Source organism: Cebidichthys violaceus, unplaced genomic scaffold (assembly GCF_023349555.1).
Source record: "Cebidichthys violaceus isolate CVI_PGR_0920_01 unplaced genomic scaffold, fCebVio1.0.p SCAF_2, whole genome shotgun sequence".
NCBI lineage: Eukaryota > Metazoa > Chordata > Actinopteri > Perciformes > Stichaeidae > Cebidichthys > Cebidichthys violaceus.
Genome location: NW_027176372.1, coordinates 22,036,196 through 22,162,546, shown reverse-complemented (window position 1 = coordinate 22,162,546; position 126,351 = coordinate 22,036,196). Strand labels below are relative to the sequence as shown.

At 39.5% G+C, this 126,351-nt stretch overlaps 18 protein-coding genes, 2 long non-coding RNA genes and 1 pseudogene across 28 annotated transcripts in view; 14 read left to right on the top strand and 7 right to left on the bottom strand.

Annotated features, from left to right (window-relative positions):
* The window catches only part of LOC137875967 (slit homolog 3 protein-like), a 17,904-nt gene extending 3,040 nt beyond the window's left edge, over positions 1-14,864 (top strand). Inside the window, exons 2-7 of the mRNA XM_068715482.1 lie at positions 953-1,083; positions 10,310-10,464; positions 10,922-11,082; positions 11,269-11,426; positions 11,556-11,761; positions 11,872-14,864. Of these exons, the coding sequence (XP_068571583.1) occupies positions 953-1,083; positions 10,310-10,464; positions 10,922-11,082; positions 11,269-11,426; positions 11,556-11,761; positions 11,872-12,125 (1,065 nt within the window). The 3' untranslated portion in view covers positions 12,126-14,864. The remainder of the gene's footprint in view (positions 1-952; positions 1,084-10,309; positions 10,465-10,921; positions 11,083-11,268; positions 11,427-11,555; positions 11,762-11,871) is intronic.
* Positions 14,865-18,734: 3,870 nt separating this feature from the next.
* Positions 18,735-19,951, top strand: LOC137876030 (uncharacterized). Its single transcript, XR_011103411.1, has 3 exons — positions 18,735-18,797; positions 18,879-18,934; positions 19,486-19,951. It is a non-coding gene; the product is annotated as an uncharacterized lncRNA (long non-coding RNA).
* Positions 19,952-21,850: 1,899 nt separating this feature from the next.
* Positions 21,851-22,273, top strand: LOC137875965 (angiogenin-like). Its single transcript, XM_068715481.1, has one exon. The coding sequence runs from the start codon at positions 21,851-21,853 to the stop codon at positions 22,271-22,273; it is 423 nt and encodes a 140-aa protein (XP_068571582.1).
* Positions 22,274-30,735: 8,462 nt separating this feature from the next.
* LOC137875715 (uncharacterized) lies at positions 30,736-33,448 on the top strand. The gene is made up of 6 exons (XM_068715190.1): positions 30,736-30,805; positions 31,124-31,453; positions 31,591-31,950; positions 32,402-32,536; positions 32,675-32,718; positions 32,800-33,448. The coding sequence occupies exons 1-6, from the start codon at positions 30,763-30,765 to the stop codon at positions 32,932-32,934; spliced, it is 1,047 nt and encodes a 348-aa protein (XP_068571291.1). The 5' UTR covers positions 30,736-30,762; the 3' UTR covers positions 32,935-33,448.
* A 374-nt stretch (positions 33,449-33,822) lies between these two features.
* Positions 33,823-37,802, bottom strand: LOC137875714 (immunoglobulin kappa light chain-like). Of its 3 annotated transcripts, XM_068715189.1 has the most exons (7): positions 37,726-37,754; positions 37,530-37,586; positions 37,242-37,336; positions 36,823-37,158; positions 36,245-36,361; positions 34,811-34,878; positions 33,823-34,565 (listed from the first exon to the last, which is right to left on the bottom strand). In XM_068715189.1, the coding sequence occupies exons 3-7, from the start codon at positions 37,276-37,278 to the stop codon at positions 34,425-34,427; spliced, it is 699 nt and encodes a 232-aa protein (XP_068571290.1). In that variant the 5' UTR covers positions 37,279-37,336; positions 37,530-37,586; positions 37,726-37,754; the 3' UTR covers positions 33,823-34,424. The 3 variants fall into 3 exon arrangements, with proteins under 3 accessions (XP_068571290.1, XP_068571288.1, XP_068571289.1); XM_068715187.1 differs by having other exon boundaries at positions 37,242-37,586; positions 37,726-37,802; XM_068715188.1 differs by having other exon boundaries at positions 34,811-34,875; positions 37,242-37,586; positions 37,726-37,802.
* Positions 37,803-40,872: 3,070 nt separating this feature from the next.
* LOC137875713 (signal-regulatory protein beta-2-like) lies at positions 40,873-42,842 on the top strand. The gene is made up of 6 exons (XM_068715186.1): positions 40,873-41,040; positions 41,164-41,493; positions 41,677-42,033; positions 42,133-42,264; positions 42,414-42,469; positions 42,546-42,842. The coding sequence occupies exons 1-6, from the start codon at positions 40,998-41,000 to the stop codon at positions 42,705-42,707; spliced, it is 1,080 nt and encodes a 359-aa protein (XP_068571287.1). The 5' UTR covers positions 40,873-40,997; the 3' UTR covers positions 42,708-42,842.
* Positions 42,843-43,383: 541 nt separating this feature from the next.
* Positions 43,384-46,693, bottom strand: LOC137876031 (immunoglobulin kappa light chain-like). Of its 2 annotated transcripts, none has more exons than XM_068715569.1 (6): positions 46,633-46,693; positions 46,173-46,517; positions 45,750-46,082; positions 45,357-45,491; positions 44,761-44,825; positions 43,384-44,424 (listed from the first exon to the last, which is right to left on the bottom strand). In XM_068715569.1, the coding sequence occupies exons 1-6, from the start codon at positions 46,673-46,675 to the stop codon at positions 44,272-44,274; spliced, it is 1,074 nt and encodes a 357-aa protein (XP_068571670.1). In that variant the 5' UTR covers positions 46,676-46,693; the 3' UTR covers positions 43,384-44,271. The 2 variants fall into 2 exon arrangements, with proteins under 2 accessions (XP_068571670.1, XP_068571671.1); XM_068715570.1 differs by having other exon boundaries at positions 45,357-45,473.
* A 4,465-nt stretch (positions 46,694-51,158) lies between these two features.
* On the top strand, positions 51,159-53,231 carry LOC137876029 (signal-regulatory protein beta-2-like). The gene is made up of 6 exons (XM_068715568.1): positions 51,159-51,201; positions 51,341-51,664; positions 51,793-52,149; positions 52,284-52,415; positions 52,538-52,581; positions 52,678-53,231. Exons 1-6 carry the CDS (start codon positions 51,159-51,161, stop codon positions 52,810-52,812), a joined length of 1,035 nt encoding a protein of 344 aa, XP_068571669.1. The 3' UTR covers positions 52,813-53,231.
* Positions 53,232-54,486: 1,255 nt separating this feature from the next.
* On the bottom strand, positions 54,487-56,994 carry LOC137876027 (contactin-4-like). Of its 2 annotated transcripts, XM_068715564.1 has the most exons (5): positions 56,932-56,994; positions 56,486-56,821; positions 56,063-56,395; positions 55,000-55,096; positions 54,487-54,845 (listed from the first exon to the last, which is right to left on the bottom strand). In XM_068715564.1, exons 1-4 carry the CDS (start codon positions 56,972-56,974, stop codon positions 55,002-55,004), a joined length of 807 nt encoding a protein of 268 aa, XP_068571665.1. In that variant the 5' UTR covers positions 56,975-56,994; the 3' UTR covers positions 54,487-54,845; positions 55,000-55,001. The 2 variants fall into 2 exon arrangements, with proteins under 2 accessions (XP_068571665.1, XP_068571667.1); XM_068715566.1 differs by lacking the exons at positions 54,487-54,845; positions 55,000-55,096 and adding an exon at positions 55,466-55,667.
* A 4,166-nt stretch (positions 56,995-61,160) lies between these two features.
* Positions 61,161-63,561, top strand: LOC137876028 (polymeric immunoglobulin receptor-like). Its single transcript, XM_068715567.1, has 6 exons — positions 61,161-61,207; positions 61,348-61,671; positions 61,798-62,154; positions 62,679-62,813; positions 62,950-62,993; positions 63,078-63,561. Exons 1-6 carry the CDS (start codon positions 61,165-61,167, stop codon positions 63,210-63,212), a joined length of 1,038 nt encoding a protein of 345 aa, XP_068571668.1. The 5' UTR covers positions 61,161-61,164; the 3' UTR covers positions 63,213-63,561.
* Positions 63,562-70,015: 6,454 nt separating this feature from the next.
* Positions 70,016-72,232, top strand: LOC137875964 (immunoglobulin kappa light chain-like). The gene is made up of 6 exons (XM_068715480.1): positions 70,016-70,058; positions 70,174-70,518; positions 70,609-70,941; positions 71,630-71,662; positions 71,874-71,972; positions 72,128-72,232. The coding sequence occupies exons 1-6, from the start codon at positions 70,016-70,018 to the stop codon at positions 72,133-72,135; spliced, it is 861 nt and encodes a 286-aa protein (XP_068571581.1). The 3' UTR covers positions 72,136-72,232.
* A 1,508-nt stretch (positions 72,233-73,740) lies between these two features.
* Positions 73,741-75,936, bottom strand: LOC137875963 (signal-regulatory protein beta-2-like). The gene is made up of 6 exons (XM_068715479.1): positions 75,894-75,936; positions 75,431-75,754; positions 74,948-75,304; positions 74,682-74,813; positions 74,516-74,559; positions 73,741-74,419 (listed from the first exon to the last, which is right to left on the bottom strand). Exons 1-6 carry the CDS (start codon positions 75,934-75,936, stop codon positions 74,285-74,287), a joined length of 1,035 nt encoding a protein of 344 aa, XP_068571580.1. The 3' UTR covers positions 73,741-74,284.
* A 4,206-nt stretch (positions 75,937-80,142) lies between these two features.
* On the top strand, positions 80,143-82,135 carry LOC137875962 (contactin-4-like; annotated as a pseudogene).
* Positions 82,136-84,323: 2,188 nt separating this feature from the next.
* On the bottom strand, positions 84,324-86,106 carry LOC137875961 (signal-regulatory protein beta-2-like). The gene is made up of 6 exons (XM_068715478.1): positions 86,064-86,106; positions 85,601-85,924; positions 85,118-85,474; positions 84,852-84,989; positions 84,686-84,729; positions 84,324-84,589 (listed from the first exon to the last, which is right to left on the bottom strand). The coding sequence occupies exons 1-6, from the start codon at positions 86,104-86,106 to the stop codon at positions 84,455-84,457; spliced, it is 1,041 nt and encodes a 346-aa protein (XP_068571579.1). The 3' UTR covers positions 84,324-84,454.
* A 3,698-nt stretch (positions 86,107-89,804) lies between these two features.
* LOC137875960 (uncharacterized) lies at positions 89,805-92,138 on the bottom strand. Its single transcript, XM_068715477.1, has 6 exons — positions 92,096-92,138; positions 91,633-91,722; positions 91,150-91,506; positions 90,554-90,688; positions 90,372-90,415; positions 89,805-90,287 (listed from the first exon to the last, which is right to left on the bottom strand). Exons 1-6 carry the CDS (start codon positions 92,136-92,138, stop codon positions 90,153-90,155), a joined length of 804 nt encoding a protein of 267 aa, XP_068571578.1. The 3' UTR covers positions 89,805-90,152.
* A 2,975-nt stretch (positions 92,139-95,113) lies between these two features.
* LOC137875711 (signal-regulatory protein beta-2-like) lies at positions 95,114-97,321 on the top strand. 2 transcript variants are annotated; one of them, XM_068715181.1, is made up of 6 exons: positions 95,114-95,162; positions 95,302-95,625; positions 95,753-96,109; positions 96,244-96,375; positions 96,498-96,541; positions 96,638-97,321. In XM_068715181.1, exons 1-6 carry the CDS (start codon positions 95,120-95,122, stop codon positions 96,770-96,772), a joined length of 1,035 nt encoding a protein of 344 aa, XP_068571282.1. In that variant the 5' UTR covers positions 95,114-95,119; the 3' UTR covers positions 96,773-97,321. The 2 variants fall into 2 exon arrangements, with proteins under 2 accessions (XP_068571282.1, XP_068571281.1); XM_068715180.1 differs by having other exon boundaries at positions 96,238-96,375.
* Positions 97,322-101,560: 4,239 nt separating this feature from the next.
* On the top strand, positions 101,561-104,309 carry LOC137875709 (signal-regulatory protein beta-2-like). The gene is made up of 7 exons (XM_068715179.1): positions 101,561-101,603; positions 101,743-102,066; positions 102,194-102,550; positions 103,013-103,039; positions 103,173-103,310; positions 103,431-103,474; positions 103,571-104,309. The coding sequence occupies exons 1-7, from the start codon at positions 101,561-101,563 to the stop codon at positions 103,703-103,705; spliced, it is 1,068 nt and encodes a 355-aa protein (XP_068571280.1). The 3' UTR covers positions 103,706-104,309.
* A 1,153-nt stretch (positions 104,310-105,462) lies between these two features.
* On the bottom strand, positions 105,463-108,083 carry LOC137875712 (immunoglobulin kappa light chain-like). 3 transcript variants are annotated; one of them, XM_068715182.1, is made up of 6 exons: positions 108,017-108,083; positions 107,557-107,901; positions 107,134-107,466; positions 106,414-106,446; positions 106,104-106,202; positions 105,463-105,949 (listed from the first exon to the last, which is right to left on the bottom strand). In XM_068715182.1, exons 1-6 carry the CDS (start codon positions 108,057-108,059, stop codon positions 105,942-105,944), a joined length of 861 nt encoding a protein of 286 aa, XP_068571283.1. In that variant the 5' UTR covers positions 108,060-108,083; the 3' UTR covers positions 105,463-105,941. The 3 variants fall into 3 exon arrangements, with proteins under 3 accessions (XP_068571283.1, XP_068571284.1, XP_068571286.1); XM_068715183.1 differs by lacking the exon at positions 106,414-106,446; XM_068715185.1 differs by lacking the exons at positions 105,463-105,949; positions 106,104-106,202; positions 106,414-106,446 and adding an exon at positions 106,459-106,772.
* Positions 108,084-112,480: 4,397 nt separating this feature from the next.
* Positions 112,481-114,649, top strand: LOC137876026 (uncharacterized). Of its 2 annotated transcripts, none has more exons than XM_068715563.1 (6): positions 112,481-112,522; positions 112,662-112,991; positions 113,120-113,476; positions 113,611-113,742; positions 113,865-113,908; positions 114,005-114,649. In XM_068715563.1, exons 1-6 carry the CDS (start codon positions 112,483-112,485, stop codon positions 114,137-114,139), a joined length of 1,038 nt encoding a protein of 345 aa, XP_068571664.1. In that variant the 5' UTR covers positions 112,481-112,482; the 3' UTR covers positions 114,140-114,649. The 2 variants fall into 2 exon arrangements, with proteins under 2 accessions (XP_068571664.1, XP_068571663.1); XM_068715562.1 differs by having other exon boundaries at positions 113,605-113,742.
* A 7,858-nt stretch (positions 114,650-122,507) lies between these two features.
* Positions 122,508-123,555, top strand: LOC137875959 (signal-regulatory protein beta-2-like). Its single transcript, XM_068715475.1, has 3 exons — positions 122,508-122,567; positions 122,707-123,030; positions 123,158-123,555. Exons 1-3 carry the CDS (start codon positions 122,525-122,527, stop codon positions 123,553-123,555), a joined length of 765 nt encoding a protein of 254 aa, XP_068571576.1. The 5' UTR covers positions 122,508-122,524.
* A 118-nt stretch (positions 123,556-123,673) lies between these two features.
* On the top strand, positions 123,674-124,785 carry LOC137876025 (uncharacterized). Its single transcript, XR_011103410.1, has 3 exons — positions 123,674-123,780; positions 123,903-123,946; positions 124,043-124,785. It is a non-coding gene; the product is annotated as an uncharacterized lncRNA (long non-coding RNA).
* Positions 124,786-126,351: the final 1,566 nt, after the last annotated feature.

Sequence of the window (126,351 nt, the reverse complement as noted above, 5' to 3'; positions counted from 1 at the left end):
TTTCACGCAGTTCTTTAGCGGTTTGACGGTGTAACGTACCACCTCGAGTTCAACGTTTATCGTTCATCTACTATAAAAACTCGTTTGAGCTTTGCCGGGTCTGAGAAGCTGTGTAGATTTTACACCAGTGAAGTGGAACACAGTAGTACCCGAAACATTGCACCACATTTCCAAGCTTTTCAAAGCAAGCTGAACATGTTCTAAAGGCAAAAAAACAAACTTTAATGTGAAAAAGTATACCTGCAAAGTGAGAAGGAAGGTGACGAAGCGGAATGGTTTGCAGCAGCTGAGAACATAACATAATTACTCTTAATTAGCGCATTTATGTGCAATTATGTCCTTAATAGCTGAATTTATATGAATTAGTTTACTTGGATGATGCAATGCATGAACAAAAGCTCTGCTCAGCTCAGGCTGTAATGCGATGCGATGCGCGTGAGGCTCAACCTGGCTTTTGCTTTTATTAACTAGTTGTGGATTCGGGTTGGGTTTCCTCTTAAAAAAGTGGGAATCTGTAGTGGAAACCATAATTCTTCCAATTCAAATAAAACAGACTCTGTACATCGCCAATCCTAAATGTATTCATCTAATCTCACAACCAATAGTAGATGATTCTTGTCAGCTGTGTTGTCACAGTTATGTCTGCAGTGTCCTCGATGAGTGATATAGAGCAGATGTTTTCAAAGCGGGTCCAAAAGTTACAATAGTTAGAATAGTTGTTACATTATTTCTTTTTTTAAAACACATAGAATACAGCAATATTTGGCCATCCTGGCTGAATTGATGAGTGTCTATGGGATCAAATAAGGTAACCACGATCCCATAGGCATCCAGTACTTGAGTGAAACTAAGTATGTCATGTTCCCCAAGCTTTGTTTGAGGGGAGGCTTTGAAAACACCTGACATTCAGCGCATGGTCTTTATTTCTGACCCGACCTCTCTGTGTCTCCAGGTGGCTACAGATAAAGACAACGGTATTCTGTTGTACAAGGAGGACCACGACCCTCTGGCCCTGGAGCTGTACCAGGGACACATACGACTCATCTACGACATCGCCAACTACCCACCCACCACCGTCTACAGGTAGGCCTCACACACACACACACACAGAGAAAAGCACTCCCTCACTTTCTCATCGTCTACATTGAAGAATGATTTGCCGTACTCGTATACATGTAGTATATAATGTGGAAGGTGAAGTTTGAACATGGTTTTAAAATCCCACACGTTATTGTTAACTCAATTTCATACACACTCTTATTACTACACTCTCAATAACACACGTCCATTGATTTCTTGTGCTTTAGTTACGCTTTTTTAACTAAACCAAAAAGATATGTTTTGCAATGGATTCAGATACTTGGGTTCAAGGTAGGTGAAATGCACTGAGGAAATCAAAAAGCACATACACACACATACACACATTCACACATTCACAGAGGAAAGTGTGTAGGAAACACTGCAGAATTCAAACACAACATGGGTTGATGATTCACATTCATTCACTCACACACATCACCTTTTTGTATCCACTGTACTTTATAACCTTTACTAGATTCAAGTGTTACAGAGGTTCAAGGTAGTGCGAGGGGACTATGAATACAAAAAGTCCACACACACACATACACACACCAACACACACACACACCTACACACACACCTACACACCTACAACTAAAGGTTTCAAGGATCTGAGGTTTTTATTTACAGTACTTTAAGGACTTTTCAATAGGTGCTGATCTGGCCATGAGCGCACAAATCCACCAGTATATTCTTTCTCACACACACACACACACACACACACACACACTCACGGTAGCAGATACGTCTATGAGCACTTCCCTCTGGAAACAAACATGAACTCAGAAAGATCCCTTCCAGACATTCATGTCCCTGAGTGAAAGCCTCCAGGTAGAACTTCAAACAGTGGAAACAAAAGCTCATTCAGTCTGCGCAGCACCTTGGATATTATACGATAAACTACATTCACAGTCTCACATGAGGAGCGCTACGGAGGTAAGCTAAGGAAACAGTGACGCTAATCCAGGAAAAGACCACGATAATGTTTTCAACAGTTTCTTGTAGCAGAAGCCATTTACGGTTTTTATGAAACATATGCAGATGTATTACAGCCTGTGGCAATACATACATACACAAAAGACCAAAATAAACCTTGAATGCAGAGACAATACAACATGTGCAAAAGATGACCCAATATTCTGCCATGTTGTTGTGTCTGAGTGACACAAAAACGCTGCAGACGGCTGCAGTGTAATCGCTCGGAGCAGATGTGCGTCGACTAAAAGTGTTTGTTTTTGTCACCGACAGGCTCAGATTGTTAGACATTATGGAAATGACCATGCAGAGAAACAAAACGTACTTTTCACTTGATCCGGTCTGTTTGTCGTTGCGTCATGGGACAAAGGAGTGCCGGTGTTATCTTCGGTAACCTCGGGTTATCCAAAAATATTTCTGATGCCTGAATATTTAGCTGATTTTCAAAAAGTGTGGATGAGATTTCAGAAGGAGACTGCTCTGAGCGACTAGACGGACCGGATCAAGTGAAAGGAAAAGAAAAGGTTTTATTCCTCTCTATGCTCCCTTCCATGGGAAAATAGTGAAGTTCAGAAATTCAGTTTTCAAATATCAAAGTCATTGTATCTTCTTAAAACAAGACGTTTTGAGGAACACACGTTGTACTGAATCATAAGCCATTTGTATGATTATAGATATGAGCCTGAGGGGCCATGTGCTTCTCTCAGCTGTTTGTAATAATTCAAGACAACAACAAAAATGCAATCAGCAGCCTTTTGCCACAGCATAAAATGTAATTATGCATAATGTTATTATCACAGTCTCACCACTGCAAACTGTGTTCTGTTGAAATGTGGCTGTAATAAAAGAGTTGGCTGAGCTTTAGATAGTAACACACATTCACAGCATACTGTACACACTATGCAGGGTGAATGTGTGTTTTCAGCTTGTGACTCTCCGTCCTCGCCATTTTAGAGGAGCGGATTGAAGGAGGTCAAAAGGAGGAGGGAGGGTCTGACAAAGATAAAGGAAAGAGAAAAAGAAAGATGGAAGAGAAGGCCCGACTTTACATTAGAGTAGAGAGAGAGAGAGAGAGAGCGAGAGAGAGAGAGAGAGAGAGAGAGAGAGAGAGAGAGAGAGAGAGAGAGAGAGAGAAGAGGTCGGTGTCCATCTTTGTCTGGTGCTGATTGACTCTTATTGATTCTGTCTGCGTCTCTGTCTATACTGTCTGTGTCAGGAGGAACGAGGGAGAGAGATGTGAGAGGGATGCATGATACAAGCTTCAATCCCATGTATTGTCTGGAGGGACGCAAAACATACAAAACACTCTGCTAACGTGCAACACATGCTACATCAGCAGCAACATTTCATTATCATTTCAGGACTACTGGCGAGATGACGTGTCACGTAAAGGGTGTTAGAAGAGATCCTATAGCATCATATAGCGTATTACCGTAACGCTTAATGTCAAAGAGGAGTTTTATTGCACCGGGCAGGGAGTGGGCACCGCTCTGCCAATCCAAACAGAGCTGATGTTTCTAGAGTTTCTCGCCGTGGCAGATAATGAAAGGTGTTAAAGGAAAGGAAACAAAACGTTCAGCGTTTAGTCCGGCGTGGAACGGAACATAAAAGAAAAACTTGAAAAAGACCCAACAATACCACTGGTGTGAGACAGAGGCTACCAATCATCTTGACCAAGGTCTCATTCTTTATGGTAATCATACCAAAGTATGAAAACACATTTTTACAGTATTAGATAAATATTGAAAATGCTTTTCTGTACCACGTTTGAGTGATCGCAGAGAGAGAGAGAGAGAGAGAGAGAGAGAGAGAGAGAGAGAGAGAGAGAGAGAGAGAGAGAGATGCTGGTGTAATTGGATGAATTAAAGGAGAGAGAGACGAAGACGGAGAGAGGAAGGAGGAGAAATGAGGGTTTATTGCTTTCTAATTTACTCACCATTCTTCTTTCTTTGCATTTTGATTTTTTTTTTTAAGCATTTGACATCTGGCTTTGTGGTTCTGGCTCTTGCTCTGTTCTTTTAGTCTCTGCGGATAGAGAGGAGGTCACAGGAGGAGGAGACGCTGGTAGCCTCGCCGCCTCTGACGACAATATGCAACCAGGTTCATAACAAATGTGACTTTAGGATTAGGATGTCATCTTATAAATGGTAGCTGCAGGAGAGGAAAATTAAAGCCACAATTCACTACTTCAAGGGCAAAGATTGTTAGTGAATCAGGCATTTCAATCATGATTCATTTAAACCCTTTCTGTGTGCGTAGTTTCAGGATTTGTTTAGTCTCCTTGACTTTGTCTTATTCTGCAACATTTCACTTGTTTGTCATAATTAGACTCACTGGCATGCTGCATTGATTTCCTCTGGACATGTGAGTTGAGTCAGGCTTTCCTTCTCTTATAACATTCAGCGGAGAAGTGCTGATGGGAGGAGCGTCGTCTTTGCACGGTGGTAACAGTTGAACTCAAGGTGTTAAACCGTTAACGGCCCGTCATACTCCGAAACGGTGGTTCTGTTTATTCTGGGTTCGGTTCACGTTTTGTCGACACGCGCGCTCCACGCATACACGGTCTGCTCCGGCATACATTTTGGGCTGCGAGCGGACGGTCTGCGTCGACTCTGCAGTCAGTAGGTACCATGAGGAGGCGAAAAAAGTATCATTTGTGATGTAGTTGGACAGGAGGAACATGGCGTCAGCATTCACAGCTAATCATGTGATGCTGTGGGGAATCCTGTAGGTGAGCACAGGGTCAGCTACCTGGAGCTGGGAGAGACCTTCAGCGGATATACGCCAAGAGGTCGTCTGGGTAGCAAGACATTCTCGTTGACCACAACAACAACCTTTCACTCCGTAGAGATCGTTTGTCCACTTTCCGTTTCTGTTTCTTCCCACGAATGGCGGTTTTGTAATCTGGGTGGGAATATGAGTAGAAACCACCTATGACTTATCCCAAATATGACGTTAACCGGAATATGTTCACATTACGTGACGCATTGTGGAAAGGCAAGAGGAGGACAAGAGGAGGACATGAGGAGGAGGATTCTTAGAGAGGAAGGAATGAACGAATGAAATGATGGGGTTAATCTAATTACCTGGCACAGATGGGGAGGGGCGGAGAGTGGGTTGAAAAGGTCGAGTAGGAGAGAGGAGAGGACAGTCGGAGGGACGTCTGGATGCATAGAAAGACAGATTGATCCGCTGAGAGGCAGGCGTAGATAGAGAGATAGCCAGATGGATAGACTGATGCTGGGCGGAAGGCAGGCGCGAAAATAGCAGACAACAGGACAAAGAGATAACTGGGCGGAATAAGTTGCCCGCCAGAGGAGGAAGAGGGAGGGATAAAACGGACGGAATAAAAAAAAGACCATGAGACACGGTTGAATTGGAGGATGGATGAAAGAGGAGTGAGGGATGACAAGAGGGATGGAGTGAAAGAGAGGGAAGAGCAGAGGGGAAAAGTAAACCACAGAGTGAGTCAGGGAATTATCCTTGTCTGGTGGTGTTAACTTGACACGGGCCACGCCTGAGAGGGAGACAGGCGGGCAGGCAGAGCGCAAGAAAAACTGACAGAAGCGGAGAAAGAAAGTGCAACAGAGAGACAGGTGAAGACGGAAAGGGACGAAGAGAAGAGATCGTACAGTAGCAGAAAGGAAAGATTGAACAGAGCGATAAAGAAAGCCTTAAACTGGAAGACGCCAATGGAGACTTGAGAGCGTGACGGGAAACATGAGAGTGGAGGCAAAGAAAAGTGAAGATTGGAAGCGAGAGAAAGAAACCGTGATCCATAGAACCGAATCATGTCTGAGCACAATGCTAAGCACTAAGTAAACACCGTCTCTGTGTTATGTTTAGCATTAGCGATCTGGAAGGAGACGAGGCCCGGCTCCAGGCCTGGCGCTCCTTATACCGCAAGCGTCTGCGTATTCTTTTGTCCGTGCCATCTTTGGATTGCATTCGTCTGAGCATTGCAAACGGCCTTATCTTATCTGCCCTAATTTGGAAATACATCGTAAACTGACTCAAACCGCATTGGCCAGGGCAGACGCAGCGGGACGTCCCGCCACCGTTCAGCTGACGCTGTCCAGCACGGCATACAGCTATTTCACCGACACGATCTTGAGCACAGCAACTCCGGCAGATCCCGAACACGGCTCTGTTCGTACACAGTCACTGCGGTTGGACCACTGGGGGCCAGGTATCGACGGCAGTCCCTGGGATGTTTCTGAGCGATCCTTGGGTCGGTTATCTCGTGTAGAAACCAGAGAGCCGGGAACAGCTGGAATGTAGCAGTGGTGGCCAGACCGTGTGAAAAAAGAGAGAGAGAGAGAGTGACAGAAGGAGCAATAGGAGAAGGTGTACAAGTCCTTCACCGCTCTCATTAGCAACAGATGAGAGTGGTTATGCATGCCTGGTGTTAAATGAACATGTGTGTGTAGGGGAGAGAGAGTGTGTGTGTGTTTGTTTGTTGTGTATTAATGCGTTGCCCTTTGCTAATGACGCACTAATCTCCCATCGGGTCAGAGAGATCACATCTACTGTTATTCATCAGCGAGCAACAGAGGGAGGGATGGTTACATGAAAGGAGAAATGGACGATACAGAAGGGTGGAGGCAGTGGAAGTGAAGGGTGGATGGATGAGTGGACAGGAAAGGAGACGGGGAAAGGACAGAGGTAGGGTGAGGAGGGATGATGATGGATGGTTGGACAGAAGAAAAAGAGGATAGTCAATATTAAACAATAATAATACCAGTGTTGTGTTTTTACATGTTGTGCCAAAAAAAAGAATTAAAGCATTGGACCAGACAGACTTTAGGGTCACAGTGCTTCCATTTAGCAGTATGAAAAGGGGGGGAAGCCAGAGGACCTGTTGAGGGTACCTGTGCTAAAAAGGGTTCGGGGATCTGAGGGAACCCCTACAGGCCCTCAAAGGAGACAAAGTTTACAGTACACACTGTATAGCCACTCTCCATACACACCAACAAATGATCCTAGTTCCTCCTGATGATTTGGCATCCAAAAATAAATAAGATACAATATGTATATTGATACATACTTAGACTCTCACACTCATACATTTTGTAGAGTTTTTAGTAGGAAACAGGTCATAGAAATGATTTTATGCTCAGATTTAGATGAGCCTAAGTGACCTAATCTCTGACATGAATCTGGCTCTTAAAAACTGTGGTGACAACAAACAGATGATCCTTTAACATTGTAGGTTTAAAACGCTCAGAGGCAATTCAAGCGTTCTAATACTGAAACCTTATAGGCCTGAAACAACCAGCGCTCCTTCCTGGCGGTCGGCATCAAAACCCTACGAATCCGCTCCTGAAAAGTACAAATTTCATCTGAACCGGCCGGGCCTGCTTTAATGAAAGCAGGGGGGAGAAGAAGGAAAACAGTGAAGGAGCTCATCGTTCAGCAGCTGCCGTCTCAGCAATGACTAATTGAGGTTACCACGGCAATATGGGACTGGGATGTCTGTCTGCTGAACGTCATTTTAATCAGATTTGGCTGCTATACGCACACACGCACACATGCTCATACATGCACACATGGAATCATGCACACACATGCAGACTCACAAACATGCACACAGATAGAAAACTGACTCAGACATACAGACACACTGAAGACTACACATGCATGTGCACACACACAGACAGACAGACAAACACACACTAGACATATCAATGCACACAAACAAACACACGCACCGCAAATGTGGTTCAGAAACACTGTAAGTAAATGATAGTGGTGCCTAATTAGATTTAACAGCGTAAGTGGATCTGCGTGGTTGTTTTCTTAAGTTTTGCTTCTTTTTTTTTTCCAGTTTGAGATTCAGTCAAAAACCTGTAATTACTGCTGGGTTTGCATTTGATTCAGTTATATTAAAAACAAGCCCGTTTTGGGGATTTTAGGAAGTTCTTTTCTTTTTCTGTGAAGTGTATTTGTGTGTGTGTGTGTGTGTGTGTGTGTGTGTGTGTGTGTGTGTGTGTGTGTGTGTGTGTGTGTGAATGTGTGTGTGTGTGTGTGTGTGTGCGCGCGCTCATTCGGGGTGTATTTGATTCTGGAGTGACAGGAAGTTGTGAGTTAGGGTGAAACACGATGAGAGGAAGAGAGAGAGGCAGTTGAAATTTAAGATAATATGCATTCATATATTTGTGTATTTGTAACACAATCACACACAAACACGTCTCAGTGAGGTTCTGGAAAACAACTTGTCAAAACACTGATGAAGCCTGCAAACACACACACACACACACACACACACACACACACACACACACACACACACACACACACACCCTGCAGGTCTATAGCCAACGACTCTGAGGTGGAAGTTTTGACCATCAGTCATCTACTGCCACCCGGTGGATCTTTGGTGTCACTGTAGGTTCACCCCTCAGAGAGTGTGTGTAGAATGTGCCAAAATGAGTGTGTGAGGTTCAAACCGGTGCTCACAGGATCATTTTGAGATCGTCCTCAGCGGTGTGAGCTGCTTGTTTGATTTAACGTTCCAGACTCTTGGATACATTTTTAAAAAAAGGATGGAGTGCTTCTAGAATATGCGTGCAGGCGCTTTAGAGAAGTAAAGCGAGTAGACAGGACTGTTGGGAGGGAGGGCAGAAGAAAGAGAAGAAGAGGTGACACCAGGAGAAACCGGGGAGGAAGAAGAAGAAGATGAGGGAGGGGAGAAAGAAGGGAAAGAAGAGGATGATAGGACATGAAGTAGAGAAAAGGCAGAGCGAGAGAGAAAGTACAAATTGAGGATAGGACAGAGAGGAGGGGAGTGATTAAATTACACGGCTTCTAATGGAAACCATGTTTGTGTCTGTGTTGGGTCTGCAGTGAAGTAAGAGCTCTTATTTTAGAAACCGCCGGCTCAATGCTGAACTAGATCGATGTCCAGAAGAACAGGGTTGTTGTTGTTTTTTTTGCAAAAATGGTTGCATATCATGAAGTAATCTGATTTTAAACGTATGGCATGGCAGGATGTAGGACAAAGATCAGACAAAGATCGTTATTAATCGGTAATTAATAATAACCTATGTTGTAAACCCTACAGTGAAATGTATTATTATTGTCTTTTTCAATGTGTCTTCTTCATCTCCACCCTGTTCTTCTTCTACTCCCTTAATCTTTGCCTCCAGCTAATGTTCCTGCATCTCTGTGTTTCTCCTTTTTGTGTGATCAGCACTTTCTGTGGACGTCCCACATGGCCCGCCTCCAGAACTCACAACCCTGCACCATTGGCCGTTAATGTAACATCGCTGTAATCCGAACGCTCCGTAAACAGCCGTCAGTCGGGGGCTCACTTGAGGCTCCTTAGCTAGTTAGCCGATGAATGGCTGCAGACAAAGAGATGTATTGTCTTGATGTTGAGCTGTGGGAGTCTGGAGCAGACCACCAACGGAAAGAGTGGCTTCACTTGTTCTTTTTTTTTGATGTTCTGCTGGTTTTCTCCGGGTTCAGGGAAGGAATAACTTGGGTGAACGGAGGCACAGTCCGCTTTACCAGCCCACCATCTACCTCTCTTCCCCTCTCCGTCTCTCACTCTCTCTCTCTCTCTCTCTCTCTCTCTCTCTCTCCCTCTCTTTCGGCTGTGCCAAACCACTGTCTCTATAGCTGTCTGTCTCCCCTCCAGCGAAAAACCACTTAGTGGGGGAATCTTAGAGACACACATTATCACACACACACACACACACACACACACACACACACTTTTTTCCCAGGGTCAGACATGGTGCGAAAGGTCACAGTGAGGCTCCTCTTCAGCGGAAACATTTACTCCACCCAAAAAATATCAGCGCTGTAGTAAGAGAGCCTCTTTCTGTCTCATTGATGTTTTAAGTGGTTGAGTCCGGTCACATATATACGCAAGACTGTGTGCTGCTCGGGGACCCGTTCTGGGCCACAACCCCCATGTTAAGAAACCCTGGCCTAGATCGAGAGCACAGTCTAATCTCTTTTAAAAGAGCACTGCAGCGAGGATGTATTCAGTCTGTTTTATGTCTGAGAATAACATTTCAACATGGATTTTTCATTTGGTTTGGTCAATTTGCAAACACAACAAAACAAAGAAAAAAAAAATGTTTGGAGTCTGTTTTGTGTCCGGCATTTCCAGTTTGCGCTCTCGTGTTTTGTCCTCCCTAATTCTCCTGTCTGGTGTAGAACAGTAATTTATCATAATAGGAACCATACTGAAAATCCCTCCTTCCTTTTTTTCCCTGTGTGTGTGTGTGTGTGTGTGTTACAGCGTTGAGTCGGTGAACGACGGGCTCTTCCACGCGGTCGAGCTTTTGATTCAGAACCGTTCACTGAGCCTGGTGGTGGATAACGGGGCCCCCAAGAGCCTGGGCAAGCTGGCACGCCAGCCCTCCGTCGACCACAACACCCAGCTGTACATAGGAGGTACGCACACCCATTCATACACGCGCTCGAGCACACATGTTTCTGAACATGCAGATGTTACTTTACTGCCTTTTTGTGGTTTGCGCTCGCATGTTTGCCATGCATGGGTACATACAAATACACCCACAACATATAAATACGCACACACATGCTAAGTCCCAGCGAGGGATGTGGTGAAGAGATGGAGAACTGTTTTTGTTCAACTTTTCCGAGAAAAAAAAAGGGGCCAACACAAGCCCCTGAGAACAGTCAGCCTTTTTTCTCAAGCACTAGAAAGAAACATAATGTTGTTGTGCAAAAGTGAGAACTATAACGGCGTGTTCTCACCGGAAACATTGTATTTTACTGTAAGAGTCGATCAAGAATGAACCCAGAGATGAGTGAACTGTGTGTTTCCCTTATTTTCATACACATTTTTCAATTTCTGTACCTTCCTGTCTTCTCCTCCGTTTCCCAGGAGTACCATCTCAGGTGGTGGCCTCGGGTCTGCGACCTGGCCCCGAGCATTCCCCTCAGACTTTTAACGGATGCATCCACAACGTCCGAATCAACGGGGAGCCTCAAGACCTGAGCTATAGGGCGGCAGGAGGAGCACGACTGCAAGGGGTCGAGGGCAAGGTGAATCACACGTATCTGAGCCTGGCTTTAAAGGAGCAGCAGAAATGTCTGATGCAAAATCTGATGACGATTATGCTGCTGCTTTATGCTCAAAATGCCAAAAACAAGGACTACATTTTCACGAGATAAGCGACAGTAGAAAACACTTTGACAGTATTTTCTCCCCGTCTTTTTCCCCGTCACCAGGCCGAGGGCATTCTCGCGGGGTGTCATTCCTGCAGTGTGTGCGCTCAGGGTGCGTGCAGGGAGGGCGGAGAGACGGGGGTAACGTGCGATTGTCCTCCGGGACGCAGCGGGGCCCTTTGCGACCAGACGACGGCACCGAGCGCCTGTCAGAACAGCAGGTGAGCCGAGACGGGCGGAGACGGTTGCACGTTTACACTGCAAACAAAGACGTTAATGGAATCTGCCCCAACATGACGCACCTCCTCTGACCTGTCTGCCCTCTGTCCTTCCCCTCACCTCACCTCCAGATGTGTTCACGGTCTGTGTGTGCCGAAGGGTCAGTCCTACAGTTGCCAGTGCGGTGAAGGCTACCAGGGTCAGTACTGCGAACGACGGCAGGAGCCTCCAGCCTGCAGGGGGCAGCGCTGCGGACACGGGGCGTGTCGCGTGTCCGAGGGAGGAGAGCCCGTCTGCCACTGTCAGCCGGGGTACGCCGGGCCTACCTGTGACACAGGTAAAATAGACAAGATAGTAGAAGATATGGAGGTCATGCCATGATTTGACAAATATCAGTACATAGTCTGTAATGTGTGTGTTTTATGTCCTTTCTCCGTTGATGTCCAGAGCTCACATGTCACGGAGAGATGGTGAGGGAGGTGCTAAAGCGCCACCACCCGATGAAAACATGCACGTCCACCACCAAGATCCCCCGGATGGATTGTCCCCGATCCTGCCAGGCGGCGGCACCCCAGGGTGTTTGCTGCGGCGTCACCAAGAGCCGGAGGAGGAAGGCGGTTTTCCGCTGCACCGACGGCACCTCGTACTCCGAGGAGATGGAAACCGCTCTGGAGTGCGGCTGCTCCACGTGTCCGTTGTAACGTCACCGTTTGGTTAGTTTTTGTTTTCGCAACACCCACCGCTGCCATTTTGTGAATTCTCCACGTCTGCCAGGCTGTCGCTCTGAGATGTTTCCCACGTTGATGAGCATCATCATTATGTGATTTTTTTTTTTTTTTTTTTACAAATTCAGTTTGCCGCCGAGAGAAACCACAAACGGAAAACAAAAACGGGACATGTGTGTGTGTGTGTGTGTGTGTGTGTGTGTGTGTGTGTGTGCGTGTGTGTGTGTGTGTGCGTGTGTGTGTGTTTTTTGACAGAGAGAAAATATATTGTAAGATATAAGTGAGAAAAAAAAACATAGAACTTATTTTTATTATGGATTTTTTTTTCTAAAAGATGATAAAAGGACTGATAAGTTGTGTTTTTTTTTTTTTTTTTTTAAATGTGTTGATTATATAATGTGTTACATAGTATGGAAAGTTATTTTGTACCTCGTAAGGAGGAAAAATACACAGCAAAATAGATTAACATTCCTTAAAAGTATATGAATTTATATGTTTGTATAAATCTATATAAATATATACCCTAACCCAACGAATTCTATATTTTCAAAGTGTATTTGCATGATAATGTGAGCGCTGATGTGTGGGAGGCTTTGGACGCTGAGAGAGAAGAAGGAGAAGGTGTCGGTCTGATGGCCTCCCTCTTGAGAGGAAGAGGGAACTGTTGGTGCCCAGCTAACCTGCTTCACTATATAATGGACGTCATCCTCACATGTGAGTTCTTTGAGAAACCATAAAAGACTCTTTCCACAGAGACGTATAACACATCGCTCTATGTTGTGTTATTCTTTAGTTCGCTGTTGCACACCAGACTTGGAGCCACTTGAGGTTTGACATGAAGACATTTTCTATTCATTTAAGAAGTTAAATATTATAAGTGAGGAATTCTCATTCAAATAAACAAAGAGTGAAATCATACTGTAAAATCTAGCCTCGTGCTGAGTCTGTGCCGATTAGCTGCTGAGATTTAAAAGAGAACAGATACAAAGGGAAATCCCCGGATCAGAGCAGGAAACAGGAAGCCATTTTTAAATCAAACCACCAGATAGTAACTTGATGCTGAGGAGAAGTGTTTCACTGCCTCCTGTGGTTGATCGTTCCAGGTGTGCATCACGGCTGGGTGTAGTTGTTTGCGGTCAGAGGTGTGAATCTGTTGCACCTGTAACCACCTCCGACAGTGATGTCACGGCGCACCCCGGGGTACGTTTCTACATCACTGCAGGAAAAGGCGAGGCGTTAAACCACTGGAGGGGAGAAACAACATGTTCAGCTCCTTCTAGTCGCTCTTTAAATGGCGACTCAACATGTCATGACTGGACAGGAAGATCGTTTAGAATAAAGCTTTCACGCCAAAGTCAAATGTGTTTGCCTTAACGGATGACTACGTCCACAATGATTGACGGGAATTGTTGATTTATCCAACTTCAAGTGCCTCGGTGTGCTTATTTTCAAATCCAAAAATGTTGCTGCAATATTGTCAACCACTGCTACTGAATGTTGAACACAATCAAAATGATATGGTGGCCTTTTTTTCTTCTTCTTAGTTCCCAAAGAAAATGACGCTAACGATAAACAAATACTCATGTCTCCTGATCAGTGTGTGTGTGTGTGTGTGTGTGTGTGTGTGTGTGTGTGTGTGCCGGCTCTATGAGATGTGTTCAAAAACAAAGAGAAGCCATAAACGTGCCACAGTACATTTGGTATGAATTATTTGTTGATGTTAGCCTCATGTTTACTGTGAAATTGCAGCATCAACAAGAACCCATCTTTGTTGTTATTTGTCCCTCTTACAGTGTTAATGTGTGATGCATTCAGTGTGTTATATGATAACATTGTAAAATGCAGATCTGATTGTTTGGCGTGAGGAAAACACACAACAACACACATATATCCACGGAGCATTCATGCACTTAAAAAATGTAGACTTTTCAGTTTACGGTGCAGCTTTGTGATAACGTGTAAATGTCCATATTGAGACTGTCGGCTTGCAGTTGTTGACCAAAAGACAGAGTGCTCCAGTCTGATCACAGCAAACCTCCACATTAGCAGCTCTCAGCCCACCGAGGCGACGCAGTCACTGTTTTTGGACCGAGTTAACCACAACACAGCTGAAGAAGAAAACATCAGTACGGTTCCTAACCGCCTATAGATGACTAACATGATTAAAAGCATAGCGAAATACTTTAATGTAACTACTACTGTATTGTTTACTTTCTACATCGTTGCTTTGTTTACAACGGGTGCAACGTATTGTCACACTTCTACAGCTGAACAGATCTGGCTTTGAGACGTATCAGTATTATCTTTGTCAACGTCACAGTTTCCCATCTTCTCTTCCTTCTACCTGATCCTCCGCCTCACTTCTTTCCTTCATACCTTTCCTTCCCCCCTCTCTGATTTTCTCTGCCCTTCATGTCTCGGTGTCTCTGTCTCAAGATGTCTGCTCTATTGTCATTCATTGTCACCAACTTTTCCCCATTCTGTTCTCCCATTCTTCTCCTAACTGTATCCATCCTCTCTTTCCTGCTTCTGAAGGTTGACTTCTTCATTGTGAACAGAATCAAATACCGTAGTTATGAGTCTTTTTGACAATAGAAGCAAACCGTTCAGTCATTTCCATTTTCCAGGTCTTAGGTTGAAAAAAACATGAATATGTGAGTGATGATAATTGATACTTATGTTGAATGTTCAAATTAAACTACAATTGAAACTATACTAACTGTCCATGTCTGTGTCTGAAATTAATTATTTATGCAACATCATTTACAACAGAATTTGTTCCAGCAGTATTGATCCCATATCCAGGACTGGCGTGTGTGTGCGTATATATATATATATATATATATATATATATATATATATATATATATATATATATATATATATATATGTCACTGTTACTGACAGCAAATTGCGTTCTTTTTTTCTTTGAATGACTTTAAGCCATTTCCAACCCATTTATTTTCCTTTACATTGAAAAGAAAAGCAATATTTTGTTAATCACCCTAATTTCTTTAAAAAACTAAACTCAGGTCGTATGATTATGGTTCATAAACATTCCTTATTCTGTCTAACTGGATTCTAAGATAGTTTGATCAAAAACCTCCTGAGGCAAAGTAAACTCTGCTGGACATGAAATGAGCTTCTGTGAACGTGAGCCAAAGAATCAAAGGTTAAAACTAATTATATGAATAATTATTGTTTATTCTACCATTGTCTTTACAGAGTTTTTGTAAATTGTTGTTCATCCTTTAATCTGCTGTCAGCATCATGTAGCGCATTGACTAAATGTGGTTGATCAATTCTGTATAATTATAGCAATATTTACAGCTCGGTGACTATAAAAGCTTTTCCAAAATGAACCATTTAAATACATGTATTCAACTATCATTTGGTGAAATAAAGCTTGGCTTCCCTTAAGGCACACCCAACTAAATCACTGTCTTTTGTAAATAATATTTTTTTCTGTCACATAACAGGCATTTCTTATTCTATTGTCGCAGCCATGTCGCCTCCATTCTTTCCTTTAGTTTCCTGAAACCCCCCCCCCCCCGGGTTGTGACGTCCAGTAAACACCAGCCCGTGTGGTCAAACATGGTATTGCACCCTTAACCTTTTATAAACGAGGCCTATTTGCAGGCCTCAGCTCGAATAAAGATAAGAAATACCTAATTAAGTGTATAATTAAATTAAAAAAAAAAAAAAAAAAAAAAAATTATATATTTTTGAGATGAGAAAAATCATGGAACTATCAGTATACATGTTACAGGTTAACATAAGATAAGGATGGAACACAGCACAACTTGGAAAATTCAAAAGCTCGCTCTGGAAAAACAGCAGTTTCAGGATATTGTTTTTTGGAAAGTATGGAAATCCAAGATTTTAAATATTCCCAGCTCTTATAACAACTGACAAAGGCTCTATATACACAGTTATACATAGATACAGTGAAACATTTATAAAATATAGAGCATATAAAATTAAAAAACTGATTAAATCCAATATTTGAATAAAAAAATATTTTTTAAATTCAAAAACACTCTATATCACTTCTATGTATCACTCCTGATGTTCAATGAATCAAAAGACAGAAGATTGGACCTTTTTTGAGTGTTTTAAGCTCTTTCTAAGCCCTTTTTAGTTGTTTAGTTTATGGTCACATACTGCTTCAGATTCAGCCCACTCTCTCTGTTCAGGGCTGTATCTCAGCCCCCCCTTTCTCCGATTTTCACCATTGAGACATCCTTCGAAGCGTAGGAGCCAATAGAATTGCCTGGAATTGAAAGCTAGATGATTGACAGCACTATTAGCCAATAAAGCTCAAAAACGTCCCATCTGATGGCAGATCTGAAATCTAATTTGCTGAGCTTCCAACCCTCCCAAGAAGCCGAGGAGTGTCGGAGAGACACGAATCGAACGGATTCACACGGAGCACATGGACATACCAAGCAGTGGAAGTACGGAGATATTTCATTTTTTCGCTGAGATTCGACCAAAAGTGAGTACAATATTCGATGAAAGCTGTGTGACTTTTTTGTGTTCGAAGCTGAATATCTCTGCGATGGTTTACCGGGGAGAGAAATGGAAATTATGTCCGTAATCTCCGTCAGGCGCCCATGCTTTTTCACGCTGCATGTTCGTAGGTAGCACGTTGCTAACGGAGTGTAGCAGCTGTTTTCTCCGGTCTTTTCCAGTCATATCGAGTATGATTTATGATATTTTGTTATTTGTTTGCTTGGCTGATGGGAGACGTGTTTGTCTCATGTAGAAGTGACCGAGTTCATGTTGTTCCCAGGACGCTGAGGTTTCTGCAGAACTATAACATCACTATATTCGTTCTTCGTGGGTTCTCTGCCAGTTACTTTTAACACAAAACTCTCTTAAGTTTTTATGTACTCTGCGTCCAAATGGGGGACCCTCGGGTGTATAAGGTTTTAAAGAACTGAACCGAGGAGAAGCCAGGTGAAGGACCCTGGGCCTATTTTTAGGCCTCTGCATAGCCATACTAAAATGAGCATAGTTTTGCAACTGCAAGGGCTGTTTTAATAGTTTTGGTATTATAATAAAGGGAACACTTGTGAGATTTGTTGAGGTGTGTAATTATCATTATGGCACACAGCACAAATTGCAAAAAAGCCTAAAAGGAATAGGAATAGGAACGATGCAGCTGCACGCGTTCTCCCAGATCAGCACACTATATGGACAGTCTCTGGGCATCAACATCTGGGCATCAACATCTCAAAGTAAGGAGCTGGTTTATGATGTGAATCGATAACGCGGATTGTGATGATGGCTTTGTTTTTGTAAGTAACACTGCGAGGCTGTGTCGTAGCGGAATGTGATGAATACGGCTGCGGTCGTCAGGTTGCTAGCGATCTTTTGAGCTAAGGTGTGTTAGCATTGAATGCATTTTCAAAAAAATGATTGGCATAAATGTGGCGAGTGGGTCTGCCTAAGGGGCGCTATATGGATTGTGATACTTGGTATTATATGTAGCTTTGTCCGAGTTGCGTTTGGAGTTTGTACAAACAGCTGAGGAGACTTTGTAGCTCCTGCGCTACAAAGTCTCCTCAGCTGCAGTTAGAGCAGGTACGCGACATCATTATATTCGTTACTGATGAGTGCACTTGTTTGGCATTATGACTGGGTGCATTTTTGGATGAACGCGTGTTCCTCCGCCGGTGGGGGCTCTCGGGTCCAAGAGGTCTTAAACATGCAAAAACCGTGAATGAACAGACCTCTGGGACAGAAACTCAGAATCCTATTGTGACTCCATTCCTATTCTGCCCTCACTGCAAATAATGGAAAGTTAAACTTTAACTTTTAATTTTGACAACAACGTTTTACTGTGCAAAATATGCAGGCTTGACGGTATAACCTATGTACCTTTTTAAAAAAAGCTTGTATTCCTTCTGCAGGCTGACACTGCATGCTGCATGACTACAGCATGCTTATGATACAGTAAAGGGTTAGCTTATTTCTGCAGATGACCTATATTTATTTTTCATTATTAATTCCTGTGAATTTCATATACATTTCCATTGATTCCCATGAAAATTTTCACCTTTTGAATATTCCTGGAAATTTGCGACCCAAGTCTGGACCAAAGTGGTGGACCGACATTTGTCATCAATAGAGAGCTGCTCCTAGCAGGACAAATGACATCTGAACTGCTCAACACATATTTGGTAAGTTTAACCTGGTGATTTCCTCTTTTATTTGTGATTTATAAAATGTGTCCCACCAAAAGATGGCAGCAGCATCAAGAGAGATGAGACTAGTGTGCAATCCTGTATGTGCAGAATGTAGCACAAGTCATTTGATTCTTAAATGAACCGAAATAATTTTCAAAAATAGCTACAAGAAGATATTTTAATAGAAACATTCAAAATGCACTTGTAGCTTGAGCGTTAGTAGATGAATTTGCAGGTGGAGGGAGTCGAGTTTGCTTGAAGCAGGCTGTGGTGTCGTAGCGAGGGTGCAGCATTAGGGTTTGCAGACAGGCTGAGTCTTGTGGTCCACATAGGTTGTGGTCATCTATGATTATTGACAATGTGAGGGAGGGGAGTTCTCACGCCAAGGAACCGAGTTCTAAAGAAGGTTCCTCAGTAGATGCTTCGCTGTCACTGCGCAGCGTCTGTGATACAGGTAAGCACACTTTTCATAATCTGTGTTTATAGCTTACGGGTAAATGGTAAATTAACAAATGCTTTGCTTGTTTTTTTGCAGAAGGAACTAACGAGTAAAGAAGAATAAAGAAGTCATCCCTTTTCTACTTGAATAAGGTTTCTATTTTTACTCATTAATATCTGTCTGTATCTATTCACGCAGGGCTTTTATCTTGTGGTTGTTTTTTTTGTATTTTGTCAATGCAGCTTTCAATGCATCACTGCACCTCATTGTACTTAAACATATTCTCATCCTATAATAGCTCTTTTAAGTTTGCTGTATTTATGCACGTGCAACTTTACCGTTCAACATAAACAAAAATGGTGTCATTTAGTTATGTGTACATTTGTTAATTAGCCCTAAAGGAAAAACTACAGCTGAGGATGAGAATATCATTTCATGTGCAGATATTTAGTAATAAATCTAAATAATTGGGCACATTTTGAACTGAAGATGACGCTAGATGAAAGGTCGAAGGGTCACAATAGTTATTCCGAAACTCCCTGAGGGAGACATGATGGTCTTTACCAAATTCCATGGCAATCCATCCAGTAGTTGTGCAGATTGTTCAGTCTCTACCAACAATAGTGGGCCGACACAGCATCCATAGAGCCGTGCTGCCAGCATTGCCCTGAGTGCTCTGTTTCTCTTGCCTTTTCTTCTTCAGGGAATCATGAGGATCTAGTTTGTCTGTTTGCTGTTGGTGCTGCTCTCTGCCAGTCTGCTCTCTCAGAAAGCAGAAATCAAACGTCGATACGCGAAGTTCATAAGCCAGCATGTCGATAAACAGATGAGTGTCGATAAGTGCGACGACGTGATGCGAGCCAAGATCAACAAAAACAAGTGCAAGAAGACGAACACTTTCATCCGATCCGACAACGAGATGGTGAAATCCGTCTGTGGGAGGAAAGGAGAGCCGTATGGAGACATGACCAAAAGCCGCCAACGCTTTAACATTGTTGTCTGTAAACTGAAAACACAAACCAGGCCGACCAAATGTCATTACAATGGTGAAGAACTCAACAAGAAAATTATAATCAAATGTGTAGAAGGCTTTCCTGTGCACTATGATGGAGATATCGGTCACTGTGAGAACTGATATGTTCGTTTGCTAAATAAACAGTTTGACAGCACACATTCGTGTCCGTTTTGTAATGCAGTCCCATGCAATAATCATGAATATCATAAGAAATATACATAATATAGCAATATTTACAGTACTTTAATTTCATTTTGTGCATCCAAATATTGTCGGTTTCATTAATTGTTTAAAATGTAAAAAATACATCTAGTTTTTAATCGATCTAGTCTCACGACTCTGTTTTAAAAGTGATGAGCGCGACGGCCAAAGCCTCATGCAACGGCTCCACTGCTGAACAAAAGCTGTGGCTCATTTCTCAGACCCTGACCAAACACCAAGACGGATCGCTGAGAACAAACCTGACCTGTTTTTCACAGGATGTTGGAGGTTAGAAGTGCATGAAAGGTTGGCGATTTTAAGTTCTCATGGTGGGTTTGTGGGCCAGGTGGTTACAAACACTGCTGCATGCTCATCGGGGCTGCTGCACTGAAGTGGAGCCTCAACTTCACACCTGCCAGCAGCTGTAATTCTTGTAGATCCAGCCTGATGCTCTTTGTCCTCCACCCTCACAGTAGAGAAAGACACCTGTCCACATCAAATGTTGTCTGTTCTTTCCTCCGTGTCTTTGATTTGAAAACGAGTACACTAACAAACCATTTTTACTATCAGAATATTGTCAGCATAGTTTTTCTTTAGATGCAAACATTACAAATGGATGTGACGAGTGGTGTACCTCAGTCATGTTTGCGGGTCCGCTCCACCTTTTTAAAAGTCTGTCTCCGGGTATTACACGCCGCGTAATTAGCACTGCAACATGTGTCTTTTGCCTTTTTTACTTGAAGGCATTCCTTTTTAAGGATTCTGTTGTTCTACAGAAGGATTCTGTTATTCTACAGAAGGATTCTGTTTTTCTACAGAAGGATTCTGTTGTTCTACAGTACTGTTTGTCATTTTTATTTGATATTGAGCAAGAAGTGTTTTCCAAAAGGTTTGGTGTGTTTCATGCATGTTAGTAATCCAGTGAGTTGAAAAACCAAAAAATGAATATCTAAATAAAAAAAACAAATGCCTACCCAACAAACAAATAATCAAGATACCGGGTCCATCCCATAATAACTGCGTGTTTTTTCAAGTAAGTCATTACACACACACACACACACACACACACACACACACACACACACACACACACACACACACACACACACACACACCTTTGTCCTGTTTACACTGTGATTTCCCGTCACTGTGTCGTTGGGCCAAGAAATCAAAGTTCAAAACAAATTATATAAACGATTCTGCAGTTTATACAGACTTCATTGTCACTGTGTTGCTGATACAGGTAAATATACTTTTTATTACACGGTTCAACAGGTGCAAGACCATTTTTTTGACTAAAATATGTATATGTTTCTATGTATAATAAATATTTAGTTTCTAGTTTTTCTAGGACTAGACAGAAGTAAGGAAGAACAAAGAACTGTTCAGCTTGTTCCCTCACCTAAAAGGTTTGTTCCTCTTTATTATCCAGTGACAAGAGTTCATGCAGGGCTTTTATTTAGTGGCTGTATTGCATTTTAGCATAAAAACTAAATTCATATTAATGACTTATTTTTACTAGTATTTCAGTATTTTTTTTTTTTTTTATATCATGATATTTCTATGGATTTTTACAGAGCTTGTAAAGTCTAATAAAGACTTTTTTAAATGCTTTAATCTTATTTGCATAATTTTTAAAATAAACAAATTATGGGTCTGAAGAGGTCAATAACTTTCACTGTTTTCAGCTCTTAATATAATTTGATAACAGTGGTGACGCTACTACACTAATTGTCTCGCAAAATGTATTTGCATATGGAACATACAGATAATAATGATATCACAGTGTATTCCCCTATGCTGCTGTATCTTAACGGGACATTTTTCCCCATATTTTTTCCACCAGGGAATCATGAGGATCCCATTTGCTTGTGTGCTGCTGCTTTCTGCTACTGCGCTCGCTCAGCCAAACGACTCTTACAGGAAGTTTATAAACCAGCATATCAACGGGCGGATGAGTGCTGACAGATGTGACCAGGTGATAGGAGAACGTAACATCAAAATCAACGTTAATGACTGTAAGGAGAAAAATACCTTCATCCTAGCCACCACCAACCATGTCAGAGCCATCTGTGGGCAGGCAGGAGAGCCATTTGGTCAGATGACCAAAAGCCTCCAGCCCTTCCAAATTATTGTCTGTCAACTGAGAAACCAGGGGGCCAGGCCTCCACGCTGTCAGTACCGCGGTCAAGCTCGCACCAGGAAAATCGCAATCAGATGTGCGAACGGCTTTCCTGTTCACTTTGAAGGAGACATCGTTCACTTTGAGAACTGACTCAACAGTGACTGTGTTCTTCAGTCTCTTGTTAAATAAAATACATTTGACCGCATGCAGTTGTTCGTTTTGTTTTTAAGATGTGAATAGATGAGTGCTCTTTATTAGAGGTGTTCCATTAGCTATAAGAAGATGTACACATGTATTGTGGTTTTAGCCCTGATACAGAGACTAGATTGATCCTTTGCAGGTAAAACACACCTTTATGACCTGTTGAGCACATAAAAGACTTTTTGTTGCAACTTCTTGATCTTTTTTTTCTAAGGGAAGGCTGAAATATAACAGACTTGAGGAGTACAAGACAAAAGCAACAAACGACCGTCTGTTGCTAAGCCTTTTTAGTTCGACCTGCTCTGCCAGTTCTGTACTGAATGTGGCCCCCTCTTCCCTTTAGACCGGACCCTGACCTGTTACACAGCTAACCTGTTGGATTATTTGGTTCCTGATCATACAGATCATACTGATCATACACATTAGAAGAATGTTTACACTCCACTGGGTTCATGCTTCCCCACATTTGAAACTGAACTATGATCAAAAAGCATTCTGATCTTGGCAAGCACCATGAAATGATAGGACCATTTGTGTTTCCTATAAATACATCAAAGTCCAGAAAGGAACTGCCAGAGTCAACAGAGGTGTGGCCAGATAAACCCAAACCCTTACATCTCTGATACAATCAGCTGAGTTAGGCAACGTAGTAAACATGACATGCTGGGGGTCCAGGGGCTGAACAGATACCTCAACTAAAACCCTCGTTGTTTGAGCATAGATGTCTAATGATACTGAGATTACATGAATGTTTGCAATCCACAAATCAGACATTGAACCAGTCAACAAACATTGTGGTAAGTTTGAATGAACCTGTACCAGAAGATGGCAGCAGAGGAGAGAGAGAGAGATTTTTTAAAAATTCTTTTATTGATCCAGAACAGATCACAGTCACGTCATCAACCCAAACAAGAAAATAAAACAACTCCTCCAACAACAGAAAACTACATATCAAACATGAAACTCAGCTTTTTACATCAGTCATCAGTTGAACTTTCAAGCTGAACTAAATATCAAAAGTATAACAGACTCAATAAAAAGTCTTAGATTTCATTTCATTTTTCATGTCCATCTCTCCCACTGGTGATGTTCAACGGTGTGATGTTGAGGCTCTGCTTTGAGGGTCAGAGCAGAGAGACAGAGAGCAGTGCAGAGACACAGACACTGTGAGCTCCATGGTCATCAGGGTTTCGTCTGTTGAACAGTTCTACCTTTCTGTGCTTTGTGAAGGAGAGTGATCTGCTTTCTGAGGCGGAAACGCTTCTTCTCCTCCAGAAGGTGCCTCCATGTGTGGACTGATCGAAGGAATTTGGTGACGTCACTGAAGTGATCACTTATTCTGACAGATTTCTTATTAAATGTTTGATCCAGATATGAGTTGATTTCTTCCAGTGTATACAGGTCTATTTGTTTGCTGGAGGTTCCACTAGCAGACATGTTTAACTCAGAGTCATTCTCCATGTCCTCCCCACCGGACACCTGGCTGTTGGACCCACTGGGTTCCTCACGTGTGGAGGCTGCTTCCTCCGCGCTGTCTTCTGGTTCTGGTTGTTCAGTCTGAGAGCTGATGTCCTCTGCACCGTCAACCTGCTGCTCCTCCTCACCCTTGTCTTTACCACCTGCCGCCGCGCCTGCAGTACCGCAACCCGCCACCGCAGCCGCGGGCCCGGCCCCAGGTCCGCCAGCCGTTGGTGGGACCACCGGTCCCTCAGCCGTAGGTTCGATCACCGGTCCGTTATTTATTGGTTCGACCATGGGTCCGTTATTCGTATGTTCGACCGCCGGTCCGTCAGCCGTTGGATCGACCGTCAGCCGTCGGATCGAGCGCCGGTCCGACCGCCGGTCCGTAATCCGTGGCCGTGGCTCCTGCTCCGGTGTCTGCGCCAGCAGAACCGGTCCTCCTTCTGTGCGGACAGGTGACCCGTTTGTGTCCCAACTCTCCACACTCGAAACACCTGAGGTGTCCGGAGCTGGCGTACACCATGTAGGCTCCGTCTCCGTGCTTCACCCTGAAGGACACCTCCAGTGTTTGAGTCGGTGAGTCGAGAAACATAAACAGCTGTCTCCTCAGAGACTGCACGTGTCTCAGTTTAGGGTCTTTACATCCCAAACTCACAGATTTTAACCCGCTAGCAAATTTCCCGAACCTCCGGAGCTCCTTCTCCAACAGCTCGTTCGGGATGAACGGTGGAACCCCGGACACGGTGATCCGCGTGGAGGGCGCTGACAGCGGGGAGACCTGCACTACCGCGTCCCGGATGAACACTCCGCTCTCGATCAGCTGGTGGACCAGAGGCTCTTCTCTGAGGAACACCACCACTGCTTTGTTCATCCTGGAGGCGAAGCACAGCTGATCGTGTCCCACCTGCTCCCCGACAGCCAGCAACACCTCCTCCACCGCCACGCTGGTATCCGGGGGGACGATCCTCACTCCTTGCCGGAGAGACGGAGGTGGCGTCTCGGCGGACGCCATTCCACCTGAAAATAACACTCCTCACTCACACTCACCGGAAACGGAAAGAGAGAGAGAGAGAGACAGAGAGAGAGAGAGAGAGAGAGAGAGAGAGAGAGAGAGAGAGAGGAGAAAAGGAGAGACAGAGAGGAGAAAAGGAGAGACAGAGAGAGAGAGAGGAGAAAAGGAGAGACAGAGAGAGAGAGGAGAGACAGAGAGGAGAAAAGGAGAGACAGAGAGAGAGAGAGGAGAAAAGGAGAGACAGAGAGGAGAAAAGGAGAGACAGAAAGACAGAGAGGAGAAAAGGAGAGACAGAGAGACAGAGAGGAGAAAAGGAGAGACAGAGAGGAGAAAAGGAGAGACAGAGGAGAAAAGGAGAGACAGAGAGACAGAGAGGAGAAAAGGAGAGACAGAGAGACAGAGAGGAGAAAAGGAGAGACAGAGAGAGAGAGAGGAGAAAAGGAGAGACAGAGAGAGAGAGAGAGAGAGAGAGGAGAAAAGGAGAGACAGAGAGAGAGAGAGAGGAGAAAAGGAGAGAGACAGAGAGAGAGAGGGGAGAAAAAGAGAGAGAGAAAGAGAGAGGAGAAGAGAGAGAGAGAGAGAGAGAGAGAGAGAGAGAGGGGAGAAAAAGAGAGACAGAGAGAGAGGGGAGAAAAAGAGAGACAGAGAGAGAGAGAGAGAGAGAGAGAGAGGGGAGAAAAAGAGAGACGGGAGAAAAAGAGAGAGGAAAAAAGAGGAGAGATAGAGAGAGAAAAAGAGAGGGAAGAGAAAAAGAGAGAGAGAGAGACATGTGAAGTAGAGAGAGAGAGACCAAAGTCAACATGGGACATGCATTTAGCACGTATTAATGCAATGCTACATGTGTAACTATAGAGAGACAAAAATACTAAAGAAAACACAGGAAGTTGCTTCTCTCAAAAGTACACACACATACACACACACACCTTGTAGTTGCATCTCGAGTTTTCACGATGTTACCTGTACCGTATTTTCCGCACTATATGGCGCACTTAAAAGCCTTTAATTTTCTCAAAAAACGACAGTGCGCCTTGTAATCCGGAGCGCCTTATATATGGATCAATTGGTTAATTGGTTGATCCATACTGGTTGTACACGGCGCTCTGTCAAAATGTTTCAGTACGACTGGTAAACTACAAAGCCGCACCGCTTGCAGCATTACGGCTACCGTAGTCAGGGGCGTCGCCGAAGTAATAGCGGTAAACACCGCTCGAGAGTTACTATGTTGTGAATGCACTAACGTTTGATTTAGTGGTATCAGACTGTTTCTTTTACGTGTTTACTGAATCAGGGAAAAGTTCCCCTCTACGTTTAAGTTACCGTATTGTGAATCAATAAAGTTTGACTGAATGATTTATCTGACTGTTTTGTTGACATTCCCTTTAGCACAGCTCCATCTAGTGGATGCATAACGCAACCCCAGTCAAACGTTTGACTGTAGTAGCTTCTATTCTATGCGCCTTATAATCCGGTGCGCCCTATATATAAAAACAGTTCTAAAATAGGCCATTCATTGAAGGTGCGCCTTATAATCCGGTGCGCCTTATAGTGCGGAAAATACGGTAGTCTAAACTAAAGGGAATGATTCAGGGTTTGATTCATTGAAACCTGCTCTTCGCTTGTTAGGATTCTCTTTCCTTCAGGCCGTGGACAGTTGGCACTCCTACACTAACTCACTCCAAACCACAACATTTAAATAGACAGTTTCGATCGCAGTCAGATTGTGTCTGCACATTTTTTTTTCAGCCTCACCGTATCGCTGCACTCAAAATGGCACTTTGACCTTCAGTACACAGCTAACAAGAGGATAGTTTAGCCTGACTCATGATGAATGAGAAGCTCATCCTCTGTGAATCAGAACGTCTTCTCTACGGTGTTTCAGTTTTCTTTTCTGTTAAAGTGAAACTTGTGAATACAAAAAAAAATGAAGCTATTATTGTGTAAAAGGCCATAAGTGCTTCAAAAGTGTCCAAAATCCCGTGAATATTGTCACTCCCACTTTTACACTGACAACTAAAAATGACACCACACAGGAAAATATTTAATTAATGGAAAAGATATTTTAATGCTGTGCTTTATCTGCCTCTTCAAAGGTTTCAAACTCTTTTTTTTATGATCACACAGAAGAGAGCAACAGCAGAAGTTGGTCTCTGAATGTTTTGGCAGTGTTTGAAATTAATTTCTCTTTCGGTAAAGGTTATATTTAGGATACAAACAGTTTTCAAACCACACTTCTGTGTTTTCCTGACATGCAATGTCGAAACCAGACTGCTGATGATGTCATGTGTGCAGAATGTAAAGACTTGGTTGTGAGCATTTCCACTTAGGTGGAGAACTACAAACCAACGTGATGACAGACCAATCGGATGGTTCTGAAATGGTTCCCTCCAATTTGATAGTCACATTAAGACGAATCATCCTGCAGCATGATCTGAATTAAGTGCCGTTTCAAATGGATTAACCAGAAAATGCTGATCATATTTTGCGTAGTGTTCGCGTTCCCAATTGGGCGTAAGTATGCGTACAAAAATTCAGTTTCACTTCTGTTATGTTTCAACTATTGCCCCCTTCTCATGGTGACTTTGGCGTGATTGTATCGCATGCAATTTGTTTTTTTCAGGATGCACAGACCACCAGAGCTTTGTGACAAAGACGGTTTGTGTTGGAGAAGATGTGACTCTAACATGCAGCCGACACTCTTCATCGACAGGATTCTTATTTTGGATCAGACTTGTTGCTGGAAACTTCCCTGAAATTTTAGCATCCACTTATACTTTTGATAACGACAGCGTGTTTAAAACTCGTCGCATTACAGCACAACAAGAACCCGGAACATTTGTTCTACATATTACCAGAACAGAACTCGGTGATACTGCATTTTACTACTGTCAACAAGTGGTGGAACTACAGACATCGTTTTTGAATAAAACCTTCCTGAGAGTCAAAGGTAAAGAATATTCACCTTGTTCATACCCAACATTTGATCTGTCTGTCATTCATTACTATAAAATGTTATATTTATTTAATTCACAAGTTATTCCGAACATGCAGAAGTGTCTTTTGCAAACAAAAATAGATCTTGAGGGGAAAGCTTGCGGTTGATTTAGTTAAGTGTACACAGTAAACATTAGTGCCGGGTTTCTTTAGTCAATCTTTGACATCCTGTGTGTCCTTACTGTTCATACTTATTGCTATTTAGGGTTTATCATGTAATAATCCATTAAGGGAAGGTTTGTGGTATCATTTGGTTTAATTCATATCTTTGAAAAACTACCTGAGTACTTGCAACACATTCTTTTTATATCATGTAAATACAGGAATATCGTTTTTTTATTCATCCAGGACCAGAACCTGATATCACTGCTGTCATACAAGAGCGTTCATCTGATCCAGTCCATCCAGGAGACTCAGTGACTCTGCAGTGTTCAGTCCTCTCTGTCTCTGAGAAGAAGACGTGTCCAGAAGAACAGTGTGTACTGGTTCAGAGCCGGATCAGATGGATCTCATCCCAGTGTCATTTATGTACAAAGAAACAACAGTGCTGGATGTGAGAAGAGTCCTGAGGCTCACTCTCCACAGAAATGTGTCTACAGCTTCTCTAAGAATGTCGGCTCCTCTGATGCCGGGACTTATTACTGCGCTGTGGCCACATGTGGAGAGATATTATTTGGAAATGGAACAAAAGTGGACATTGAAGGTAACCACCATTTTGCATATTTGATCTACTAAATCAGCTTCAATTAGACTTGAAACCTCGTTAACTTGTATCGTTTGTTCTTAATATTTCAGCCTCCAGCGCGTCGTTTGGCGATTGTCAGAAGGCCAATACAGTTCTGTGTCTGTCTTATGCTGCGTTGGCTATAAGTTTGATCGTTATAGCCTTACTGATACACGCCATCAAGAAGAAAAAGTACAGTTGTTGTAAAGGTAATAAAAGTAACTTAACTCTATAATTAAGTAAATTTGACTCGATAAACATTAGTGCTGTGTTTCTTTGGTGTTTCTATCATTCATTTTCAAAATAAAATGAAATCCCCTGCATTAGTCCTGTACATACTGATTGTTATTCATGGTTTATCATGTTGTTATCTAGCTGCTGCCCTGCAAACAAACGCTGCAGCAACAACCGCTGATCAGCAGGTGAGTCATTTTAAAGATAAGATGTTTACTTGGTTCATTTATGTTGACCTAATAATTCATGTTTTGCCATACGTTTCTACAGGCGGATGAAGACGCGTTGGTTTATTCTGTAACAAACTTCACCAGAAGGAAAGCTGACAGGAGGTTAAGAAGAGCTGAAGTCGAGGAAGAGAGCATCTACTCTGATGTTAGATAATTCATGTTTATTCAATGCTTGAGTGCTACACTAAGTGGCAGATATTTAGCAAAATAATATGCGATGTTATAAGATAAATGTGTCAGTTACTGTCTATATTTAGATCCTTTTCATTTTTGTTTTAGTTCTGTAAGTTGATCTTTTTTGTATGTAAATGTTAAGCTCTTATTTGGAAAGTTTGTATTAAAGCTTTCTTTTGTGTGGCCAACCATCTACTGCGATTGGTGTCTATTGCATCTGCTACAACTACAACATGACGCCTCTGCCCCTAAGAGCTGGCGTCATCATTTGCACAACCACAAGACGTCAATGTCGGGAAAGTTACTGTGAAAGAGAACACTGTTTTAAAGCATTTGAACGAAGCACTGTTGCTGTGTCCCTTGTGGTCCGGTTCATCCAGGCTGCTGAGGACAGTCAGTGATTTGTCTGATTATTTAGGATCATTTGGTAACCAGGTTAACATTTATCAGCTCGAGTGTGGGTAGTTCCCCCAATTCTCAGAAAACGAAAATGGCTTAAAACAGTTTCTTTTAGCTTGTTTCCCATGTCGTGCATGCAGCCATTTCCTTACTGAAAGTGGGTTAAGAAGCAACCGTACTTTGCATTTTAGTGCTGCTATTTCACCATCGTACTGAGATACGTAAAGCTTTGTCCAGACTGAATGATCTCAACAACTGTCCTCGAGGCTGACTCTTCAGGCTTTCACAAACTAATTTAATTTGTTCCATTTTCAGTTTCAATGTGCCCAAATTATAGCAGACCAAATAAAAAAATAGTTTTGATGAGAACCGTGCGATGAGTGAATTTATTTTTGGTCTTGAGAGCACATTCTGTGTGTTCTCTCTGGCCCAGATGTCCATCGTCCACGTTAGTCTGCTCCCACTCACGTTATCAGGCTTTACCTGTGTCCATTTAAACAAATGTTCGCGCAGGCAGTCTGTGTTTTGGTTCACTTCCTGTAACTCGGTCGGATTATGTTCTCACTGTAAATTAAACTGCATTAGGGTTCATTTGGAAACGCTACAAGACCATCTCTAGCAAGCGTTCTTAAACCAGTTGTTGTGGGCTGCACCAGAGCACGATTACTACATCACAACAGCCCGAACTACCCTCACCAGAGTTCTATTATAACAGACTAAATGTTGGCTTGAGAAAGAGACGTCAATGACTTTGGTGACGCCCTGATTTCTCCTGCTGTCTTTTTCTTGCGTCATGAGGTTGACATCTTTGTCCTATTTGGCTGTTTTGACAACTATACACATACTACATAAAATGTGATTCAGATATGTATTGTCCTAATGTTAGTGATCCCTAACGACGTTTTCACTTTTTACAGAAACGTTAAAGAATCCAACGTAGGAGGGAAATATCCTTAAATGTACTGTATATATGAAAAAATACTACTCAACTGTGTATTATTGTTAAAAATTGTTGCGCTGCAGTTTGGCATATCTGTCCTCAATTCGAACAGACCACAAACCACACAAGTCTTAAAGTTGCATAAGAACATTTGTGACAGGAAATATAGTTTTGAAACCTCCCTACTGTGACGGTCTGACCCGTTAGCACCGTCCTATATCATCTCCTCTACTCTTTGAAAACCCAACGGAGGTCCTTGGAAGAGACGTCAGGATGATCTTTGTATGCGTTGCTCTGCTTCTTCTTCATCAAGGATGTAAGTGCTCTCCTGCTCTGTTCAAACTATTTACTATGAGTGTTTTGTCGGGGAAAAAAGTTGAAATGGTTACTTTATTAATCCCGTAAGGGGATTTATTACTTATTAGTAGTAAGCAAATTATGACCACCTGTCTCTTACATTATGTGATACAAATTCAAACCAACTTTATATTTCTAGCTGTAGTTTCAGAAGTCAATGTGTGTATATAAAATGCATGTAATACATAGTTTGTTCTATCTACATTTTCTAAGACATTATTCATATAAATCAAGATTATTATTTCAAATATATTCTCTCCATTGTCTTTTAATACAGATGCAGAGATTTCGGTGACCGCAGTTCAACTTGGCGAACCTGCAACCTTCACATGCGTTTTCTCCGATTCGCATTTTAGCAATACACGGGTCAAGTGGTACAGACAGAGAATCGGCGACTCTCTTACGTTAATCACTACACTGATGAAAGGCACCGCTCAGCCTACGTTTGAGCAAGGGTTTCACCCCTCACAACTGTATTCAAACCATACAGAAACCATGAGCTCTCTGACCATTTTGAAGACGGTCGAAGAAGACGAGGCACTGTATCACTGTGCGGTCACGACCTGGAGTAAGGATCAATGGAGTGCCACGTATTTGTCTTTAAAAGGTAATACAGCATGCGTAGAATCACAAATACCAGATGCTTGGTGTCGTAGCACTTTGTTCATTTACATCTTCAACATCTATTTTGACATTTCCATTTTGATGGTCCAACTCCGCATTTTCCACTTTGGTATTTTGTAGGAAACACTCAGAGGATGAGAGACTATACTGTTGTTCAGTGGCCGACGGCGTCTGATCCAGCTCATCTCGGGGACTCCGTGACTCTCCAGTGTTTGGTCTTCTCTGACTCTCGCAAGAAGTCCTGTCCGGGTGAATACAGTGTGCACTGGTTTGGAGTCAGAGCAGATAAATCTCATCCTAACATCATGTACACAGGAGGAAATAGACATGGTGAATGTGAGAAGAGAACCGACACTCAGAGGAGTTGTGTTTACAGCTTCTCAAAGAACGTCGGCTCCTCTGATGCTGGAACTTATTACTGCGCTGTGGCCACATGTGGAGAGATATTATTTGGAAATGGAACAAAACTGGACATAGAAGGTAAATATCCAGTTTTCTCCCTTTTTAGTGCCACCATAAGTGAAAAATATCGTACTCTTTGACAGCATGATATACTATATATTAGTATATTAGATTTTATGACAGCAACATTCCATCGAATGGAAATATTCTAGATATCTTCGGCATCATTTTACACACCGTCATATTTGGTATCTTAATGACAGGATGAAAGGAAATGCAGTTCTGTGAGGTTTAACAAGGTTTTTCTGCACATAAGTTATTAATTATCAACCCACTGGCAAGTCAGTGTGGTAAATTAGTTTAATATGAAATGTGCATATTTAAGTGTTAATGAATCTTGATCAGAAGTCAAATAGAAATCCATACAGATTGATTGTAGGGAAATACATGTGACAAGTAAAATCCTCTTTGGAGGAATTACATTTTCATTTAGTTTTACTAAAAGTCATTGTTTGTGTTCATGTTTCAGAAACCGGCTCGTGGTCCTTTGGTGACGGTACATTTCTGGTCCTGCTGTGTGCTGTCTTTACTATTAGTGTGAATGTTGCAGCCGTCCTTATTTACGCCATCAAGAAAAACAAGTGTGATTATTGCAACAATGAAGGTAATGAAAGATAAATCTCTATATCTCACACACACATGCATATATGTATTTATATTTCATCATTAGTGTTGTAACAAACTAGTGCATCCGTATCTATTTGTATCTCTTTGTATTTTTTTTGTTTATTTCATATTCTAGCTGCTGTTTCCCTGCTTGAAAATGTTGCAAAAAGGAATTTAAAGGTAAGATCAACTTATTCAAAAACACTATTAGTATTTTATTGGTATTTGTCATCTTACATAATGTGCAATACCTTTCCTCAGAGGAATGAAGACGCGTGGATTTATTCTACTGTCGTCTTTACCGCGATGGAATCTGGCAGAGGTGGAACGAGGGACGCAGAAACAACGGAGAGAGAGAGGATCTATGCTGCTGTTAAGGCTTTTGGGTTGGATTAGCATGTTAAGTGGACTGATTGAGGTCAGTTGGTATCGTGTGTGATTGCTGATGTTGTTCTTTTTAAAGAGGCTGTTTGTGCAAATGATGTGTCTTACTTTGATGTTTTGTTCTTCTGCTTACATGTAAAGCTAGTTGACGGTGATAAGAACAGCGGTGGTTAAAGGCCTGTCATCCACCTATGCTGCCGTCACACTGATTCTTTACTGTCTTTGTCTACTGGGTTATTTTTTAGTCGTCTTTACCGTGATTCACCATTTCTAAAATAAGAGTTCTACCAAAAGTGGTATTTACTTGTAACTATGATGAGGATGAAATGTAATGTGTAGTAGTGTGTCCATGTGAAGTCCCAACTGGAATGTTTAATTGTGTTCATCATTACTGTTGTGCTGCCGGTTAATGAAATGCGTGACAGGAAATGCTACTGCAGTCATAATGACATTAACAACAATATGAAAAGTTCAATCTGTGGCGTCGTCATGCAGCTATTTCTGTCTCCAAACAGACAACGAATAAGGAAGCATTCATATTAAGTTTGTGTTTAGATATAATAACGTATTAAACGTTTATGCTTCTTTTTACTTCTTCTTTGTTTTCTGTCGTTTGTCCACTCAAACTTTAAGAAACTGTTGTGAACATTTTTCTGAATTTTGGCAAACCACGTTGTGACTGAAACATTTAACTATCATAGTTAAACTATCATTTACCTATCATCATTCAATGGGATTCACCAACCATTTATACTGGTCTACCAATAAGTCAGACAGTAGTGGTTTGTAGTGGAATCACTGTGAACTAATTCAGTTCACAGTGATTCAGTGGGGTGGGTGTGAAGAGCAGGATAGCCTGTAGGGGGCACTAAAGCAAGAAAGACAAATCTGTAAGTTGAGTAAGTAGATTTAGATTTATTTATTTTATTCAATTATCTACAAGACTTATCTAAAAGTAGCATATTGAGGAAACTAGTATGATAATTGCAAATGTATTTATTCCCTTGAATATTTAAGTGCACCATACAACCAAATTTCCACACAATAATATTTAATATACAGATGATTCAGTTGTTAAAAGGCAACGTAGAGCTGAAAAAAAGTAGAATTACACAACAGAGAGCTCAATGATACAACCTTACACCTGAATTAGGTCCCTTTAATTTAAAATATATATTTTTTTAATCATCTTAGAAGACAATACAAGCAGCAATTTTTGTCAAAACAATAGCAAACCTAGCAATTACTTGAATGTATTCTACACAGCGCAATGCTACTATGCCGTACAACAGTAACCAACCAACAGACTGATGTTAGTCACAACTGTGCAACCAGTCACATTGTAGCACGCTGACATTTGTCACGAGATGAACTTGACCAATAGGAAGCACTTTATTTAAAATGAAAATATGAACTCGTCATTTGTCAAACTTGCAAAGCTGAGCAAAGTCCAACTCTATGAAGATGCATGGGGTTCGGTTCACATGCAGGCCTTGCTCAGCCTACAGGTGGTGCTGTGTGTTGTGGTCTACTCGCACAGCAGAGTACACACACTCTTTGGGAGACTCTCTTTTCTTCTCTCCTCTCACTTTTCTTGTGGAGAAATTCAGTGCCGCATAATTAACTGCATCTCTGTCACCGTCCTGCAAAATAATAACTGTCTGTTAATAATACACTTTTATAGATTAGGACTGTAATATGAAGAACAGTTAATCACAACCAAGCCTAGAATAAACAGGGTATCATCAGGCTGCATGGTGAATGCTAAAACATTTGCACATTTTTTATAAATCTGTCACCTAGAGCCAGAAAGAGAAACCAGGAGACCAGAGTCACAATAGTGTAACAGTTCTGACTCTCTGAGTATCAACGTTGTGAACATATTTACCAGGTCAGTTGATTGATCCACTGTTGACTTGTCATGTCCAGGATTACTGGCGGCACTTGTTGCTTCTGCTGATAAAAGCAAAGCCTTCAGAATGTGAGCACACACTGGGAACTGCATGTCATATATTAATGTGACTTTCTGTCAACCACACAACACCTCACATGTTCAGTTCTGTGCTTAACAGTTACACATTCACTCTTGTGAATCTCATGCGACTCTTCTAATGCTGGCCACTAAAAAACTCAACTAAGGCATTCAGTTGTTTGGTGCTATATGTTGGAAAATGTTACATGGGGTTTAAGTGTTACGTTTTGCTTTTAATTTACTGAATACGCCTCAGCTAACTCCTTTCTTTTCTATCGTAACGTGAGTCGCCGAGAGCAAAAGTGTGGTCAAACCTTTCGCCTAACTCAGAGGCCATCTTCACCATAAAAATGCGAGACGGCTGGCTCGCGGGACCACAGTTTTGCATTCTGCTGCTCATGTTATCGCAGTTTCACAAGCGTGTTGGAGACCTACTGTGGCCTTCAGGTAACATAAAGGCGCAAAAGTTTCTTGCAAGAACCAGTGTTTGGTTTGTCCGTAATGGGATACTGTAGAGAGGACCCGCTCCCTATGCAGCTGATTCTAAGCTAATTATACACTTGTGAAAACGTAGTTGAGTATGAGTATTTATTTGTGCTACTAGATCTCCCTAAACCCTACACATTGTTCCTTTAAGGTAGTCATGTGTTAGTTTATCCCCTAAGTTTTTCTCTTTTGCTGGACTACGCGGTTTGAATTCATCGCAGGAAATATCATGTACTTTATATCACACATTTAGCATTAAACTGTAGTTATTAGTTAGTTATTAGTTAGTTTTCAGAGTATGGATTTACATTTACAAAAAGTTGCATTTTCACATTTGCCATATTTTAAAGTAACACACGTCTATGTTGTCCTAAAGAAGACGTGGATGGATAATAAAAGGTGACCTTTCCTCTGAAACTGTGGAATGCTTTTCCTCGACATTCGAGCTGCAGTCTAAGTCGAGGCCTTTTAAAAACAAACTGCTTCAAACCCACTTATTTAAACTGGCCTTTGTGTCGCCTAGCGCTGTCCTAAGTTTGTACATTTTTGTACAATTTATTCTTGTGAATCACTTTGTGATCTTGGTACTATTATAAATACATTCTACTTACTTACTTTAGTTACTTTAAATAACCCTGGACTCAACGAGGCAACCATTTATTCAGAAGCTCACAGTTTATATCCTTTAGGCTAAAACTAATAAATTACTACCTACACGTATTAAACAAGGGTGAAATAAAATTATTCAACCGCTCATAAACAAAACAGAGAAACTGAAATGACAAATTAAGCGTATTCTTTTCATTCTGGAACATGCGCACAAGTTAATGCTTAATTAAGTCCGTGTACATTTGGGGAACCTACCTTTGCAATGTTCACAAACTCTCCTTCGATTTATGTAGAAAATAAGGAGAACAATCACAGTCACACAGCAGGCCAACAGGACTCCAAGCGCAATGACAACTAGTTCCAGTTTTGATCCTGGAATTAGAGAAATGTCAAAATAGACACTTAACACCTCATTCATGTGAGTTATTTCAGTGACTACCTCGGCCAATATTAAGAGAAACTCAAAACCTGGCTGTTTTAAGACACAATATTTCGAAAATGAATGTTTCTTTCAACAAGCAGAATGTATTATCTAAGTCGAAATTAACCTTCTTCCATTTGTTGTAGTATGGAGTTTTAATAATTTGTATTTCCTTCCACCTCTTTCATCAAAACTCTTGATAAATGAGTGTCCCTCAACTAACATTAACATGTCAAAGAGCTGCGATTCTGTCTGACTTAAAGATGCTGAATATTTATTTAGAGATGCATCCATAAATAATTGAAATGTTTAATGCATTTTATACATATGTATTTAATCAAATCTGACCAGCTTTAATGTTTAAAATGTACTGAAGAATTCACTATTCAGCATTAAAAACTTTAAAACGTACTTGTCTCCACTTTGGTTCCTTCACCAAACAGGATCTCTCCAAATGTGGCCACAGCACAGTAGTAAGTCCCAGCATCAGAGGTCTGTATAGTTTTGGACAGACTGTAGACACAACTTCTTTCTTCTTGTTTATCACTGTTATTGTAAATTAATCCTGGATGAGATTCTCCTGATCCAGATCTGAACCAGTACACTCTGTGTTCATCTGGACACTGGACTCTGTTTTCTTTGTTCATGGAGAGAAGTGAACACTGGAGAGCCACCGAGTCGCCCGGATGGACCGACTCAGTCTCCGGACTTTGTTTCACGTAGAAAGATCTCTGCTGATTTTTAAAGTCTGTGTGATTCACAAAAAGGCAGTTAACATGTGGCTTGTTTGACAAAGCAGCGAGAAAAATCACTGAAATGAACATATTTTACCTTTCACAGCCAAAAGTGTTCCATTCTTGATTTTCATCGTGTATGCCGATCCTGCTTGACAGAAGTATGTTGCTTCATCTTCTTTGCTTACATTTCTGATGTCAAGAACATATTGATCGTTCACTTTTGTGACTGAGAATCTTGACTTGTTAAATTGTTCTTCAAGTGTTATTGTGTTGTAAATTCCTGCTGCAACAGTTTGGACCATATAGCCAAACTTCAGCTTGTACCAGTAAAACAATCTGGCTTCAGCTTTAAGGAATGTACATGACACAGTCAAATTATCACCAAGCTCAAGCACAGTCCAAGAGATCTGGTGAGGAACATCTGCAGTTTGAACCAAGGCTGAAGAAAAAGGACAAATACAAACGCAAAACAAAAAGTGACAATCGTAGAATATCTTCAAGAAAGATTGTAACTTTGACTTTTAACAACTTCAACACAGTTAAATCTGAACAATCATAATGTTTAAAGTTATACTTACACACTGTACCCAGAAGAATCAAAGCGGTCAGTGTTCCGATCATTGTGGTAGATATAACCCTTCTGTTGCACAGCGAATGTGTTTCCTGCCAAATGAGAGACGAAGATCAAGAGGTGATGAAGGTTTACAAAGTCACAGTGATTGGCTAAAAAGAAGACATAGCTGTAAATTGACCAAACCCATGATTGTGAACCTTTTAATGAAATCCAGATGGATTTTTGTTTTACTTCATTGTTAGACCAACTACACTGCATTTCAGGTGAAGAATGCTAGTTTAAAGATAAATATACAAAACAACACTTGGTTAAAAAAAAGATAAGATTGCTTACTCTGCCTCAGGGAGCAAAGGACAAATAGCTTGATTTGTCTTTTACCTTTCCTGCATAAGTGACGCTCAACATGTATTCTGAGTTTCTGTCTGCACCTTTAACAGGCTGTTTACAGCCTTAACCATTCTGACTTTTCTGTAAGAGGCTGGATGTTGCAAAGCTGTCTGACCTGACTAACACAAGACTACCAAACATCATGTGACTGATGTGTACAGACAACAAACCACGAAAGAAAACTAACTCATACATTATTGTCACAAATTCATAGGAATTTATTGTTTAAAACCTTTTGCTCCATGGGCTCACTAAATTAGTTTCTGTAAAGTCCAATTATTTTTGGGTTAGTTTATCAGTGTGTGTTGGTTACTCATTTGAAAGTGACATGTCAGGACCCTTTATTTAATATCTCTATGAATTTGTGATTCTGCAGAACATGGTTTCAGTGTTGTGCAGTGATTATGTTGTAAGTTCATTTTTGTTCAGAAATGTTTGCAAAATAATATATTGGTAAACATTTAGTGAGGACAACCACTGTCTTTCTAGTCTCACAGCACTTTGTAAAGGCAATTTATGTTGAAAACAACAAGCAAAGCCACATGCACCGTGCTACACTGACAGGCGAGCCGTTTCTGCCTTTGACCCACCACTGAAGAGAACAGCTTATGAGTATCAACAGGATATGTAGTGAGGTTTGTGGTGCAAGAGGGGGAAACGCTACTCGAGGCATCAGAAAGGTCATTTTAGTTAAACCACTATACCTGATCGTTTACATTTTGCCTGCCTTTTTGTAACTTTTTTGCAATTGGATTGCAGCACATATGTTTTATTCTGAAGGAGTATCGGTCCGCTACATGCACTGTGCATCACACTGCAAATGAAAGGAAAAGCGGTAACCTTTGAGTCGACCGTTTTCACTACACAGTGATAATGTGTTAATATCTGCTGGCACACCATGTACATCTGAGAACACATTTACCAAAGATCAGTCACGTCTCATGAGTTCTTTGAGCTGCATGTTTCACTCCTGAGTGTGTGTGATGTGTCTGTGTGCATGCATGCATGTGTCCGAAACAGTGTTTGTAGCATGAATAACTGACCATGTGTGGTTTTATAAAAGCCTGCTGCACCATGAAACTGTACTTTCTGTCTTCTGCACTTTGTGTTCTTCATAACCCCCCTTGAGACTAAACTGGTGAGAATGAAAGAAAGTAAATGGGGTTTGAAACCACACCTCAGTTTGGCAGCCAAACCACAACCATGCTCAACTTTCCATTCGTTTGTCAGTGGTGATCGTTAATGCTTATCTTTACACACACACACACACACACACACACACACACACACACACACACATGAAAATACAGGGCAGCATACAAATGTATTTTGTATTTTTTTATTTTATTGTTTATTTAACAGGTACAATGCACGTTGCAGGTTACAGAGAAAAGAAAACGGACACACTAATGCACCAAAAATAACCACCCCATTCACCCTGAATTTAGTATTGTTCTTTCAGCAACAAAAGAACAATACTAAATTCCCACTACCGTGCGCACCATCAGCAATGCATGTCGGAATAAACACAAGGCGGGGTCTACAGACTCCTCTGCCATGTTTTTGATGAGTTTGCAAGTGTTATCTGCTGTTTGATGACTCATGTGGTTTTTACCAACAGATGGCAGTGATGTGAAGATCATTTGTAGCACCATCCATTACTGTAAAGTCTCAATAGACAAACACTAAATGTGAAAGAACACAAAAAACAGACGAGGGCTGAAGTTTGCTTACGTATAGTACCAACCAATTCCAACCAATAATTTGACATACATCCATCATTCAATCTGCAACTCTTAGCCACTGCATCTGTTTAGTGATAGGGAGGTGTGTGTGTGTGTGGAGCCACAGTCCTCTGTAGCTCTGTGACATGCTGCATTCTAAGCCCGCCTACCTTTTAGCGGTCCAATCAAACACGGAGGATTTGATTTAAATCCTTCTTGTAACTGTACACGGCTCAAATATTGCGTTTCACTGCGGAACATGTCACAGTACAGAAGCTAAAGACGCTCCAACTTCTGTTTCACAGGGACTTGTAACTTCCTTAATGTTGTCTTTATTATGAACAATCTTGACCAGCACTGAAAACGTATTGGGAGAAAACAGAAGGAGCCCACACTGACAGATCACAGGTCATGATGTAGTACATCTGAGGCCGTCGCCTCGACATTTTTGAGGAGGTACACCTCAGCTAGCAGCAGTTAGGGATTTTATATATCTTAACTTTCAGTAACTTACATGCCGTTATTGCCAAAAACAACAGTTTGGATGCCCATGAATTGTCTTAGGAATTAAGTTCATATAATTGTGCCGTTCATGTTGCATGGAGAAATGAAATGAAGCTTGCATCTTGTCACGGTGTAAACATTTTCTTTGCCTTTATTTTTAACTCAATATTCCCAAACCTCAGCAACGTGTTTTAGTTACTTATTCATACTGTAGTTGCCAAGCAAAGATATTGGTGAGATAAATAATTCTGTCTTGAGATTGTTTGTTTATGGACCAATCTGCAGGTGGAAATCCTTAATAAATGACGTTGAGCAATGGTAATGTGAAGCGTGGGAAATGAGTTCCCTTTGAGGTCAAATTACTTCAGGGCCATGAGAAACTTGCCTGCTTTGTTGTTGTTGATTTTCTTCACAGGAAAAATGTTGTGAACAAAGTATGTATAACGTGAGATGGCAAACACATGAAACACTAGCAACACAAGTTGGAAAGTTTTGGTTGATACATTTCCACTGTGGTAGTAGAGTGAAGAGCCGACATCAAGAGAGGCCAATCAGATTGCTCTGACATTAATCCCTCCCACTTTATATGATTCTATGAAGGTGAATCATCTTCGGATACGATCTAAATTAACTACAGTCCTTCATGTGAAAAGAAAAGAAAATGATGATCATATTTTTCATTCTGCTCGTGCTGAAAATGGGACGTAAGTATTCAAGTCACATTTACTCCAGATACATATTTTAAAATGACATCTTCATGCAGTAATATAGAGGAGATATATGAATGATCACTGTTATTAATTACTCTGTTTTCATTTTATTTTCAGGATGCACCGAAGATCGGATCTTTGAGACAAAGACTGTTGGTGTTGGACAAAATGTCACTCTAACATGTGACCGCCGGCATTCTTGGCGATCAACGTACTTATTCTGGATCAGGCTTGTTTCTGAAACCTTCCCTGAAATATTACGAGGAACAATAGCCAATAATTACGACGTTGTTAAGGAGACTCGTCACATTACAGCAAAACAAGAACCTGGAAAATTTGTCTTGCATGTTAACAAAACACAGTTGAACGATACTGCAGTCTACTACTGTATGAAAGTGAGCTTCAGCACCATGACATTCTCAAAAGGAATATTTCTGAGAATTAAAGGTAAAAACAGCAACAGAAATCATTCATGTTGTATAACAGCAATGTTACGTATTTGAATGTTTTGTTACGCTGCATATTCAATTGGTTGTAGAGATTGTAAAACCCTCTGAAATTTAATTAAATAATGTATCAGCATTGAATTGAGTATGACATGTTAAACATTTGTTGTTTTTGATTTCTCAGGACCAGAACCTGATATCACTGCCGTCACTCAAGACTTTCCATCTGATCCAGTCCGTCCAGGAGACTCAGTGACTCTGCAGTGTTCAGTCCTCTCAGACTCTGAGAAGAAGACGTGTCCAGAAGAACACACTGTGTCCTGGTTTAAAGCCGGATCAAATGAATCTCATCCCAGTGTCATTTATGCACAAAGAAACAACAGTGCTGGATGTGAGAAGAGTCCTGAGGCTCACTCTCCACAGAAATTTGTCTACAGCTTCTCTAAGAACGTCGGCTCCTCTGATGCCGGGACTTATTACTGCGCTGTGGCCACATGTGGAGAGATATTATTTGGAAACGGAACAAAACTGGACATTGAAGGTACAACATTTATATGTAATCGCTAAATTATCATGTTATCTAATAATCTAAAATGTTTATTACTCTTAATGTTAATTATTTATTGATTTAATGTTTCAGTTGACACCACCTGTGATTCAAAGAACGACAACACGATTCTCTTTGTGTTGTGTTCTGCTCTGGCTGTAAGTCTGATTGTTATAGTCGTCCTTGTTTATGCCGTCAGGAACAAATCCTGTGATTGTTGCAAAGGTAAGAGACGTTACTCGACCTAATAAAGTATGTTTCCCCAAAAGCTAACATTTGATTTACGTTTGTGCTGTGTGTGAGTCAACATACACTATCATGCATCTTCTATAAAGTTAAATCCATCTTTAACAGTTTATTTTTTAATAAAACAGCTGCTGCCACTCTGCAAACAGATGCTGCAACAGCCAGTAACAATCAGCAAAATCAGGTATATAAAGATGTAGCTACTAAATAAAAGATACCTGCAATGTTTATGTATCTGCATCTGCATGCGCATAAATTAGAATCTGCTTTCTTATGTTCCATTTTGTCACTCGGAGAGAAGAGGACTCTTTGGTTTATTGCACACCGAACTTCACCAGGAGGAAAGCTGGCAGAGCAGAGAGAAGGAATCAAAGAGAAGAGGAGACGATCTACACGGATGTCAGGGCTTTTGTGACGGATAAACGATCCAAAGTCTGAACATTTAAAGTGTTTGGTAATAGTATGTACATGTAGCATTGTGCATTCCATCCTTGTAATTTTGTTACATTTTTGTGCATTTTATTATTAAAGTTTTCTACTCAAATGACACATCTATCCCCGAGTTTGCTTTTTGGAATATTTATTTTGAAAGTGCGTGAGAAGGGTTGTCTCTCTTTCTCTTTCACTTTATTTTTTTATCTGATAAGCAAGATTGTACTAAAATGTATATAGTTTATAATTATAATTGTGTGCATGTGTTGATTCCTTTAAACAAACTTATGACAAAAGATAGCACATCTACAATGAAATTTAAATAAAGATGAACACCTGTTTACTTCAAGTTCAATGTGTGTACAGTGTGTTCATTTTGAAAATACTTTTATTTGTAATCACTGCAGGATGCATCTTAATGTACAAAATCTGTTAACACATTATATTCAAATTTCAGAATTCACTACAAATCAACTTTCTTCATTGCCATCAGCACTCCACATGCAAGCATTGCGTCTGGAAAACAACAAAAGTGCAACTACGGGGCTTAAACAATATAATAATACCGAAGCAAATAAAAATCACGATTGCATTTAAGTATATATGCATTTTTCATTTTGCCTGGAAGTGTGTTGTGCCCAAACAAACAGGAGATCTGAATAATAATTTAGAAAATGTATCATATTTAATTCAATGACAAGAGCAAAGACAAATATGTGCAATGTGAATGAATATGTATGAATGCTGTGTAACCTGTAAGTTTGAGGTTCATGGTGGTTCCATTTTCAGTTTTAGAGATTGACTCCTGGCCCGATTCGGTGATGTTCACAGTGACGAGTGAAGTTGACATAAAAAATAAGGAAGCATTCTAAGATGGATCTTCAGTGTGATTTATTTAATCTATTTATAAGTATTTATTTTCCAATTAGTGAAAGGCATTTCAACCAATGTGCAGATAAACCTTAAAAAAGAAAAAGAAATAAGAAGAAAACTAAAGAAGGGCCAATGGCTCCTTCACGACTTCCTAACCACCTAATTCTGGCGCCCTTGCTCAGACCACACCCATCTTTGAACCTGGCCTTCATGTTGGGCTCAACTACAGATCTGCAAATTTCATGACTGCATCTTGTACAGTTCACGGTGACTAACAGAGAAACCTTTGGCGAAATCTACCCCAGTAAACTGAAATGATCCTTTTTGTTCTATTTGTGATGAGTGAAGATGTGGTTATTTCATATGAGGAGACAATATAAATATCCATCTTTATGTCAACACAATAACAAAAGTAAACAGACACGATGAACTTGATGTTATACAACTGCACTTTCTGTGGCTACAAATTCACAAAGCAACTGAAAATATTCAACTTCCTCCTATCACTATCGAACATCTGTTGGAAATAAAAAGCTCTGAACTTGCATATCAATGCTGAAGCTCTCTGTGGAGACTTTAGGACCTCTACAAGGGCCCTGCAGACTTTGGGGCCTCTGCAGACTTTGGGGCCTCTGCATGGGCCCTGCAGACTTTGGGGCCTCTGCACGGGCCCTGCTCTTTCTATGGAGAAGGGTGTTGTTGGTTGTGGTAATCTGCTCTAACAACAGAGTACTCACACTCTTGTGGCGACTCTCTCTTCTTCCTCTTCCCTCTTTTCACTTTCCGTTTGGAGAAGTCCAGTGCTGCATAGTTCACTTCCTTTGCTTCAGCATCCTGCAAAAAATATTTCTGCTAATGAAAAATATTTCAGAGATTTGGGCTGCTCAAGACAAAATCTATAGTAAAGATTATTTTACAGCGACTTTACATTGATCTCAACATACTTTTGTTCATGTAATTTCTCAGTCATCAGTACTATATTTAATCCTTTTGTGGTATTGTAGCAGATATTATGTTGTACGTAGCTACTCAACAGTTAATTAGATTTGTCTTGTATGTTATGAATATAATATTATGTGTGTTTTGTCCTGAGGATTAGTGGCAGTATATTTATCACACATGTAGATCACTCGCCGGTGTAAATCAGACGGCACACTGCCACATATTTACCAGATCATGTGACTGATCCACAGGTGACCTGCTATGTCCGAGATGATAGGAAGCTCTCTCTGCTCCTGTTAATATAGAAACAAAGACTTCGTAATGCGTGTGCACATATATCGATGTGAATTTTATCATTATCTCTTTTGAGGATAAAGAAATCAATCAAAAGATTTGGATCACATTTTCAGTTTTGTCTTTACTCTTCAACATATTTACTTCTGTAATAAGCCCGATGATCAACACTAAAGAGCTCCACTAAGCTTTCTGCTGATAGTTTAATGACTGACATCTGAAATTGGATGTTCAATATTTTCTTGCTGTAACAGGATATTGTAGTCAGACATAACTCAGAGGGACAAATAAAATGAATAGCTGGTTTGCACAATCATCATATTCTGTTGAATAGACACACAAATGGACATTATGTTGACCCAAAGAAGACTTATTGGATGGATCGTTCATCATTCCATTATTTTTTGGAGATAATATAAACTCAAACCCACATGTTCTGTTTTAACTGCAAAGTATTTTCCTTCATTCAGAGCTTTATGGTACAATCTCAAAAAGCTAACAGAAATTAAAGTAAAATACGTTGAACCTACCTTTGCAATTTTCACAAACTTTCCTTTGATTTCTGAAGAAAATAAGGAGGACTATCACGATCACACAGCAGGCCAACAGCACTCCAAGCACAAGGACAACTGGGTCCAGTTCTGATCCTGAAGGCTTATCGGTCCCTAGAGAAAAAGTTTGTGGATAAAGTAATCATTAAGAATAAAGGGTTTCCTTTTATACATTTGCATAATATTCTAAAGGAGCTATAACTTAATAACTCACTGTCTCTATGAAAATATTCAATTTAGTTGATAACTAATGCTTCAAGTTTTTATAAACTCTTAATTATCCTCTTAAACTTAAAAAGAAACTACCACTAATAATCTTTATAGTGATTTACAATAACATGAATATGATTTAAATAAGACTTTAAAACGTACTTGTCTCCACTTTGGTTCCTTCACCAAACAGGATCTCTCCACATGTGGCCACAGCACAGTAGTAAGTCCCAGCATCAGAGGTCTGTATAGTTTTGGACAGACTGTAGTCACAACTTCTTTCTTCTGGTTTATCACTGTCATTGTAAATTAATCCTGGATGAGATTCTCCTGATCCAGATCTGAACCAGTACACACTGTGTTCACCTGGACACTGGACTCTGTTTTCTTTGTTCTTGGAGAGAAGTGAACACTGGAGAGTCACAGAGTCGCCCGGCTGGACCGACTCAGTCTCCGGACTTTGTTTCACGTAGAAAGATCTCTGCTGATTACGATCTGCATGATTCAGGTAAAAATGCGTTAATAAGAATTAATAATTCAAATTATCAAACGTGGCAAAAAGACTTTGGGAAAAATATATTTTACCTTTCACAACCAAGAAGGTGCCATTAACAAAACTGTGTGAATATCTTGATCCAATGAGACAGAAGTATGTCGCTTCATCCTCTTTGCTGATATTTCTGATGGAAAGAAAATACTGAGTGTTCCGCTTTGTGACGTTGAAACGTGGGTTGTTAAATTCCTCACTAACTGTCATTTTGCCAACAAGAACAGAAGCGACCTGTTGGACCATATATCCAAGAGGCTGCTTGTACCAGTTAAATGATTTGCCTTCCGTCTCAGAAACTGAACACTGCAAAGTAACATTTCCACCAAGTTCAACCAAAGTCAAAGAGAGCTGGTGAGGAACCTCTGCAGCTTGAATCAGATCTGAAGAAAAGAGACAGAATGAAAGCACAAGATAAGTAAACAGGTAAAGTATGAACCCTTCCAAAGATGAATACATGGTCGTGTCTTTCTCAAAGTAGTTAAGAATTGCACTTACACACTGTACAAAGTAGAATCAAAGCAGCCAGTCCTCCGATCATTGTGCTACAGCACTCTTGTCTTGCACTACTGATGACACACGACCAAATGGAAGCTGTAGTCACTGGGTGATCACGGTTTACAAAGTACAATGATTGGCTGAAACATAGATAATGACCGTCCCCCTTCAAGTTTAAACCTATGATCTATTTTCATTAGATAGGACATCTACATGTTGAGTATTTGTTGTGTTTTCAAAGCAGTGTCGTTATTTAGACAGCATGACTAAATGTATTGTTTCTCTGATAACCATTTTTTGTGTGTTTTTGGCCTATTTAAGAGCAAGTACTGAAAGTCTTTCAACAGCAAAATCAGTCACATTGACTGCATGTGTGTATTTAAATATCACAATGTGCAGAAATGTTTGATTTTAATCACATGCACAGGTGACACAATCCACACTTTCTATTTGTTTTTTGCAAGAAAATTCCATAACTTTAAATTAACCTGGAGTGGCAGATGGTTTGTTAAAGCAGGTGATTGGATGAACCATCTGTGTATCACCGTCAGTCGGGAACAAACACCCTCTCCTATGAGAAAAGTCTTCAGCGCTGTACTTTGTTCTTTACTGAAGAAATACTCTCCAGATCTGGTGTAACGGGACCACGCCCCGATTCAGAATGACATTAATATAAGTGACGCTGAAGCAGCATTTGTCGTGTCACAAAGACCTAAAACACGCCCATGGCTGCCACTAGATTCTCTCAGGATGCTGATTGGTCCGAACCAGAATGGTTTGGACAAAAACGCATTACTTGAAGCCTGACAAGGTGGATTCTTGTGCTAAAAATCAGTGGCTTAATGAGCCGTTTTTACAGACTGGAGCCATTTACTGACACACTGCTTGTCCCAACGGCTGAAGTCCAGTTTTACAGTGATGCCACTGGCTTCAAACACTTTTGTAACTGAACTAAGCCTCAATGAATTTTTTATGTATTGTTGGCTAGCTTGTTTGCTAATGATATGCGACATGTAAATGAGACAGTATTTTCCTCTTTCAGTGTAGGCTAGCTGTTTTACTTCCTGTGTTTGTGCTAAGCTAGGCTAAACTCATCCTGGAGCTGTATCCAAATGTTTTGATAATTGTCTAAATTTGTCCGTCCAATCAACACTAAGAGGTGAAGAGGAGGACTTTTGAAATAGCATTAGCTACAGCATAGCCTGCAGGTTCTAATGACAGTTGTGGAGAAAGGTGAGACGAAATGTGGCCAAAGCCACAAAGAAAATGTCACTGGTTACAGTGAGAGAAAGAGGCCTCATGAATGTACAATTTGTCATTATGATAAAGTATTGCAGTTTTGATCTTCATCTAAATCTTGATGATCTTGCTAACACTCTTAAATAGTTTTGTTTGTTTATCATTTCCTCTTTTTCAAAAACAGCTACTTTGATTTGTTTTAGCACAAAAAGCACAAGTAAAACCAATAACATTAAGGACAGGCCCATTTAATTAATGATGTTACACTTGTGTGTTTCTCAAGTCTAAATGTCTGCTTTGAAAGTTATTTGCACATGAAGACACAAAGTGAGAGGGATCAAATAGACTGTCGGTGGTTTTCACCAGTGAACTGGTGTGCAGCAGTTACACACATACTGAGCATTACATGTTGTAGACACAATTAGTTTCCTTTTTAAAACATATTCAGTGTAAAAACATGTCAGGGGACAACTACTCAATTGAATAAACCTGTCACTCTTTCTGGTCTCACAGCACTTTGTAAATCCCTTCTGCATGTAGCGAGAGCAGCAAGCAAAGCCACATGCAACAGCTACACTGATAGACCGAAGCTGTGGTGGGACACTTTTGCACCCTTTGACCAACCTTCAAGGCTGTTTACTCACAACAGACTATTCAACAGGATGTGTAGTGAGGGAAGAGCTACAATAAGCTTCAGCAGAGAAACTTATTGTTCTATTTTTACTTGTTGCTGTGCTCATTTAAAGTATAGATACTGTCTATCCTTCATGTTCTTAAGATGCAACCATCTACGACCATATGCATGAGCAATCTTAAAATATCACAGATGCATATTTGCGTGTTTTGTATTAATCTGCAGATTTATTCATCACCTGAATCTATCACCGCACCACAGACTTAAACAAGGCTTCCTCACCTATTTGCAGATAATCAGACAAACTTAACTTAAGATCAAGGTTCAAAATTCTGCATTGACAAATAGACCAGAGTGGGTCCAGTGAAGGATTAGCACCTCCCCCTCTGACAGCAATTACAAATGAACAGCACAAAACTGCAGAGGAGTGTGATGGAAAATGGTCAAACCCTTAACCTACTCCTGTTAGTTGATGTGATATTAATAACAATCATAACAACAAGTGTGTTATTAAAAGGTAAAACATCGTTCAAAACGAGTTTCATGAGGCTGAAGCAGAGTGAGAGAGGAAGGTTTGTATCGACACCTCAGTTTGAGACCCGACCCCAACAATGCTTAAGTTTCCACGCATCATTTGTTTGTCAGTGGTGACTGTGAATGTGTGTCTATTTGTGTGTGTGTGTGTGTGTGTGTGTGTGTGTGTGTGTGTGTGTGTGTGAAAGTACAAAGCATGTTTTGGCTCATTGTCAACAATATGTAGAACCTGATGAAGGCCACAAACCACAGCGAGCTGGTTTAACAAATGTGACTGAAGTTTCGGTCCTAAACTGTAGATCGACGGTCGTCTTCATAATTTACTTCTTCATACAACTGTCTCGGGAGGAAACCGTAACGCTGTTTTCATCATTATTATAACGCTGGAGTTTGTGGTGTTGTACTGGGCTGCATTTTAATGTTAGTGTGAGGACGTCAACCATTGTGAATGAAGTGACCCAGGATTGTTTATTCATAATCACCTTGTTATTGATTATACGGTTTTATTTGGGGTCTTGTCCCAGGTTCACACTGGACAGATAACAATATACGGGTCAGAAACTTTAAATCTCCTCCAGGTGAATGTGATCCTGTGAGAGTGGCGCTCTGCTGCTGCCTCTCACCAGCCCCCTGAAAAGAAGTGAGGTGAGAATAGAGGACGGATGGTTGAACCGCCCTCCTCTGTACGCTGTGCTCTTCCTGCTGATGTGACTGACAGGCAGGAGTGGGCGGGTCATCACTGATGATGTGGAGCATCTGAATTGGCTAGCCTGCATAACATTTAACACGTCTCTATCTCTGAGTATCGTGATGACAAATGGATGAATGCATCTTTTCTGCACACAAATCAAACTGGAGATCATAGTGCAGTATGTCTGATTAATTGTTTGTCAGAGTGACGGCCAGTGGAAAGAAGCTGTTCCTGTGTCTGGTGGTTTTGTCGTACAGTGCTCTGTAGCGCCTACCAGAGGGGAGGAGTTGGAACAGTCTAACACAGAGGAGCCACTTACTGCAGAAAAGAGAGGACATGTAATATGCTGAATATGTGCACAAACACAAGCACTCAACTGTGTGAAGATTACACAAACAAAGGCTTAAAATGACCGGGACGCTGGGTTGTAAAGAGTTTAGAGATTGTCACTCTTCTTTAGACAGCATCCTGACAAACTGTTAGCATTTTGAATTAAATTGTTTTGCATGTTTTACACACACATCCGAAAGCTGGACATGTTAGAGCTATGAGTTAACCACAAAGCTGCTGGATCTCAGTTTTGATGCATAAATGCTACAATCCTTAAATGTGTAAGCTAACACACAAACATAATGAGTGGCAGTAATTCAGTCCGGTTCTCTTTTGGAGATACATTCATATTGGACTTGTTTGCAATTTGTCATTTACATCCATCAGTGGGTTTGGAGAACTAAAATTCTGCACTGCAAACTGGAGCGTTTAAGTTTAAGAGACTTCTATAGTCAGTAAAGCTCTAATGAAAGACGCTTTTGAGTCACACTAAAGGAAATGTAGGATCCAGTGTTTTTGGATACTTTGTTACTCTTTGTTAAGAATTTTATCCGTCTCTTGTAATTTCTCTAACTTATTGGGAGTGTAATACTTAATTGCTGGATTCCCCCTTAAATCTTGTTAAGTTGTCATTCCAATGATCTTAACCGTAAAGTCTTTATTGTTGCCTAACTTTAACCACACCTTAATCATGAGAGGAGGACATGGCTTAGTTTATTCTGGACAGAGATCATATCTCACCCCATGAATCACAAAACAATGCAGCAGCAATCTAGTTTAGGGTTTCTAGAAACCAGGCTACACCGCTCATAAATATGGTACAAGAGTGAATGAAAAATACTTTTCAACCAGATTGTTTCTGGATAAACACACATTAGTATCAAATCATGTCATATTTAGTCAGTGTCAGTTGTAGAAACCCACCATGAAACAAAAGTGCGCTGTTGGTGTTGTTTCATATTTTTAGGTTGGAAAATAACGACCGGCCAATCAGATTGCTCTGAAACTGATCCCTCCCACTTGACATGATTACTTTAAGACACTTCATCTTCTAATTTGATCTAATTTAACTGCAGTCTCAAGAGGATTAACAAGAAAATGATGATCATCTTTTATTTACTGCTGATTCTCAGAGTGGGGCGTAAGTACATGTAGCAATGTCAGATTTACTTCAGATATGTATTTATTTCATTGTCATGTTCTTACAGTAATTCAGCAGGACATACCTGATTCTTTCTCTGTCAACAACCACTGAACCGTGTTTCTCTTCATATTTTCAGGATGCACAGATGATCTAATCATTCAGACAAAGAGTGTTGGACAAAATGTGACTCTTTCTTGTGCTCGCACTAAATCTGTGGAAACATCATCCTTGTTTTGGATCAGGCTTGTTTCTGGAAACTTACCTGAATTCTTTAAAGGAACATACACTTTTGATGAAGATGGTGTTAATACGACTCCTCGCATTACAACAAAACAAGGACCTGGAACATTTCTCCTGCATATCCATCAAGCAAAGCTAAGCGATACTGGAGTTTACTACTGTTTAAGAGTGAACACACTCGATGTGATACTTTTGAAAGGAACATTTTTGAGAATTGGAGGTAAACATTTATAAAAATCAGTTTACATCATTTAATTATCCTACATGTATGTATAAAGATAAAAAAACATTTCTTAAGTACTTCAATGCTCACTAAAGCATGGTTATTATCATGTTTGTATTTCTCAGGACCAGAACCTGATATCACTGCCGTCATACAAGAGCGTTCATCTGATCCAGTCCATCCAGGAGACTCAGTGAGTCTGCAGTGTTCAGTCCTCTCTGACTCTGAGGAGAAGACGTGTCCAGAAGAACAGAGTGTGTACTGGTTCAGAGCCGGATCAGATGGATCTTATCCCAGTGTCATTTATGCACAAAGAAACAACAGTGCTGGATGTGAGAAGAGTCCTGAGGCTCACTCTCCACAGAAATGTGTCTACAGCTTCTCTAAGAACGTCAGCTCCTCTGATGCCGGGACTTATTACTGCGCTGTGGCCACATGTGGAGAGATATTATTTGGAAACGGAACAAAACTGGAAGTTGAAGGTAACGGCTGAATATTTCCATATAAATCAAGATTAATTTAGATCATGTATCATAAAACAATTGTACCATATGCCTTATATCATCTTGTCAAAATATTTAACTTCAATTATTTGCTCATTTTCATATACTTTCAGCACTCAACATGTGGGATTTGCAGAAGGCCAACACGGTTCTGATTCTGCTATTTGCAGCTCTGGCTATGAGTCTGATTGTTATTGCCTTCCTGATTTATACCATCAAGATGAAAACTTTTGATCAGTCCAACGGTAATATACGTTTCTAACAGTATCTTGCAAAAGCTAACTTTCCAGAATTAACACAACTGACATGTGTAAATTAACCTGCAGGGTCTTTCATCCTAAATCTCTGTTTTTATTTTATAACACAGCTGCCGTTGCTACAACAGTCAGCGGTGAGCACCAAGGTCAGCAGGTAAGGTCTATAAAGAAAAGATCACAATGGAAAAGTTATTGGCATTTTCTTTCCACTCTATAGAAATTAAAATATGCTGTTTTCATATTTATTCAGAGAAATGAGGACATGTTGGTTTATTCTGCACCAACCTTCACCAAGAGGAAAACTGGCAGAGCAGAGAGAAAGAATGTAAAAACAGCAGAGGGAGAGACCGTCTACACTGATGTCAGGACTTTAATGAAAGATTAACAATCTATCGGTTACAGTCTTTCACTTTGATAACCTGAAAAATGTTCTACGTTTAATTTTGACACGTTTTAATGACTTTTGTTGATATTCTACAGCATCTCATATCTCTTAATTTTTGTTTAATTTTGTGCATTGTTGGCTGTTTAAAAGATTGACCAAAGAGTCAGAGGGTTGAAGAAGGTTTCCATCTGTGTCTTTTGTCTGATTGCATCACAGTAGAAACTAGTACAATACTTTTACAGAAATAAACCACAACATATATGTTTCATAATTCCTGCAAGTTAAAAGCAATGTGACATACAGTCAATCTTAACCCTAAATTAACTTAAGATCTAAATATTAAAAGTTTGGGCAAAAGAAAAAACAACTATCAAACCTCTCAACAAAACTATACTGTGTGTCTAAATCTATTTGCAAATAAAGACAGTAATTGAATAAGTAATGTGTTGATGTGATTCCTATAAAAATGATTTTAGTATTGACGTTCAGGAATATAACATAACCTTGAGGTTTGTTGTGAAAAAGTTACATTGAGCTAAAGTATATTGTATCAACTGGTTTTATGTATTTGTAGTATTGTGTATGTTGAAGGAACACAATGGAAACAAGACGTCAGTCACAATGTCTGTGCACAGCGTTCCATTCTAGAGAGATCATCTCAGACCTACGATTAATGTAAATATTTTAGTAACAATGACAATAATATTTCCGTAAAACAAATGTCCAGATATTAACCATCCTTTATTGCACTCCATGATCAAAATGTCATCATTGAATAATCTGCTGTTTTAGAATCAATCAAAAATCTAAATTTACAATAATCATTCGGAGGCAAAAATGAATTTATCTGAATTTACCTTAATTAAGCCCAAACTGAATGATTTTTACACAAATTTGACGAATCGTATCAATTATCTGTTCTACGTACACACAAGTATTTTTTTAACCTTTAATTATGCAGGATAGTGCCGTTGAGATTAAAAATCCCTTTTTTAAGAGAGTCTCAGCTGTGGGAAAGTTGACTAAAAGTTCTTCTCTTGCTCCAAACATCTGGGTGCACTCCCCCTCTCTCACCAACGACCCCTAAAGAAAAGCTGCTAACCCCAGACCAGTGCAGTCAGATCAACCTGTGACCAACAGTCCATAACCTGAGAATCACCTTACTGTGTCCAAACTCCTCCTGCACCTTCATCTGCACTACTCCTGTACGCTTTTATTGTCAAATGTATAATTAGCATTCCACTTGCCTCGTTAAAAATGTAGAAAAGCAGCTTTTAAAATATCAGTTGTCCAATTAGAACGCCCATATGTCGATACGGCGGCAGATCAATATTAAACTAATTTAATACATGGTTTAGTGTAATGATAAAAGCAGGATAAGTCCCACTTGCTCACATTGTTTGATGCAAACAGCTTACTTTATTGTGCACACAGGATATTTTTTTAGCAACGTGGATTTTCTCAAGAATGACTGCGGAAGATTTCTGACATAATCCTTTATTATTTCAGCTTTGATTAATGTTTCATGATGCAGTCAATATTCCAAGCTTCAACAGATATATTCATTCTTATTTCAACAAAGCAACATTAGCAAACACAAGTTACTAAGGCTGGAGCATGCTACTCAGGCCACGCAGACATCTCTGAACACACTCAGTGTACGGAGGTGAATATGTGCAGGAACTATTCTGAGACATTCACATGTCTTTTGTACTCATATGGATTTTGAGTATAATATTTCTGTGTATCTTTGAAGAAACATAATTCCAGCCTTAAATGTAAATAAACAATGCACAACTAATGTTAAGTAAAGATAAAAACATTCACACACACTTTATCCATATAATACATGTTGGCTTTCCAAAATATAACAAAGAGCTGAACTGTCTTTTTTTGACAATCAGTGGAATTCACCCAAACAGAAATCAGTGCCGATCATTGATTCCTTTGACTTGTTTCTCTTCTTCTTCTTCTTCCTTTTCACTGTAGATAGATCCAGTGATGCAGTAGTGCAGTACCTCTGTGTCACCATCCTAAAAATAATAGTTTTAATAGTCAGAGCTGTGACAACAAGACCAAGAGTAAATGGTATCAGAGAGGCTTCCTGTAACGTCCAGGATTTTTTATAAACAAGAACATCTGTAGATTCCAGTTATGTTCTTCGTCTTCACAGTTTACTGCACTTACCTTCAGTTCCTTGAGAAAACAAGGATGACAATCACAATCACACAGAGAGCCAGCAGTGTGCCAAGGATGATGTGAACTGGATCCCAATGAATTGTTCCTGAAAGTCATTTAAAAATGTCATTTAACTCTTTACTCCTTGTTTCCATGAAGTCATCCATGACTTTTAGGTGACTCAATGGTAAATAGCTTAAATACTGCAGATTAGTAATATTCAGTTTATCAAATGTGTAATTTATCATAATTCGTAGCAATAATTTGAATTATGGAATTTCATGAAATAGTTGGGATGATGTCATATGAGTCAAGACCTCTATTGCTTTTCAAGTCCAAATCTTGGGCACCTTTCAGGTAAACGTGTGAAGGGAACAATAACAAGTTGTGAGATGATTCATGAATTTAAAGTCATAATTTGCACCATTTTCCTCAAGAACAATGTGTACACTGTTGAAATAATAATCCCCTTCAATCATCACTACGACCCACTAGGAGTGTGTGGTGGTGTCTGTCTCTGCAGAGACTCTGCCCTCTGCCTGGATTTTCTCTTTGCTTCTTGTCTTGCTGTGTTTGTGACGTTGTTGGGCGTCATCAAAGAGCCTTTGAGCCCCATGTCGGGTTGTCAAAAACCACCGCTTTGTCACGATACAGAGGCACAAGCCTCCCTTTAGCATCTGTATGATATGATATGAGAACGGGTTGTTACATCGCTGTGTGTTTCTGTGCTTCAGTGTTCCCCCTGCTCCTCTCTCTCTCCTCCGCTGTGTGCAGAGTGATGTTGTCTGTGTGTCTGACTGAGAGCAGACACAGAGTAACACACAGGGCCGACAGGATGAAGCGTCCACAAATCCGGCAACGCAGCACCTCTGCAGGGTTGTGCGGAGGTGTGGGTGTGTTAATTCATTGTGCAACTTAGCGGTTTATACTATTTAAGTCTAAAAGTTAAGCATTGTTGAGTGCGTGGCCTCTTTGAGTAACAGGTGTGTGCCTTCAAATTCGCTAGATGTTAGAACTTCAATATATGAATATATGAAAATACAATACTTTTAGTATAACTGTAAATACGTACTTGTCTCCACTTTGGTTCCTTCACCAAACAGGATCTCTCCACATGTGGCCACAGCACAGTAGTAAGTCCCAGCATCAGAGGTCTGTATAGTTTTGGACAGACTGTAGACACAACTTCTTTCTTCTTGTTTATCACTGTCATTGTAAATTAATCCTGGATGAGATTCTCCTGATCCAGATCTGAACCAGTACACACTGTGTTCACCTGGAAACTGGACTCTGTTTTCTTTGTTCTTGGAGAGAAGTGAACACTGGAGAGTCACAGAGTCGCCCGGCTGGACCGACTCAGTGTCCGGACTTTGTTTCACGTAGAAAGATCTCTGCTGATTATGATCTGCATGATTCAGGTAAAAATGCGTTAATAAGAACTAATAATTAAAATTATCAAACGTGGCAAAAAGACTGAGAGAGAAATATGTTTTACCTTTCACAACCAAGAAGGTGCCATAAACAAAACTGTGTGAATATCTTGATCCAATGAGACAGAAGTATGTTGCTTCGTCCTCTTTGCTGATATTTCTGATGGTAAGAGCGTTCCGCTCTGTGACGTTGAAACGTAGGTTGTTAAATTCCTCACTAACTGTCACTCTGCCAACAAGAACAGAAGCAACATGTTGGACCATATATCCAAGAGGTTGCTTGTACCAGTAAAAGAATGTGCTGTCCTCCCCAGAAACTGGACACTGCAAAGTAACATTTCCACCAAGTTCAACCAAAGTCAAAGAGAGCTGGTGATGAACCTCTGCAGCTTGAATCAGATCTGAAGAAAAGAGACAGAATGAAAGCACAAGATAAGTAAACAGGTAAAGTATGAACCCTTCCAAAGATGAATACATGGTTGTGTCTTTCTCAAAGTAGTTAAGCACTTACACACTGTACAAAGTAGAATCAAAGCAGCCAGTCCTCCGATCATTGTGGTACAGCACTCTTGTCTTGCACTACTGATGACACACGACCAAATGGAAGCTGTAGTCACTGGGTGATCGAGGTTTACAAAGTACAATGATTGGCTGAAACATAGAAAATGACCGTCCCCCTTCAAGTTTAAACTTTTGATCTATTTTCATTAGATAGGACATCTACATGTTGAGTATTGGTTGTATTTTCAAAGCAGTGTCGTTATTCAGACTGCATGACTAAATGTATTGTTTCTCTGATAACCATTTTTTGTGGGGTTTTGGCCTATTTAAGTGCAAGTACTGAAAGTCTTTCAACAGCAAAATCAGTCTTATTGACTGCATGTGTGTATTTAAAGGTCACGATGTGCAGAAATGTTGGATTTTAATCACATGCACAGGTGACACAATCCACACTTTCTATTTGTTTATTGCAAGAAAATTCCATAACTTTAAATTAACCTGGAGTGGCAGCTGGTTTGTTACACAGAACTAAAAAAAAAGTACTCATCAGGTGATCGGATGAACCATCTGTGTATCACCGTCAGTCGGGAACAAACACCCTCTCCTTTGAGAAAAGTCTTCAGCGCTGTACTTTGTTCTTTACTGAAGAAATGCTCTCCAGATCTGATGTAACGGGACCACGCCCCTATTCAGAGTGACATTAATATAAGTGACGCTGAAGCAGCATTTGTCGTGTCACAAAGACCTAAAACACGCCTGTTGCTGCCACTAGATCACCTCAGGATGCTGATCGGTCCGAACCAGAATGGTTTGGACAAAAACGCATTACTTGAAGCCTGACAAGGTGGATTCTTGCGAAAAAATCAGTGACTTCATAAACAGTTCACACTGGAGCCATTTACTGACACATTGCTTGTCCCAATGGCTGAAGTCCAGTTTTACAGTGATGCCGTTTACTTTTGTAAATTTTTGGATATATTGTTGGCTAGCTTGTTTGCTAATGACATGCGACATGTAAATGAGACAGTATTTTCCTCTTTCAGTGTAGACTAGCTGTTTTACTTCCTGTGTTTGTGCTAAGCTAGGCTAAACTCATCCTGGAGCTGGATTCAAATGTTTTGAGAATTGTCTAAATTTGGCCGTCCAATCAACACTAAGAGGTGAAAAGGAGGACTTTTGAAATAGCATTAGCTACAGCATAGCCTGCTGGTTCTAATGACAGTTGTGGGGAAAGGTGAGACGAAATGTGGCCAAAGCCACAAAGAAAATGTCACTGGTTACAGTGAGAGAAAGAGGCCTCATGAATGTACAATTTGTCATTATGATAAAGTATTGCAATTTTGATCTTCATCTAAATCTTGATGATCTTTCAAACACTCTTAAATAGTTTTGTTTGTTTATCATTTCCTCATTTTTAATAACAGATACTTTGATTTGTTTTAGCACAAAAAGCACTAGTAAAACCAATAACATTAAGGACAGGCCCATTTAATTAATGATGTTACACTTGTGTGTTTCTCAAGTCTAAATGTCTGCTTTGAAAGTTATGTGCACATGAAGACACAAAGTGAGAGGGATCAAATAGACTGTCGGTGGTTTTCACCAGTGAACTGATGTGCAGCAGTTACACACATACTGAGCATTACATGTTGTAGACACAATTAGTTTCCTTTTTAAAACATATTCAGTGTAAAAACATGTCAGGGGACAACTACTCAATTGAATAAACCCGTCACTCTTTCTGGTCTCACAGCACTTTGTAAATCCCTTCTGCATGTAGCGAGAGCAGCAAGCAAAGCCACATGCAACAGCTACACTGACAGACTGAAGCTGTGGTGGGACACTTTTGCACCCTTTGACCAACCTTCAAGGCTGTTTACTCACAACAGACTATTCAACAGGATGTGTAGTGAGGGAAGAGCTACAATAAGCTTCAGCAGACAAACTTATTGTTCTATTTTTACTTGTTGCTGTGCTCATTTAAAGTATAGATACTGTCTATCCTTCATGTTCTTAAGATGCAACCATCTACGACCATATGCATGTGCAATCTTAAAATATCACAGATGCATATTTGCGTGTTTTGTATTAATCTACAGATTTATTTACCACCTGAGTCTATCGCCGCACCACAGACTTAAACAAGGCTTCCTCACCTATTTGTAGATAATCAGACAAACTTAACTTAAGATCAAGGTTCAAAATTCTGCATCGACAAATAGACCAGAGTGGGTCCAGTGAAGGATTAGCACCTCCCCCTCTGACAGCAATTACAAATGAACAGCACAAAACTGCAGAGGAGTGTGATGGAAAATGGTCGGGACATAGCGTGACTGGGTGCGTTTGTCCGACCCTCCTGAACCCTTAACCTACTCCTGTTAGTTGATGTGATATTAATAACAATCATAACAACAAGTGTGTTATTAAAAGGTAAAACATTGTTCAAAACGAACTTCATGAGGCTGAAGCAGAGTGAGAGAAGAAGGTTTGTATCTACACCTCAGTTTGAGACCCGACCCCAACAATGCTTAAGTTTCCACGCATCATTTGTTTGTCAGTGGTGACTGTGACTGTGTGTCTATTTGTGTCTTTGTGTGTGTGTGTGTGTGTGTGTGTGTGTGTGTGTGTGTGTGTGAAAGTACAAAGCATGTTTTGGCTCGTTGTCAACAATATGTAGAACCTGATGAAGGCCACAAACCACAGCGAGCTGGTTTAACAAATGTGACTGAAGTTTCGGTCCTAAACTATAGATAGACGGTCGTCTTTATAATTTATTTCTTCATACAACTGTCTCGTTGGGAGGAAACCTTAACGCTGTTTTGATCATTATTATAACGCTGGAGTTTGTGGTGTTGTACTGGGCTGCATTTTAATGTTAGTGTGAAGACGTCAACCACTGTGAATGAAGTGACCCAGGATTGTTTATTCATAATCACCTTGTTATTGATTATATGGTTTTATTTGGGGTTTTGTCCCAGCTTCACACTGTACAGATAACAGTATACGGGTCAGAAACTTTAAATCTCCTCCAGGTGAATGTGATCCTGTGAGAGTGGCGCTCTGCTGCTGCCTCTCACCAGCCCCCTGAAAAGAAGTGAGGTGAGAATAGAGGACGGATGGTTGAACCGCCCTCCTCTGTACGCTGTGCTCTTCCTGCTGATGTGACTGACAGGCAGGAGTGGGCGGGTCATCACTGATTATGTGGAGCGTCTGAATTGGCTAGCGTGCATAACATTTAACACGTCTCTATCTCTGTGTATCGTGATGACAAATGGATGAATGCATCTTTTCTGCACACAAATCAAACTGGAGATCATAGTGCAGTATGTCTGATTAATTGTTCGTCAGAGTGACGGCCAGTGGAAAGAAGCTGTTCCTGTGTCTGGTGGTTTTGTCGTACAGTGCTCTGTAGCGCCTACCAGAGGGGAGGAGTTGGAACAGTCTAACACAGAGGAGCCACTTACTGCAGAAAAGAGAGGACATGTAATATGCTGAATATGTGCACAAACACAAGCACTCAACTGTGTGAAGATTACACAAACAAAGGCTTAAAATGACCGGGACGCTGGATTGTAAAGCATTTAGAGATTGTCACTCTTCTTTAGACAGCAGGACATGTTAGAGTCATGAGTTAACCACAAAGCTGCTGGATCTCAGTTTTGATGCATAAATGCTACAATCCTTAAATGTGTAAGCTAACACACAAACATAATGAGTGGCAGTAATTCAGTCCGGTTCTCTTTTGGAGATACATTCATATTGGACTTGTTTGCAATTTGTCATTTACATCCATCAGTGGGTTTGGAGAACTAAAATTCTGCACTGCAAACTGGAGCGTTTAAGTTTAAGAGACTTCTATAGTCAGTGAAGCTCTAATGAAAGACGCTTTTGAGTCACACGAAAGGAAATGTAGGATCCAGTGTTTTTTGATACTTTGTCACTCTTTGTTAAGAATTTTATCCGTCTCTTGTAAGTTCTCTAAATTTTTTGGAGTGTAATACTTAATTGCTGTATTCCCCCTTAAATCTTGTTAAGTTGTCATAGTTGTCGTATAGTTGTAGAAACTCACAATGAAACAAAAGTGCGCTGTTGGTGTTGATTCATATTTTTAGGTTGGAAAATAACGACCGGCCAATCAGATTGCTCTGACACTGATCCCTCCCACTTGACATGATTACATTAAGACACTTCATCTTCTAATTTGATCTAATTTAACTGCAGTCTCAAGAGGATTAACAAGAAAATGATGATCATCTTTTATTTACTGCTGATTCTCAGAGTGGGGCGTAAGTACATGTAGCAATGTCAGATTTACTTCAGATATGTATTTATATCATTGTCATGTTTTTACAGAAATTCAGCAGGGACATACCTGATTCTTTCTCTGTCAACAACCACTGAACCGTGTTTCTCTTCATATTTTCAGGATGCACAGATGATCTGGTCTTTGAGACAAAGAGTGTTGGACAAGATGTGACTTTGACTTGTCCTCGCAATACAGCTCTGGAAGCATCAACCTTGTTTTGGATCAGGCTTGTTTCTGGAAACTTACCTGAATTCTTCAGAGGAACATACACTTATGATTATGTTGGTTTTAATAGGACTCCTCGCATTACAACAAAACAAGGACCTGGAACATTTCTCCTGCGTATTCATCAAGCAAAGCAAAGCGATACTGGAGTTTACTACTGTTTAAGAGTGAACGAACTTGATATGACACTTTTGAAAGGAACATTTCTGAGAATTGGAGGTAAACATTTATAAAAATCAGTTTACATTATTTAATTATCCTACATGTATGTATAAAGATAAAAACATTTCTTAAGTACTTCAATGCTCACTAAATCATGGTTATTATCATGTTTGTATTTCTCAGGACCAGAACCTGATATCACTGCCGTCATACAAGAGAGTTTATCTGTTCCAGTCCATCCAGGAGACTCAGTGACTCTGCAGTGTTCAGTCCTCTCAGACTCTGAGAAGAAGACGTGTCCAGAAGAACAGAGTGTGTACTGGTTCAGAGCCGGATCAGATGGATCTTATCCCAGTGTCATTTATGCACAAAGAAACAACAGTGCTGGATGTGAGAAGAGTCCTGAGGCTCACTCTCCACAGAAATGTGTCTACAGCTTCTCTAAGAACGTCGGCTCCTCTGATGCCGGGACTTATTACTGCGCTGTGGCCACATGTGGAGAGATATTATTTGGAAACGGAATAGAACTGGAAGTTGAAGGTAACTATCACTTCTGTTAAACTTCTTTTCCCCCTTTTATTGCCACCTTACATGCTTTGAATGTTGGAAAATCATCTTTCTCCACATTATTTGACAGCACTACTGTATATTCTGTAATAGCTTGTTTTAACCCAAGAGTGTGTTTTTATGGCTGCACCATTCCATCAAATGGAGATATTCTTAATTTCTTGGGCATCATTTGAAACATGTTTCTCGCAATTCATCATTTTTGGTATCTTCACATCTTAATGACAGGATGAAAGAAAATAAGGCTCTGTAGGTTTTAACAATGTTTTGCTGTAGATCATAAGTTATTAATTATCAACCCACTGGCAAGTCAGTGTGGTAAATTAGTTTAATATGAAATGTGCATATTTAAGTGTTAATGAATCTTGACCAGAAGTCAAATAGAAATCAATACAGATTGATTGTAGGGAAATACTTGTGACAAGTAAAATCCTCTTTGGAGGAATTACATTTTCATTTAGTTTTACTAAAAGTCATTGTTTGTGTTCATGTTTCAGAAACCGGCTCATGGTCCTTTGGTGACGGTACATTTCTGGTCCTGCTGTGTGCTGTCTTTACTATTAGTGTGAATGTTGCAGCCGTCCTCATTTACGCCATCAAGAAAAACAAGTGTGATTATTGCAACAATGAAGGTAATACAAGTTAAATCTCTATATCCCACACACATGAATATATGTATTTATATTTCATCATTAGTGTTGTAAAAAACTAGTGCATCCGTATCTATTTGTATCTCTTTATATTCTTTTTGTTTATTTCATATTTTAGCTGCTGTTTCCCTGCTTGAAAATGTTGCAAAAAGGAATTTAAAGGTAAGATCAACTTATCCATAAACACTTACGATGCATCTTTTTTGGTATTTGTCATCTTACATAATGTTCAATACATTTCCTCAGAGAAATGAAGACACATGGATTTATTCTGCTGTCGTCTTTACCGCGATGAAATCTGGCAGAGGTGGAACGAGGGACGCAGAAACAACGGAGAGAGAGAGGATCTATGCTGCTGTTAAGGCTTTTGGGTTGGAATAGCATGTTAAGTGGACTGATTGAGATCAGTTGGTACCGTGTGTGATAGCTGATGTTGTTCTTTTTAAAGTTAAAGGCTGTTGTATGTGGCTATTATGTAATATTTAGCATTTCATGTATATCTGGATTAAATGTTGTGTTTTAGACCGTCCCACTGATACTTTACTGTCACACACACTTAGTCTTTGTCAAATGAATTACTTCGAGTCCTCTACTCTGTCATCTTTGCCGTGATAAAACATGAGCATAGACTTTGTTTCACAGAGAAAGATTTCTACTGATTACGATCTGCATGATTCAGTTAAAAAGAAATGAAAAGGAGTTATAATGTAATTAATTTTTATGACATAAAAACGTGGCACAAACACTGAGTGTTCCCTTTTGTTGCTGTGAACCATGAGTTGTTAAATTGCTCACTAACTGTCATTCTCCCAAAAACTATTGCAACGACTGGTTGGACCACATATCCAAGATACTGCTTGTACCAGTTTGAATCAGATCTGAAGAAAAAGGATCGGTCTGATTGACTGCATGTGTGTACGCTAAGGTCATGATGTGCAGCAATATTATGATTTTAATCACATGCACACAGGTGACACAACACACCTTCTCTGACAGTCTCTTCTAGTTTCCATGGTCCTTTACTGGTCAACAGAAGAATAAAGCCTTCAGTGCTGTTCTTTGTTCTTCTTTCACTGAGGAAATACTCTCCAGATCTGATGTAACGTTAGCATAGGGGCGAAATCTGATTGGATAAAAGCTCTGCTTAAAACAAGCTGTGCTGGAGGCAGCGCAACTGAGGAAGACAGTAGCTATGCAATGAGATAATAAGCTAATGGAAAACATATTTAGAATACATGTAGTGAATTTATGAAAAATAATTAAATTATAAAATAGCTATAACTTTGTGATTCTGTCTATGCCAGCAGAGAAGGCTTTGCACACACCTAAAACATACCTGTTGCTGCCACTAGATCCTCTCAGGATGCTGATTGGTCCGAACCACAACGCATAACTTGAAGCCTGACAAGGTGGATTCTTGAACAAATCAGTGGCTTAATGAGCCGTTTTTACACACTGGAGCCATTTACTGACCAACAACTGCTCGGCCCAACGGCTGAAGTCCAGTTTTACAGTGATCCTGCTTCACGCACTTTCGTAACTAAACTAATCCTGTATGATTTTTTTGGATGTATTGTTGGCTAGCTTGTTTGCTAATGACATGCAACATATAAATGAGACAGTATTTTTTTCTCTTTCAGTGAAGGCTAGCTGTTTTACTTCCTGTGTTTGTGCTAAGCTAGGCTAAACTCATCCTGGAGCTGGAATCAAATCTTTTGATAATTGTCTAAATTTGTCCGTCCAATCAACACTAAGAGGTGAAGAGGAGGACTTTTGAAATAGCATTAGCTACAGCATAGCCTGCTGGTTCTAATGAGAGTTGTGGGGAAAGTTGAGACGAAATGTGGCCAAAGCCACAAAGAAAATGTCACTGGTTACAGTGAGAGAAAGAGGCCTCATGAATGTACAATTTGTCATTATGATAAAGTATTGCAATTTTGATCTTTATCTAAATCTTGATGATCTTTCAAACACTCTTAAATAGTTTTGTTTATCATTTTCTCTTTTTTAATAACAGATACTTTGATTTGTTTTAGCACAAAAAGCACTAGTAAAACTAATAACATTAAGGACAGGCCCATTTAATTAATGAAGTTACACTTGTGTGTTTTTCAAATCTAAATGTCTGCTTTGAAAGTTATGTGCACATGAAGACACAAAGTGAGAGGGATCAAATAGACTGTCGGTGGTTTTCACCAGTGAACTGATGTGCAGCAGTTACACACATACTGAGCATTACATGTTGTAGACACAATTAGTTTCCTTTTTAAAACATATTCAGTGTAAAAACATGTCAGGGGACAACTACTCAATTGAATAAACCCGTCACTCTTTCTGGTCTCACAGCACTTTGTAAATCCCTTCTGCATGTAGCGAGAGCAGCAAGCAAAGCCACATGCAACAGCTACACTGACAGACTGAAGCTGTGGTGGGACACTTTTGCACCCTTTGACCAACCTTCAAGGCTGTTTACTCACAACAGACTATTCAACAGGATGTGTAGTGAGGGAAGAGCTACAATAAGCTTCAGCAGACAAACTTATTGTTCTATTTTTACTTGTTGCTGTGCTCATTTAAAGTATAGATACTGTCTATCCTTCATGTTCTTAAGATGCAACCATCTACGACCATATGCATGTGCAATCTTAAAATATCACAGATGCGTATTTGCGTGTTTTGTATTAATTTGCAGATTTATTCACCACCTGAGTCTATCGCCGCACCACAGACTTAAACAAGGCTTCCTCACCTATTTGAAGATAATCAGACAAACTTAACTTAAGATCAAGGTTCAAAATTCTGCATTGACAAATAGACCAGAGTGGGTCCAGTGAAGGATTAGCACCTCCCCCTCTGACAGCAATTACAAATGAACAGCACAAAACTGCAGAGGAGTGTGATGGAAAATGATCGGGACATAGCGTGACTGGGTGCGTTTGTCCGACCCTCCAGAACCCTTAACCTACTCCTGTTAGTTGATGTGATATTAATAACAATCATAACAACAAGTGTGTTATTAAAAAGTAAAACATCGTTCAAAACGAGCTTCATGAGGCTGAAACAGAGTGAGAGAAGAAGGTTTGTATCGACACCTCAGTTTGAGGCCCGACCACAACAATGCTTAAGTTTCCACGCATCATTTGTTTGTCAGTGGTGACTGTGAATGTGTGTCTATTTGTGTGTGTGTGTGTGTGTGTGTGTGTTTGTGTGTGTGTGTGTGTGTGTGTGTGTGTGTGTGTGTGTGTGTGTGTGTGTGTGTGTGTGTGTGTGATAGTACAAAGCGTGTTTTGGCTCGTTGTCAACAATATGTAGAACCTGATGAAGGCCACAAACCACAGCGAGCTGGTTTAAACGCTTCAGTTGGCAGTGCAGAATTTTAGTTCTCCAAACCCACTGATGGATGTAAATGACAAATTGCAAACAAGTCCAAGATGAATGTATCTCCAAAAGAGAACCGGACTGAATTACTGCCACTCATTATGTTTGTGTGTTAGCTTACACATTTAAGGATTGTAGCATTTATGCATCAAAACTGAGATCCAGCAGCTTTGTGGTTAACTCATGACTCTAACATGTCCAGCTGCAGGATGTGTGTGTAAAACATGCAAAAAAAATTAATTCAAAATGCTAACAGTTTGTCAAGATGCTGTCTAAAGAAGAGTGACAATTTCTAAATGCTTTACAACCCAGCGTCCCGGTCATTTTAAGCCTTTGTTTGTGTAATCTTCACACAGTTGAGTGCTTGTGTTTGTGCACATATTCAGCATATTACATGTCCTCTCTTTTCTGCAGTAAGTGGCTCCTCTGTGTTAGACTGTTCCAACTCCTCCCCTCTGGTAGGCGCTACAGAGCACTGTACGCCAAAACCACCAGACACAGGAACAGCTTCTTTCCACTGGCCGTCACTCTGACGAACAATTAATCAGACATACTGCACTATGATCTCCAGTTTGATTTGTGTGCAGAAAAGATGCATTCATCCATTTGTCATCACGATACACAGAGATAGAGACGTGTTAAATGTTATGTACGCTAGCCAATTCAGATGCTCCACATCATCAGTGATGACCCGCCCACTCCTGCCTGTCAGTCACATCAGCAGGAAGAGCACAGCGTACAGAGGAGGGCGGTTCAACCATCCGTCCTCTATTCTCACCTCACTTCTTTTCAGGGGGCTGGTGAGAGGCAGCAGCAGAGCGCCACTCTCACAGGATCACATTCACCTGGAGGAGATTTAAAGTTTCTGACCCGTATATTGTTATCTGTCCAGTGTGAAACTGGGACAAGACCCCAAATAAAACCATATAATCAATAACAAGGTGATTATGAATAAACAATCCTGGGTCACTTCATTCACAGTGGTTGACGTCTTCACACTAACATTAAAATGCAGCCCAGTACAACACCACAAACTCCAGCGTTATAATAATGATCAAAACAGCGTCAAGGTTTCCTCCCAACGAGACAGTTGTATGAAGAAATAAATTATAAAGACGACCGTCTATCTATAGTTTAGGACCGAAACTTCAGTCACATTTGTTAAACCAGCTCGCTGTGGTTTGTGGCCTTCTTCAGGTTCTACATATTGTTGACAACGAGCCAAAACACGCTTTGTACTTTCACACACACAAACACACACACACACACACACACACACACACACACACACACACACAGACACAAATAGACACACATTCACAGTCACCACTGACAAACAAATGATGCGTGGAAACTTAAGCATTGTTGGGGTCGGGCCTCAAACTGAGGTGTCGATACAAACCTTCTTCTCTCACTCTGTTTCAGCCTCATGAAGCTCGTTTTGAACAATGTTTTACCTTTTAATAACACACTTGTTTCTATGATTGTTATTAATATCACATCAACTAACAGGAGTAGGTTAAGGGTTCAGGAGGGTTCGACAAACGCACCCAGTCACGCTATGTCCCGACCATTTTCCATCTCACTCCTCTGCAGTTTTGTGCTGTTCATTTGTAATTGCTGTCAGAGGGGGAGGTGCTAATCCTTCACTGGACCCACTCTGGTCTATTTGTCAATGCAGAATTTTGAACCTTGATCTTAAGTTAAGTTTGTCTGATTATCTACAAATAGGTGAGGAAGCCTTGTTTAAGTCTGTGTTGCAGTGATAGACTCAGGTGATGAATAAATCTGCAGATTAATACAAAACACGCAAATATGCATCTGTGATATTTTAAGATTGCACATGCATATGGTCGTAGATGGTTGCATCTTAAGAACATGAAGGATAGACAGTATCTATACTTTAAATGAGCACAGCAACAAGTAAAAATAGAACAATAAGTTTGTCTGCTGAAGCTTATTGTAGCTCTTCCCTCACTACACATCCTGTTGAATAGTCTGTTGTGAGTAAACAGCCTTGAAGGTTGGTCAAAGGGTGCAAAAGTGTCCCACCACAGCTTCAGTCTGTCAGTGTAGCTGTTGCATGTGGCTTTGCTTGCTGCTCTCGCTACATGCAGAAGGGATTTACAAAGTGCTGTGAGACCAGAAAGAGTGACGGGTTTATTCAATTGAGTAGTTGTCCCCTGACATGTTTTTACACTGAATATGTTTTAAAAAGGAAACTAATTGTGTCTACAACATGTAATGCTCAGTATGTGTGTAACTGCTGCACACAAGTTTACTGGTGAAAACCACCGACAGTCTATTTGATCTCTCTCACTTTGTGTCTTCATGTGCACATAACTTTCAAAGCAGACATTTAGACTTGAGAAACACACAAGTGTAACATCATTAATTAAATGGGCCTGTCATTAATGTTATTGGTTTTACGAGTGCTTTTTGTCCTAAAACAAATCAAAGTAACTGTAATTGAAAAAGAGGAAATGATAAACAAACAAAACTATTTAAGAGTGTTTGCAAGATCATCAAGATTTAGATGAAGATCAAAATTGCAATACTTTATCATAATGACAAATTGTACATTCATGAGGCCTCTTTCTCTCACTGTAACCAGTGACATTTTTTTTGTGGCTTTGGCCACATTTCATCTCACCTTTCCCCACAACTGTCATTAGAACCAGCAGGCTATGCTGTAGCTAATGCTATTTCAAAAGTCCTCCTTTTCACCTCTTAGTGTTGATTGGACGGCCAAATTTAGACAATTCTCAAAACATTTGAATCCAGCTCCAGGATGAGTTTAGCCTAGCTTAGCACAAACACAGGAAGTAAAACAGCTAGTCTACACTGAAAGAGGAAAATACTGTCTCATTTACATGTCGCATGTCATTAGCAAACAAGCTAGCCAACAATATATCCAAAAATTTACAAAAGTAAACGGCATCACTTTAAAACTGGACTTCAGCCGTTGGGACAAGCAATGAGTCAGTAAATGGCTCCAGTGTGAACTGTTTATGAAGCCACTGATTTTTTCGCAAGAATCCACCTTGTCAGGCTTCAAGAAATACGTTTTTTTCCAAACCATTCTGGTTCGGACCAATCAGCATCCTGAGTGGCAGCAACAGGCGTGTTTTAGGTCTTTGTGACACGACAAATGCTGCTTCAGCATCACTTATATTAATGTAATTCTGAATAGGGACGTGGTCCCGTTACACCAGATCTGGAGAGTATTTCTTCAGTAAAGAACAAAGTACAGCGCTGAAGACTTTTCTCAAAGGAGAGGGTGTTTGTTCCCGACTGACGGTGATACACAGATGGTTCATCCGATCACCTGCTGTAACAAACCAGCTGCCACTCCAGGTTAATTTAAGTTATGGAAATTTCCTGCAAAAAACAAATAGAAAGTGTGGATTGTGTCACCTGTGCATGCGATTAAAATCCAACATTTCTGCACATCGTGACCTTTAAATACACACATGCAGTCAATAAGACCGATTTTGCTGTTGAAAGACTTTCAGTACTTGCTAGTACTAGTAATAGGCCAAAAACCCACAAAAAATGGTTATCAGAGAAACAATACATTTAGTCATGCAGTCTGAATAACGACACTGCTTTGAAAATACAACCAATACTCAACATGTAGATGTCCTATATAATGAAAATAGATCAAAGGTTTAAACTTGAAGGGGGACGGTCATTTTCTATGTTTCAGCCAATCATTGTACTTTGTAAACCTTGATCACCCAGTGACTACAGCTTCCATTTGGTCGTGTGTCATCAGTAGTGCAAGACAAGAGTGCTGTACCACAATGATCGGAGGACTGTCTGCTTTGATTCTACTTTGTACAGTGTGTAAGTGCAATTCTTAACTACTTTGACAAAAACACGACCATGTATTCATCTTTGGAAGGGTTCATACTTTACCTGTTTACTTATCTTGTGCTTTCATTCTGTCTCTTTTCTTCAGATCTGATTCAAACTGCAGAGGTTCCTCACCAGCTCTCTTTGACTTTGGTTGAACTTGGTGGAAATGTTACTTTGCAGTGTTCAGTTTCTGAGACGAAAGACAGATCATTTAACTGGTACAAGCAGCCTCTTGGATATATGGTCCAACAGGTCGCTTCTGTTGTTCTTGGCAAAATGACAGTTAGTGAGGAATTTAACAACCCACGTTTCAACGTCACAAAGCAGAACAGTCAGTATTTTCTTACCATCAGAAATATCAGCAAAGAGGACGAAGCGACATACTTCTGTCTCATTGGATCAAGATATTCACACAGTTTTGTTCATGGCACCTTCTTGGTTGTGAAAGGTAAAATATATTTTTCCCAAAGTCTTCTTGCCACGTTTGATAATTTTAATTATTCATTCTTATTAACGCATTTTTACCTGAATCATGCAGATCATAATCAGCAGAGATCTTACTACGTGAAACAAAGTCCGGACACTGAGTCGGTCCATCCGGGCGACTCGGTGACTCTCCAGTGTTCACTTCTCTCCAAGAACAAAGAAAACAGAGTCCAGTGTCCAGGTGAACACAGTGTGTACTGGTTCAGATCTGGATCAGGAGAATCTCATCCAGGATTCATTTACACTCACAGTGATGAACAAGAAGAAAGAAGTTGTGTCTACAGTCTGTCCAAAACTATACAGACCTCTGATGCTGGGACTTACTACTGTGCTGTGGCCACATGTGGAGAGATCCTGTTTGGTGAAGGAACCAAAGTGGAGACAAGTATGTATTTACAGTTATACTAAAAGTATTGTATTTTCATATATTCATATATTGAAGTTCTAACATCTAGCGAATTTGACGACACACACCTGTTACTCAAAGAGGCCACGCACTCAACAATGCTTAACTTTTAGCCTTAAATAGTATAAACCGCTAAGTTGTACAATGAATTAACACACCCACACCTCCGCACAACCCTGCAGAGGTGCTGCGTTGTCGGATTTGTGGACGCTTCATCCTGTCGGCCCTGTGTGTTACTCTGTGTGTCTGCTAGCAGAGGAGAGAGAGAGGAGCAGGGGGAACACTGAAGCACAGAAACACACAGCGATGTAACAACCCGTTCTCATATCATATCATACAGATGCTAAAGGGAGGCTTGTGCCTCTGTATCGTGACAAAGCGGTGGTTTTTGACAACCCGACATGGGGCTCAAAGGCTCTTTGATGACGCCCAACAACGTCACAAACACAGCAAGACAAGAAGCAAAGAGAAAATCCAGGCAGAGGGCAGAGTCTCTGCAGAGACAGACACCACCACTCACTCCTAGTGGGTCGTAGTGATGATTGAAGGGGATTATTATTTCAACAGTCTACACATTGTTCTTGAGGAAAATGGTGCAAATTATGACTTTAAATTCATGAATCATCTCACAACTTGTTATTGTTCCCTTCACACATTTACCTGAAAGGTGCCCAAGATTTGGACTTGAAAACCAATGGAGGTATTGACTCATATGACATCATCCCAACTATTTCATGAAATTCCATAATTCAAATTATTGTTACGAATTATGATAAATTACACATGTGATAAACTGAATATTACTAATCTGCAGTATTTAAGCTATTTACCATTGAGTCACCTAAAAGTCATGGATGACTTCATAGAAACAAGGAGTAAAGAGTTAAATGACATTTTTAAATGACTTTCAGGAACAATTCATTGGGATCCAGTTCACATCATCCTTGGCACACTGCTGGCTCTCTGTGTGATTGTGATTGTCATCCTTGTTTTCTCAAGGAATACTGAAGGTAAGTTCAGTAAACTGTGAAGACGAAGAACATAACTGGAATCTACAGATGTTCTTTTTTTATAAAAAATCCAGGACGTTACAGGAAGCCTCTCTGATACCATTTACTCTTGGTCTTGTTGTCACAGCTCTGACTATTAAAACTATTATTTTTAGGATGGTGACACAGAGGTACTGCACTACTGCATCACTGGATCTATCGACAGTGAAAAGGAAGAAGAAGAAGAGAAACAAGTCAAAGGAATCAACGATCGGCACTGATTTCTGTTTGGGTGAATTCCACTGATTTAAAAAAAAAGACAGTTCAGCTCTTTGTTATATTTTGGAAAGCCAACACGTATTATATGGATAAAGTGTGTGTGAATGTTTTTATCTTTACTTAACATTAGTTGTGCATTGTTTATTTACATTTAAGGCTGGAATTATGTTTCTTCAAAGATACACAGAAATATTATACTCAAAATCCATATGAGTACAAAAGACATGTGAATGTCTCAGAATAGTTCCTGCGCATATTCGCCTCCGTACACTGAGTGTGTTCAGAGATGTCTGCGTGGCCTGAGTAGCATGCTCCAGCCTTAGTAACTTGTGTTTGCTAATGTTGCTTTGTTGAAATAAGAATGAATATATCTGTTGAAGCTTGGAATATTGACTGCATCATGAAACATTAATCAAAGTTGAAATAAAAAAGGATTATGTCAGAAATCTTCTGCAGTCATTCTTGAGAAAATCCACGTTGCTAAAAAAATATCCTGTGTGCACAATAAAGTAAGCTGTTTGCATCAAACAATGTGAGCTAGTGGGACTTATCCTGCTTTTATCATTACACTAAACCATGTATTAAATTAGTTTAATATTGATTTGCCGCCGTATCGACAAATGGGCGTTCTAATTGGACAACTGATATTTTGAAAGCTGCTTTTCTACATTTTTAACGAGGCAAGTGGAATGCTAATTATACATTTGACAATAAAAGCGTACAGGAGTAGTGCAGATGAAGGTGCAGGAGGAGTTTGGACACAGTAAGGTGATTCTCAGGTTATGGACTGTTGGTCACAGGTTGATCTGACTGCACTGGTCTGGGGTTAGCAGCTTTTCTTTAGGGGTCGTTGGTGAGAGAGGGGGAGTGCACCCAGATGTTTGGAGCAAGAGAAGAACTTTTAGTCAACTTTCCCACATCCGAGACTCTCTTGAAAAAGGGATTTTTAATCTCAACGGCACTATCCTACATAATTAAAGGTTAAAAAAAACACTTGTGTGTACGTAGAACAGATAATTGATATGATGACGCACAGCACGTTGGCATTTGACGATTCTAAGAGGGCAGATTATTCAATGATGACATTTTGATCATGGAGTGCGATAAAGGATGGTTTATATCTGGACATTTGATTTACGGAAATATTATTGCCATTGTTACTAAAATATTTACATTAATCGTAGGTCTGAGATGATCTCTCTAGAATGGAACGCTGTGCACAGACATCGTGACTGACGTCTTGTTTCCATTGTGTTCCTTCAACATACACAATACTACAAAAACATAAAACCAGTTGATACAATATACTTTAGCTCAATGTAACTTTTTCACAACAACCCTCAAGGTTATGATATATACCTGAACGTCAATACTAAAATAATTTGTATAGGAATCACATCAACACATTACTTATTCAATTACTGTCTTTATTTGCAAATAGATTTAGACACACAGTATAGTTTCTTTGAGAGGTTTGATAGTTGTTTTTTCTTTTGCCTTGATAAATTAAAACACTTTTAATATTTAGATCTCAAGTTAATTTAGGGTTAAGACAGACTGTATGTCACATTGCTTTTAACTTGCAGGAATTATGAAACATATATGTCGCCGTTTATTTCTGTAAAAGTATTGTACTAGTTTCTACTGTGATTTAATAAGAAAACCAATCAATGTCCCTGTCTTATACAAGATCAACTAACTAAAGTTATTTTCAAAATAAATAAATTATGACTGAACACTTAATGAAATTATGCCATTATAAAAGAAAAGAGAAAACCTTTGAAAAGACTGAAAGCGGTACACCTTAGCATTGATACATAGAGAAGTTTACGGCCTTAAAACTGCACATCAGACGAAAGATCAGATGGAAACCTTCCTCAACCCTCTGACTCTTTGAAGGTCAATCTTTCAAACAGTCAACAATGCACACAATTAAACAAGAATTAAGAGATATGAGATGCTGTAGAATATCAACAAGTCATTAAAACGTGTCACAATGAAACGTAGAAAATTTTTCAGGGTTATCAAAGTGAAAGACTGTAACCGATAGATTGTTAATCTTTCATTAAAGTCCTGACACCAGTGTAGACGGTCTCTCCCTCTGCTGTTTTTACATTCTTTCTCTCTGCTCTGCCAGTTTTCCTCTTGGTGAAGGTTGGTGCAGAATAAACCAACATGTCCTCATTTCTCTGAATAAATATGAAAACAGCATATTTTAATTTCTATAGAGTGGAAAGAAAATGCTAATAACTTTTCCATTGTGATCTTTTCTTTATAGACCTTACCTGCTGACCTTGGTGCTCACCGCTGACTGTTGCAGCAACGGCAGCTGTGTTATACAATAAAAACAGAGATTTAGGATGAAAGACCCTGCAGGTTAATTTACACATGTCAGTTGTGTTAATTCTGGAAAGTTAGCTTTTGCAAGATTCTGTTAGAAACGTATATTACCGTTGGACTGATCACAAGTTTTCATCTTGATGGTATAAATCAGGAAGGCAATAACAATCAGACTCATAGCCAGAGCTGCAAATAGCAGAATCAGAACTGTGTTGGCCTTCTGCAAATCCCACATGTTGAGTGCTGAAAGTATATGAAAATGAGCAAATAATTGAAGTTAACTATTTTGACAAGATGATATAAGGCATATGGTACAATTGTTTTGTGATACATGATCTAAATGAATCTTGATTTATATGGAAATATTCTGCCGTTACCTTCAACTTCCAGTTTTGTTCCGTTTCCAAATAATATCTCTCCACATGTGGCCACAGCGCAGTAATAAGTCCCGGCATCAGAGGAGCCGACGTTCTTAGAGAAGCTGTAGACACATTTCTGTGGAGAGTGAGCCTCAGGACTCTTCTCACATCCAGCACTGTTGTTTCTTTGTGCATAAATGACACTGGGATAAGATCCATCTGATCCGGATCTGAACCAGTACACACTCTGTTCTTCTGGACACGTCTTCTCCTCAGAGTCAGAGAGGACTGAACACTGCAGAGTCACTGAGTCTCCTGGATGGACTGGATCAGATAAACGCTCTTGTATGATGGCAGTGATATCAGGTTCTGGTCCTGAGAAATACAAACGTGATAATAACCATGATTTAGTGAGCATTGAAGGACATAAGAAATGTTTTTATCTTTATACATACATGTAGGATAATTAAATGATGTAAACTGATTTTTATAAATGTTTACCTCCAATTCTCAGAAATGTTCCTTTCAAAAGTATCACATCGAGTGTGTTCACTCTTAAACAGTAGTAAACTCCAGTATCGCTTAGCTTTGCTTGATGGATATGCAGGAGAAATGCTCCAGGTCCTTGTTTTATTGTAATGCGAGGAGTCGTATTAACACTATCTTTATCAAAAGTGTATGTTCCTTTAAAGAATTCAGGTAAGTTTCCAGAAACAAGCCTGATCCAAAACAAGGTTGATATGCCCTGAGTTGTATTGCGAGGACAAGTCAAAGTCACATTTTGTCCAACACTCTTTGTTTCAAAGATCAGATCATCTGTGCATCCTGAAAATGTGAAGAGAAACACGGTTCAGTGGTTGTTGACAGAGAAAAAATCAGGTATGTCCTGCTGAATTACTGTAAGAACATGACAATGATATAAATACATATCTGAAGTAAATCTGACATTGCTACATGTACTTACGCCCCACTCTGAGAATCAGCAGTGAATAAAAGATGATCATCATTTTCTTGTTAATCCTCTTGAGACTGCAGTTAAATTAGATCAAATTAGAAGATGAAGTGTCTTAATGTAATCATGTCAAGTGGGAGGGATCAGTGTCAGAGCAATCTGATTGGCCGGTCGTTATTTTCCAACCTAAAAATATGAATCAACACCAACAGCGCACTTTTGTTTCATTGTGAGTTTCTACAACTATACGACAACTATGACAACTTAACAAGATTTAAGGGGGAATCCAGCAATTAAGTATTACACTCCAAAAAAGTTAGAGAACTTACAAGAGATGGATAAAATTCTTAACAAAGAGTGACAAAGTATCAAAAAACACTGGATCCTACATTTCCTTTCGTGTGACTCAAAAGCGTCTTTCATTAGAGCTTCACTGACTATAGAAGTCTCTTAAACTTAAACGCTCCAGTTTGCAGTGCAGAATTTTAGTTCTCCAAACCCACTGATGGATGTAAATGACAAATTGCAAACAAGTCCAATATGAATGTATCTCCAAAAGAGAACCGGACTGAATTACTGCCACTCATTATGTTTGTGTGTTAGCTTACACATTTAAGGATTGTAGCATTTATGCATCAAAACTGAGATCCAGCAGCTTTGTGGTTAACTCATGGCTCTAACATGTCCTGCTGTCTAAAGAAGAGTGACAATCTCTAAACTCTTTACAACCCAGCGTCCCGGTCATTTTAAGCCTTTGTTTGTGTAATCTTCACACAGTTGAGTGCTTGTGTTTGTGCACATATTCAGCATATTACATGTCCTCTCTTTTCTGCAGTAAGTGGCTCCTCTGTGTTAGACTGTTTCAACTCCTCCCCTCTGGTAGGCGCTACAGAGCACTGTACGCCAAAACCACCAGACACAGGAACAGCTTCTTTCCACTGGCCGTCACTCTGACGAACAATTAATCAGACATACTGCACTATGATCTCCAGTTTGATTTGTGTGCAGAAAAGATGCATTCATCCATTTGTCATCACGATACACAGAGATAGAGACGTGTTAAATGTTATGCACGCTAGCCAATTCAGATGCTCCACATCATCAGTGATGACCCGCCCACTCCTGCCTGTCAGTCACATCAGCAGGAAGAGCACAGCATACAGAGGAGGGCGGTTCAACCATCCGTCCTCTATTCTCACCTCACTTCTTTTCAGGGGGCTGGTGAGAGGCAGCAGCAGAGCGCCACTCTCACAGGATCACATTCACCTGGAGGAGATTTAAAGTTTCTGACCCGTATATTGTTATCAGTCCAGTGTGAACCTGGGACAAGACCCAAAATAAAACCATATAATCAATAACAAGGTGATTATGAATAAACAATCCTGGGTCACTTCATTCACAGTGGTTGACGTCTTCACACTAACATTAAAATGCAGCCCAGTACAACACCACAAACTCCAGCGTTATAATAATGATCAAAACAGCGTTAAGGTTTCCTCCCAACGAGACAGTTGTATGAAGAAATTAATTATAAAGACGACCGTCTATCTATAGTTTAGAACCGAAACTTCAGCCACATTTGTTAAACCAGCTCGCTGTGGTTTGTGGCCTTCATCAGGTTCTACATATTGTTGACAACGAGCCAAAACACGCTTTGTACTATCACACACACACACACACACACACACACACACACACACACACACACACACACACACACACACACAAACACACACACACACACACACACAAATAGACACACATTCACAGTCACCACTGACAAACAAATGATGCGTGGAAACTTAAGCATTGTTGTGGTCGGGTCTCAAACTGAGGTGTAAATACAAACCTTCTTCTCTCACTCTGCTTCAACCTCATGAAGCTTGTTTTGAACAATGTTTTACCTTTTAATAACACACTTGTTGTTATGATTGTTATTAATATCACATCAACTAACAGGAGTAGGTTAAGGGTTCAGGAGGGTCGGACAAACGCACCCAGTCACGCTATGTCCCGATCATTTTCCATCACACTCCTCTGCAGTTTTGTGCTGTTCATTTGTAATTGCTGTCAGAGGGGGAGGTGCTAATCCTTCACTGGACCCACTCTGGTCTATTTGTCGATGCAGAATTTTGAACCTTGATCTTAAGTTAAGTTTGTCTGATTATCTCCAAATAGGTGAGGAAGCCTTGTTTAAGTCTGTGGTGTGGTGATAGACTCAGGTGATGAATAAATCTGCAAATTAATCCAAAACACGCATATACGCATCTGTGATATTTTAAGATTGCTCATGCATATGGTCGTAGATGGTTGCATCTTAAGAACATGAAGGATAGACAGTATCTATACTTTAAATGAGCACAGCAACAAGTAAAAATAGAACAATAAGTTTGTCTGCTGAAGCTTATTGTAGCTCTTCCCTCACTACACATCCTGTTGAATAGTCTGTTGCGAGTAAACAGCCTTGAAGGTTGGTCAAAGGGTGCAAAAGTGTCCCACCACAGCTTCAGTCTGTCAGTGTAGCTGTTGCATGTGGCTTTGCTTGCTGCTCTCGCTACATGCAGAAGGGATTTACAAAGTGCTGTGAGACCAGAAAGAGTGACGGGTTTATTCAATTGAGTAGTTGTCCCCTGACATGTTTTTACACTGAATATGTTTTAAAAAGGAAACTAATTGTGTCTACAACATGTAATGCTCAGTATGTGTGTAACTGCTGCACATCAGTTCACTGGTGAAAACCACCAACAGTCTATTTGATCCCTCTCACTTTGTGTCTTCATGTGCACATAACTTTCAAAGCAGACATTTAGACTTGAGAAACACACAAGTGTAACATCATTAATTAAATGGGCCTGTCCTTAATGTTATTGGTTTTATTAGTGCTTTTTGTGCTAAAACAAATCAAAGTAGCTGTTATTGAAAAAGAGGAAATGATAAACAAACAAAACTATTTAAGAGTGTTTGCAAGATCATCAAGATTTAGATGAAGATCAAAATTGCAATACTTTATCATAATGACAAATTGTACATTCATGAGGCCTCTTTCTCTCACTGTAACCAGTGACATTTTCTTTGTGGCTTTGGACACATTTCGTCTCACCTTTCCCCACAACTGTCATTAGAACCAGCAGGCTATGCTGTAGCTAATGCTATTTCAAAAGTCCTCCTTTTCACCTCTTAGTGTTGATTGGACGGCCAAATTTAGACAATTCTCAAAACATTTGAATCCAGCTCCAGGATGAGTTTAGCCTAGCTTAGCACAAACACAGGAAGTAAAACAGCTAGTCTACACTGAAAGAGGAAAATACTGTCTCATTTACATGTCGCATGTCATTAGCAAACAAGCTAGCCAACAATATATCCAAAAATTTACAAAAGTAAACGGCATCACTGTAAAACTGGACTTCAGCCGTTGGGACAAGCAATGTGTCAGTAAATGGCTCCAGTGTGAACTGTTTATGAAGCCACTGATTTTTTCGCAAGAATCCACCTTGTCAGGCTTCAAGTAATGCGTTTTTGTCCAAACCATTCTGGTTCGGACCGATCAGCATCCTGAGATGATCTAGTGGCAGCAACAGGCGTGTTTTAGGTCTTTGTGACACGACAAATGCTGCTTCAGCGTCACTTATATTAATGTCATTCTGAATAGGGGCGTGGCCCTGTTACACCAGATCTGGAGAGTATTTCTACAGTAAGGAACAAAGTACAGCGCTGAAGACTTTTCTCAAAGGAGAGGGTGTTTGTTCCCGACTGACGGTGATACACAGATGGTTCATCCGATCACCTGATGAGTACTTTTTTTTTAGTTCTGTGTAACAAACCAGCTGCCACTCCAGGTTAATTTAAAGTTATGGAATTTTCTTGCAATAAACAAATAGAAAGTGTGGATTGTGTCACCTGTGCATGTGATTAAAATCCAACATTTCTGCACATCGTGACCTTTAAATACACACATGCAGTCAATAAGACTGATTTTGCTTTTGAAAGACTTTCAGTACTTGCACTTAAATAGGCCAAAACCCCACAAAAAATGGTTATCAGAGAAACAATACATTTAGTCATGCAGTCTGAATAACAACACTGCTTTGAAAATACAACCAATACTCAACATGTAGATGTCCTAGCTAATGAAAATAGATCAAAAGTTTAAACTTGAAGGGGGACGGTCATTATCTATGTTTCAGCCAATCATTGTACTTTGTAAACCTCGATCACCCAGTGACTACAGCTTCCATTTGGTCGTGTGTCATCAGTAGTGCAAGACAAGAGTGCTGTACCACAATGATCGGAGGACTGGCTGCTTTGATTCTACTTTGTACAGTGTGTAAGTGCTTAACTACTTTGAGAAAGACACGACCATGTATTCATCTTTGGAAGGGTTCATACTTTACCTGTTTACTTATCTTGTGCTTTCATTCTGTCTCTTTTCTTCAGATCTGATTCAAGCTGCAGAGGTTCCTCACCAGCTCTCTTTGACTTTGGTTGAACTTGGTGGAAATGTGACTTTGCAGTGTCCAGTTTCTGGGGAGGACAGCACATTCTTTTACTGGTACAAGCAACCTCTTGGATATATGGTCCAACATGTTGCTTCTGTTCTTGTTGGCAGAGTGACAGTTAGTGAGGAATTTAACAACCTACGTTTCAACGTCACAGAGCGGAACGCTCTTACCATCAGAAATATCAGCAAAGAGGACGAAGCAACATACTTCTGTCTCATTGGATCAAGATATTCACACAGTTTTGTTTATGGCACCTTCTTGGTTGTGAAAGGTAAAACATATTTCTCTCTCAGTCTTTTTGCCACGTTTGATAATTTTAATTATTAATTCTTATTAACGCATTTTTACCTGAATCATGCAGATCATAATCAGCAGAGATCTTTCTACGTGAAACAAAGTCCGGACACTGAGTCGGTCCAGCCGGGCGACTCTGTGACTCTCCAGTGTTCACTTCTCTCCAAGAACAAAGAAAACAGAGTCCAGTTTCCAGGTGAACACAGTGTGTACTGATTCAGATCTGGATCAGGAGAATCTCATCCAGGATTAATTTACAATGACAGTGATAAACAAGAAGAAAGAAGTTGTGTCTACAGTCTGTCCAAAACTATACAGACCTCTGATGCTGGGACTTACTACTGTGCTGTGGCCACATGTGGAGAGATCCTGTTTGGTGAAGCAACCAAAGTGGAGACAAGTACGTATTTACAGTTATACTAAAAGTATTGTATTTTCATATATTCTTATATTGAAGTTCTAACATCTAGCGAATTTGAAGGCACACACCAGTTACTCAAAGAGGCCACGCACTCAACAATGCTTAACTTTTAGACTTAAATAGTATAAACCGCTAAGTTGTACAATGAATTAACACACCCACACCTCCGCACAACCCTGCAGAGGTGCTGCGTTGCCAGATTTGTGGACGCTTCATCCTGTCGGCCCTGTGTGTTACTCTGTGTCTGCTCTCAGTCAGACACACAGACAACATCACTCTGCACACAGCAGAGGAGAGAGAGAGGAGCAGGGGGAACACTGAAGCACAGAAACACACAGCGATGTAACAACCCGTTCTCATATCATATCATACAGATGCTAAAGGGAGGCTTGTGCCTCTGTATCGTGACAAAGCGGTGGTTTTTGACAACCCGACATGGGGCTCAAAGGCTCTTTGATGACGCCCAACAACGTCACAAACACAGCAAGACAAGAAGCAAAGAGAAAATCCAGGCAAAGGGCAGAGTCTCTGCAGAGACAGACACCACCACTCACTCCTAGTGGGTCGTAGTGATGATTGAAGGGGATTATTATTTCAACAGTGTACACATTGTTCTTGAGGAAAATGGTGCAAATTATGACTTTAAATTCATGAATCATCTCACAACTTGTTATTGTTCCCTTCACACGTTTACCTGAAAGGTGCCCAAGATTTGGACTTGAAAAGCAATAGAGGTCTTGACTCATATGACATCATCCCAACTATTTCATGAAATTCCATAATTCAAATTATTGCTACGAATTATGATAAATTACACATTTGATAAACTGAATATTACTAATCTGCAGTATTTAAGCTATTTACCATTGAGTCACCTAAAAGTCATGGATGACTTCATGGAAACAAGGAGTAAAGAGTTAAATGACATTTTTAAATGACTTTCAGGAACAATTCATTGGGATCCAGTTCACATCATCCTTGGCACACTGCTGGCTCTCTGTGTGATTGTGATTGTCATCCTTGTTTTCTCAAGGAACTGAAGGTAAGTTCAGTAAACTGTCAAGATGAAGAACATAACTGGAATCTACAGATGTTCTTGTTTATAAAAAATCCTGGACGTTACAGGAAGCCTCTCTGATACCATTTACTCTTGGTCTTGTTGTCACAGCTCTGAATATTAAAACTATTATTTTTAGGATGGTGACACAGAGGTACTGCACTACTGCATCACTGGATCTATCGACAGTGAAAAGGAAGAAGAAGAAGAAGAAGAGAAACAAGTCAAAGGAATCAACGATCGGCACTGATTTCTGTTTGGGTGAATTCCACTGATTGTCAAAAAAAGACAGTTCAGCTCTTTGTTATATTTTGGAAAGCCAACATGTATTATATGGATAAAGTGTGTGTGAATGTTTTTATCTTTACTTAACATTAGTTGTGCATTGTTTATTTACATTTAAGGCTGGAATTATGTTTCTTCAAAGATACACAGAAATATTATACTCAAAATCCATATGAGTACAAAAGACACGTGAATGTCTCAGAATAGTTCCTGCGCATATTCGCCTCCGTACACTGAGTGTGTTCAGAGATGTCTGCGTGGCCTGAGTAGCATGCTCCAGCCTTAGTAACTTGTGTTTGCTAATGTTGCTTTGTTGAAATAAGAATGAATATATCTGTTGAAGCTTGGAATATTGACTGCATCATGAAACATTAATCAAAGCTGAAATAATAAAGGATTATGTCAGAAATCTTCTGCAGTCATTCTTGAGAAAATCCACGTTGCTAAAAAAATATCCTGTGTGAACAATAAAGTAAGCTGTTTGCATCAAACAATGTGAGCAAGTGGGACTTATCCTGCTTTTATCATTACACTAAACCATGTATTAAATTAGTTTAATATTGATCTGCCGCCGTATCGACATATGGGCGTTCTAATTGGACAACTGATATTTTGAAAGCTGCTTTTCTACATTTTTAACGAGGCAAGTGGAATGCTAATTATACATTTGACAATAAAAGCGTACAGGAGTGGTGCAGATGAAGGTGCAGGAGGAGTTTGGACACAGTAAGGTGATACTCAGGTTATGGACTGTTGGTCACAGGTTGATCTGACTGCACTGGTCTGGGGTTAGCAGCTTTTCTTTAGGGGTCGTTGGTGAGAGAGGGGGAGTGCACCCAGATGTTTGGAGCAAGAGAAGAACTTTTAGTCAACTTTCCCACAGCCGAGACTCTCTTGAAAAAGGGATTTTTAATCTCAACGGCACTATCCTGCATAATTAAAGGTTAAAAAAAACACTTGTGTGTACGTAGAACAGATAATTGATATGATGACGCACAGCATGTTGGCATTTGACGATTCTAAGACGGCAGATTATTCAATGATGACATTTTGATCATGGAGTGCGATAAAGGATGGATTATATCTGGACATTTGATTTACGGAAATATTATTGCCATTGTTACTAAAATATTTACATTAATCGTAGGTCTGAGATGATCTCTCTAGAATGGAACGCTGTGCACAGACATCGTGACTGACGTCTTGTTTCCATTGTGTTCCTTCAACATACACAATACTACAAAAACATAAAACCAGTTGATACAATATACTTTAGCTCAATGTAACTTTTTCACAACAACCCTCAAGGTTATGATATATACCTGAACGTCAATACTAAAATAATTTGTATAGGAATCACATCAACACATTACTTATTCAATTACTGTCTTTATTTGCAAATAGATTTAGACAAACAGTATAGTTTCTTTGAGAGGTTTGATAGTTGTTTTTTCTTTTGCCCTGATAATTTAAAACACTTTTAATATTTAGATCTCAAGTTAATTTAGGGTTAAGACAGACTGTATGTCACATTGCTTTTAACTTGCAGGAATTATGAAACATATATGTCGCCGTTTATTTCTGTAAAAGTATTGTACTAGTTTCTACTGTGATTTAATAAGAAAACCAATCAATGTCCCTGTCTTATACAAGATCAACTAACTAAAGTTATTTTCAAAATAAATAAATTATGACTGAACACTTAATGAAATTATGCCATTATAAAAGAAAAGAGAAAACCTTTGAAAAGACTGAAAGCAGTACACCTTAGCATTGATACATAGAGAAGTTTACGGCCTTAAAACTGCACATCAGACGAAAGATCAGATGGAAACCTTCTTCAACCCTCTGACTCTTTGAAGGTCAATCTTTCAAACAGTCAACAATGCACACAATTAAACAAGAATTAAGAGATATGAGATGCTGTAGAATATCAACAAGTCATTAAAACGTGTCACAATGAAACGTAGAAAATTTTTCAGGGTTATCAAAGTGAAAGACTGTAACCGATAGATTGTTAATCTTTCATTAAAGTCCTGACACCAGTGTAGACGGTCTCTCCCTCTGCTGTTTTTACAGTCTTTCTCTCTGCTCTGCCAGTTTTCCTCTTGGTGAAGGTTGGTGCAGAATAAACCAACATGTCCTCATTTCTCTGAATAAATATGAAAACAGCATATTTTAATTTCTATAGAGTGGAAAGAAAATGCTAATAACTTTTCCATTGTGATCTTTTCTTTATAGACCTTACCTGCTGACCTTGGTGCTCACCGCTGACTGTTGCAGCAATGGCAGCTGTGTTATAAAATAAAAACAGAGATTTAGGATGAAAGACCCTGCAGGTTAATTTATACATGTCAGTTGTGTTAATTCTGGAAAGTTAGCTTTTGCAAGATTCTGTTAGAAACGTATATTACCGTTGGACTGATCACAAGTTTTCATCTTGATGGTATAAATCAGGAAGGCAATAACAATCAGACTCATAGCCAGAGCTGCAAATAGCAGAATCAGAACCGTGTTGGCCTTCTGCAAATCCCACATGTTGAGTGCTGAAACTATATGAAAATGAGCAAATAATTGAAGTTAACTATTTTGACAAGATGATATAAGGCATATGGTACAATTGTTTTGTGATACATGATCTAAATTAATCTTGATTTATATGGAAATATTCTGCCGTTACCTTCAACTTCCAGTTTTGTTCCGTTTCCAAATAATATCTCTCCACATGTGGCCACAGCGCAGTAATAAGTCCCGGCATCAGAGGAGCTGACGTTCTTAGAGAAGCTGTAGACACATTTCTGTGGAGAGTGAGCCTCAGGACTCTTCTCACATCCAGCACTGTTGTTTCTTTGTGCATAAATGACACTGGGATAAGATCCATCTGATCCGGCTCTGAACCAGTACACACTCTGTTCTTCTGGACACGTCTTCTCCTCAGAGTCTGAGAGGACTGAACACTGCAGAGTCACTGAGTCTCCTGGATGGACTGGATCAGATAAACGCTCTTGTATGACGGCAGTGATATTAGGTTCTGGTCCTGAGAAATACAAACATGATAATAACCATGATTTAGTGAGCATTGAAGTACTTAAGAAATGTTTTTATCTTTATACATACATGTAGGATAATTAAATGATGTAAACTGATTTTTATAAATGTTTACCTCCAATTCTCAGAAATGTTCCTTTCAAAAGTATCACATCGAGTCGGTTCACTCTAAAACAGTAGTAAACTCCAGTATCGCTTAGCTTTGCTTGATGGATATGCAGGAGAAATGCTCCAGGTCCTTGTTTTGTTGTAATGCGAGGAGTCGTATTAACACTATCTTTATTAAAAGTGTATGTTCCTCTAAAGAATTCAGGTAAGTTTCCAGAAACAAGCCTGATCCAAAACAAGGATGATATGCCCTGAGTTGTATTGCGAGCACAAGAAAGAGTCACATCTTGTCCAACACTCTTTGTCTCAAAGATCAGATCATCTGTGCATCCTGAAAATGTGAAGAGAAACACGGTTCAGTGGTTGTTGACAGAGAAAGAATCAGGTATGTCCTGCTGAATTACTGTAAGAACATGACAATGATATAAATACATATCTGAAGTAAATCTGACATTGCTACATGTACTTACGCCCCACTCTGAGAATCAGCAGTGAATAAAAGATGATCATCATTTTCTTGTTAATCCTCTTGAGACTGCAGTTAAATTAGATCAAATTAGAAGATGAAGTGTCTTAATGTAATCATGTCAAGTGGGAGGGATCAGTTTCAGAGCAATCTGATTGGCCTAAAAATATGAATCAACACCAACAGCGCACTTTTGTTTCATGGTGGGTTTCTACAACTGACACAGAGAGTAAATATGACATGATTTGATTTGATACTAATGTGAACCACATTTATCCAGAAACAATCTGGTTAAAAAGTATTTTTCATTCACTCTTGTACCATATTTATGAGCGGTGTAGCCTGGTTTCTAGAAACCCTAAACTAGATTGCTGCTGCATTGTTTTGTGATTCATGGGGTGAGATATGATCTCTGTCCAGAATAAACTAAGCCATGTCCTCCTCTCATGATTAAGGTGTGGTTAAAGTTAGGCAACAATAAAGACTTTAAGGTTAAGATCATTGGAATGACAACTTAACAAGATTTAAGGGGGAATCCAGCAATTAAGTATTACACTCCCAATAAGTTAGAGAACTTACAAGAGACGGATAAAATTCTTAACAAAGAGTGACAAAGTATCCAAAAACACTGGATCCTACATTTCCTTTCGTGTGACTCAAAAGCGTCTTTCATTAGAGCTTCACTGTCTATAGAAGTCTCTTAAACTTAAACGCTCCAGTTTGCAGTGCAGAATTTTAGTTCTCCAAACCCAATGATGGATGTAAATGACAAATTGCAAACAAGTCCAATATGAATGTATCTCCAAAAGAGAACCGGACTGAATTACTGCCACTCATTATGTTTGTGTGTTAGCTTACACATTTAAGGATTGTAGCATTTATGCATCAAAACTGAGATCCAGCAGCTTTGTGGTTAACTCATGGCTCTAACATGTCCAGCTGCAGGATGTGTGTGTAAAAAATGCAAAACAATTTAATTCAAAATGCTAACAGTTTGTCAAGATGCTGTCTAAAGAAGAGTAACAATCTCTAAACTCTTTACAACCCAGCGTCCCGGTCATTTTAAGCCTTTGTTTGTGTAATCTTCACACAGTTGAGTGCTTGTGTTTGTGCACATATTCAGCATATTACATGTCCTCTCTTTTCTGCAGTAAGTGGCTCCTCTGTGTTAGACTGTTCCAACTCCTCCCCTCTGGTAGGCGCTACAGAGCACTGTACGCCAAAACCACCAGACACAGGAACAGCTTCTTTCCACTGGCCGTCACTCTGACAAACAATTAATCAGACATACTGCACTATGATCTCCAGTTTGATTTGTGTGCAGAAAAGATGCATTCATCCATTTGTCATCACGATACACAGAGATAGAGACGTGTTAAATGTTATGTACGCTAACCAATTCAGATGCTCCACATCATCAGTGATGACCCGCCCACTCCTGCCTGTCAGTCACATCAGCAGGAAGAGCACAGCGTACAGAGGAGGGCGGTTCAACCATCCGTCCTCTATTCTCACCTCACTTCTTTTCAGGGGGCTGGTGAGAGGCAGCAGCAGAGCGCCACTCTCACAGGATCACATTCACCTGGAGGAGATTTAAAGTTTCTGACCCGTATATTGTTATCTGTCCAGTGTGAACCTGGGACAAAACCCCAAATAAAACCATATAATCAATAACAAGGTGATTATGAATAAACAATCCTGGGTCACTTCATTCACAGTGGTTGACGTCTTCACACTAACATTAAAATGCAGCCCAGTACAACACCACAAACTCCAGCGTTATAATAATGATCAAAACAGCGTTAAGGTTTCCTCCCAACGAGACAGTTGTATGAAGAAATAAATTATAAAGACGACCGTCTATCTATAGTTTAGGACCGAAACTTCAGCCACATTTGTTAAATGAGCACAGCAACAAATAAAAATAGAACAATAAGTTTGTCTGCTGAAGCTTATTGTAGCTCTTCCCTCACTACACATCCTGTTGAATAGTCTGTTGCGAGTAAACAGCCTTGAAGGTTGGTCAAATGGTGCAAAAGTGTCGCACCACAGCTTCAGTCTGTCAGTGTAGCTGTTGCATGTGGCTTTGCTTGCTGCTCTCGCTACATGCAGAAGGGATTTACAAAGTGCTGTGAGACCAGAAAGAGTGACCGGTTTATTCAATTGAGTAGTTGTCCCCTGACATGTTTTTACACTGAATATGTTTTAAAAAGGAAACTAATTGTGTCTTCAACATGTAATGCTCAGTATGTGTGTAACTGCTGCACACCAGTTCACTGGTGAAAACCACCAACAGTCTATTTGATCCCTCTCACTTTGTGTCTTCATGTGCACATAACTTTGAAAGCAGACATTTAGACTTGAGAAACACACAAGTGTAACATCATTAATTAAATGGGCCTGTCCTTAATGTTATTGGTTTTACTTGTGCTTTTTGTGCTAAAACAAATCAAATTAGCTGTTATTAAAAAAGAGAAAATGATAAACAAAACTATTTAAGAGTGTTTGAAAGATCATCAAGATTTAGATGAAGATCAAAATTGCAATACTTTATCATAATGACAAATTGTACATTATGAGGCCTCTTTCTCTCACTGTAACCAGTGACATTTTCTTTGTGGCTTTGGCCACATTTCGTCTCAACTTTCCCCACAACTGTCATTAGAACCAGCAGGCTATGCTGTAGCTAATGCTATTTCAAAAGTCCTCCTTTTCACCTTGTAGTGTTGATTGGACGGACAAATTTAGACAATTATCAAAAGATTTGATTCCAGCTCCAGGATGAGTTTAGCCTAGCTTAGCACAAACACAGGAAGTAAAACAGCTAGCCTTCACTGAAAGAGAAAAAAATACTGTCTCATTTATATGTTGCATGTCATTAGCAAACAAGCTAGCCAACAATACATCCAAAAAAATCATACAGGATTAGTTTAGTTACGAAAGTGCGTGAAGCAGGATCACTGTAAAACTGGACTTCAGCCGTTGGGCCGAGCAGTTGTTGGTCAGTAAATGGCTCCAGTGTGTAAAAACTGCTCATTAAGCCACTGATTTGTTCAAGAATCCACCTTGTCAGGCTTCAAGTTATGCATTGTGGTTCGGACCAATCAGCATCCTGAGAGGATCTAGTGGCAGCAACAGGTATGTTTTAGGTGTGTGCAAAGCCTTCTCTGCTGGCCTAGACAGAATCACAAAGTTATAGCTATTTTATAATTTAATTATTTTTCATAAATTCACTACATGTATTCTAAATATGTTTTCCATTAGCTTATTATCTCATTGCATAGCTACTGTCTTCCTCAGTTGCGCTGCCTCCAGCACAGCTTGTTTTAAGCAGAGCTTTTATCCAATCAGATTTCGCCCCTATGCTAACGTTACATCAGATCTGGAGAGTATTTCCTCAGTGAAAGAAGAACAAAGAACAGCACTGAAGGCTTTATTCTTCTGTTGACCAGTAAAGGACCATGGAAACCGGAAGAAACTGTCAGAGAAGGTGTGTTGTGTCACCTGTGTGCATGTGATTAAAATCATAATATTGCTGCACATCGTGACCTTAGCGTACACACATGCAGTCAATCAGACCGATCCTTTTTCTTCAGATCTGATTCAAACTGGTACAAGCAGTATCTTGGATATGTGGTCCAACCAGTCGTTGCAATAGTTTTTGGGAGAATGACAGTTAGTGAGCAATTTAACAACTCATGGTTCACAGCAACAAAAGGGAACACTCAGTGTTTGTGCCACGTTTTTATGTCATAGAAATTAATTACATTATAACTCCTTTTCATTTCTTTTTAACTGAATCATGCAGATCGTAATCAGTAGAAATCTTTCTCTGTGAAACAAAGTCTATGCTCATGTTTTATCACGGCAAAGATGACAGAGTAGAGGACTAGAAGTAATTCATTTGACAAAGACTAAGTGTGTGTGACAGTAAAGTATCAGTGGGACGGTCTAAAACACAACATTTAATCCAGATATACATGAAATGCTAAATATTACATAATAGCCACATACAACAGCCTTTAACTTTAAAAAGAACAACATCAGCTATCACACACGGTACCAACTGACCTCAATCAGTCCACTTAACATGCTAATCCAACCCAAAAGCCTTAACAGCAGCATAGATCCTCTCTCTCTCCGTTGTTTCTGCGTCCCTCGTTCCACCTCTGCAAGATTTAATCGCGGTAAAGACGACAGCAGAATAAATCCACGTGTCTTCATTTCTCTGAGGAAATGTATTGAACATTATGTAAGATGACAAATACCAAAAAAGATGCATCTTAAGTGTTTATGGATAAGTTGATCTTACCTTTAAATTCCTTTTTGCAACATTTTCAAGCAGGGAAACAGCAGCTAAAATATGAAATAAACAAAAAGAATATAAAGAGATACAAATAGATACGGATGCACTAGTTTGTTACAACACTAATGATGAAATATAAATACATATATTCATGTGTGTGTGGGATGCAGAGATTTAACTTGTATTACCTTCATTGTTGCAATAATCACACTTGTTTTTCTTGATGGCGTAAATGAGGACGGCTGCAACATTCACACTAATAGTAAAGACAGCACACAGCAGGACCAGAAATGTACCGTCACCAAAGGACCACGAGCCGGTTTCTGAAACATGAACACAAACAATGACTTTTAGTAAAACTAAATGAAAATGTAATTCCTCCAAAGAGGATTTTACTTGTCACAAGTATTTCCCTACAATCAATCTGTATGGATTTCTATTTGACTTCTGATCAAGATTCATTAACACTTAAATATGCACATTTCATATTAAACTAATTTACCACACTGACTTGCCAGTGGGTTGTTAATTAATAACTTATGTGCAGAAAAACCTTGTTAAACCTCACAGAACTGTATTTCCTTCATCCTGTCATTAAGATACCAAATATGACGGTGTGTAAAATGATGCCGAAGATATCTGGAATATTTCCATTCGATGGAATGTTGCTGTCATAAAATCTAATATACTAATATATAGTATATCATGCTGTCAAAGAGTATGATATTTTTCAACATTAAAAGCAATTATGGTGGCACTAAAAAGGAGAAAACTGGATATTTACCTTCTATGTCCAGTTTTGTTCCGTTTCCAAATAATATCTCTCCACATGTGGCCACAGCGCAGTAATAAGTCCCGGCATCAGAGAAGCCGACGTTCTTAGAGAAGCTGTAGACACATTTCTGTGGAGAGTGAGCCTCAGGACTCTTCTCACATCCAGCATTGTTGTTTCTTTGTGCATAAATGACACTGGGATAAGATCCATTTGATCCGGCTCTGAACCAGTACACACTCTGTTCTTCTGGACACGTCTTCTCCTCAGAGTCAGAGAGGACTGAACACTGCAGAGTCACTGAGTCTCCTGGATGGACTGGATCAGATAAACGCTCTTGTATGATGGCAGTGATATTAGGTTCTGGTCCTGAGAAATACAAACATGATAATAACCATGCTTTAGTGAGCATTGAAGTACTTAAGAAATGTTTTTATCTTTATACATACATGTAGGATAATTAAATGATGTAAACTGATTTTTATAAATGTTTACCTCCAATTCTCAGAAATGTTCCGTTCAAAAGTATCACATCGAGTCGGTTCACTCTTAAACAGTAGTAAACTCCAGTATCGCTTAGCTTTGCTTGATGAATATGCAGGAGAAATGTTCCAGGTCCTTGTTTTGTTGTAATGCGAGGAGTCGTATTAACACCATCTTGATCAAAAGTGTATGTTCCTTTAAAGAATTCAGGTAAGTTTCCAGAAACAAGCCTGATCCAAAACAAAGATGATGTTTCCACAGATTTAGTGCGAGCACAAGAAAGAGTCACATTTTGTCCAACACTCTTTGTCTGAATGATTAGATCATTTGTGCATCCTGAAAATATGAAGAGAAACACGGTTCAGTGGTTATTGACAGAGAAAGAATCAGGTATGTCCTGCTGAATTACTGTAAGAACATGACAATGATATAAATACATATCTGAAGTAAATCTGACATTGCTACATGTACTTACGCCCCACTCTGAGAATCAGCAGTAAATAAAAGATGATCATCATTTTCTTGTTAATCCTCTTGAGACTGCAGTTAAATCAGATCAAATTAGAAGATGAAGTGTCTTAATGTAATCATGTCAAGTGGGAGGGATCAGTTTCAGAGCAATCTGATTGGCCTAAAAATATGAATCAACACCAACAGCGCACTTTTGTTTCATGGTGGGTTTCTACAACTGACACAGAGAGTAAATATGACATGATTTGATTTGATACTAATGTGAACCACATTTATACAGAAACAATCTGGTTGAAAAGTATTTTTCATTCACTCTTGTACCATATTTATGAGCGGTGTAGCCTGGTTTCTAGAAACCCTAAAATAGATTGCTGCTGCATTGTTTTGTGATTCATGGGGTGAGATATGATCTCTGTCCAGAATAAACTAAGCCATGTTCTCCTCTCATGATTAAGGTGTGGTTAAAGTTAGGCAACAATAAAGACTTTACGGTTTAAGATCATTGGAATGACAACTTAACAAGATTTGAGGGGGAATCCAGCAATTAAGTATTACACTCCCAAAAAGTTAGAGAACTTACAAGAGACGGATAAAATTCTTAACAAAGACCAACAAAGTATCCAAAAACACTGGATCCTACATTTCCTTTAGTGTGACTCAAAAGCGTCTTTCATTAGAGCTTCACTGACTATAGAAGTCTCTTAAACTTAAAGTATAGATACTGTCTATCCTTCATGTTCTTAAGATGCAACCATCTACGACCATATGCATGTGCAATCTTAAAATATCACAGATGCATATTTGCGTGTTTTGTATTAATTTGCAGATTTATTCATCACCTGAGTCTATCACTGCACTACAGACTTAAACAAGGCTTCCTCACCTATTTGCAGATAATCAGACAAACTTAACTTAAGATCAAGGTTCAAAATTCTGCATCAACAAATAGACCAGAGTGGGTCCAGTGAAGGATTAGCACCTCCCCCTCTGACAGCAATTACAAATGAACAGCACAAAACTGCAGAGGAGTGTGATGGAAAATGATCGGGACATAGCGTGACTGGGTGCGTTTGACCGACCCTCCTGAACCCTTAACCTACTCCTGTTAGTTGATGTGATATTAATAACAATCATAACAACAAGTGTGTTATTAAAAAGTAAAACATTGTTCAAAACAAGCTTCATGAGGCTGAAACAGAGTGAGAGAAGAAGGTTTGTATCGACACCTCAGTTTGAGGCCCGACCCCAACAATGCTTAAGTTTCCACGCATCATTTGTTTGTCAGTGGTGACTGTGAATGTGTGTCTATTTGTGTGTGTGTGTGTGTGTGTGTGTGTGTGTGTGTGTGTGTGTGAAAGTACAAAGCGTGTTTTGGCTCATTGTCAACAATATGTAGAACCTGATGAAGGCCACAAACCACAGCGAGCTGGTCTAACAAATGTGACTGAAGTTTCGGTCCTAAACTATAGATAGACGGTCGTCTTTATAATTTATTTCTTCATACAACTGTCTCGTTGGGAGGAAACCTTAACGCTGTTTTGATCATTATTATAACGCTGGAGTTTGTGGTGTTGTACTGGGCTGCATTTTAATGTTAGTGTGAGGACGTCAACCACTGTGAATGAAGTGACCCAGGATTGTTTATTCATAATCACCTTGTTATTGATTATATGGTTTTATTTGGGGTTTTGTCGCAGGTTCACACTGGACAGATAACAATATACGGGTCAGAAACTTTAAATCTCCTCCAGGTGAATGTGATCCTGTGAGAGTGGCGCTCTGCTGCTGCCTCTCACCAGCCCCCTGAAAAGAAGTGAGGTGAGAATAGAGGACGGATGGTTGAACCGCCCTCCTCTGTACGCTGTGCTCTTCCTGCTGATGTGACTGACAGGCAGGAGTGGGCGGGTCATCACTGATGATGTGGAGCGTCTGAATTGGCTAGCGTGCATAACATTTAACACGTCTTTATCTCTGTGTATCGTGATGACAAATGGATGAATGCATCTTTTCTGCACACAAATCAAACTGGAGATCATAGTGCAGTATGTCTGATTAATTGTTCATCAGAGTGACGGCCAGTGGAAAGAAGCTGTTCCTGTGTCTGGTGGTTTTGTCGTACAGTGCTCTGTAGCGCCTACCAGAGGGGAGGAGTTGGAACAGTCTAACACAGAGGAGCCACTTACTGCAGAAAAGAGAGGACATGTAATATGCTGAATATGTGCACAAACACAAGCACTCAACTGTGTGAAGATTACACAAACAAAGGCTTAAAATGACCGGGACGCTGGATTGTAAAGAGTTTAGAGATTGTTACTCTTCTTTAGACAGCATCTTGACAAACTGTTAGCATTTTGAATTAAATTGTTTTGCATTTTTTACACACACATCCTGCAGCTGGACATGTTAGAGCCATGAGTTAACCACAAAGCTGCTGGATCTCAGTTTTGATGCATAAATGCTACAATCCTTAAATGTGTAAGCTAACACACAAACATAATGAGTGGCAGTAATTCAGTCCGGTTCTCTTTTGGAGATACATTCATATTGGACTTGTTTGCAATTTGTCATTTACATCCATCAGTGGGTTTGGAGAACTAAAATTCTGCACTGCAAACTGGAGCGTTTAAGTTTAAGAGACTTCTATAGTCAGTGAAGCTCTAATGAAAGACACTTTTGAGTCACACGAAAGGAAATGTAGGATCCAGTGTTTTTTGATACTTTGTCACTCTTTGTTAAGAATTTTATCCATCTCTTGTAAGTTCTCTAACTTTTTTGGAGTGTAATACTTAATTGCTGGATTCCCCCTTAAATCTTGTTAAGTTGTCATAGTTGTCGTATAGTTGTAGAAACTCACCATGAAACAAAAGTGCGCTGTTGGTGTTGATTCATATTTTTAGGTTGGAAAATAACGACCGGCCAATCAGATTGCTCTGAAACTGATCCCTCCCACTTGACATGATTACATTAAGACACTTCATCTTCTAATTTGATCTAATTTAACTGCAGTCTCAAGAGGATTAACAAGAAAATGATGATCATCTTTTATTTACTGCTGATTCTCAGAGTGGGGCGTAAGTACATGTAGCAATGTCAGATTTACTTCAGATATGTATTTATATCATTGTCATGTTCTTACTGTAATTCAGCAGGACATACCTGATTCTTTCTCTGTCAACAACCACTGAACCGTGTTTCTCTTCACATTTTCAGGATGCACAGATGATCTGATCTTTGAGACAAAGAGTGTTGGACAAGATGTGACTCTTTCTTGTGCTCGCACTAAATCTGTCGAAACATCATCCTTGTTTTGGATCAGGCTTGTTTCTGGAAACTTACCTGAATTCTTTAGAGGAACCTTCACTTTTGATTATGATGGTGTTAATACGACTCCTCGCATTACAACAAAACAAGAAAACGAAACATTTCTCCTGCATATTCATCAAGCAAAGCTAAGCGATACTGGAGTTTACTACTGTTTTAGAGTGAACCGACTCGATGTGATACTTTTGAATGGAACATTTCTGAGAATTGGAGGTAAACATTTATAAAAATCAGTTTGCATTATTTAATTATCCTAAATGTATGTATAAAGATAAAAAACATTTCTTATGTCCTTCAATGCTCACTAAAGCATGGTTAATATCATGTTTGTATTTCTCAGGACCAGAACCTGATATCACTGCCGTCATACAAAACCGTTCATCTGATCCAGTCCATCCAGGAGACTCAGTGACTCTGCAGTGTTCAGTCCTCTCTGACTCTGAGGAGAAGACGTGTCCAGAAGAACAGAGTGTGTACTGGTTCAGAGCCGGATCAGATGGATCTTATCCCAGTGTCATTTATGCACAAAGAAACAACAGTGCTGGATGTGAGAAGAGTCCTGAGGCTCACTCTCCACAGAAATGTGTCTACAGCTTCTCTAAGAATGTCAGCTCCTCTGATGCCGGGACTTATTACTGCGCTGTGGCCACATGTGGAGAGATATTATTTGGAAACGGAATAGAACTGGAAGTTGAAGGTAATGGCAGAATATTTCCATATAAATCAAGATTCATTTAGATCATGTATCACAAAACAATTGTACCATATGCCTTATATCATCTTGTCAAAATAGTTAACTTCAATTATTTGCTCATTTTCATATAGTTTCAGCACTCAACATGTGGGATTTGCAGAAGGCCAACACGGTTCTGATTCTGCTATTTGCAGCTCTGGCTATGAGTCTGATTGTTATTGCCTTCCTGATTTATACCATCAAGATGAAAACTTGTGATCAGTCCAACGGTAATAAACGTTTCTAACAGTATCTTGCAAAAGCTAACTTTTCAGAATTAACACAACTGACATGTGTAAATTAACCTGCAGGGTCTTTCATCCTAAATCTCTGTTTTTATTTTATAACACAGCTGCTGTTGCTGCAACAGCCAGCGGTGAGCACCAAGGTCAGCAGGTAAGGTCTATAAAGAAAAGATCACAATGGAAAAGTTATTAGCATTTTCTTTCCACTCTATAGAAATTAAAATATGCTGTTTTCATATTTATTCAGAGAAATGAGGACATGTTGGCTTATTCTGCACCAACCTTCACCAAGAGGAAAACTGGCAGAGCAGAGAGAAAGAATGTAAAAACAGCAGAGGGAGAGACCGTCTACACTGGTGTCAGGACTTTAATGAAAGATTAACAATCTATCGGTTACAGTCTTTCACTTTGATAACCCTGAAAAATGTTCTACGTTTCATTTTGACACGTTTTAATGACTTTTGTTGATATTCTACAGCATCTCATATCTCTTAATTCTTGTTTAATTTTGTGCATTGTTGGCTGTTTGAAAGATTGACCTTCAAAGAGTCAGAGGGTTGAAGAAGGTTTCCATCTGTGACTTTTGTCTGATGTGCAGTTTTAAGGCCGTAAACTTCTCTATGTATCAATGCTAAGGTGTACCGCTTTCAGTCTTTTCAAAAGTTTTCTCTTTTCTTTTATAATGGCATAATTTCATTAAGTGTTCAGTCATAATTTGTTTATTTTGAAAATAACTTTAGTTAGTTGATCTTGTTTAAGACAGAGAGATTGATTGGTTTTCTTATTAAATGTTTGCAGCACAGTAGAAACTAGTACAATACTTTTACAGAAATAAACCACAACATATATGTTTCATAATTCCTGCAAGTTAAAAGCAATGTGACATACAGTCAATCTTAACCCTAAATTAACTTGAGATCTAAATATTAAAAGTTTGGGCAAAAGAAAAAACAACTATCAAACCTCTCAACAAAACTATACTGTGTGTCTAAATCTATTTGCAAATAAAGACAGTAATTGAATAAGTAATGTGTTGATGTGATTCCTATAAAAATGATTTTAGTATTGTGCAGAAATGTTTGATTTTAATCGCATGCACAGGTGACACAATCCACACTTTCTATTTGTTTTTTGCAAGAAATTTCCATAACTTAAATTAACCTGGAGTGCCAGATGGTTTGTTACAGCAGGTGATTGGATGAACCATCTGTGTATCACCGTCAGTCGGGAACAAACACCCTCTCCTTTGAGAAAAGTCTTCAGCGCTGTACTTTGTTCTTTACTGAAGAAATACTCTCCAGATCTGGTGTAACGGGACCACGCCCCTATTCAGAATGACATTAATATAAGTGATGCTGAAGCAGCATTTGTCGTGTCACAAAGACCTAAAACACGCCTGTTGCTGCCACTAGATCCTCTCAGGATGCTGATTGGTCCGAACCAGAATGGTTTGGACAAAAACGCATTACTTGAAGCCTGACAAGGTGGATCCTTGCGCAAAAAATCAGTGGCTTCATAAACAGTTCACACTGGAGCCATTTGCTTGGCCAAACAGCTGAAGTCCAGTTTTACAGTGATGCCGTTGGCTTTTGTAAATTTTTGGATGTATTGTTGGCTAGCTTGTTTGCTAATGACATGCAACATGTAAATGAGACTATTATTTTCCTCTTTCAGTGTAGGCTAGCTGTTTTACTTCCTGTGTTTGTGCTAAGCTAGGCTAAACTCCAAATGTTGTGATAATTGTCTAAATTTGGCCGTCCAATCAACACTAAGAGGTGAAAAGGAGGACTTTTGAAATAGCATTAGCTACAGCATAGCCTGCTGGTTCTAATGACAGTTCTGGGGAAAGGTGAGACGAAATGTGGCCAAAGCCACAAAGAAAATGTCACTGGTTACAGTGAGAGAAAGAGGCCTCATGAATGTACAATTTGTCATTATGATAAAGTATTGCAATTTTGATCTTCATCTAAATCTTGATGATCTTTCAAACACTCTTAAATAGTTTTGTTTGTTTATCATTTCCTCATTTTTAATAACAGATACTTTGATTTGTTTTAGCACAAAAAGCACTAGTAAAACCAATAACATTAAGGACAGGCCCATTTAATTAATGATGTTACACTTGTGTGTTTCTCAAGTCTAAATGTCTGCTTTGAAAGTTATGTGCACATGAAGACACAAAGTGAGAGGGATCAAATAGACTGTTGGTGGTTTTCACCAGTGAACTGATGTGCAGCAGTTACACACATACTGAGCATTACATGTTGTAGACACAATTAGTTTCCTTTTTAAAACATATTCAGTGTAAAAACATGTCAGGGGACAACTACTCAATTGAATAAACCCGTCACTCTTTCTGGTCTCACAGCACTTTGTAAATCCCTTCTGCATGTAGCGAGAGCAGCAAGCAAAGCCACATGCAACAGCTACACTGACAGACTGAAGCTGTGGTGGGACACTTTTGCACCATTTGACCAACCTTCAAGGCTGTTTACTCACAACAGACTATTCAACAGGATGTGTAGTGAGGGAAGAGCTACAATAAGCTTCAGCAGACAAACTTATTGTTCTATTTTTACTTGTTGCTGTGCTCATTTAAAGTATAGATACTGTCTATCCTTCATGTTCTTAAGATGCAACCATCTACGACCATATGCATGTGCAATCTTAAAATATCACAGATGCATATTTGTGTGTTTTGTTTTAATCTGCAGATTTATTCACCACCTGATTCTATCGCCGCACCACAGACTTAAACAAGGCTTCCTCACCTATTTGCAGATAATTAGACAAACTTAACTTAAGATCAAGGTTCAAAATTCTGCATCGACAAATAGACCAGAGTGGGTCTAGTGAAGGATTAGCACCTCCCCCTCTGACAGCAATTACAAATGAACAGCACAAAACTGTAAAGGAGTGTGATGGAAAATGATCGGGACATAGCGTGACTGGGTGCGTTTGTCGAACCCTCCTGAACCCTTAACCTACTCCTGTTAGTTGATGTGATATTAATAACAATCATAACAACAAGTGTGTTATTAAAAGCTAAAACATCATTCAAAACAAGCTTCATGAGGATGAAACAGAGTGAGAGAAGAAGGTTTGTATCGACACCTCAGTTTGAGACCCGACCCCAACAATGCTTAAGTTTCCACGCATCATTTGTTTGTCAGTGGTCACTGTCAATGTGTGTCTATTTGTGTCTTTGTGTGTGTGTGTGTGTGTGTGTGTGTGTGTGTGTGTGTGTGTGTGTGTGTGTGTGTGTGTGTGTGTGTGTGTGTGTGTGTGTGTGTGTGTGTGTGTGAAAGTACAAAGCGTGTTTTGGCTCGTTGTCAACAATATGTAGAACCTGATGAAGGCCACAAACCACAGCGAGCTGGTTTAACAAATGTGACTGAAGTTTCGGTCCTAAACTATAGATAGACGGTCGTCTTTATAATTTATTTCTTCATACAACTGTCTCGTTGGGAGGAAACCTTAACGCTGTTTTGATCATTATTATAACGCTGGAGTTTGTGGTGTTGTACTGGGCTGCATTTTAATGTTAGTGTGAGGACGTCAACCACTGTGAATGAAGTGACCCAGGATTGTTCATTCATAATCACCTTGTTATTGATTATATGGTTTTATTTGGGGTCTTGTCCCAGGTTCACACTGGACAGATAACAATATACGGGTCAGAAACTTTAAATCTCCTCCAGGTGAATGTGATCCTGTGAGAGTGGCGCTCTGCTGCTGCCTCTCACCAGCCCCCTGAAAAGAAGTGAGGTGAGAATAGAGGACGGATGGTTGAACCGCCCTCCTCTGTACGCTGTGCTCTTCCTGCTGATGTGACTGACAGGCAGGAGTGGGCGGGTCATCACTGATGATGTGGAGCATCTGAATTGGCTAGCGTGCATAACATTTAACACGTCTCTATCTCTGTGTATCGTGATGACAAATGGATGAATGCATCTTTTCTGCACACAAATCAAACTGGAGATCATAGTGCAGTATGTCTGATTAATTGTTCGTCAGAGTGACGGCCAGTGGAAAGAAGCTGTTCCTGTGTCTGGTGGTTTTGTCGTACAGTGCTCTGTAGCGCCTACCAGAGGGGAGGAGTTGGAACAGTCTAACACAGAGGAGCCATTTACTGCAGAAAAGAGAGGACATGTAATATGCTGAATATGTGCACAAACACAAGCACTCAACTGTGTGAAGATTACACAAACAAAGGCTTAAAATGACCGGGACGCTGGGTTGTAAAGCATTTAGAGATTGTTACTCTTCTTTAGACAGCAGGACATGTTAGAGTCATGAGTTAACCACAAAGCTGCTGGATCTCAGTTTTGATGCATAAATGCTACAATCCTTAAATGTGTAAGCTAACACACAAACATAATGAGTGTCAGTAATTCAGTCCAGTTCTCTTTTGGAGATACATTCATATTGGACTTGTTTGCAATTTGTCATTTACATCCATCAGTGGGTTTGGAGAACTAAAATTCTGCACTGCAAACTGGAGCGTTTAAGTTTAAGAGACTTCTATAGTCAGTGAAGCTCTAATGAAAGACACTTTTGAGTCACACTAAAGGAAATGTATGATCCAGTGTTTTTTGATACTTTGTTGGTCTTTGTTAAGAATTTTATCCGTCTCTTGTAAGTTCTCTAACTTTTTGGGAGTGTAATACTTAATTGCTGGATTCCCCCTTAAATCTTGTTAAGTTGTCATTCCAATGATCTTAACCTTAAAGTCTTTATTGTTGCCGAACTTTAACCACACCTTAATCATGAGAGGAGGACATGGCTTAGTTTATTCTGGACAGAGATCATCTCTCACCCCATGAATCACAAAACAATGCAGCAGCAATCTAGTTTAGGGTTTCTAGAAACCAGGCTACACCGCTCATAAATATGGTACAAGAGTGAATGAAAAAAACTTTTCAACCAGATTGTTTCTGGATAAATGTGGTTCACATTAGTATCAAATCAAATCATGTCATATTTACTCTCTGTGTCAGTTGTAGAAACTCACCATGAAACAAAAGTGCGCTGTTGGTGTTGTTTCATATTTTTAGGCCAATCAGATTGCTCTGAAACTGATCCCTCCCACTTGACATGATTACATTAAGACACTTCATTTTCTAATTTGATCTAATTTAACTGCAGTCTCAAGAGGATTAACAAGAAAATGATGATCATCTTTTATTTACTGCTGATTCTCAGAGTGGGGCGTAAGTACATGTAGCAATGTCAGATTTACTTCAGATATGTATTTATATCATTGTCATGTTCTTACTGTAATTCAGCAGGACATACCTGATTCTTTCTCTGTCAACAACCACTGAACCGTGTTTCTCTTCATATTTTCAGGATGCACAGATGATCTAATCATTCAGACAAAGAGTGTTGGACAAAATGTGACTCTTTCTTGTGCTCGCACTAAATCTGTGGAAACATCATCTTTGTTTTGGATCAGGCTTGTTTCTGGAAACTTACCTGAATTCTTTAGAGGAACATACACTTTTGATCAAGATGGTGTTAATAGGACTCCTCGCATTACAACAAAACAAGGACCTGGAACATTTCTCCTGCATATCCATCAAGCAAAGCTAAGCGATACTGGAGTTTACTACTGTTTAAGAGTGAACACACTCGATGTGATACTTTTGAAAGGAACATTTCTGAGAATTGGAGGTAAACATTTAGAAAAATCAGTTTACATCATTTAATTATCCTACATCTATGTATAAAGATAAAAAACATTTCTTATGTCCTTCAATGCTCACTAAAGCATGGTTATTATCATGTTTGTATTTCTCAGGACCAGAACCTGATATCACTGCCGTCATACAAGAGCATTTATCTGATCCAGTCCATCCAGGAGACTCAGTGACTCTGCAGTGTTCAGTCCTCTCTGTCTCTGAGGAGAAGACGTGTCCAGAAGAACAGAGTGTGTACTGGTTCAGAGCCGGATCAAATGGATCTTATCCCAGTGTCATTTATGCACAAAGAAACAACAGTGCTGGATGTGAGAAGAGTCCTGAGGCTCACTCTCCACAGAAATGTGTCTACAGCTTCTCTAAGAACGTCAGCTCCTCTGATGCCGGGACTTATTACTGCGCTGTGGCCACATGTGGAGAGATATTATTTGGAAACAGAACAAAACTGGACATAAAAGGTAAATATCCAGTTTTCTCCCTTTTAGTGCCACCATAATTGCTTTTAATGTTGAAAAATATCATACTCTTTGACAGCATGATATACTATATATTAGTATATTAGATTTTATGACAGCAACATTCCATCGAATGGAAATATTCTAGATATCTTCGGCATCATTTTACACACTGTCATATTTGGTATCTTAATGACAGGATGAAAGGAAATACAGTTCTGTGAGGTTTAACAAGGTTTTTCTGCACATAAGTTATTGATTAACAACCCACTGGCAAGTCAGTGTGGTAAATTAGTTTAATATGAAATGTGCATATTTAAGTGTTAATGAATCTTGATCAGAAGTCAAATAGAAATCCATACAGATTGATTGTAGGGAAATACTTGTGACAAGTAAAATCCTCTTTGGAGGAATTACATTTTCATTTAGTTTTACTAAAAGTCATTGTTTGTGTTCATGTTTCAGAAACCGGCTCGTGGTCCTTTGGTGACGGTACGGTAACGGCAGAATATTTCCATATAAATCAAGATTAATTTAGATCATGTATCATAAAACAATTGTACCATATGCCTTATATCATCTTGTCAAAATGGTTAACTTCAATTATTTGCTCATTTTCATATAGTTTCAGCACTCAACATGTGGGATTTGCAGAAGGCCAACACGGTTCTGATTCTGCTATTTGCAGCTCTGGCTATGAGTCTGATTGTTATTGCCTTCCTGATTTATACCATCAAGATGAAAACTTGTGATCAGTCCAACGGTAATATACGTTTCTAACAGAATCTTGCAAAAGCTAACTTTCCAGAATTAACACAACTGACATGTAAATTAACCTGCAGGGTCTTTCATCCTAAATCTCTGTCTTTATTTTATAACACAGCTGCCGTTGCTGCAACAGTCAGCGGTGAGCGCCAAGGTCAGCAGGTAAGGTCTATAAAGAAAACATCACAATGGAAAAGTTATTAGCATTTTCTTTCCACTCTATAGAAATTAAAATATGCTGTTTTCATATTTATTCAGAGAAATGAGGACATGTTGGTTTATTCTGCACCAACCTTCACCAAGAGGAAAACTGGCAGAGCAGAGAGAAAGAATGTAAAAACAGCAGAGGGAGAGACCGTCTACACTGGTGTCAGGACTTTAATGAAAGATTAACAATCTATCGGTTACAGTCTTTCACTTTGATAACCCTGAAAAATGTTCTACGTTTCATTTTGACACGTTTTAATGACTTTTGTTGATATTCTACAGCATCTCATATCTCTTAATTCTTGTTTAATTTTGTGCATTGTTGACTGTTTGAAAGATTGACCTTCAAAGAGTCAGAGGGTTGAAGAAGGTTTCCATCTGTGTCTTTTGTCTGATGTACAGTTTTAAGGCCGTAAACTTCTCTATGTATCAATGCTAAGGTGTACCGCTTTCAGTCTTTTCAAAAGTTTTCTCTTTTCTTTTATAATGGCATAATTTCATTAAGTCTTTAGTCATAATTTGTTTATTTTGAAAATAACTTTAGTTAGTTGATCTTGTATAAGACAGGGACATTGATTGGTTTTCTTATTAAATGTTTGCAACACAGTAGAAACTAGTACAATACTTTTACAGAAATAAACGGCGACATATATGTTTCATAATTCCTGCAAGTTAAAAGCAATGTGACATACAGTCAGTCTTAACCCTAAATAAACTTGAGATCTACATATTAAAAGTGTTTTAAATTATCAGGGCAAAAGAAAAAACAACTATCAAACCTCTCAACAAAACTATACTGTGTGTCTAAATCTATTTGCAAATAAAGACAGTAATTGAATAAGTAATGTGTTGATGTGATTCCTATAAAAATGATTTTAGTATTGACGTTCAGGAATATAACATAACCTTGAGGGTTGTTGTGAAAAAGTTACATTGAGCTAAAGTATATTGTATCAACTGGTTTTATGTTTTTGTAGTATTGTGTATGTTGAAGGAACACAATGGAAACAAGACGTCAGTCACGATGTCTGTGCACAGCGTTCCATTCTAGAGAGATCATCTCAGACCTACGATTAATGTAAATATTTTAGTAACAATGGCAATAATATTTCTGTAAAACAAATGTCCAGATATAAACCATCCTTTATCGCACTCCATGATCAAAATGTCATCATTGAATAATCTGCTGTTTTAGAATCAATCAAAAATCTAAATTTACAATAATCATTCGGAGGCAAAAATGAATTTATCTGAATTTACCTTAATTAAGCCCAAACTGAATGATTTTTACACAAATTCGACGAATCGTATCAATTATCTGTTCTACGTAAGCACAAGTATTTTTTGACCTTTAATTATGCAGGATAGTGCCGTTGAGATTAAAAATCCCTTTTTCATGAGAGTCTCGGCTGTGGGAAAGTTGACTAAAAGTTCTTCTCTTGCTCCAAACATCTGGGTGCACTCCCCCTCTCTCACCAACGACCCCTAAAGAAAAGCTGCTAACCCCAGACCAGTGCAGTCAGATCAACCTGTGACCAACAGTCCATAACCTGAGTATCACCTTACTGTGTCCAAACTCCTCCTGCACCTTCATCTGCACTACTCCTGTACGCTTTTATTGTCAAATGTATAATTAGCATTCCACTTGCCTCGTTAAAAATGTAGAAAAGCAGCTTTCAAAATATCAGTTGTCCAATTAGAACGCCCATATGTCGATAAGGCGGCAGATCAATATTAAACTAATTTAATACATGGTTTAGTGTAATGATAAAAGCAGGATAAGTCCCACTAGCTCACAGTGTTTGATGCAAACAGCTTACTTTATTGTGCACACAGGATATTTTTTTAGCAACGTGGATTTTCTCAAGAATGACTGCAGAAGATTTCTGACATAATCCTTTTTTATTTCAACTTTGATTAATGTTTCATTATGCAGTCAATATTCCAAGCTTCAACAGATATATTCATTCTTATTTCAACAAAGCAACATTAGCAAACACAAGTTACTAAGGCTGGAGCATGCTACTCAGGCCACGCAGACATCTCTGAACACACTTAATGTACGGAGGCGAATATGCGCAGGAACTATTCTGAGACATTCACGTGTCTTTTGTACTCATGTGGATTTTGAGTATAATATTTCTGTGTATCTTTGACGAAACATAATTCCAGCCTTAAATGTAAATAAACAATGCACAACTAATGTTAAGTAAAGATAAAAACATTCACACACACTTTATCCATATAATACATGTTGGCTTTCCAAAATATAACAAAGAGCTGAACTGTCTTTTTTTAAATCAGTGGAATTCACCCAAACAGAAATCAGTGCCGATCGTTGATTCCTTTGACTTGTTTCTCTTCTTCTTCTTCCTTTTCACTGTAGATAGATCCAGTGATGCAGTAGTGCAGTACCTCTGTGTCACCATCCTAAAAATAATAGTTTTAATATTCAGAGCTGTGACAACAAGACCAAGAGTAAATGATATCAGAGAGGCTTCCTGTAACGTCCTGGATTTTTTATAAACAAGAACATCTGTAGATTCCAGTTATGTTCTTCGTCTTCACAGTTTACTGAACTTACCTTCAGTATTCCTTGAGAAAACAAGGATGACAATCACAATCACACAGAGAGCCAGCAGTGTGCCAAGGATGATGTGAACTGGATCCCAATGAATTGTTCCTGAAAGTCATTTAAAAATGTCATTTAACTCTTTACTCCTTGTTTCCATGAAGTCATCCATGACTTTTAGGTGACTCAATGGTAAATAGCTTAAATATTGCAGATTAGTAATATTCAGTTTATCACATGTGTAATTTATCATAATTCGTAACAATAATTTGAATTATGGAATTTCATAAAATAGTTGGGATGATGTCATATGAGTCAATACCTCCATTGGTTTTCAAGTCCAAATCTTGTGCACCTTTCAGGTAAACGTGTGAAGGGAACAATAACAAGTTGTGAGATGATTCATGAATTTAAAGTCATAATTTGCACCATTTTGTCAAGAACAATGTGTAGACTGTTGAAATAATAATCCCCTTCAATCATCACTACGACCCACTAGGAGTGTGTGGTGGTGTCTGTCTCTGCAGAGACTCTGCCCTCTGCCTGGATTTTCTCTTTGCTTCTTGTCTTGCTGTGTTTGTGACGTTGTTGGGCGTCATCAAAGAGCCTTTGAGCCCCATGTCGGGTTGTCAAAAACCACCGCTTTGTCACGATACAGAGGCACAAGCCTCCCTTTAGCATCTGTATGATATGATATGAGAACGGGTTGTTACATCGCTGTGTGTTTCTGTGCTTCAGTGTTCCCCCTGCTCCTCTCTCTCTCCTCTGCTAGCAGACACACAGAGTAACACACAGGGCCGACAGGATGAAGCGTCCACAAATCCGGCAACGCAGCACCTCTGCAGGGTTGTGCGGAGGTGTGGGTGTGTTAATTCATTGTTCAACTTAGCGGTTTATACTATTTAAGGCTAAAAGTTAAGCATTGTTGAGTGCGTGGCCTCTTTGAGTAACAGGTGTGTGCCGTCAAATTCGCTAGATGTTAGAACTTCAATATATGAATATATGAAAATACAATACTTTTAGTATAACTGTAAATACATACTTGTCTCCACTTTGGTTCCTTCACCAAACAGGATCTCTCCACATGTGGCCACAGCACAGTAGTAAGTCCCAGCATCAGAGGTCTGTATAGTTTTGGACAGACTGTAGACACAACTTCTTTCTTCTTGTTCATCACTGTGAGTGTAAATGAATCCTGGATGAGATTCTCCTGATCCAGATCTGAACCAGTACACACTGTGTTCACCTGGACACTGGACTCTGTTTTCTTTGTTCTTGGAGAGAAGTGAACACTGGAGAGTCACCGAGTCGCCCGGATGGACCGACTCAGTGTCCGGACTTTGTTTCACGTAGTAAGATCTCTGCTGATTATGATCTGCATGATTCAGGTAAAAATGCGTTAATAAGAATTAATAATTAAAATTATCAAATGTGGCAAGAAGACTTTGGGAAAAATATATTTTACCTTTCACAACCAAGAAGGTGCCATTAACAAAACTGTGTGAATATCTTGATCCAATGAGACAGAAGTATGTCGCTTCGTCCTCTTTGCTGATATTTCTGATGGAAAGAAAATACTGACTGTTCTGCTTTGTGACGTTGAAACGTGGGTTGTTAAATTCCTCACTAACTGTCAGTTTGCCAAGAACAACAGAAGCGACCTGTTGGACCATGTATCCAAGAGGCTGCTTGTACCAGTTAAATGATCTGTCTTTCGTCTCAGAAACTGAACACTGCAAAGTAACATTTCCACCAAGTTCAACCAAAGTCAAAGAGAGCTGGTGAGGAACCTCTGCAGCTTGAATCAGATCTGAAGAAAAAAGACAGAATGAAAGCACAAGATAAGTAAACAGGTAAAGTATGAACCCTTCCAAAGATGAATACATGGTCGTGTCTTTGTCAAAGTAGTTAAGAATTGCACTTACACACTGTACAAAGTAGAATCAAAGCAGCCAGTCCTCCGATCATTGTGGTACAGCACTCTTGTCTTGCACTACTGATGACACACGACCAAATGGAAGCTGTAGTCACTGGGTGATCAAGGTTTACAAAGTACAATGATTGGCTGAAACATAGAAAATGACCGTCCCCCTTCAAGTTTAAACTTTTGATCTATTTTCATTATATAGGACATCTACATGTTGAGTATTGGTTGTATTTTCAAAGCAGTGTCGTTATTCAGACTGCATGACTAAATGTATTGTTTCTCTGATAACCTTTTTTTGTGGGTTTTTGGCCTATTTAAGACCAAGTACTGAAAGTCTTTCAACAGCAAAATCGGTCTTATTGACTGCATGTGTGTATTTAAAGGTCACGATGTGCAGAAATGTTGGATTTTAATCGCATGCACAGGTGACACAATCCACACTTTCTATTTGTTTTTTGCAAGAAATTTCCATAACTTAAATTAACCTGGAGTGGCAACTGGTTTGTTACACAAAACGAAAAAGTACTCATCAGGTGATTGGATGAACCATCTGTGTATCACCGTCAGTCGGGAACAAACACCCTCTCCTTTGAGAAAAGTCTTCAGCGCTGTACTTTGTTCTTTACTGAAGAAATACTCTCCAGATCTGGTGTAACGGGGCCACGCCCCTATTCAGAATGACATTCATATAGGTGATGCTGAAGCAGCATTTGTCGTGTCACAAAGACCTAAAACACTCCTGTTGCTGCCGCTAGATCCTCTCAGGATGCTGATCGGTCCGAACCAGAATGGTTTGGACAAAAACGCATTACTTGAAGCCTGACAAGGTGGATTCTGGTGCCATTTACTGACACTGCTTGCCCCAACGGCTGAAGTCCAGTTTTACAGTGATGCCATTGGCTTCAAACACTTTTGTAACTGAACTAAGCCTCAGTGATTTTTTTGATGTATTGTTGGCTAGCTTGTTTGCTAATGACATGCAACATGTAAATGAGACAGTATTTTCCTCTTTCAGTGTAGGCTAACTGTTTAGCTTCCTGTGTTTGTGCTAAGCTAGGCTAAACTCCAAATGTTGTGATAATTGTCTAAATTTGGCCGTCCAATCAACACTAAGAGGTGAAAAGGAGGACTTTTGAAATAGCATTAGCTACAGCATAGCCTGCTGGTTCTAATGACAGTTGTGGAGAAAGGTGAGACGAAATGTGGCCAAAGCCACAAAGAAAATGTCACTGGTTACAGTGAGAGAAAGAGGCCTCATGAATGTACAATTTGTCATTATGATAAAGTATCGCAATTTTGATCTTGATCTAAATCTTGATGATCTTGCAAACACTCTTAAATAGTTTTGTTTGTTTATCATTTCCTCTTTTTTAATGACAGATACTTTGATTTGTTTTAGCACAAAAAGCACTAGTAAAACCAATAACATTAAGGACAGGCCCATTTAATTAATGATGTTACACTTGTGTGTTTCTCAAGTCTAAATGTCTGCTTTGAAAGTTATGTGCACATGAAGACACAAAGTGAGAGGGATCAAATAGACTGTCGGTGGTTTTCACCAGTGAACTGATGTGCAGCAGTTACACACATACTGAGCATTACATGTTGTAGACACAATTAGTTTCCTTTTTAAAACATATTCAGTGTAAAAACATGTCAGGGGACAACTACTCAATTGAATAAACCCGTCACTCTTTCTGGTCTCACAGCACTTTGTAAATCCCTTCTGCATGTAGCGAGAGCAGCAAGCAAAGCCACATGCAACAGCTACACTGACAGACTGAAGCTGTGGTGGGACACTTTTGCACCATTTGACCAACCTTCAAGGCTGTTTACTCACATCAGACTATTCAACAGGATGTGTAGTCAGGGAAGAGCTACAATAAGCTTCAGCAGACAAACTTATTGTTCTATTTTTACTTGTTGCTGTGCTCATTTAAAGTATAGATACTGTCTATCCTTCATGTTCTTAAGATGCAACCATCTACGACCATATGCATGGTCAATCTTAAAATATCACAGATGCATATTTGCGTGTTTTGTTTTAATCTGCAGATTTATTCACCACCTGAGTCTATCACCGCACCGCAGACTTAAACAAGGCTTCCTCACCTATTTGGAGATAATCAGACAAACTTAACTTAAGATCAAGGTTCAAAATTCTACATCGACAAATAGACCAGAGTGGGTCCAGTGAAGGATTAGCACCTCCCCCTCTGACAGCAATTACAAATGAACAGCACAAAACTGTAAAGGAGTGAGATGGAAAATGGTCGGGACATAGCGTGACTGGGTGCGTTTGTCCGACCCTCCTGAACCCTTAACCTACTCCTGTTAGTTGATGTGACATTATTAACAATCATAACAACAAGTGTGTTATTAAAAGGTAAACATCGTTCAAAACGAGCTTCATGAGGCTGAAACAGAGTGAGAGAAGAAGGTTTGTATCGACACCTCAGTTTGAGGCCCGACCCCAACAATGCTTAAGTTTCCACGCATCATTTGTTTGTCAGTGGTGACTGTGAATGTGTGTCTATTTGTGTCTGTGTGTGTGTGTGTGTGTGTGTGTGTGTGTGTGTGTGTGTGTGTGTGTGTGTGTGAGAAAGTACAAGGAGTGTTTTGGCTCGTTGTCAACAATATGTAGAACCTGATGAAGGCCACAAACCACAGCGAGCTGGTTTAACAAATGTGACTAAAGTTTCGGTCCTAAACTGTAGATAGACGGTCGTCTTTATAATTTACTTCTTCATACAACTGTCTCGTTGGGAGGAAACCTTAACGCTGTTTTCATCATTATTATAACGCTGGAGTTTGTGGTGTTGTACTGGGCTGCATTTTAATGTTAGTGTGAAGACGTCAACCACTGTGAATGAAGTGACCCAGGATTGTTTATTCATAATCACCTTGTTATTGATTATATGGTTTTATTTGGGGTCTTGTCCCAGGTTCACACTGGACAGATAACAATATACGGGTCAGAAACTTTAAATCTCCTCCAGGTGAATGTGATCCTGTGAGAGTGGCGCTCTGCTGCTGCCTCTCACCAGCCCCCTGAAAAGAAGTGAGGTGAGAATAGAGGACGGATGGTTGAACCGCCCTCCTCTGTACGCTGTGCTCTTCCTGCTGATGTGACTGACAGGCAGGAGTGGGCGGGTCATCACTGATGATGTGGAGCATCTGAATTGGCTAGCGTGCATAACATTTAACACGTCTCTATCTCTGTGTATCGTGATGACAAATGGATGAATGCATCTTTTCTGCACACAAATCAAACTGGAGATCATAGTGCAGTATGTCTGATTAATTGTTCGTCAGAGTGACGGCCAGTGGAAAGAAGCTGTTCCTGTGTCTGGTGGTTTTGTCGTACAGTGCTCTGTAGCGCCTACCAGAGGGGAGGAGTTGGAACAGTCTAACACAGAGGAGCCACTTACTGCAGAAAAGAGAGGACATGTAATATGCTGAATATGTGCACAAACACAAGCACTCAACTGTGTGAAGATTACACAAACAAAGGCTTAAAATGACCGGGACGCTGGGTTGTAAAGAGTTTAGAGATTGTTACTCTTCTTTAGACAACAGGACATGTTAGAGCCATGAGTTAACCACAAAGCTGCTGGATCTCTGTTTTGATGCATAAATGCTACAATCCTTAAATGTGTAAGCTAACACACAAACATAATGAGTGGCAGTAATTCAGTCCGGTTCTCTTTTGGAGATACATTCATATTGGACTTGTTTGCAATTTGTCATTTACATCCATCAGTGGGTTTGGAGAACTAAAATTCTGCACTGCAAACTTGAGCGTTTAAGTTTAAGAGACTTCTATAGTCAGTGAAGCTCTAATGAAAGACGCTTTTGAGTCACACTAAAGGAAATGTAGGATCCAGTGTTTTTGGATACTTTGTTGGTCTTTGTTTAGAATTTTATCCATCTCTTGTAAGTTCTCTAACTTTTTGGGAATGTAATACTTAATTGCTGGATTCCCCCTTAAATCTTGTTAAGTTGTCATTTTAATGATCTTAACTTTAAAGTCTTTGTTGTTGCCTAACTTTAACCACACCTTAATCATGAGAGGAGGACATGGCTTAGTTTATTCTGTACAGAGATCATATCTCACCCCATGAATCAATGCAGCAGCAATCTAGTTTAGGGTTTCTAGAAACCAGGCTACACCGCTCATAAATATGGTACAAGAGTGAATGAAAAATACTTTTTAACCAGATTGTTTCTGGATAAATGTGGTTCACATTAGTATCAAATCAAATCATGTCATATTTACTCTCTGTGTCAGTTGTAGAAACTCACCATGAAACAAAAGTGCGCTGTTGGTGTTGATTCATATTTTTAGGCCAATCAGATTGCTCTGAAACTGATCCCTCCCACTTGACATGATTACATTAAGACACTTCATCTTCTAATTTGATCTGATTTAACTGCAGTCTCAAGAGGATTAACAAGAAAATGATGATCATCTTTTATTTACTGCTGATTCTCAGAGTGGGGCGTAAGTACATCTATCAATGTCAGATTTACTTCAGATATGTATTTATATCATTGTCATGTTCTTACAGTAATTCAGCAGGACATACCTGATTCTTTCTCTGTCAATAACCACTGAACCGTGTTTCTCTTCATATTTTCAGGATGCACAGATGATCTGATCTTTGAGACAAAGAGTGTTGGACAAAATGTGACTTTGACTTGTCCTCGCAATAAAACTCTGGAAGCATCATCCTTGTTTTGGATCAGGCTTGTTTCTGGAAACTTACCTGAATTCTTTCAAGGAACCTTCACTTTTAAATATGATTATGATGGTGTTAATACGACTCCTCACATTACAACAAAACAAGAACCTGGAACATTTCTCCTGCATATTCATCAAGCAAAGCTAAGCGATACTGGAGTTTACTACTGTTTAAGAGTGATCGAACTTGATATGACACTTTTGAAAGGAACATTTCTGAGAATTGGAGGTAAACATTTAGAAAAATCAGTTTACATAATTTAATTATCTTACATGTTTATGTTTAAAGATAAAAACATTTTTTAATTACTTCAATGCTCACTAAAGCATGGTTATTATCATGTTTGTATTTGTCAGGACCAGAACCTGATATCACTGCCGTCATACAAGAGCGTTTATCTGATCCAGTCCATCCAGGAGACTCAGTGACTCTGCAGTGTTCAGTCCTCTCTGACTCTGAGGAGAAGACGTGTCCAGAAGAACAGAGTGTGTACTGGTTCAGAGCCGGATCAAATGGATCTTATCCCAGTGTCATTTATGCACAAAGAAACAACAGTGCTGGATGTGAGAAGAGTCCTGAGGCTCACTCTCCACAGAAATGTGTCTACAGCTTCTCTAAGAACGTTGTCTTCTCTGATTCCGGGACTTATTACTGCGCTGTGGCCACATGTGGAGAGATATTATTTGGAAATGGAACAAAACTGGAAGTTGAAGGTAACGGCAGAATATTTCCATATAAATCAAGATTAATTTAGATCATGTATCACAAAGCAATTGTACCATATGCCTTATATCATCTTGTCAAAATAATTAACTTCAATTATTTGCTCATTTTCATATAGTTTCAGCACTCAACATGTGGGATTTGCAGAAGGCCAACATGGTTCTGATTCTGCTATTTGCAGCTCTGGCTATGAGTCTGATTGTTATTGCCTTCCTGATTTATACCATCAAGATGAAAACTTGTGATCAGTCCAACGGTAATACACGTTTCTAACAGTATCTTGCAAAAGCTAACTTTCCAGAATTAACACAACTGACATGTGTAAATTAATCTACAGGGTCTTTCATCCTAAATCTCTGTTTTTATTTTATAACACAGTTGCCGTTGCTGCAACAGTCAGAGGTGAGCACCAAGGTCAGCAGGTAAGGTCTATAAAGAAAAGAGTACAATGGAAAAGTTATTGGCATTTTCTTTCCACTCTATAGAAATTAAAATATGCTGTTTTCATATTTATTCAGAGAAATGAGGACATGTTGGTTTATTCTGCACCAACCTTCACCAAGAGGAAAACTGGCAGAGCAGAGAGAAAGAATGTAAAAACAGCAGAGGGAGAGACCGTCTACACTGGTGTCAGGACTTTAATGAAAGATTAACAATCTATCGGTTACAGTCTTTCACTTTGATAACCTGAAAAATGTTCTACGTTTAACTTTGACACGTTTTAATGACTTTTGTTGATATTCTACACCATCTCATATCTCTTAATTCTTATTTAATTGTGTGAATTGTTGACTGTTTAAAAGATTGACCTTCAAAGAGTCAGAGGGTTGAGGAAGGTTTCCATCTGTGTCTTTTGTCTGATGTACAGTTTTAAGGCTGTAAACTTCTCTATGTGTCAATGCTAAGGTGTACCGCTTTCAGTCTTTTCAAAAGTTTTCTCTTTCCTTTTATAATGGCATAATTTCATTGTGTTCAGTCATAATTTGTTTATTTTGAAAATAACTTTAGTTAGTTGATCTTGTATAAGACAGGGACATTGATTGGTTTTCTTATTAAATCACAGTAGAAACTAGTACAATACTTTTACAGAAATAAACGGCGACATATATGTTTCATAATTCCTGCAAGTTAAAAGCAATATGACATACAGTCAGTCTTAACCCTAAATTAACTTGAGATCTAAATATTAAAAGTGTTTTAAATAATCAGGGCAAAAGAAAAAACAACTATCAAACCTCTCAACAAAACTATACTGTGTGTCTAAATCTATTTGCAAATAAAGACAATAATTGAATAAGTAATGTGTTGATGTGATTCCTATAAAAATGGTTTTAGTATTGACGTTCAGGAATATATCATAACCTTGAGGGTTGTTGTGAAAAAGTTACATTGAGCTAAAGTATATTGTATCAACTGGTTTTATGTTTTTGTAGTATTGTGTATGTTGAAGGAACACAATGGAAACAAGACGTCAGTCACGATGTCTGTGCACAGCGTTCCATTCTAGAGAGATCATCTCAGACCTACGATTAATGTAAATATTTTAGTAACAATGGCAATAATATTTCCGTAAAACAAATGTCCAGATATTAACCATCCTTTATTGCACTCCATGATCAAAATGTCATCATTGAATAATCTGCTGTTTTAGAATCAATCAAAAATCTAAATTTACAATAATCATTCGGAGGCAAAAATGAATTTATCTGAATTTACCTTAATTAAGCCCAAACTGAATGATTTTTACACAAATTCGACGAATCGTATCAATTATCTGTTCTACGTACACACAAGTATTTTTTTAACCTTTAATTATGCAGGATAGTGCCGTTGAGATTAAAAATCCCTTTTTCAAGAGAGTCTCGGCTGTGGGAAAGTTGACTAAAAGTTCTTCTCTTGCTCCAAACATCTGGGTGCACTCCCCCTCTCTCACCAACGACCCCTAAAGAAAAGCTGCTAACCCCAGACCAGTGCAGTCAGATCAACCTGTGACCAACAGTCCATAACCTGAGAATCACCTTACTGTGTCCAAACTCCTCCTGCACCTTCATCTGCACCACTCCTGTACGCTTTTATTGTCAAATGTATAATTAGCATTCCACTTGCCTCGTAAAAAATGTAGAAAAGCAGCTTTCAAAATATCAGTTGTCCAATTAGAACGCCCATATGTCGATACGGCAGCAGATCAATATTAAACTAATTTAATACATGATTTAGTGTAATGATAAAAGCAGGATAAGTCCCACTAGCTCACATTGTTTGATGCAAACAGCTTACTTTATTTTTCACACAGGATATTTTTTTAGCAACGTGGATTTTCTCAAGAATGACTGCGGAAGATTTCTGACATAATCCTTTTTTATTTCAACTTTGATTAATGTTTCATGATGCAGTCAATATTCCAAGCTTCAACAGATATATTCATTCTTATTTCAACAAAGCAACATTAGCAAACACAAGTTACTAAGGCTGGAGCATGCTACTCAGGCCACGCAGACATCTCTGAACACACTCAGTGTACGGAGGCGAATATGCGCAGGAACTATTCTGAGACGTTCACGTGTCTTTTGTACTCATATGGATTTTGAGTATAATATTTCTGTGTATCTTTGAAGAAACAGAATTCCAGCCTTAAATGTAAATAAACAATGCACAACTAATGTTAAGTAAAGATAAAAACATTCACACACACTTTATCCATATAATACATGTTGGCTTTCCAAAATATAACAAAGAGCTGAACTGTCTTTTTTTAAATAAGTGGAATTCACCCAAACAGAAATCAGTGCCGATCATTGATTCCTTTGACTTGTTTCTCTTCTTCTTCTTCTTCCTTTTCACTGTCGATAGATCCAGTGATGCAGCAGTTCAGTACCTCTGTGTCACCATCCTAAAAATAATAGTTTTAATATTCAGAGCTGTGACAACAAGACCAAGAGTAAATGGTATCAGAGAGGCTTCCTGTAACGTCCTGGATTTTTTATAAACAAGAACATCTGTAGATTCCAGTTATGTTCTTCGTCTTCACAGTTTACTGAACTTACCTTCAGTATTCCTTGAGAAAACAAGGATGACAATCACAATCACACAGAGAGCCAGCAGTGTGCCAAGGATGATGTGAACTGGATCCCAATGAATTGTTCCTGAAAGTCATTTAAAAATGTCATTTAACTCTTTTCTCCTTGTTTCCATGAAGTCATCCATGACTTTTAGGTGACTCAATGGTAAATAGCTTAAATACTGCAGATTAGTAATATTCAGTTTATCAAATGTGTAATTTATCATAATTTGTAACAATAATTTGAATTATGGAATTTCATGAAATAGTTGGGATGATGTCATATGAGTCAAGTCCTCTATTGCTTTTCAAGTCCAAATCTTGGGCACCTTTCAGGTAAACGTGTGAAGGGAACAATAACAAGTTGTGAGATGATTCATGAATTTAAAGTCATAATTTGCACCATTTTCCTCAAGAACAATGTGTAGACTGTTGAAATAATAATCCCCTTCAATCATCACTACGACCCACTAGGAGTGTGTGGTGGTGTCTGTCTCTGCAGAGACTCTGCCCTCTGCCTGGATTTTCTCTTTGCTTCTTGTCTTGCTGTGTTTGTGACGTTGTTGGGCGTCATCAAAGAGCCTTTGAGCCCCATGTCGGGTTGTCAAAAACCACCGCTTTGTCACGATACAGAGGCACAAGCCTCCCTTTAGCATCTGTATGATATGATATGAGAACGGGTTGTTACATCGCTGTGTGTTTCTGTGCTTCAGTGTTCCCCCTGCTCCTCTCTCTCTCCTCTGCTGTGTGCAGAGTGATGTTGTCTGTGTGTCTGACTGAGAGCAGACACACAGAGTAACACACAGGGCCGACAGGAAGAAGTGTACACTTCAGATGCATTCATTAAAAATCCGGCAACGCAGCACCTCTGCAGGGTTGTGCGGAGGTGTGGGTGTGTTCGCTAGATGTTAAGTTTGACCAACCTGGTGGTTTGTTCTCACCTTGCTGGATCATCTGACCGCTCACCTTTGATCTATTTTTGTGATCCTAATACCTCATCAGTTGCTATGGTGAGTACCATGTTGTCCTAACTGATAGAACTTCAATTAGAAAAAGTAATAAGTTGTTTTAATGACTAAACTATGTTTTTGAAATATTTAGATACAATATATGAAAATATAATACTTTTAGTATAACTGTAAATACGTACTTGTCTCCACTTTGGTTCCTTCACCAAACAGGATCTCTCCACATGTGGCCACAGCACAGTAGTAAGTCCCAGCATCAGAGGTCTGTATAGTTTTGGACAGACTGCAGACACAACTTCTTTCTTCTTGTTCTTCTTGTTCATCACTGTGAGTGTAATCAAGAAGGTGCCATTAACAAAACCGTGTGAATATCTTGATCTACTGAGACAGAAGTATGTCGCTTCGTCCTCTTTGCTGATATTTCTGATGGTAAGAGTGTTCCACTCTGTGACGTTGAAACGTGGGTTGTTAAATTCCTCACTAACTGCCACTCTGCCAACAAGAACAGAAGCGACCTGTTGGACCATATATCCAAGAGGCTGTTTGTACTAGTTAAATGATCTGTCTTTCGTCTCAGAAACTGAACACTGCAAAGTAACATTTCCAGCAAGTTCAACCAAAGTCAAAGAGAGCTGGTGAGGAACCTCTGCAGCTTGAATCAGATCTGAAGAAAAGAGACAGAATGAAAGCACAAGATAAGTAAACAGGTAAAGTATGAACCCTTCCAAAGATGAATACATGGTCGTGTCTTTGTCAAAGTAGTTAAGAATTGCACTTACACACTGTACAAAGTAGAATCAAAGCAGACAGTCCTCCGATCATTGTGGTACAGCACTCTTGTCTTGCACTACTGATGACACACGACCAAATGGAAGCTGTAGTCACTGGGTGATCAAGGTTTACAAAGTACAATGATTGGCTGAAACATAGAAAATGACCGTCCCCCTTCAAGTTTAAACCTTTGATCTATTTTCATTAGCTAGGACATCTACATGTTGAGTATTTGTTGTATTTTCAAAGCAGTGTCGTTATTCAGACTGCATGACTAAATGTATTGTTTCTCTGATAACCATTTTTTGTGTGTTTTTGGCCTATTTAAGAGCAAGTACTGAAAGTCTTTCAACAGCAAAATCGGTCTTATTGACTGCATGTGTGTCTTTAAAGGTCACGATGTGCAGAAATGTTTGATTTTAATCGCATGCACAGGTGACACAATCCACACTTTCTATTTGTTTTTTGCAAGAAATTTCCATCACTTTAAATTAACCTGGAGTGCCAGATGGTTTGTTACACAAAACGAAAAAGTACTCATCAGGTGATTGGATGAACCATCTGTGTATCACCGTCAGTCGGGAACAAACACTCTCTCCTTTGAGAAAAGTCTTCAGCGCTGTACTTTGTTCTTTACTGAAGAAATACTCTCCAGATCTGATGTAACGGGACCACGCCCCTATTCAGAATGACATTAATATAACTGATGCTGAAGCATTTGTCGTGTCACAAAGACCTAAAACACTCCTGTTGCTGCCACTAGATCCTCTCAGGATGCTGATCGGTCCGAACCAGAATGGTTTGGACAAAAACGCATTACTTGAAGCCTGACAAGGTGGATTCTGGTGCCATTTACTGACACTGCTTGCCTCAACGGCTGAAGTCCAGTTTTACAGTGATGCCATTGGCTTCAAACACTTTTGTAACTGAACTAAGCCTCAATCATTTTTTGGATGTATTGTTGGCTAGCTTGTTTGCTAATGACATGCAACATGTAAATGAGACAGTATTTTCCTCTTTTAGTGTAGGCTAGCTGTTTTACTTCCTGTGTTTGTGCTAAGCTAGGCTAAACTCATGCTGGAGCTGGATCCAAATGTTGTGATAATTGTCTAAATTTGGCCGTCCAATCAACACTAAGAGGTGAAAAGGAGGACTTTTGAAATAGCATTAGCTACAGCATAGCCTGCTGGTTCTAATGACAGTTCTGGGGAAAGGTGAGACGAAATGTGGCCAAAGCCACAAAGAAAATGTCACTGGTTACAGTGAGAGAAAGAGGCCTCATGAATGTACAATTTGTCATTATGATAAAGTATTGCAATTTTGATCTTCATCTAAATCTTGATGATCTTTCAAACACTCTTAAATAGTTTTGTTTGTTTATCATTTCCTCATTTTTAATAACAGATACTTTGATTTGTTTTAGCACAAAAAGCACTAGTAAAACCAATAACATTAAGGACAGGCCCATTTAATTAATGAAGTTACACTTGTGTGTTTCTCAAGTCTAAATGTCTGCTTTGAAAGTTATGTGCACATGAAGACACAAAGTGAGAGGGATCAAATAGACTGTCGGTGGTTTTCACCAGTGAACTGATGTGCAGCAGTTACACACATACTGAGCATTACATGTTGTAGACACAATTAGTTTCCTTTTTAAAACATATTCAGTGTAAAAACATGTCAGGGGACAACTACTCAATTGAATAAACCCGTCACTCTTTCTGGTCTCACAGCACTTTGTAAATCCCTTCTGCATGTAGCGAGAGCAGCAAGCAAAGCCACATGCAACAGCTACACTGACAGACTGAAGCTGTGGTGGGACACTTTTGCACCCTTTGCCCAACCTTCAAGGCTGTTTACTCACAACAGACTATTCAACAGGATGTGTAGTGAGGGAAGAGCTACAATAAGCTTCAGCAGACAAACTTATTGTTCTATTTTTACTTGTTGCTGTGCTCATTTAAAGTATAGATACTGTCTATCCTTCATGTTCTTAAGATGCAACCATCTACGACCATATGCATGTGCAATCTTAAAATATCACAGATGCATATTTGTGTGTTTTGTTTTAATCTGCAGATTTATTCACCACCTGATTCTATCGCCGCACCACAGACTTAAACAAGGCTTCCTCACCTATTTGCAGATAATTAGACAAACTTAACTTAAGATCAAGGTTCAAAATTCTGCATCGACAAATAGACCAGAGTGGGTCCAGTGAAGGATTAGCACCTCCCCCTCTGACAGCAATTACAAATGAACAGCACAAAACTGTAAAGGAGTGTGATGGAAAATGGTCGGGACATAGCGTGACTGGGTGCGTTTGTCGAACCTTCCTGAACCCTTAACCTACTCCTGTTAGTTGATGTGATATTAATAACAATCATAACAACAAGTGTGTTATTAAAAGGTAAAACATCATTCAAAACAAGCTTCATGAGGATGAAACAGAGTGAGAGAAGAAGGTTTGTATCGACACCTCAGTTTGAGACCCGACCCCAACAATGCTTAAGTTTCCACGCATCATTTGTTTGTCAGTGGTGACTGTCAATGCGTGTCTATTTGTGTCTTTGTGTGTGTGTGTGTGTGTGTGTGTGTGTGTGTGTGTGTGTGTGTGTGTGTGTGTGTGTTTGAAAGTACAAAGCGTGTTTTGGCTCGTTGTCAACAATATGTAGAACCTGAAGAAGGCCACAAACCACAGCGAGCTGGTTTAACAAATGTGACTGAAGTTTCGGTCCTAAACTATAGATAGACGGTCGTCTTTATAATTTATTTCTTCATACAACTGTCTCATTGGGAGGAAACCTTAACGCTGTTTTGATCATTTTTATAACGCTGGAGTTTGTGGTGTTGTACTGGGCTGCATTTTAATGTTAGTGTGAGGACGTCAACCACTGTGAATGAAGTGACCCAGGATTGTTCATTCATAATCACCTTGTTATTGATTATATGGTTTTATTTGGGGTCTTGTCCCAGGTTCACACTGGACTGATAACAATATACGGGTCAGAAACTTTAAATCTCCTCCAGGTGAATGTGATCCTGTGAGAGTGGCGCTCTGCTGCTGCCTCTCACCAGCCCCCTGAAAAGAAGTGAGGTGAGAATAGAGGACGGATGGTTGAACCGCCCTCCTCTGTACGCTGTGCTCTTCCTGCTGATGTGACTGACAGGCAGGAGTGGGCGGGTCATCACTGATGATGTGGAGCATCTGAATTGGCTAGCGTGCATAACATTTAACACGTCTCTATCTCTGTGTATCGTGATGACAAATGGATGAATGCATCTTTTCTGCACACAAATCAAACTGGAGATCATAGTGCAGTATGTCTGATTAATTGTTCATCAGAGTGACGGCCAGTGGAAAGAAGCTGTTCCTGTGTCTGGTGGTTTTGGCGTACAGTGCTCTGTAGCGCCTACCAGAGGGGAGGAGTTGGAACAGTCTAACACAGAGGAGCCACTTGCTGCAGAAAAGAGAGGACATGTAATATGCTGAATATGTGCACAAACACAAGCACTCAACTGTGTGAAGATTACACAAACAAAAGCTTAAAATGACCGGGACGCTGGGTTGTGAAGAGTTTAGAGATTGTCACTCTTCTTTAGACAGCAGGACATGTTAGAGTCATGAGTTAACCACAAAGCTGCTGGATCTCAGTTTTGATGCATAAATGCTACAATCCTTAAATGTGTAAGCTAACACACAAACATAATGAGTGGCAGCAATTCAGTCCGGTTCTCTTTTGGAGATACATTCATATTGGACTTGTTTGCAATTTGTCATTTACATCCATCAATGGGTTTGGAGAACTAAAATTCTGCACTGCAAACTGGAGCGTTTAAGTTTAAGAAACTTCTATAGTCAGTGAAGCTCTAATGAAAGACGCTTTTGAGTCACACTAAAGGAAATGTAGGATCCAGTGTTTTTGGATACTTTGTTGGTCTTTGTTAAGAATTTTATCCGTCTCTTGTAAGTTCTCTAACTTATTGGGAGTGTAATACTTAATTGCTGGATTCCCCCTTAAATCTTGTTAAGTTGTCATAGTTGTCGTATAGTTGTAGAAACTCACAATGAAACAAAAGTGCGCTGTTGGTGTTGATTCATATTTTTAGGTTGGAAAATAACGACCGGCCAATCAGATTGCTCTGAAACTGATCCCTCCCACTTGACATGATTACATTAAGACACTTCATCTTCTAATTTGATCTGATTTAACTGCAGTCTCAAGAGGATTAACAAGAAAATGATGATCATCTTTTATTTACTGCTGATTCTCAGAGTGGGGCGTAAGTACATGTAGCAATGTCAGATTTACTTCAGATATGTATTTATATCATTGTCATGTTCTTACTGTAATTCAGCAGGACATACCTGATTCTTTCTCTGTCAACAACCACTGAACCGTGTTTCTCTTCATATTTTCAGGATGCACAGATGATCTGATCTTTGAGACAAAGAGTGTTGGACAAAATGTGACTCTTTCTTGTGCTCGCACTAAATCTCTGGACATATCATCCTTGTTTTGGATCAGGCTTGTTTCTGGAAACTTACCTGAATTCTTTAAAGGAACATACACTTTTGATCAAAATGGTGTTAATACGACTCCTCGCATTACAACAAAACAAGAACCTGGAACATTTCTCCTGCATATCCATCAAGCAAAGCTAAGCGATACTGGAGTTTACTACTGTTTTAGAGTGAACCGACTCGATGTGATACTTTTGAACGGAACATTTCTGAGAATTGGAGGTAAACATTTATAAAAATCAGTTTACATCATTTAATTATCCTACATGTATGTATAAAGATAAAAAACATTTCTTAAGTGCTTCAATGCTCACTAAAGCATGGTTATTATCATGTTTGTATTTCTCAGGACCAGAACCTGATATCACTGCCGTCATACAAAACCGTTCATCTGATCCAGTCCATCCAGGAGACTCAGTGACTCTGCAGTGTTCAGTCCTCTCTGACTCTGAGGAGAAGACGTGTCCAGAAGAACAGAGTGTGTACTGGTTCAGAGCCGGATCAGATGGATCTTATCCCAGTGTCATTTATGCACAAAGAAACAACAGTGCTGGATGTGAGAAGAGTCCTGAGGCTCACTCTCCACAGAAATGTGTCTACAGCTTCTCTAAGAACGTCAGCTCCTCTGATGCCGGGACTTATTACTGTGCTGTGGCCACATGTGGAGAGATATTATTTGGAAACGGAACAAAACTGGAAGTTGAAGGTAACGGCAGAATATTTCCATATAAATCAAGATTCATTTAGATCATGTATCATAAAACAACTGTACAATATGCCTTATATCATCTTGTTAAAATAGTTAACTTCAATTATTTGCTCATTTTCATATACTTTCAGCACTCAACATGTGTGATTTGCAGAAGGCCAACACGGTTCTGATTCTGCTATTTGCAGCTCTGGCTATGAGTCTGATTGTTATTGCCTTCCTGATTTATACCATCAAGATGAAAACTTGTGATCAGTCCAACGGTAATACACGTTTCTAACAGTATCTTGCAAAAGCTAACTTTCCAGAATTAACACAACTGACATGTGTAAATTAACCTGCAGGGTCTTTCATCCTAAATCTCTGTTTTTATTTTATAACACAGCTGCTGTTGCTGCAACAGCCAGCGGTGAGCACCAAGGTCAGCAGGTAAGGTCTATAAAGAAAAGATCACAATGGAAAAGGTATTGGCATTTTCTTTCCACTCTATAGAAATTAAAATATGCTGTTTTCATATTTATTCAGAGAAATGAGGACATGTTGGTTTATTCTGCACCAACCTTCACCAAGAGGAAAACTGGCAGAGCAGAGAGAAAGAATGTAAAAACAGCAGAGGGAGAGACCGTCTACACTGGTGTCAGGACTTTAATGAAAGATTAACAATCTATCGGTTACAGTCTTTCACTTTGATAAGCTGAAAAATGTTCTACGTTTCATTTTGACACGTTTTAATGACTTTTGTTGATATTCTACAGCATCTCATATCTCTTAATTCTTGTTTAATTTTGTGCATTGTCGGCTGTTTGAAAGATTGACCTTCAAAGAGTCAGAGGGTTGAAGAAGGTTTCCATCTGATCTTTCGTCTGATGTGCAGTTTTAAGGCCGTAAACTTCTCTATGTATCAATGCTAAGGTGTACCGCTTTCAGTCTTTTCAAAGGTTTTCTCTTTTCTTTTATAATGGCATAATTTCATTAAGTGTTTAGTCATAATTTGTTTATTTTGAAAATAACTTTAGTTAGTTGATCTTGTATAAGACAGGGACATTGATTGGTTTTCTTATTAAATGTTTGCAGCACAGTAGAAACTAGTACAATACTTTTACAGAAATAAGCGGTGACATATATGTTTCATAATTCCTGCAAGTTAAAAGCAATGTGACATACAGTCAGTCTTAACCCTAAATAAACTTGAGATCTACATATTAAAAGTGTTTTAAATTATCAGGGCAAAAGAAAAAACAACTATCAAACCTCTCAACAAAACTATACTGTGTGTCTAAATCTATTTGCAAATAAAGACAGTAATTGAATAAGTAATGTGTTGATGTGATTCCTATAAAAATGATTTTAGTATTGACGTTCAGGAATATAACATAACCTTGAGGGTTGTTGTGAAAAAGTTACATTGAGCTAAAGTATATTGTATCAACTGGTTTTATGTTTTTGTAGTATTGTGTATGTTGAAGGAACACAATGGAAATAAGACGTCAGTCACAATGTCTGTGCACAGCGTTCCATTCTAGAGAGATCATCTCAGACCTACGATTAATGTAAATATTTTAGTAACAATGGCAATAATATTTCTGTAAAACAAATGTCCAGATATAATCCATCCTTTATTGCACTCCATGATCAAAATGTCATCATTGAATAATCTGCTGTTTTAGAATCAATCAAAAATCAAAATTTACAATAATCATTCGGAGGCAAAAATGAATTTATCTGAATTTACCTTAATTAAGCCCAAACTGAATGATTTTTACACAAATTCTACGAATCGCATCAATTATCTGTTCTACGTACACACAAGTATTTTTTTAACCTTTAATTATGCAGGATAGTGCCGTTGAGATTAAAAATCCCTTTTTCAAGAGAGTCTCGGCTGTGGGAAAGTTGACTAAAAGTTCTTCTCTTGCTCCAAACATCTGGGTGCACTCCCCCTCTCTCACCAACGACCCCTAAAGAAAAGCTGCTAACCCCAGACCAGTGCAGTCAGATCAACCTGTGACCAACAGTCCATAACCTGAGAATCACCTTACTGTGTCCAAACTCCTCCTGCACCTTCATCTGCACTACTCCTGTACGCTTTTATTGTCAAATGTATAATTAGCATTCCACTTGCCTCGTTAAAAATGTAGAAAAGCAGCTTTCAAAATATCAGTTGTCCAATTAGAACGCCCATATGTCGATACGGCAGCAGATCAATATTAAACTAATTTAATACATGATTTAGTGTAATGATAAAAGCAGGATAAGTCCCACTTGCTCACATTGTTTGATGCAAACAGCTTACTTTATTTTTCACACAGGATATTTTTTTAGCAACGTGGATTTTCTCAAGAATGACTGCGGAAGATTTCTGACATAATCCTTTTTTATTTCAACTTTGATTAATGTTTCATGATGCAGTCAATATTCCAAGCTTCAACAGATATATTCATTCTTATTTCAACAAAGCAACATTAGCAAACACAAGTTACTAAGGCTGGAGCATGCTACTCAGGCCACGCAGACATCTCTGAACACACTTAATGTACGGAGGTGAATATGCGCAGGAACTATTCTGAGACATTCACGTGTCTTTTGTACTCATATGGATTTTGAGTATAATATTTCTGTGTATCTTTGACGAAACATAATTCCAGCCTTAAATGTAAATAAACAATGCACAACTAATGTTAAGTAAAGATAAAAACATTCACACAAACTTTATCCATATAATACATGTTGGCTTTCCAAAATATAACAAAGAGCTGAACTGTCTTTTTTTAAATAAGTGGAATTCACCCAAACAGAAATCAGTGCCGATCGTTGATTCCTTTGACTTGTTTCTC

Coding starts and splice junctions, on each gene's coding strand:
- LOC137875961 (XM_068715478.1), bottom strand. CDS start 86,106: ATGATGATCATCTTTTATTCACTGCTGATTCTCAGAGTGGGGC. Junction 85,475..85,600: donor AACATTTCTGAGAATTGGAG/GTAAACATTTAT, acceptor TGTATTTCTCAG/GACCAGAACCTAATATCACT. Junction 84,730..84,851: donor AACTTGTGATCAGTCCAACG/GTAATATACGTT, acceptor TTTATAACACAG/CTGCCATTGCTGCAACAGTC.
- LOC137876026 (XM_068715562.1), top strand. CDS start 112,483: ATGATCATCTTTTATTTACTGCTGATTCTCAGAGTGGGGC. Junction 113,743..113,864: donor AACTTGTGATCAGTCCAACG/GTAATACACGTT, acceptor TTTATAACACAG/TTGCCGTTGCTGCAACAGTC. Junction 113,909..114,004: donor GTGAGCACCAAGGTCAGCAG/GTAAGGTCTATA, acceptor ATATTTATTCAG/AGAAATGAGGACATGTTGGT.
- LOC137876028 (XM_068715567.1), top strand. CDS start 61,165: ATGATGATCATCTTTTATTTACTGCTGATTCTCAGAGTGGGGC. Junction 61,208..61,347: donor GCTGATTCTCAGAGTGGGGC/GTAAGTACATGT, acceptor TCATATTTTCAG/GATGCACAGATGATCTGGTC. Junction 61,672..61,797: donor AACATTTCTGAGAATTGGAG/GTAAACATTTAT, acceptor TGTATTTCTCAG/GACCAGAACCTGATATCACT.
- LOC137875959 (XM_068715475.1), top strand. CDS start 122,525: ATGATGATCATCTTTTATTTACTGCTGATTCTCAGAGTGGGGC. Junction 122,568..122,706: donor GCTGATTCTCAGAGTGGGGC/GTAAGTACATGT, acceptor TCATATTTTCAG/GATGCACAGATGATCTGATC. Junction 123,031..123,157: donor AACATTTCTGAGAATTGGAG/GTAAACATTTAT, acceptor TGTATTTCTCAG/GACCAGAACCTGATATCACT.
- LOC137876027 (XM_068715564.1), bottom strand. CDS start 56,974: ATGATCGGAGGACTGGCTGCTTTGATTCTACTTTGTACAGTGT. Junction 56,822..56,931: donor GATTCTACTTTGTACAGTGT/GTAAGTGCTTAA, acceptor TCTTTTCTTCAG/ATCTGATTCAAGCTGCAGAG. Junction 56,396..56,485: donor CACCTTCTTGGTTGTGAAAG/GTAAAACATATT, acceptor TGAATCATGCAG/ATCATAATCAGCAGAGATCT.
- LOC137875711 (XM_068715180.1), top strand. CDS start 95,120: ATGATGATCATCTTTTATTTACTGCTGATTCTCAGAGTGGGGC. Junction 95,163..95,301: donor GCTGATTCTCAGAGTGGGGC/GTAAGTACATGT, acceptor TCACATTTTCAG/GATGCACAGATGATCTGATC. Junction 95,626..95,752: donor AACATTTCTGAGAATTGGAG/GTAAACATTTAT, acceptor TGTATTTCTCAG/GACCAGAACCTGATATCACT.
- LOC137875960 (XM_068715477.1), bottom strand. CDS start 92,138: ATGATGATCATCTTTTATTTACTGCTGATTCTCAGAGTGGGGC. Junction 90,416..90,553: donor TGATTATTGCAACAATGAAG/GTAATACAAGTT, acceptor TTCATATTTTAG/CTGCTGTTTCCCTGCTTGAA. Junction 90,288..90,371: donor TTGCAAAAAGGAATTTAAAG/GTAAGATCAACT, acceptor ACATTTCCTCAG/AGAAATGAAGACACGTGGAT.
- LOC137875714 (XM_068715187.1), bottom strand. CDS start 37,768: ATGATCGGAACACTGACCGCTTTGATTCTTCTGGGTACAGTGT. Junction 36,362..36,822: donor AGGAACCAAAGTGGAGACAA/GTACGTTTTAAA, acceptor CTCTAATTCCAG/GATCAAAACTGGAACTAGTT. Junction 34,879..36,244: donor AGTTTGTGAACATTGCAAAG/GTAGGTTCCCCA, acceptor TGCTTTTATCAG/CAGAAGCAACAAGTGCCGCC.
- LOC137875964 (XM_068715480.1), top strand. CDS start 70,016: ATGATCGGAGGACTGTCTGCTTTGATTCTACTTTGTACAGTGT. Junction 70,519..70,608: donor CACCTTCTTGGTTGTGAAAG/GTAAAATATATT, acceptor TGAATCATGCAG/ATCATAATCAGCAGAGATCT. Junction 71,663..71,873: donor GGACTTGAAAACCAATGGAG/GTATTGACTCAT, acceptor AATGACTTTCAG/GAACAATTCATTGGGATCCA.
- LOC137875709 (XM_068715179.1), top strand. CDS start 101,561: ATGATGATCATCTTTTATTTACTGCTGATTCTCAGAGTGGGGC. Junction 102,067..102,193: donor AACATTTCTGAGAATTGGAG/GTAAACATTTAG, acceptor TGTATTTCTCAG/GACCAGAACCTGATATCACT. Junction 102,551..103,012: donor AACAAAACTGGACATAAAAG/GTAAATATCCAG, acceptor TTCATGTTTCAG/AAACCGGCTCGTGGTCCTTT.
- LOC137875713 (XM_068715186.1), top strand. CDS start 40,998: ATGATGATCATATTTTTCATTCTGCTCGTGCTGAAAATGGGAC. Junction 41,494..41,676: donor AATATTTCTGAGAATTAAAG/GTAAAAACAGCA, acceptor TTGATTTCTCAG/GACCAGAACCTGATATCACT. Junction 42,265..42,413: donor ATCCTGTGATTGTTGCAAAG/GTAAGAGACGTT, acceptor TTAATAAAACAG/CTGCTGCCACTCTGCAAACA.
- LOC137876031 (XM_068715569.1), bottom strand. CDS start 46,675: ATGATCGGAGGACTGGCTGCTTTGATTCTACTTTGTACAGTGT. Junction 46,083..46,172: donor CACCTTCTTGGTTGTGAAAG/GTAAAATATATT, acceptor TGAATCATGCAG/ATCGTAATCAGCAGAGATCT. Junction 44,826..45,356: donor AGTTTGTGAAAATTGCAAAG/GTAGGTTCAACG, acceptor CTATATTAACAG/GAGCAGAGAGAGCTTCCTAT.
- LOC137875715 (XM_068715190.1), top strand. CDS start 30,763: ATGATCTTTGTATGCGTTGCTCTGCTTCTTCTTCATCAAGGAT. Junction 31,454..31,590: donor CACGTATTTGTCTTTAAAAG/GTAATACAGCAT, acceptor GGTATTTTGTAG/GAAACACTCAGAGGATGAGA. Junction 31,951..32,401: donor AACAAAACTGGACATAGAAG/GTAAATATCCAG, acceptor TTCATGTTTCAG/AAACCGGCTCGTGGTCCTTT.
- LOC137876029 (XM_068715568.1), top strand. CDS start 51,159: ATGATGATCATCTTTTATTTACTGCTGATTCTCAGAGTGGGGC. Junction 52,416..52,537: donor AACTTTTGATCAGTCCAACG/GTAATATACGTT, acceptor TTTATAACACAG/CTGCCGTTGCTACAACAGTC. Junction 52,582..52,677: donor GTGAGCACCAAGGTCAGCAG/GTAAGGTCTATA, acceptor ATATTTATTCAG/AGAAATGAGGACATGTTGGT.
- LOC137875712 (XM_068715182.1), bottom strand. CDS start 108,059: ATGATCGGAGGACTGGCTGCTTTGATTCTACTTTGTACAGTGT. Junction 107,902..108,016: donor GATTCTACTTTGTACAGTGT/GTAAGTGCAATT, acceptor TTTTTTCTTCAG/ATCTGATTCAAGCTGCAGAG. Junction 107,467..107,556: donor CACCTTCTTGGTTGTGAAAG/GTAAAATATATT, acceptor TGAATCATGCAG/ATCATAATCAGCAGAGATCT.
- LOC137875965 (XM_068715481.1), top strand. CDS start 21,851: ATGAGGATCCCATTTGCTTGTGTGCTGCTGCTTTCTGCTACTGCGCTC.
- LOC137875963 (XM_068715479.1), bottom strand. CDS start 75,936: ATGATGATCATCTTTTATTCACTGCTGATTCTCAGAGTGGGGC. Junction 74,814..74,947: donor AACAAAACTGGAAGTTGAAG/GTAACGGCAGAA, acceptor ATATACTTTCAG/CACTCAACATGTGGGATTTG. Junction 74,420..74,515: donor GTGAGCACCAAGGTCAGCAG/GTAAGGTCTATA, acceptor ATATTTATTCAG/AGAAATGAGGACATGTTGGT.